At 34.4% G+C, this 120,800-nt stretch overlaps 20 protein-coding genes across 26 annotated transcripts; 11 read left to right on the forward strand and 9 right to left on the reverse strand.

Annotated features, from left to right (window-relative positions):
• The first annotated feature begins 257 nt into the window (after positions 1-257).
• LOC108850111 (mediator of RNA polymerase II transcription subunit 25) lies at positions 258-5,205 on the forward strand. The gene is made up of 15 exons (XM_018623694.2): positions 258-550; positions 869-899; positions 1,148-1,202; positions 1,305-1,435; positions 1,582-1,779; positions 1,871-1,936; positions 2,074-2,293; positions 2,413-2,480; positions 2,631-3,407; positions 3,482-3,535; positions 3,663-3,691; positions 3,838-3,906; positions 3,982-4,066; positions 4,363-4,449; positions 4,587-5,205. The coding sequence occupies exons 1-15, from the start codon at positions 447-449 to the stop codon at positions 4,962-4,964; spliced, it is 2,352 nt and encodes a 783-aa protein (XP_018479196.2). The 5' UTR covers positions 258-446; the 3' UTR covers positions 4,965-5,205.
• A 2,979-nt stretch (positions 5,206-8,184) lies between these two features.
• LOC108850119 (lysine histidine transporter-like 6) lies at positions 8,185-12,608 on the forward strand. The gene is made up of 7 exons (XM_018623701.2): positions 8,185-8,322; positions 8,388-8,533; positions 10,192-10,575; positions 11,187-11,686; positions 11,810-11,901; positions 12,071-12,139; positions 12,347-12,608. Exons 1-7 carry the CDS (start codon positions 8,290-8,292, stop codon positions 12,443-12,445), a joined length of 1,323 nt encoding a protein of 440 aa, XP_018479203.1. The 5' UTR covers positions 8,185-8,289; the 3' UTR covers positions 12,446-12,608.
• A 1,775-nt stretch (positions 12,609-14,383) lies between these two features.
• LOC108850129 (AP-4 complex subunit epsilon) lies at positions 14,384-20,398 on the forward strand. Of its 2 annotated transcripts, XM_018623708.2 has the most exons (11): positions 14,385-15,272; positions 15,702-16,581; positions 16,994-17,209; positions 17,284-17,394; positions 17,491-17,688; positions 17,771-17,902; positions 18,124-18,180; positions 18,260-18,376; positions 18,693-18,770; positions 18,853-18,996; positions 19,069-20,398. In XM_018623708.2, exons 1-11 carry the CDS (start codon positions 15,220-15,222, stop codon positions 20,041-20,043), a joined length of 2,961 nt encoding a protein of 986 aa, XP_018479210.1. In that variant the 5' UTR covers positions 14,385-15,219; the 3' UTR covers positions 20,044-20,398. The 2 variants fall into 2 exon arrangements, with proteins under 2 accessions (XP_056866836.1, XP_018479210.1); XM_057010856.1 differs by having other exon boundaries at positions 14,384-15,272; positions 17,284-17,688.
• Positions 20,399-20,512: 114 nt separating this feature from the next.
• Positions 20,513-22,587, reverse strand: LOC108850179 (GDT1-like protein 4). The gene is made up of 12 exons (XM_018623761.2): positions 22,453-22,587; positions 22,305-22,373; positions 22,033-22,092; positions 21,886-21,933; positions 21,711-21,802; positions 21,587-21,623; positions 21,455-21,505; positions 21,309-21,377; positions 21,171-21,215; positions 21,015-21,076; positions 20,830-20,902; positions 20,513-20,754 (listed from the first exon to the last, which is right to left on the reverse strand). Exons 1-12 carry the CDS (start codon positions 22,468-22,470, stop codon positions 20,686-20,688), a joined length of 693 nt encoding a protein of 230 aa, XP_018479263.2. The 5' UTR covers positions 22,471-22,587; the 3' UTR covers positions 20,513-20,685.
• A 402-nt stretch (positions 22,588-22,989) lies between these two features.
• LOC108850159 (serine/threonine-protein phosphatase 2A 65 kDa regulatory subunit A alpha isoform) lies at positions 22,990-26,385 on the reverse strand. Its single transcript, XM_018623741.2, has 13 exons — positions 26,270-26,385; positions 25,595-26,030; positions 25,277-25,523; positions 24,996-25,108; positions 24,822-24,901; positions 24,570-24,711; positions 24,395-24,475; positions 24,199-24,303; positions 23,944-24,126; positions 23,762-23,854; positions 23,526-23,665; positions 23,379-23,445; positions 22,990-23,269 (listed from the first exon to the last, which is right to left on the reverse strand). The coding sequence occupies exons 2-13, from the start codon at positions 25,991-25,993 to the stop codon at positions 23,144-23,146; spliced, it is 1,776 nt and encodes a 591-aa protein (XP_018479243.2). The 5' UTR covers positions 25,994-26,030; positions 26,270-26,385; the 3' UTR covers positions 22,990-23,143.
• A 3,489-nt stretch (positions 26,386-29,874) lies between these two features.
• Positions 29,875-33,002, reverse strand: LOC108850199 (aluminum-activated malate transporter 4). Its single transcript, XM_018623770.2, has 6 exons — positions 32,451-33,002; positions 32,042-32,179; positions 31,682-31,951; positions 31,476-31,612; positions 31,217-31,363; positions 29,875-30,750 (listed from the first exon to the last, which is right to left on the reverse strand). The coding sequence occupies exons 1-6, from the start codon at positions 32,821-32,823 to the stop codon at positions 30,073-30,075; spliced, it is 1,743 nt and encodes a 580-aa protein (XP_018479272.1). The 5' UTR covers positions 32,824-33,002; the 3' UTR covers positions 29,875-30,072.
• Positions 33,003-33,406: 404 nt separating this feature from the next.
• On the reverse strand, positions 33,407-36,429 carry LOC130496929 (uncharacterized). Its single transcript, XM_056989645.1, has 3 exons — positions 36,420-36,429; positions 36,205-36,366; positions 33,407-34,475 (listed from the first exon to the last, which is right to left on the reverse strand). The coding sequence occupies exons 1-3, from the start codon at positions 36,427-36,429 to the stop codon at positions 33,556-33,558; spliced, it is 1,092 nt and encodes a 363-aa protein (XP_056845625.1). The 3' UTR covers positions 33,407-33,555.
• LOC108850215 (ethylene-responsive transcription factor ERF116) lies at positions 35,757-37,450 on the forward strand. 2 transcript variants are annotated; one of them, XM_018623786.2, is made up of 3 exons: positions 35,757-35,893; positions 36,102-36,318; positions 36,397-37,450. In XM_018623786.2, exon 3 carries the CDS (start codon positions 36,506-36,508, stop codon positions 37,256-37,258), a length of 753 nt encoding a protein of 250 aa, XP_018479288.1. In that variant the 5' UTR covers positions 35,757-35,893; positions 36,102-36,318; positions 36,397-36,505; the 3' UTR covers positions 37,259-37,450. The 2 variants fall into 2 exon arrangements, with proteins under 2 accessions (XP_018479288.1, XP_018479293.1); XM_018623791.2 differs by having other exon boundaries at positions 35,764-35,893; positions 36,097-36,318.
• Positions 37,451-37,841: 391 nt separating this feature from the next.
• Positions 37,842-39,412, reverse strand: LOC108850207 (tetraketide alpha-pyrone reductase 2). The gene is made up of 5 exons (XM_018623777.2): positions 39,161-39,412; positions 38,927-39,096; positions 38,624-38,815; positions 38,178-38,530; positions 37,842-38,091 (listed from the first exon to the last, which is right to left on the reverse strand). Exons 1-5 carry the CDS (start codon positions 39,267-39,269, stop codon positions 37,950-37,952), a joined length of 966 nt encoding a protein of 321 aa, XP_018479279.1. The 5' UTR covers positions 39,270-39,412; the 3' UTR covers positions 37,842-37,949.
• Positions 39,413-41,136: 1,724 nt separating this feature from the next.
• On the reverse strand, positions 41,137-43,289 carry LOC108845211 (tetraketide alpha-pyrone reductase 2). The gene is made up of 6 exons (XM_056988789.1): positions 43,178-43,289; positions 42,963-43,112; positions 42,691-42,882; positions 42,440-42,602; positions 41,598-42,357; positions 41,137-41,495 (listed from the first exon to the last, which is right to left on the reverse strand). Exons 2-5 carry the CDS (start codon positions 43,014-43,016, stop codon positions 42,137-42,139), a joined length of 630 nt encoding a protein of 209 aa, XP_056844769.1. The 5' UTR covers positions 43,017-43,112; positions 43,178-43,289; the 3' UTR covers positions 41,137-41,495; positions 41,598-42,136.
• A 4,600-nt stretch (positions 43,290-47,889) lies between these two features.
• Positions 47,890-50,308, forward strand: LOC108857446 (3-ketoacyl-CoA synthase 5). Its single transcript, XM_018631467.2, has 2 exons — positions 47,890-48,981; positions 49,608-50,308. Exons 1-2 carry the CDS (start codon positions 47,937-47,939, stop codon positions 50,054-50,056), a joined length of 1,494 nt encoding a protein of 497 aa, XP_018486969.1. The 5' UTR covers positions 47,890-47,936; the 3' UTR covers positions 50,057-50,308.
• An 8,078-nt stretch (positions 50,309-58,386) lies between these two features.
• LOC108838324 (zinc finger protein CONSTANS-LIKE 16) lies at positions 58,387-60,292 on the forward strand. Its single transcript, XM_018611277.2, has 2 exons — positions 58,387-59,558; positions 59,814-60,292. The coding sequence occupies exons 1-2, from the start codon at positions 58,572-58,574 to the stop codon at positions 60,069-60,071; spliced, it is 1,245 nt and encodes a 414-aa protein (XP_018466779.2). The 5' UTR covers positions 58,387-58,571; the 3' UTR covers positions 60,072-60,292.
• Positions 60,293-68,822: 8,530 nt separating this feature from the next.
• Positions 68,823-69,547, reverse strand: LOC130511469 (CLAVATA3/ESR (CLE)-related protein 43). The gene has a single exon (XM_057008488.1). The coding sequence runs from the start codon at positions 69,450-69,452 to the stop codon at positions 68,949-68,951; it is 504 nt and encodes a 167-aa protein (XP_056864468.1). The 5' UTR covers positions 69,453-69,547; the 3' UTR covers positions 68,823-68,948.
• Positions 69,548-76,814: 7,267 nt separating this feature from the next.
• Positions 76,815-77,555, reverse strand: LOC108851083 (uncharacterized). Its single transcript, XM_018624512.2, has one exon. The coding sequence runs from the start codon at positions 77,315-77,317 to the stop codon at positions 77,012-77,014; it is 306 nt and encodes a 101-aa protein (XP_018480014.1). The 5' UTR covers positions 77,318-77,555; the 3' UTR covers positions 76,815-77,011.
• Positions 77,556-83,438: 5,883 nt separating this feature from the next.
• On the forward strand, positions 83,439-85,870 carry LOC108842200 (LEAF RUST 10 DISEASE-RESISTANCE LOCUS RECEPTOR-LIKE PROTEIN KINASE-like 1.1). Of its 2 annotated transcripts, XM_057010887.1 has the most exons (4): positions 83,439-84,207; positions 84,274-84,315; positions 84,409-84,881; positions 84,993-85,870. In XM_057010887.1, exons 1-4 carry the CDS (start codon positions 83,559-83,561, stop codon positions 85,239-85,241), a joined length of 1,413 nt encoding a protein of 470 aa, XP_056866867.1. In that variant the 5' UTR covers positions 83,439-83,558; the 3' UTR covers positions 85,242-85,870. The 2 variants fall into 2 exon arrangements, with proteins under 2 accessions (XP_056866867.1, XP_018470544.2); XM_018615042.2 differs by having other exon boundaries at positions 83,444-84,207; positions 84,409-85,868.
• Positions 85,871-94,846: 8,976 nt separating this feature from the next.
• On the reverse strand, positions 94,847-100,686 carry LOC108808068 (nicotinamide adenine dinucleotide transporter 2, mitochondrial). Of its 4 annotated transcripts, none has more exons than XM_057010896.1 (11): positions 100,252-100,686; positions 100,082-100,177; positions 99,543-99,652; positions 99,370-99,418; positions 99,158-99,261; positions 98,985-99,079; positions 98,802-98,890; positions 98,628-98,722; positions 98,082-98,535; positions 97,798-97,951; positions 94,847-94,984 (listed from the first exon to the last, which is right to left on the reverse strand). In XM_057010896.1, exons 1-9 carry the CDS (start codon positions 100,331-100,333, stop codon positions 98,158-98,160), a joined length of 1,098 nt encoding a protein of 365 aa, XP_056866876.1. In that variant the 5' UTR covers positions 100,334-100,686; the 3' UTR covers positions 94,847-94,984; positions 97,798-97,951; positions 98,082-98,157. The 4 variants fall into 4 exon arrangements, with proteins under 4 accessions (XP_056866876.1, XP_056866871.1, XP_018435780.2 ...); XM_057010891.1 differs by lacking the exon at positions 94,847-94,984 and adding an exon at positions 97,176-97,315; XM_018580278.2 differs by lacking the exon at positions 94,847-94,984 and adding an exon at positions 97,176-97,315 and having other exon boundaries at positions 99,543-99,649; positions 100,252-100,680.
• Positions 94,886-97,580, forward strand: LOC108808061 (LEAF RUST 10 DISEASE-RESISTANCE LOCUS RECEPTOR-LIKE PROTEIN KINASE-like 1.1). The gene is made up of 5 exons (XM_018580262.2): positions 94,886-95,026; positions 95,094-95,814; positions 95,894-95,935; positions 96,029-96,271; positions 96,352-97,580. Exons 2-5 carry the CDS (start codon positions 95,136-95,138, stop codon positions 97,320-97,322), a joined length of 1,935 nt encoding a protein of 644 aa, XP_018435764.2. The 5' UTR covers positions 94,886-95,026; positions 95,094-95,135; the 3' UTR covers positions 97,323-97,580.
• Positions 100,687-101,593: 907 nt separating the features above from the next.
• LOC108814428 (uncharacterized) lies at positions 101,594-104,652 on the forward strand. Its single transcript, XM_018587032.2, has 12 exons — positions 101,594-102,060; positions 102,191-102,338; positions 102,454-102,599; positions 102,668-102,850; positions 102,998-103,073; positions 103,194-103,265; positions 103,355-103,440; positions 103,546-103,619; positions 103,703-103,748; positions 103,861-103,970; positions 104,080-104,254; positions 104,344-104,652. Exons 1-12 carry the CDS (start codon positions 101,800-101,802, stop codon positions 104,548-104,550), a joined length of 1,584 nt encoding a protein of 527 aa, XP_018442534.2. The 5' UTR covers positions 101,594-101,799; the 3' UTR covers positions 104,551-104,652.
• A 1,130-nt stretch (positions 104,653-105,782) lies between these two features.
• LOC108861879 (uncharacterized) lies at positions 105,783-107,154 on the forward strand. Its single transcript, XM_018635890.2, has 3 exons — positions 105,783-106,693; positions 106,797-106,862; positions 106,949-107,154. The coding sequence occupies exons 1-3, from the start codon at positions 105,932-105,934 to the stop codon at positions 106,952-106,954; spliced, it is 834 nt and encodes a 277-aa protein (XP_018491392.1). The 5' UTR covers positions 105,783-105,931; the 3' UTR covers positions 106,955-107,154.
• Positions 107,155-113,060: 5,906 nt separating this feature from the next.
• Positions 113,061-118,240, forward strand: LOC108812062 (glutamine--tRNA ligase, cytoplasmic). Its single transcript, XM_018584212.2, has 22 exons — positions 113,061-113,310; positions 113,524-113,574; positions 113,667-113,738; positions 113,852-113,951; positions 114,098-114,193; positions 114,312-114,373; positions 114,447-114,557; positions 114,631-114,723; positions 115,110-115,262; positions 115,359-115,414; positions 115,512-115,602; positions 115,689-115,775; positions 115,916-116,113; positions 116,200-116,298; positions 116,438-116,569; positions 116,668-116,804; positions 116,887-117,082; positions 117,175-117,275; positions 117,371-117,476; positions 117,557-117,646; positions 117,726-117,858; positions 117,960-118,240. The coding sequence occupies exons 1-22, from the start codon at positions 113,188-113,190 to the stop codon at positions 118,052-118,054; spliced, it is 2,382 nt and encodes a 793-aa protein (XP_018439714.1). The 5' UTR covers positions 113,061-113,187; the 3' UTR covers positions 118,055-118,240.
• Positions 118,241-120,800: the final 2,560 nt, after the last annotated feature.

Raw genomic sequence — 120,800 nt, forward strand, 5'->3', positions numbered from 1 at the left:
TTATTCAAAGTAAAAATTAATTGTAATTTTGGCTTGATTCAAAAGTTTGTATATGAAAACAATGCAGGAGTCAGGTTGTTTGCATGAAACCGTCCTGGTAGTTATTTTTTTTTTTTTTTTGCACAAGCGTCCTGGTAGCTAGAAAACACAATAAATCAAATGCTTCAAGAAAAAAAATAATATATAATTACCAAAAGTGATATAAACTTAATAAAGAAGGTGAACCAAAAAAATCTAGTCATCATAATCATATATATATATATATATATTTCCTCCTTAGGCGGAGAGGAAAGAAAGTTTCAAAGGAGGAGGAGCAAAAGATCACAGATCAAACTCTCCCAGAGATATTTCCGTCGGGCGAAAATCGTGAATGCATCAAGACACAGACTGAGTCTCTCGATTCACCACCTCACTGAGTCACAGCTCTCGAAGGGGATTTGCCGATTATGTCGTCGGAGTTGAAACAGCTGATCGTCGTTGCTGAAGGCACCGCTGCCTTGGGTCCCTATTGGCAAACCATCGTCTCCGATTATCTCATCAAAATCATCAGGTTTCCTTCTTTCTCCTCCTCCTCGATTTTTTATATTTTAGGGTTCGAATTAGGGGGCCTTGGCAAATCTTCAATTGGTAGATCGAGTCATTTCAAATGCTTTGGATGATTACTGTGTCACCACCATATGTTGATCTTGATTCTGTCTGTGCGAGTAAAAATATATTGATTTTTGATATATGTATGGATTGGATCATTCTTCTGGGTGGATATGGAGAGGATTGGTTACATATTATAAGTCACTTTGTTATTAGATATTTGAGTATGTTGAATTGTATGTTTTTACATCTGTTAATGCTATGTGTGTGTGTTGTCCAGGTCTTTCTGTGGCACTGAGTTAAACGGAGAGGTACTTTATCTGATTCTGACCCTTCTCGTTCTTTGATTATACTCAAGTTTTCATAATTCTGTGTGATTCACTGTACTGTTTATACATTACTAAATACTTCTTCTTTCTATATGTCTATTGGTAAACAACCCCCACCCTGTATTTGTCTAATCATTGCCGTAACAAAATGTTAAGAAAGCAAGTAGACAGTTAGTTTTGTCGGATTCGATGGTTGATGAGTCTTTTTTTATATTCACCAAAACTTGCAGAGTAACAATGTTGAGCTATCACTTGTCATCTTCAACTCTCATGGCTCATATTGTGGTATGTATTTGCGCACTATTACTGTGATATCCAAATACACAACATTATATCGTGCTTTTTTTTTCCACGGCCTTGTTTTTCTGATCGTTTCGTTCTTCTTAGCTTGCTTGGTACAAAGGAGTGGCTGGACAAAAGATGTTGATGTTTTCTTGCATTGGCTTTCGTCCATACAATTTGCCGGTGGTGGTTTCAATGAGGCTGCCACAGCCGAAGGGCTTGCCGAAGCATTGATGGTGGGAAACTTGATCTTTAGTCATCTATGCAGCTACTTGGAATACATATGTTTGGGCCACTGATTTTCAAACGATTGTTTACTAGTTTAGTTACTCTATGAACTATTTCTTAAACCTCATGATTTCCTCTGTTATTCTTGACGCAGATATTTTCTCCTCCTTCAGTCCAAGCACAACCAAGTAATGATCTGAAAAGGCACTGTATCCTAATCACCGCCAGCAACCCTTACTCGTTGCCAACGCCTGTATATCGTCCAAAATTGCAAAATCCGAATGAAAATGGCCATGCGCACTCTGAAAGTCGTTTATCAGATGCCGCGACAGTCGCTTCATATTTTTCTAGGGTATTTTTTTATGAATTCCCCTTGTAATACGACTTGCTACAGTTGTTTAAAAAAAAGTTGGGAATCACTAACCTACCATATTGGTGTGCAGTGCTCTGTTTCTTTGTCTGTTGTGTGTCCAAAGCAGCTTCCAAGGATAAGAGCTCTGTATAATGCGGTGAGACTGCATGCCTATCTACAATTCACTAGATCTTTAGCTAGCATAAAATGTTTTTTTGTCAGCCAGCTCTCTGTGCTACAAACTGAAGTAAGTAGTTTTATGAAAAAATGGAGATTTTTTTCTTTTAAATGCAGGGAAAGCTCAATCCACAAAGTGCGGACTTGTCAATTGACACGGTTAAGAACGCATTCTATCTTGTCCTGATCTCAGAGAACTTTTTGGAGGCACGTGCTGCCTTAAGTCATGCTGCTACAAATTTGCCACAGACCACCCAGAGCCCTGTGAAAGTGGACAGGGCCACTGTTGCTCCATCTCTTCAAGTCACTGGCCAACCTCCAGCTCCTGTGCCATCAGGTTTTTCTTCTGGCCAGGACCTTCTTTCAGTTGAACTATCTTGCGTTATTTTTTGATGCGTCTTTCATAGTTTGTCTTGCTTCTTTCTATGTAAAGATCACTTTTTTTTGTTTGTTCAGCCAATGGACCTATGATGAATCGGCAACCAGTCTCTGTCGGACCAGTTCCTACTGCTACTGTGAAAGTTGTAAGTCTGTTTTGATCTATTTGTTAAGTTATGAATACTGTTTTAAATTCAGTTAAATTGATCCAATGTAAAGTTATTTTGAATATCCCATTTAAATATCTGATATATTTAAAGCGTGTTAATTGGACTATTTTGGGGATTAAAATTCAGGAGCCTAGCACTGTGTGTTCTATGGCAACAGTTCCAACTTTTCCTCATATCCCGTCCGTAGCTCGGCCTGCTACACAAGCAATGCCGTCAGTTCAAACATCGTCGGTATCACCAATCTCTCAGGAAATGGTCACCAAAGCGGAGAATGCACCTGATATTAAGCCTGTAGTTGGTGGAATGACGCCACAATTGCGTACTGGCCCTCCTGGGGGAGCTAATGTAAATCTGCTGAATAATCTTTCTCAAGTTCGACAAGTCATGAGCTCTGCAGCTCTGGCGGGTGCATCCTCGTCTGGCCAAAGTGCGGTTGCAATGCATATGTCAAATATGATATCAACAGGAATGGCTACATCTCTGCCTCCATCACAAACTCCATTTTCATCTGGGCAGCAGGGAATTACTTCAATGGCTGGTTCGGGTACATTACAGGGAACTGCACAAGCAGGACAAGGCCCGGGTCCTAATAATGCCTTCAGTCCTCAAACAACGTCAAATGTCGCGTCAAACCTTGGCGTCTCTCAACCAATGCAAGGGATAAACCAAGGAAGTCAGTCTGGAGCACAGATGATGCAAAGTGGAATTTCCATGAACCAGAACATGACGAGTGTCTCCTCTGGAACAGGTGGAATGATGCCTACTCCAGGAGTTGGCCAACAAGCGCAGTCAGGAATACAACAACTTGGTGGTAGTAACAGTTCAGCTCCTAATATGCAGTTGTCACAGCCATCGTCAGGGGCTATGCAGCCTTCTCAATCCAAATATATTAAAGTCTGGGAGGTACTGTCAGTTTTCCTTGTCTGAAATAGCGGTGGTCTTATGCTGGATTAACTTACATTATCAAATTCATATAGGGAAATTTATCAGGGCAGAGACAAGGGCAGCCTGTTCTTATCACCAGACTTGAGGTATTTGTTTAGGGCACTACTGTCATCTCAATTAGCTCTCCACCCCCTTATATATATTCCGGGATCACATCCTTGCTTAGTGCTTTAACCATTGAGTTGTGGTAACACCTTTGTTTATGTTTGACAGGGTTACCGAAGTGCGTCTGCCGCTGATTCGTAAGTTAACTAATTTAGATAAGGAAATTGTTTTACTTGTTAACGCTTTTCAAGCGAAGAACAGGTTTCCATTGCAGTCTACTTCTTAAAGTATGACGGTAGCTATTAAAACAACCTCTGCTTTCTCTTTCTGTGCGCGTCCCCAGGTTGGCAGCCAATTGGCCACCTACTATGCAGATCGTTCGGCTCATATCCCAGGATCATATGAATAACAAGTAATACTTACTTACTATGGCATTGGTGGATGTTATTTTCGTGTCACTAATTCTTTTTATCTGCCTTTGTATCAGGCAATATGTCGGCAAAGCTGACTTCCTCGTGTTTCGGGCTATGAGTCAACATGGGTTTCTAGGACAACTTCAGGAGAAGAAACTTGTGAGTTTTGTTGATATTTTACGCTACTTGTCTCTTACTTATTCACTCGTTTAATAACAAAATGATTTAATAGATATGAGGTTAAAAATGACATCCTTGCAAAAAAACATATGGACTTGCACTGCGAACCTGTTCTCCATGAATCGATTAATCTCTTGCTATGCTCTTTTTACTCATTTACGACCTACACTTGTAGCCTTGTTTTGTTAGTCTAACCGTGTGTCATACTTTTAACATCTTCACGCTTAGTTCTTGTGGAGTTGTATAAGATAACTGTGTCTGCCTCTGAAATGCAGTGTGCAGTCATCCAGCTGCCATCACAGACTCTGCTTCTCTCCGTCTCTGACAAGGCTTGCCGCTTAATTGGAATGCTTTTTCCAGGGGTAAGTAAGCACTAATTAAGGTGTCTACAGATGATTTCACCTGACATATATCCAAATAATCCATCTTGCACCGGTGGTCTCTACATATCGGTTTTGATTTAAGTTACAGAACCGTTTGTTTTTCTGTGATGGTTCAGGATATGGTTGTGTTTAAGCCACAAATTCCAAATCAGCAACAGCAGCAACTCCAACAACAACAGATCCAGCAGCAACAACATCAACAGCAGCAGCAGCAACAGATCCAGCAGCAGCAACACCACCAACAGCAACAGCAACAGCTGCCACAACTCCAGCAGCAGCATCAAATGTCACAGCTCCAACATCATCAGCAGCAACAACACCAGTTGTCACAGCTTCAACATCATCACCAGCAGCAGCAGCAGCAGCAGCCTCAACAGATGGTTGGGTCAGGAGTAATGGGTGGTCAAGGGTTTGCGCAAGCTCCTGGAAGATCACAACAAGGTGGTGGTGGCGGAGGGCAGCCTAACATGCCAGGAGCCGGCTTCATGGGTTAAAACTTGGTGGCGGAGGGCAGCCTACTAAGCCATTTTTACTTTCTGCTAATTAGTTTCATCATATAAACATAAAACTATTTCTGTCTTCTCTTGGTCAACTCGATGAACACCATTGTTTAGTTCGTGTCATTTGCCTCCTGCCTCAAAAATGGCATCCTCATGTGGGTCTGATCATTAACTAAGCCACCAAATGACACTGTTTTATTCTCTAGAGAAACATATTAATGTGGTTTGTCTTTCACCTTCTTCCTAGTTCAGTCCTCAAGCTCTCGTTTTTATCAGATTGACAAGTAGTAAATTAAGGATATCAATCGTGATTGGATTTTTTGTTCGTTTGCATATATATGAAGGATACATTTATTCTCTCTGCTTCAGTATAAAAAGGTTTCACTATTGTCTAACTAGGATTTAAGAATCTGACTACATCTTTTAAACCATCTTCATTTCAATCTGCTTTAGCTTCTAGAGAGTTGTAGATCCTATTCCAAATAGCAATGGTAATTGCTCATAAATCACAATTTGGTTAATTCCATCTGAAGTAACAAGACCAAAATGCTTCCTATATTTTAGCCTTATAGTCATTTTCTATTCTTCTCATCTTTTAATTAACTTCACGCATAAAATTGGCGAAGATAGAATTGAAACCAACAAAATGACCACATAAATGAGTTTCAGAAATGGTGAAGTTCGTTTAAGCTTTTCACAATCTCATACATTCCTTGCACGACATACAATGGATGCCCGATAAAATAACAAAGAGTACAAAAGCTCAAGAATCATATGTAGCTCACATTGATTCGGAGTTTCCAGTTTAGACCTGGATTCTAGATTTGAAGTTCAATACTGTTGTAAACAAAAATTAACTGAATGAACTAAAACCGATATAGTTGCAACTTATTAGCATTTGTTACAAGTTTGATGGAAAGCAAAGTTTAATAATTCATCTAGAAAATTAAACAAAGCGAATTTTGTTAACTGTTGTCCACTCCTGAATTTTCAGGTCGGTTTGTGTAACTTTCGACCTCTGATTGTATTTGAATTTGTGGCTCACATTATTTTTATATCGTCAGGTCTCGTTCTGCTTTGGTCCGTTAAACTCATCATTATGAATTTGGAACTTGTACTATTTTAAAACCAAGTAGCGACTAGCGAGACCAGCATTAGTGATACGTTGTCGTCTAGAAATAAAAGAAAAAAAACTCAATGATTGATATTTGATACGACATAGCAACTATGACGCGCACTAAAACGAAATCGACTGCCTTTTTGAATCGAGGACGACAAACATGACTTCTCTTGTCCACTCTTAAGCTCACTCCTGTCCAAAAATGTCTACTTGAGGTAGTGGGTCTTATTCACGTGGCACATACAAATGATAAAATATGGTTAATACACTATAACTTTATACCAAATTTTTCAAGCCATGATACGATTCGCCGCACCCATTAGATTTTCTCTCAATCGAATCATGGGAACATAACCAAAGGCCCTTTTGTTGAAAAGCTGGTCTAGTGAAAGAAAATTCCAGCACTGAACTTTTTTCGGTGTATTTTTTAATCCTCACAAGCTTGGACTTGAAGAGTAATGGTGGCACCATTAAGTGGGATACGGAAAAGCAAAGATGCAAGTTGAGAAAATATAAAACCTAATATATATATAGCTAATCGTACTCGAAATATAGACGCTTTAACTCTCTAGCATGGGTGTAGTTGGTTGGCTGCATTATTCTTTAGTTTTCTTTAAGGTTTTATTCTCATAATCAAATCATCTAATTCGAAATGACAAGATCGTGTAAACAGACTTTTCTCTCTCTAGAACCTCCGCCTTCTCTCTAGTTTTTTTTCAATCATCATCTCCGATCACCGGCTCCGGCTGCTCTCATAGAGCCGGGGTCGGGTTTCGTTCTTTTTCTTGTTTTCTCGGTGCATGCATCATCTAATCAGCCTCGTTTATACTGGTTTTAGTTCAGATCCACTTTTGTTCGAACCTATTATCTTCTTGATGGCTTTGCATGTTGACTATGTTCTCTTTCACTTCTCTGGCCTCGATCTTCTTCCTTCTCGGTTCTTCGAGTGAGGTTGAAACCAGAGTTAATTTGTACGCTCCCTGTCTTCAACCCAACAGATCTGATCGAGATCTAATTCCTTCTCGTGCTTCAATCTGGTGTTTCCGTTGGTCCTTCTTCAACGACGCCATCCAGTTCAAGACTTATGTCCAGTGATCTGTCTTGCTGGTCTTCAAAGCATGTGTTCTTATACTCTTCTGTGCTATTCACTATGGGAGGTATCGCAAGTCGTTGGTTTGGTTATGATGGCCTCTTCGATTTGTTTTTTATCTAAGGAGTTCATTGAAGTCTACATGCAAATTGTTCTTTAATTTCTAGGTTCTTTGATCTGTTTTTAGGCTGTATTAGTTTGATCTGCCCTGTTTAATCTTAATTCCCACTTGTGGGCATAGGACTCCAGGGACTAATGGTGTTGTCCGCTGGCTTTATTTGTCGGGATTCATGGGAATTGCCGATCTCTGTAACAAACTCTGTTTCAAATGAATTATTATCTTCAGTGTAAAAAAAAAAAACGTTGAGGATAAAAAAAAATTTCGAAATGACAAGACATATTTCAACATAGAAAATATTCCAAATTATTTGGGAGTGTGTGTCACAGATTGAATAAAATTAAACGTACATGACATACCAAAAACGTAAATTAAAAGTGCATCGTCGTAGCATTACATTACATTTCGTTTATGATGTATCTGCATGTTCTGTATATAAAGCGTAGCTATTCCAAATATGAGTTATGACGACTGATTGGATGAGAAACACAATAATGTCAAATATGAAGATGATATTACTGAAAAAGATGATGTTATTGACTTATTGGTAACATGTTGTTGTTTACTGTGATAACATTTTAATGATCTTTTGATTTCTTACGCATTTCTGGGATTTGATAATGTTACACGTTTCGAAATTCAATCAACTTCACAACTTTAAATGATCACAGTGCCGAAAAAAACAAAGTTCCTTTACCTGAGTATCCCCGATATAAAATAAGCCAGGGAAAAAAAAGAACAGAAAAGCTCCACAGGTTCATTTAATTTAGGTAAGATCTTAAGAAAATTACGTAAACCTTATTTATTCTTTGGTTCTGTTTATATTATTTACAAAAACAAACTTTATTTGGACAAAATGAAAACTCAAAACACTACTTATAAAGCTCATAGTTCTCCATTTACAAAAAAAAAAGAAGCTCATAGTTCTCCATGTTTTAAGGGAATTGAGTCCTATCTTCACTATACTGCAAAAGACACACACACACACAAAATGGTCTCTACTTCTCCCATTTCTCCTTCTAAGGTATTCCTTCACCTTCTCATTTCTTCTTTTACTTTTCTTACTTGCTAATTAGTTTGTGTTCAAAGGAATCTGTTGGGAAGTCCGGCGAAAAATGGACGGCGGGAGATCCATCACGGCCAGCCAAGTGGTGGTACTCCACCTTCCACACCGTCACCGCCATGATCGGCGCCGGAGTTCTGAGCCTCCCTTATGCCATGGCTTACCTTGGCTGGTACGTACTCTTACTATTTCTTTACAAACTTTTCTCCCCTAAATTATGTTTTCTCTAAGTAAACAATAAGGAGTTTAATTTTTGCGACATCGACCAGAGCCGGTTAATTTTTATTTCCTCGTCTCCGGTGCTAAATTTTGTTCTTGTGTGTGTATTTCAAGCGGTCTTAGTAAAAATAAATAAAAGGATTGCTTTTGTTTACCACTTAATTGTTTAAATTAAAACATAGAAATAATGGAAATTCATGTCAAAATTGTAAATTGTTCATTACTCTAAACTAATGATTTTGAAACCGTTGCAATTTAATTAATATATAAGAAGATTCGTAAAACATGTTATAAACAATTTACACTTTAAGCTGATGATTTTGAAACTAGGTGTAATAATACTCACATATAAGAACTAAGAAGATTTATCTTACCAAAAAAAAAAGAACTAAGAAGATTCATAGAACATGCATAAAAGAAAAATTGCACTTAAGATGATGATTTAGAACTAGTTGCAACTAATATATATATAAGAAGATTCCATGTATAGAACATGCACGAGCCAAAAAACGAAAGAAGAAGCAAACTGCACTTTAAGATGATGATTTGAACTAGTTGCAAGAAAATTCAGATATAATAATAAGATTAATAAAACATGTTTAGCAAAAAAAAAAAACATGTTTTTTTTTAGAACATGTTTAAAAGAAAGAATAAAATCAAAAGACAGTTGAATTGTATTTCTTTTTGGTTGTTTGTACAATATAAAGATGAGTTTTTCTTAGATTCAACTCATAGGAGGTGAACATATAGGTTCATCAATTAGTAGTATTCAGTTATTTTTATATTTGATATTTTTCGAGAAAAGAAACAAAATAACAAGGATTATCCAATTATATTATGTTATCCCCAACTCTAAAGTTAATATTAGGTAAACCCTAAACTATTAGGTAAATCTTAAATCTTTGAGTAAATCATAAATCGTAAATCATATACATTAAACATTAAGTCTTAAAAAACTAGATCTTAAACTATTGGATAAATCCTATACTCTGAAGTTTAAGATTTACCCAATGGTGTAGAGTCCAAAAATTTAGAGTTTAGTATTCATGATTTAAAATTTAGGATTTAATATTTTGCTGACAACATGAACAATATTAAATTTTCTTTTCTGCAACTATTACTTTTTATTTATTTTATTTTTTTTATTTTTAAAATATAATATAAATTGGTAAACTTTTATTAGTATTTTTTTTAAAAGATATTAAATATGAAATAATTTAATATTATTGATTGGTGAACTTTTTAATAAGATAAAGATACCTGATGTAATCCACACGGATGCATAGTCGAGTGATACATTAGGATTGAAAAGACATTAAGCGTCCTAGATTATAAACGTAGCACTCAGATAAGTTGCACATGTGTGAAAAGTGAAAACATGAGATATTTTACATAGTTTTTTCTTTTTTGCCAGAAATGTAAATATCATTAACTAGTTAATGAATGTCTGATTACAAAATGTTAATTTGCAATCTCATCTGCTCTAAAACTAATCAGAGCTAGTCTCATAATTTTACATAGTTTGTCTTCTGGCTTCCAAGACTAATCATATTTTTGGATCTATACAATTCGGGTTACCAAACAAACAAAACTGATGCGTGGTGAAAATAGGGGACCAGGGACATTAATGTTGGCACTGACATGGGGACTGACCCTAAACACGATGTGGCAGATGGTACAGCTTCACGAGAGCGTACCTGGACACCGGTTCGACCGGTATATTGATCTAGGTCGGTACGCTTTCGGCCCAAAACTCGGCCCATGGATCGTCCTCCCCCAACAGCTAATCGTCCAAGTCGGGTGCTGCATAGTTTACATGGTCACTGGTGGCAAGTGCGTAAAGAATTTTGTGGATATCACGTGTTCCTCCTGCAGCCCCGTGCGACAAACATACTGGATCCTCGCCTTTGGTTTGGTCCATTTCCTCCTCTCCCAGCTCCCTAATTTCAACTCCGTCGCCGGTGTCTCCTTGGCTGCCGCCGTCATGTCCCTCAGGTCACACTCACTCACACTTTGTACCATCACGTTATCCTTACCATTCTGATGCAATACCGTATATATAACAATGTCAGTAGATTATATATAACGTGTGCAAAACTGTTAGAAACTTAGAACTATACCGTTTATACAGGCATTGGACTATAATTTTTTTTGATTAACCTTGGACTATAATTGTTTAATCTTATATTATATTGCCAACAACTTGATTACTTACACCAATAATTAGAATTAGTGTGGTCATTGCGTGATTAGCAATATTGATTACTTAGTTTGTTTAATACGAACTAACTTCCATGTAAACATTGATTTGCATGTAAATTACTTCATGTTTAAACAAACTATATAAAAAAGTTCATACTGCGAAGTTAGACGTAAAAGTTTGGAAGCTTTTGTTTTTAATTGGATTTTGTCATTTTCAACATGCATACATTGAAAAGAAATGAAAGACGTTGTACAACTCGAGTACTATAATCTAGACCAATTTATACAGCCAAAATGACTGACCTAGAACGAATGGTTAGGTCCACATTACACTCTAGATATGGATCGTTACAAACTATATATATCAAGTCTGATCAAACTTTGTAATATATTATGTACTGCAGCTACTCAACGATAGCGTGGGCAGGAAGTATCTCACATGGAAGATTGCCTGACGTGAGCTACGGTTACAAGGCGACGAATCCAAGTGATCTCACATTCCGAATCTTCAACGCCTTAGGTCAGATCTCATTTGCTTTTGCGGGTCATGCCGTGGCTCTAGAGATCCAAGCCACAATGCCTTCGACTCCCGAGAAGCCATCGAAGGTGCCCATGTGGCAAGGAGTGATGGGAGCTTACTTTGTCAATGCCATTTGCTACTTCCCGGTGGCTCTAATCTGCTATTGGGCCTTTGGACAAGACGTAGACGACAATGTTCTGATAAATCTACAGAGACCACCTTGGCTTATTGCTTCTGCTAATCTCATGGTTGTTGTTCACGTCATTGGCAGCTACCAAGTGTTTGCTATGCCTGTCTTTGATCTTTTGGAGAGGATGATGGTTACCAAATTCGGTTTTAAGCATGGAGCTGTTCTGAGGTTTTTCACTCGAACTACTTTTGTCGGTACGTAAGAATTTTCTTATGTTCTAATTAACATATATATAAACATTTTCAGTTTTTATCAATAAAATATTTTCAGTTTAATAATCTAATTTATAAATGGAATATTTGTGGTTGGAATTGCAGCATTTACGTTGTTTACTGGAGTGACTTTCCCCTTCTTTGGAGACCTTCTAGGGTTCTTTGGGGGTTTCGGATTTGCACCCACTTCCTTCTTTGTAAGCTTCTTCGACATTTTCGACATGTCAACTATTGTATTACTAAAATAAATACATCTAAAATTAAGATGTATTTATTTTCTACTCTCATGTATATACGTTCATTGTTTTTTTTTTTCTTAAGACAAGTCACTAACAATCTTTGCATGGATATATAATAATGCCGTAGCTCCCAAGTATCATGTGGCTTATCATCAAGAAACCAAAGAGATTCAGCATCACGTGGTTGGTCAATTGGGTAAATAGCTGTATTATCATCCTCTTTTTTCTTCTTCTTTTCACTTTTTTTTTGCTAAGAATGTAAATGCCATTGCAATGAATGAAGGTTTGGTTACAACTGTGAACCAGAATCTGCTTGTAAAGCCATTTTTCTTCTTCTTTTCATTTTTATATATAATCTTTTGAAGATGAACAATTAATGTATATTTTTGGTTGTATTGAGCAGACAACCATTATGGTGGGAGTGTGCATAATGATGGCGTCAACAATAGGAGGATTGAGGAACATCATCGCGGATTCTTCTACTTATAGTTTCTACGATTAATTATACTGAATAGAGATCGGAGAGATAAACCTCAACTATATGATCATCTAATTATATATGTGTGTAGGAATAAACCTATATTAATGGTCGTGCATGCGTATCGAGTTAGAAAGAGTGTAATCATATACATAATCTGCTACTTAAATTCAATAAGACATATATTGTTAATTAGCTCTACATTGATCTTCAATTACGGCTACCGTTCATTCATCCACACCTGTCATGATTTTAAATGGTAGATCTTTTTTTTTGAAACTAAAAAGATTAAACCCGGGTAATTATTGGAACCAGACCTAACTCCCGGGGGAGTCGCAAGGCCGCGGATAGACTCCTTCTCCTGGGCATTCAAATGGATCCTAAAGCATGGACCCATATCCGCGTTAAGTGAACAAAAACAATGTGACTTAGTTTCACATAGCAGGAGGATCGAACCTGAAACGTGTTAGCGTTCCAGGCCCGTCCACTGTCACTTGACCAGAATGCCCGTTCAGATCTTTCAAAATAATAATATCAACAAAAGCAATTTTTGTATTTTCTTTATAACAAAGTGGTTCTTGCACTTTTTTGGTACGCACTGGGTTGTTTGTTTCTATATAATGTACCACGTAGAATCAATTCTGGAACACTGTTACTTGTATCATATTTGTAATTCTCTTCATATGCATTCACTTACCACTTCAAATTAATAGAGTAAGTGAGAGCTAAACCTGACTCTTGTCACCAAACATGATACTAATTTAAGAAAGGTCTAATTGATCGGCGCCAGAGTTCTGAGCCTCTCCCTTATGGCATCGCTTTACCTTGGCTGGTAGCCTGGTACTCTTACTATTTCTACAAACTTTATGCCCCTAAATTATTTTTATTAATTAAATAGTTACCAAGCCGATGATTTTGCAACTGTTGCAATTTATTCAGTAGGACTGTACACAAATACTCGTTACTTACTTAAAACTCATTACTTGACTCGTATTTGCTTTAATTTTTTCAAGTATTAGTCGTTGTCAAGGTAAGTATCAAGTCATTAAGTTTTGCTATATGCAGATACAAAACAAGTAACAAGTATAAAAAAAATATTAACGACTCGTCTTGATATTACTCGCTATTTGTTTTAAGACTAAAAAATGATAATTAAGCCATAAAAACCAAAGCATTAAACATATATTTCTTTTTTATAAGAAGTAAACAATACTTTCATATCAAAATATATGTATTTTGCTTGTTCTTGTTTTTATATTAAGTGTAAATATTTTATTTAAAGTAACTCTCGTGTTTTTACCAAGTCGAGTAAACAAAACAAACTTTCATAACCTTTTCTTATAGAAAATTATCTACTAAGCAATCCTTAGAAACTTGGAAATATATCCAAATAATTCATAAGTGCTTATAAGTAGCAAATATTCGAATAATACAAGTAACATGTTTCTTGATAAGTACTCGTGATAACAAATATTCGTTTTTAACAAATCAAGTACAAGCATAAAAATTCATTACTCGTTCAAGATAAACCAAAGATCAAGTATACCTAAAAAACAAGTAATTGTTTTGCGCCCATATTCAGATGTGAGAAGATTAAGAAAACATGTAAAAAACAATTACACTTTAAGCTAATGCCTGATGATGATTATGAAACTAGTAATTAAAGTCAGATATATGAGAACTAAAAAAGATTTCACAGAACATGCATAAAAGAAATTGCACTTTAGCTTGTCCAAAAAAGAAATTGCACTTTAAGTAGATGATTTAGAACTAGTTGCAACTAAAACTTATAAGAAGATTCCATTATGTAGAACGTGAAAAAAACGCACTGTAAGATGATGATTGTGAACTAGTTGCAACTAAATTCAGATATAAGAAGATTAATACAACATGTAATAGAGAAAGGTAAAAAAAAATAAAAGGATTAATGAGAAATTCAAAAACTAAGAATAAGAAGAACCTTTTCTCTTCTCTCTTAAAAAAAAATTCCCTCTAGCAAAACCCTAATTTTCTTCTGGTTTGGGTGGCCGGCGGCGGTTTCGTCCGCTCTTCCTCGCGCCGGTCGCCCCCATCCTTCTAGTTTCTGATTCCTCTTCGCTTCTCCTCTCCCTCTTCCCCCTCGTTTTCCTTTCTCGGAGTTCTAAGGCTCTGCGCCACCCGCGGGTCAGATCTGACGTTTTTGGCTTCGGATCTCCGGAGAATCGAGGCGGCGGAGTGGATGTTTGGCTCTCTTTGGCAAATCGTGGTGGTGGTGGTCTAGATCTGGGTCAGATCTGGATTCGGAGGCGGGTTTCTCTCTCTTCCTCTACCTCCTCTGTTTGTCTTCTCGGCGCGGGTGAGTCGACTGCTAGGCTGAAGGCGGTGCTGCGTTCCCGGAGTGGTAGAGTTGCGGTGTTTCTTCTGCTCCTTCGGTGTTCGTTGGTGGTGTTCTTGTTAAGCCAGCCAGTCCTTCTCTCAGGGGCTCGTCGGAGTAACTATTCGTTCCAAGCCAGATTGGTCCGTTACAGGTTCTCCGTAGTGGTGGCGCATGCGAGGAGGTCAGTCGTTGGACTTGTCAACCACGGTTGTTCTTCTCGGTGGCGACGCGTGCGGAGTCTGCAAGTCTCAGGGGATAGATCCTGGGCTTCCCTCTGACCGCTTTGGCTTAAGGCGGTGCTTGTTTGTTCTGTCATTTTGGTGCAGGTACGGTGGTGTGTGGCGACTTTGGTGACTCCTTCTCTAAATAAAGCTCGTCTTTGTCTGAGTGGGTGTTTTGGTCTCGATGTGATAGCTTCGATCTGTGAAGGCTGTAAGTCAAGATGCCTTCGCAAGCTGTTCTTGAAGAACTCAATCTTAAAGAACTGATCATCGGGTACGCCAAATTCTACCGGGTTCAGTTCTAGTCCTCGGTTTCACTGCGGGTTCCATTTTGCGGCAAGCGATTGTTCAAATTGTCTAGTATTCTTTGCTCTTAGAGGTTTAGCTTAGAGTTATCAGTCCCTTCTTAACTAGAACTGAGTTTGTGTTTAGATTTGTTTTTATATTCTCTAGCTTCTTGTTATCTCAGTAACTTCTGTAAAAAATTTGAAAACTTGGTAATGAATCTTAACATTTTTACCAAAAAATAAAATAAAAATAAAAATAAAAAAATAAAAGACGAATCAATTGTATTTTTTTTGGTTGGTTTGTAAAACAAAAATCAAATTCTGGTTAAAGAGAGTATTGGTTACCCACCGCAAGACCACCTGGTTTACTAATAATAATAAAAAAATATTGTTTCACTTCTCTTTCCACCTTTCAGATCTGAGCTGAGCTCACCGAACGCTCACGGGGGCAACGTCGCATGGTCTCTGATCAGAAGAAGAAAGCCTAACAACAATCCAAATCGAAAAATGGAGCAGCTGAAGACAATCGGGAGAGAGCTAGCGATGGGGTCACAAGGAGGGTTCGGGCAGTCGAAAGAGTTTCTCGATCTGGTCAAATCAATCGGCGAGTCCCGATCCAAAGCCGAGGAAGACCGAATCGTCCTCACCGAGATCGACACACTCAAACGCAAGCTCCTGGAGCCAGACATCCCCAAGCGAAAACTCAAAGAGCACATCATCCGCCTCGTCTACATCGAGATGCTCGGCCACGACGCCTCCTTCGGCTACATCCACGCCGTCAAGATGACTCACGACGACTCCCTCCTCCTCAAGCGCACCGGATACCTGGCCGTCACGCTCTTCCTCGACGAGGACCACGACCTCATCATCCTCATCGTCAACACCATCCAGAAAGACCTCAGATCCGATAACTACCTCGTCGTCTGCGCCGCGCTCAACGCCGTATGCAGGCTGATCAACGAGGAGACGATCCCGGCGGTTTTGCCTCAGGTGGTGGATCTGCTTAGCCACGGGAAGGAGGCTGTGAGGAAGAAGGCGATCATGGCTCTGCATAGGTTTCACCGGAAGTCTCCGTCTTCGGTTTCTCATTTGGTTTCTAATTTCAGGAGGAAGCTGTGTGATAATGATCCGGGGGTGATGGGCGCTACGCTCTGTCCTCTCTTTGATCTTATTAGTGAAGATGTTAATTCGTATAAGGATTTGGTTAGTAGCTTCGTCAGTATTCTCAAACAGGTCACTGAGAGAAGGTTGCCTAAGAGTTACGACTACCATCAAATGCCTGCACCTTTCATCCAGGTTTTGGCTTCGTATATCAACTGATAGAGTAACGGATAGGTGTAGTTTGGTCTAAGAATGCCTAAGAGATAAGAGAGCCTACGAACTTAAATGCGTTGAGATCACCGAAAACAAGAGTTTAAAGCAAAGCTTCTTTTATAAAAATCAATCAATAATAATGTGACTCTTACAAAATCCAAGAGCTCACTATATATAATACTTAGAATAGTCCCAAGTCTTAAAAGGATTCGAATCTAATCTCATATCCTAAAGTCTTAATGCACATTCTTATAGTATTAAGAAAACTATAGTTTATATAAAACAAGAATTAAATAGAAAAGGGAAATAAAACCAAAACATAATAGAAGTAGAATCCATGCTGCATCAATGTGTCTTGTCGCGCAGTTGCTGACGTCGAGTTCATGTCTTTTAGATCAAGTTGCTGAAGATAATGGCGCTGCTGAGTAGTGGTGATAAGAGTGCGAGTGAAATGATGTATATGGTGCTTGGAGATTTGTTCAGAAAGTGTGATTCCTCTACCAATATAGGAAATGCCATCCTTTATGAGTGTATTCGCTGTATCTCTTGTATAGTTCCAAGTCCCCAGCTGTTAGAATCTGCTGCTGATGCTATCTCCAAGTTTTTAAAGGTTTGTGTTTCTCTGACGTGTATGTGTATGTCTTATGATGATTGTATCTAAATCCTGTGGTAACTATTTTGTAGAGTGATAGTCACAATCTGAAATACATGGGGATTGATGGTCTTGGTCGATTGATTAAAATAAGCTCTGACATTGCTGAGCAGCACCAACTTGCCGTGATTGATTGTCTGGAGGTGAGCAGCTATAAAGGAAACTTCTTTGAAGTTGTTTGTTTTCATGTCAGCACATTGTTTTTTTTTCCGGGCCTGATGTTTCTTACTTTCCAACAGGATCCAGATGATACACTAAAGAGGAAAACTTTTGAATTGTTGTACAAAATGACCAAGTCCTCTAATGTAGAAGTGATAGTAGACCGGATGATTGATTACATGATTAGTATCAATGACAATCATTACAAAACTGAGATAGCATCTCGTTGTGTTGAGTTGGCTGAACAATTCGCTCCAAGCAATCAATGGTTTATCCAGGTACAAGCCGACCTCCCTTGGACACTACCTACTTGTATAAATTTTTTTTGGTTGACAAAAATTTAAATTGCCCATACTGCAGATTATGAACAAAGTCTTCGAGCATGCAGGAGATCTGGTAAATATTAAGGTGGCGCATAATCTGATGCGTTTGATTGCTGAAGGATTTGGAGAAGACGATGACGATGCAGACAACAAGCTTAGATTATCAGCTGTATGTTGTTCATTCCATTTGTGTTCGTTCTGCTTTTAAAGAGATTGATGTTCTAGTTTTGGTGATATATGGACTCTTAGACATAAATGAGTTGGTATCTCACATGGTAATCTTAAAGTTAGGAGTAACTCTGATCATCTGTCTTACTTCTAGGTTATATTTCGTTGGTTTACATACTCTGTTTTTGTATTGTGCTAATGAGTGTGCTTTTCTTGATGCAGGTAGAATCGTACTTGCAGATTATCAGCGAGCCAAAGCTTCCATCACTGTTTCTTCAGGTTGATTTTGTTTTCTGACCTCTCCACTTACCTTTTTGCACATCAAATCTATGCTTCTTAATTTTGGTTTAATATCCAGGTCATTTCTTGGGTGTTGGGAGAATATGGCACAGCTGATGGGAAGTATTCCGCCTCCTATATAAGTGGAAAGCTGTGCGATGTGGCTGATGCATACTCAAGTGACGAAACTGTTAAGGTAGCTCCGCTGCATTCAAATATGATGCACCTAGAAACCTTTACCTGCTTAGTTTTTTTTCTTGTAGCTTCTTGTGAAATTCGAGTTCTCTTTGAGATCTCCGTTAATATTAGCTTCATAGGGAAAACATAGTGAATACTGAATGTAATGCAAATGTGAACAATCAAATGCATGCTAACTCGTCAGTGTAATAAATCTGCAACTTTCTTATTTATAGATGTCTGATCAAGGGTTCTTTACTAGTACATGTACATACGAGTTATGCTTCCATTATTTCTGATTGAAAGATGGTAATTGTTTTCTGTTCTCTTTGAAGGGATATGCTGTTTCTGCACTGATGAAGATTTATGCATTTGAAATTGCATCTGGGAGAAAGGTGGATGTTTTGCCAGAGGTCTGTATCTTTAGACGTTTGTGGAATTGAGAATACGATCTATAGCCTGCTTTGTCATGTACTGATTAGTTTGTTATTGCAGTGCCAAACTTTGATCGAGGAGCTACTTGCGTCACATTCAACAGATCTGCAGCAACGGGCATATGAACTTCAGGCTCTTCTTGCACTAGATGCCCGTGCTGTGGAGAGTATACTACCTTTAGATGCTAGTTGCGAAGATATCGAGGTAACCTTTTCTCTTCATGCATCCCTTGTAACGTGGATTTCTTGAATCTTATAGTCCATTTTCTGAATTTAGGTTGATAAGGATCTTTCATTTCTCAACGGCTACATCCAACAAGCTATTGAGAGTGGAGCGCAACCATATATATCTGAGAGAGAGCGGTCAGGAATGTTTGAAACAACCGATTACCATTCTCAAGATCACCATGAAGTTACATCTCATGCTCTCAGATTCGAAGCCTATGAACTTCCAAAGCCATCAGTACCATCACAAGCCTCGACCACCGCGCTTGTTCCAGTACCTGAGCCTTCTTATTACAGCGAGCCACACCAGCCAATTTCAACTTCTTCTTCCGTGTCTGAACGAGAGTCATCAGAAATCAAGCTGAGACTCGATGGAGTTAAACAAAAATGGGGTAGACCCAGCTATCAGTCGTCCACATCCGCTTCTTCTTCTACTCCTCCGCAAGCAGCAAATGGTACCAGTACTCACTCGGATGGTGGAGTTGCCTCCTCATCTAGCTCAAGACCTCGAAGCAGTTATGAACCAAAGAAACCCGAAATCAATCCTGAGAAACAGAGACTCGCTGCATCCTTGTTTGGTGGATCATCAACGTCAAGATCTGATAGAAAGTCATCTTCTGGTGGTCACAAACCGGCAAAAGGAACAGCTAACAGAGCTGCAACCGTCCCCAAGGAAAATCCAACCCCTGTACCAGACTTGCTCGACTTTGACGAGCCAACTGCCACTAGTGGTGTTGCAGCGACGGATCCTTTTAAAGAGTTGGAAGGGCTTATGGAGTCTTCGAGCCAAGATGGTGGTGGTTCAACCGATGTGATGGGACTTTACGGTGCACCTGTGAAGACAACCACAAGTGTTGACTCTCTCTTATCAGAGCTGTCTGATAGCTCCAGAGGCACATATCATCAATCTCAAACCACAAAAGGACCAAACTCAAAGGAAGCTCTGGAGAAAGATGCTCTTGTTAGACAGATGGGTGTGAACCCAACAAGTCAGAACCCTACACTGTTCAAAGATCTCCTCGGCTAGCAGAACCATTCTCCCAACCAGACCAAACCAAAACATCCATCGACTCACATAATTATCATCATCATCATCAACTTCGCCAGACGTTCCCATATTTGGTAATGCGTTTGTGGAGTTTGTTGGTAATGCTTCTGATTTCACATTCTCAAGTCTCAACCTCGCCACATTCACGTATAGTTCTGATGCGTTGAGGATAAGTAATGTTTCTGGTTCAAGAACAGCTTTTTGTTGTACCTATGTTCCTTGGAGATTTTTTGTTTTCAAAGGTTTCTCTTTTTTTTTTCATATCAGTGAATGGTTGCTGTGTTGGATTTTGGAGCTTCTCTTGTTTGTATCTATAGAAACATTGGTACTATTATAGGCTTGATGGATAGATACAAAGTTATTACAGGCTAAACTTTGGTAAAAATGCTATTCGTATGCATTCACATACCAACTTCAAAACCACATAAATTAGTTGAAAAACAACAAAGAAGGGAATTCCAACTTTATTGAAGTAAATATGGCTGTTTGAATGTATTTTGTTTTACTGTAGATGAGATTTGTTTTTCTAAATCACTTGTGTAAAACATCTAATATCAAGTATTAAATCATCTAAGAAACTATCGGTAGTGACGCTCCTTTATCGTCATCATCTGCACTACTTCACTCAACAGAAGTGAGAAACGATTGGATGCCAAAAATAATGAAAAGCATTCCACCAGAAAGAGCAACCTGCAACAACAACAAGAACATTAGACCCGAGTTTAGTTTATGCTGTCTCAGAGTGTGTAAAGGAGGTTCTCTTACTATTCGTTCGGATATTTGGGAAGCTAAGCTCTTTCCTCCAATCACAGCAGCAGTTGTGCACAATAGCTGTGCGCTGTGTGTAGGCACAAGATTTAGTCAGCAACATTGCTTTCAAATCAAACATAAAGTTTTGGTGATGCAGACACAAAAAAAACAAATGTAGCGGTTTTACATTGAAAACTTACACAATTCCGCCAAGGACCACCCCAAACGGATTTTCATCGGCGGCTAAACCAATAGTAGCAAGCTATTGAAAAAAGGAAGAAGATATGGTGTGACTGGTGAGTGAGCATGTGAAGTATGTAAAGATTGAATCAACCGAGTAAGATGAGGAGCTAAACCTGACTCTTGTCACCAAATTCACCAAAGAAATTAATCGAAAATGCCTGCAAGAAGAGAAGGAGAAACAAACACATGAAACCTAATTTCAGAAAAGTTCACTGCTTTTCCCCGAGAGAAGATTCTGAAGTTTTTTTTACCTTGAGAAAGATTGGAGAGAAGAATTGTGTGAGGAACGGCCTTTTCTCCTTTTTGTTTTCATCTTCAATCTACAATGACAAGAGAGATTGTTTTGTGAAACTACATAGCACATACAATCAGTCTATGTGTTTTTAGTTCACCATACCTTACTGTTGTTATCTTTAGTAGCTTTACCATTAGCCTTCAAATCAGAATCCTGTGATAATAAGAGAGTCAAAACGAGAAAAGCATTTATCTAAAATGAGAGAAGGAACGTAAAGAAAGACGAAAGAGAGACCAGTTCTGCTTCGACTTCAGCCAGTTCTTCTGATTCCCTGCCAAGTAAAGAAATAAATATATAATCTTGGATGTCAAATATTTGATCACTCATGACATAAAAATGTGAAGAAGAAAATAATAACCCTCCATCTCCTTTGAAACCGTCGAACAAAGACCAAAGACCGAAACCAAAGAACAACAAGGTCGTTATGTGATGAGTCCACTTGCGAGAGATCTGCAAAAGAGAGAGAGAGAGAGAGGGTTGGAATTTCCTATAGGTGGTAGAATCTGAGTTCAAGACAAAACAAGAAAACAAACGAGATTAGGAGCAGCCCATCCAACAGTAGCAGAGAGGATAGTCATGACCTAATAAATAGCAAAAAAAACAATCATGAGCCTTCCAACAATCTCACTGAAAAAACAATTAGCCAAAAATGAGTGAGTGGTGAAGAAAAAGCTTCTTACAATAAGAGCAGAGACACAACCAGCCAACACAAGTCTCCTTGGATAACGCATCGCCAATATCTGATTTAAAGTAGAGAACAAAAAGAGATGGAGTAGTAAGGTCGCAAATCAGGATAACTACACTTGAAGCTCCTCTAACGAATCATCACGCAAAAGATAATGAAAAACAGAAAATTGACAAACTAACTAGGAAGAGGCATATCATTGATCAGAAAAGAAGGGATTGAGTTTTAAAACTAGAGAAAGCGCAAAAAAGATGAAGAAACACTTACAGCTGCGGCGAAAAATGTCTTGTCGCCAATCTCCGAGACAAAAGTCATGGCCAGCGACTTCGTAAAACCCTACAGAAAAAAAAAGAAACCCGTCAATCTTAAACCCATACACAGAGAACAAAAATCGACAGATAGCCCTTTACAGTACCTGCAAAACCGAGCTCATAGCTTCCGAGTTATATAAGGGAGGGAGTGATCGACTGCCGGAAGAAGCAAAGAGTAGAGAGAGACGAGAGTTTGTTCAAGTGCGCAGCGAATGATTTTTATTCTTCTTTTCTTTTTTTTTTTTAGGGGATGAATTTGATTCGGATTCTTTTCTAGCCTTTGAGATCTTGCAACGTGGAAAGATAGGATCCACACGATTTATGTTGTGTGGGACCCGGGACACCTCAACGATGCCTAAATTTTGGTTGGTCCTTGGGTTTCGTCACCGTGCCCGTCCGTGCAACGAATGATAATGACTTTAACTTGGCGAGCTCTCATGTATTTTGTCGCATTCAACAAATAAAGATTGTGCCACTGGAGAATGATCAACTTATACTCCTCCTCGTGAGCTAGATTGCGGACAGTTACTACTAGTACATGGCAAATCGCATGTTCCTTTTTTTTCGTCAAAGCAACGGATAGATAGATATTGAATTTGATTATGTTGAATGAAAGGATATCTATTAGCCAAACTCGGCGGTTACGAAGAAAATCCAACTAACATAGCCATCAATCGAAAATGGCGTTTTACACAAACAAACCAAGGTTAATATCAAAGAAGACAATTAATAGAAATATGATGAAACAAATATCCAGGATTATATATCAGACTAAGACAATTTGAAAAGAACAATTCAGGATTGTGCAACTGCGGCAGCTTCGTCAATGGAACGAAGTGCTTGGTTTGCAAAATAACGAACATCAACATCAGGGTCCTCGCTCAGCTCCACCAAGCACTGCCGTATTGTTTTCTCCACCACCTACCACACAAAAATTCGATACAACCAACAAAACATTAAACTTCAACAACCCACATTATATTTTCGATGCAAGTAAGTGTGTTATATGTTTAATCTCTCTCAATCTTACTGATTGGTCGACTATGGGGATGAGGGATTGGAGAAGTTTTGCAACATTGAACTTCACGTTTGCCACCCTGCAGAGCACAACAACACGTTAAAACTTAGCTGCGTTCTTGAACAAGTTTTTGCCAAAGTCATTTCTATCGAACTTTACCTGTCTTTTGATGCCTCAACCACCACAGGAAGAAACTTAGAGCATGTAATTTCCGGTCCCATTACAGGAGCCATGAGAGATATTGCTCGTAGAACCATCATCCTATGTAGGTAGTGCGGATCGGTCACCATCTCCAATACCTGTTTTTACATTGAAACAACCAAAAAGAAAGAGTCAAAATATGAAAACTCTACATATGCAGCTCAAGCAAAATACCGATGATAATAAGAACAAACCTGTGGAACTAAGTGTTGCATTGCCCATTCAGGACCGAACTCCTCTGCAAGGCGCTTTAGGTTGTTTGCTGCAGCTTCACGGATAGAGTGGACCTGAACAGAGGACAACGTCAATATCCAGAATTACAAGTGGAGAGATGAGTAGTAATTAATCCCCCAACATCAAAAGATTCAAGGTGAACCTTGTCTTGCAGCCATTGCATGCAAAGGGCTCCGAGCTTGTCGTCGAAGAACCCTATACCTAACTGGCTAGCCAACAGAGGAACGTACTCAATTATAGCAAGCCGAACTCTCCAGTGCCGATCCTCAGCAAGCTCTACAATCGCCGGCAACAAGGATTGTGATAGCAGATCGATCCCAATAACCTAGCAGGTAAAAGATCTTCAGTTACAAGTTGAAAAAACAAAGAAGCAATCTAAGAGGGATATGCAGCAGACCTGGTTGACTTGGTCTAGCTTGCTTATGATGTTGAGCCGTACATCAGGAAATTCATCTTTCAAAAGTGAAAGAAAAATTGGTAGCAGATGCTCAATGGTTGAATCCTGCATTGAAGGTTTTAGTATGTTAACATAATAACTACTGATATAAGGTAAACATGGTGTGGGAAAATGTTAGCTATCTTCATTCTCATACCTTGCCAAGGATAGGAGCCATCCCCATTATTACAGAGGCAAGAGCAGAGCGGACATGTTGAGACGAATCGGATGATAATTCCTGCCAGACACAAGTTGGAATCAAAATATTACGACGAGATATAGGCCATCAATCATCATACAACATGCTTTGAAGAGATGTCATCGGCTGATACCTTCACACAAGGAAGGATGTGGTGAATCACAAGCTCTGGATTCAAAAGCTGGCAGAACTTGGTCACTTTTCCTGCTGCTGCTATTCTCACTTCAGCCTCGTTGTCCCGTAGCAGCCCCACATATGCTGGTACCAAATCCGTCCTAAAGATAATTACAACATAAAAAATTTGTGTCAACAATACTAATATATGTCCAAAACGTAAAAGCTTAGCGAATAAAATAAAGAAAACTTTCAGTAACGCTAAACATACTTTGTGGAATCAGGACCCACTGCCTCACAAAGTTCATATAGCTGATTAGCAACCATGTACCGCACCCTCCAAGATTTATCCTGTTTCTCAGAAAACAAACCATTGCAAACTTACACCCGATGAAAACTACCAACGCAGATAAATTAATGAAAAAAAGAAAACCTCAATATTAACCTGAGAGAAATTAACAATAACAGGTATAATGCGTGCAACACACTCCTGCGGTTCCAACAACTTTCCAAGAGCTGCGCAGCCTTCCACAGCCAACAGTCTTACAGAATCTTGCTCTGAAAATAAGATTAAAATTAAAACAATTTTAACATGCATAAGAAACCAACATTTCTAGAGAGGCAAGTGTTGGCTATCAAATGTTTATTCATCAACCATTGCTACGCAGTTTTCAACTAAGAGATGAGCACATATAGTAATAAGAGAGAGCATATATAAGCACCTACCATCTTTAGTAAGATGATCGAACATAGCCATGATCTCAGCAATCAAATAGCTGGACTCCACAGTAGTAGCAAACTTCCCCAAGTTAGAAGCAGCAGCTCTTCGCACCATAGGCATATCATCTTGGCACAACTGGCTATAACTAGACCGTAACTCCGTCTTCAGCACATCAGTACAGCCTCGGTACGCAACATGAAACAAACCACACGCTGAAACTCTGGCTGCAAACCATTCACCAGCTGCAAGTCTCTACAAAGAACACAACAAACTCATAAGCGTGCAAAACTTAAACGCTGACATTAATATTATCTTCCCTTTACCTTCACAAGAGGGACGAAGGAGTCCACAAGATCACTTCCTCTCATCTGACAACCAATCTTACAAAGCGAGTCCACGGCTTTCTCTCTCACGGATGTCTCTTCGACAGTGCAGAGAGACTCAAGAGGAGGGAGAAGCACATGCGCATGCTCAACACCTCCAACGCAGGGGATCATCAACACTCCTAGCTCCTCGGCCATCGCGAGGAGCACCTCGTCGTCGTCATCGTCACTGTTCTCACTCAGGAAGGGGATTAACTCTTTCCTCGTGCGCTCCTCTCCAAGGGCGCGGGATATTGTGGAGAGGCGACGGATGGAGTTCAAGCGAAGCTGTGTGTCATCGTTCTTGAGCTCGTCGATGAGCAGAGCGATGGGATACAAGGGTTCATCCACCATGGCCATCCTCTAATCTCCCACCTTTGTTATCACAGTCAAGTCACTGCAAATGAAGAAGGTAAAGTAAGGTAACGGGTTTATAAAAGAGAGAGACTTTGGATCTCGAAGCAACGAGTTTAATTTGAATCCGATAAGCATCACAGGTTCCGAGATGAATCGGGGGAAATGAGAAACTCGAGAGGCTGACACAGATTCAGTTGTTCGAAGTGGATTAAAAGGGAATGTTAAAGATGAGATCTTTATGATGGATGCATTGAGAAGAAAGTGAATATATCATCTTACCGATCCAGGCGTCTCTTAACGAGAGAAGTGCCTCAGATTCTGAGAAGCTAGCGAGCGACAAGGAGAGAAGGATTTTTTTAGAGTGGAGGAAGGAATAACAGAAGAAATAAAAGGACAAAAGAAAATGGGAAATTAATAATTAAATAAAAACACTAAGGTCCTGTTGGGACGTTAATGTAGCTTATTGGGCTTTGGTCAAAACTAAGTGAAGGTCATTTTTAATGAATTCTTTTGGACAAAAGAAACCACAATAATTAAATGTATAACTAGATTTTTAATCAGCGCCTTTTATTTTTATTGTTTTACTTACGAATGGATCAATACGTCTTTTGTTTTGACTATATAAAATATCACATGATTAAGTTTCAATTATGCGGATCTATTATTTATTACTTAATTATATAAAAAGTGAGAACATATGAATTGTTGATTATTTTACAATGTCTCTTACAATCGTTTTTCGTTTCTAAATAAGTTAAACAATAGTTGTACCTGAATCTTTTATTTGAGAAAGATTTTATACTTAATAATTATATTTTCCATAAAATATTTCAAAACATATAAAGTGGCCCAAATTCTTTTTTTTAGTTTTGTGATAAAATCGTAAAATAATTAGTTAGAAAATTTCAATATCTAATATTAACTTTTAAAATTATTGCATATTTTAATTTATTATTATTATCGAAAATGTTTATGGATTATGAAATGAATTATATATAAACATAACCCATTTAAATGTATTATAATCCCAAAAACCAAAAAACAATAACGCTATTAATGAAAATTTTAATTTGTTCATAAAAATTAAGGATAATTTTGGAAAATTTAAATATTTTATGAAAGGCATAAAATGAAAATGATTCATTTTAATGGTATTGATGGTTTCAGCTTGCCTCTTTAGTCTTTGATCTACATGTGAATCTGTGATAAAAGTTTTTTTTTTCCATCATAAGTTCCATTAAATATGAAAAAGGTTCCATCATACAAAAGATTGCTCACAAAGAAACGAGCACTAAGAGGCACGACCAACAGGAAACAACAAGATCAACACATAACTACAGCTTTAAGGACAAACCAAAAAAACCATAGCAAAAGGGAAGACACTTCAAAGGGAGTAACTTTCACTGCGGAATAACTCATCAAGCCATGCAGGATGTCCAGTGGCGACATACGACTGCACCAGCCCCAAACGGTGAACACTATCCGCGATGAAAGATGCTCCTCTATTCGCCTCCCTACCAATAACCAAAACCTTCCACTCCACCAAGCCTTCTAAGCTTCTCAAGATTTCCTCTCTTTGTGATAAAAAGGCTGGCCAATCCATTGGCTTAAGTATGGCTCCAAATATCTCGCGAAAGTTTCTCGCCAGAACTAACCTGTTTAGTTTAAGGCTGGTTAAGCTCTCCACCGCCCATAAAATAGCCTACACTTTTGCCTCTTCCAAAGATCTGATTTCTGAAAAAGCTCTTCTACTGTGATACACAACAGCCCCAGCATGATCTCTAACCACCCAAGCAGCACCTAGTGATCGATCCCTTTTCCTCCAATCAAAACCAATGTTACACATCAACCAATCTTGTGGAGGTGGGCGCCATTTGACCTTACCACAAGTGGGCAAAACTTCCTGTTGAAGCTCCATTTCTTTTTCCACCCGTTGAGCTAAGAACCATTCCTCCGAGTCCGCTTTTGCCTTGGCCACTATAAAAGTTATAGTGATAAAAGTTATGTTTGGGTTTTAAATTGGAAAACAATTTTCCAATTGTCAACTACACGTTATCACATGACATCACTACCTACATATATTAATTCTATCTGTTTTAAAAAGATATGTATTTTACATTTTCCGTACATTAAGAAAATACGTTAAAACTTGATTGTAATTTTGTTAATAAAAATTCAATAAACACTATTAACTTTTTGAAGTTTACAACTTTTATTAGTTAATAAATTGAAAAAGTAAAAGATATTTTTCTAAAACATTTTCTTTTCTAAAATATGGATCTTTTCTAAACGGAAAGAATTTAGAAAAAAAGTATGATTATTGTAATTATATCAACTAACATGTGTTATGTAATTGATACCGTAGACCATATGTTAAAAATACCAATCCTCTATTGAGTCTAAATTAAATCAAATTGATTCCTTTTTTGTTTGGAGCATAACAGTTTTTTAATAGTGAGTTGTCATTCTGATATGCAATCCACTATCCCAACTATTAAAATTATGGCTTTGACTGTATTGTGTTTTCAGAGTAAATGTTTACTCCAAATTTTTGTACTCCAGATTCAGCCAAAATCATGCCAATCAGGTGAACAATCATTTTTACCTATTTACTCTATTTACTGTAGAAAATGAGAAAAACACACTCTAAAAGTTACTCTAGTATTTGAAAGAGAAAATATGACTTACTCTCGATTTCTCTCTCTCAAGTCTTGTCACCTATTTTTTCTTTCCTCTTAGTTTCACCTATTTATTTGCTCTAATTTCCTTTGATGTTTGCCGGTCACAACCTATAACTATAGTTTTAACTATATAGCATATTTGATACATATCGCCGTATATAATATGATTTATCTAGTTAAAATATATACACTATTATCTGAAAAATGAATCTGTTTATATGTCATTTTCTCCATAATTTTAATGAATTTGATTACTTTTTATTTTCTCTATAATTTAAAATAAATCATTAGTCAATTTAATATTAGTTTTTAAAATATATTTTATATATAATTATTATAATATTTAGAACATTTAATTAATAAATAGATATTAACAATTGTAACTAACAATATCTGCCAATAGTATCACAATTATGTTTATCTTATATTCAGTTTTTGATTTTAACGAATAATATTATAACAATTTTCTCTGATTCTTATTAGAAATATTGATCTAAATACAAATGTAATTATATATATAAGTATACAAATATAATTTAACTAATCGGTTTCTTTGATTTATTTGGTTGGATCGGTTAATATAATAAACTATATCCATATACTGCATTTTTAAATAACATTTATCGGTGTATTTTGTACTATCAAATTCAAACTATTTCTCTATTTTGATTTGTTCGGTTTTATCAGACTGAACACTCCTAGGCTATTGTTATTTTGTTGATGTTTTATGAGTTATAATTGTTTATAATCTTTTTAGAACCACTTAATTTCTTTTCAGTCCAAATACAATAAGTGTTTAATTTCAAATCCAAATTTTCTAATATGATTATTACTATATAATAAATTTTGATCTAAAATCTACATCCTATAAATAAAATTATGAAATAAAAGAACGTAATTTAATGCATTCATTATTAATATGAAGTTTTGTAATTTATTATATTAATTTAATCTTTTTATCTAATTTAATAATTTTTAATAAAATTAAAATTAAGAATTGTTAGATATATATAAACTAGTATATTAGTATTATGTAAATATGAGATCATATGATAGCTTATTTAGCTGATCATCATTTGTTAGTTTTTAATATATGAAGAAAACGAATCCATCTTTTAAGAATATGTTTGACTTTCTAATCGATTAATTTGGTAAGGTTTCATATCAAATCAGTTGGTCAGGATTGAACATGGCAACACTAAATGATCCAATTAATAAAGAAAATTGTATTTCAACAAACAAAATTCAAGACAACAAGACTTCAAACTGAGCTGTAATAACTTATCACTTTCCCAAAACAATGAATTAGGAACTTATTTCAGGATGAAAGGAAAAATAAAAATACATTATGTATACAAATCAACTATTCACCACCCATAATTAGAACTGCAAGTGCTTCTGCTAAGCCCTGGAGCTGAAGCAACTGCAAAGTCTTGTCCAAAACCCATCTTTCTCTATCTTCTTCTTATGTGTCTCAGTAACTGGCTCTTTGAAACCGGCTTTGGTGCTAAGCTCCTCAAATGCGTTAACAACATTCTGGAGCCTAGCAACAAACTCGATCAGAAGAGACGCAAATGTGGCCAGCGACAAAGAACTCGCGCTCTCATAAACTTTGGATTCTATCTCATTGATCATATTACCGCCTATGAAGGAGACGCTTGGCCACTGTTCTCGGTTCCTAAGCAAATTACTCTCTGTTGACATCCACAGATGAGAATCATTATTACCATTGTGTGGATTCTGGTGATGGTTGTTGGTGTTGTGGTCCCATATCTGGCTGAGGGTTTGGAACACTTTGGTCTCGTCGTCTTTGGATTCGTGGTAGCTTTCTTGTGCTTCTTCTGCATCTGCTTTCTCTTTCATAGCAGCCCAGCTCTCTGAGTTGACAAGAAGGAAAGAGTTCTTGTCTATTTTCATCTGCAGCTCCTCTGCTGCCCGTTGGACATCCTTGAGAATGTTTCCTAGGCTTAGTTTCTCCATTTTCTCCACTTTTTCTGCGAATAATCTCAACACTTTGGCTCCTTCGTTTCCAACTCTCTGAAGTTCGTGTCGGAAAGCCTGCCTTTTCTCTGGAGCTGCCTGAAATCACACACACCCATCAATGTCAACTGTCGAGGGTTCATAGTTATATCAAATGCAAGTCACTCTTAGTCTTAGTCATAGTCATAGCCAAGAAGTCAACACAGAGTCTACCACAAGCGTTATCTAGTAACAGCAGATTCTAAATTAGTAAATCCAGTCTTCTAAAAACATGTCTAAGCAGTGTCTAGGTGGTAAATCGGACCTAAATGAAATGGTTTTTCTAGAACGAATTTCTTTTAAGGCTTTAAGCGTTCAAAATTGGTCTAAATGCCCGCCTAATCAGTAATTTCTTGGCTAATTACCGCCTAGCCATTTTTTGAACATTAACTAGATCATAGTCAGTAGCCAAACAGTAACAAACTCTAGTTGATCAGAAAGAGAAACCTAGTAACATTTGAAGAAGGTGGGCATAATATCTAATGTCATGACGTATATAAAGTTGAATAAATGGAAGTAAAGTTACCTGAATTTCGGAAAGAATGCAGCCATGCATAGCCATGACCATGAAAGCGCAATGCCTAACGGCACCACTAAGTTTGACATAGTTAGCCCAAGGATGATGGAAAGTCCTGTAAGGTCCATGTGGAGGCTCCCATACTGCAAAATCATGCTGCATAAAAAGAAAAGAAAAAAAAGGAGGAACTTTTCTTTTTTATCATCTATGTTATTTTCAAGCTATCTAGTAGCTGCTCAACAAAATTGACTTCTACTGAAACACACACCAGAGAATCTTCTTGGCTCGTAGATTGAACTACGGACCTGTATCCACTGTATAACGGGTCATCAGAAGCTTGATAGGTGAGAATCTTCGAAGGAATCCTCTCGTATTCAACGCATTGCAAGTACCCATTAACACATCCTGAAAGTACCAAAGAAAAGAATGAATCCAAGAAACCGAAACAAAACAAGAGAGACGCATGCCATTTACCTTCGAGAGAATTGGCGACACTCTTGAAATTCTTAACCACTAGTTTATGGAGGTCTTCTCCAGACCAAATCGGAAGTATAAATATGTTCACACCCAAACAGATACACGCACCAACACAAATCAGCAGAAACCTGTAGTACGCAGTGCTGAAAAAGTCTCTGGAGTTGTTCCCCGACACAAGAACAATGCAGAATGTCAGCAAAAACACCCTGAATGCATACTCATACGACTTCATCGCCGGGTAGAGTTTCAGATAACTTGCACAGAGACCTTGATACAACAAACCAAACGGATCGGATCAAACAGAGTTAACTCATAATAATAACTTAATAAATGGATTGAGAGAAATTGGAGCAAAACCTGCAAGGAAGATACTGACGATAATGATCTCTTCCTCGAAACGTCCAGCCAAGACAGAGAGTCTAGCTATGCCAAGAGCAAGCCCACCAGCAGAGAGTGTGCCTATTGCTCTATTGAATCCTTTCACCAACGTTGCTCCTACATAATACACATATAGTAATATAAAAACCCAAATTAACAAAATCAGATCAGAGATCTCCGAGAGAGAACTGTAATAATTCGAAACACCATTATTTAGGACAGAACATATGAGATTTGAATTGCTTCAGACAATAATCTCAGGTGCTGATTTATCGAGAAAGGAACAAACTTTCAGATTCAATCGAGCAACAACAACAAACCCAGAACCTAATCTAATCGATTCGATTCGAATCTAAAAGATTCTCCACTAGTCATCAGTCCAAGTTACCTATGCTATACTCAAAGACGACGACGACAGTGAGAATCGCCCACACGGCGTACTTGCTAGAGTCACGGAGCGGCTCCTTGAGATAGATGACGAAAGAGCAGAGGGCGAGAGCCACTCCCATCTTGACGGCGAAGTAAACTTTCCGGCGATCGGAACGGCCCATCTCGTACAAACTGGCCGCCACGTCGTAGATAGCTTTCCAGGAAGCGACGATCCCGTCGGAGAAGAACCGGAAACACCGGAATTTAGAACGGCGGTCGTCGGAGATGATGCCGGAGTCATTGAAGCCGAAGTCTGAGCAGCCGCCTTTGCGAGGGAGAAGACTTTCTCTGGTGGTTTGTTGGTCTCCGAACATGTCTGGTTTTGCAGCCATTGTTTTTCTTTGATTTTCTCTTATTACAAGAGAACACAACACAGATTCATATAAACTGAGGGAGTGATAATTGTCCTTACAAAAAATAATTTAAAAGTTTGTTTTTTTTAATATAAGGAAAAATCAAATAATAATAATTGAATCGTCCCGTTGATTTTGATCTGATACCACCTTCCCATTAAAGATATATGAATGTGACTTGTGAAGTATCATGGCTCCTGCCTGCGATTGCAGGCTTAGTTTTTTTAGTTTAAAAAATATATTAAACAACTAAACGGATCTGTAGTTTTCAATTTTAAATTGCATTTGCATGCATCATGTTTTTCATCATCCAATCATGTAGAAACACAGTTGTTTTTTTTGTCTTATGAAGTTTGTAACATGACTCATATTTTAATTCCACCTTAGTAAAATAAATAAACGACAAATGAGAAAATTTTGTTTTACAAACTTATTCGTTTTTATCACCACTTTTGGAGTTCTTGTTATATATGCCTCTCATCAGTGTCATTGGAGAAAATAATTACAAACTTATTGATGTCATACTTCTTTTTTTTTATTGATGTCATACTTGTTTTTTTTTTTTTGCTAAACTGTAAATATCATATATGATGAGAAGAGATTACAAAGGTAGACTCTTAGGTCCGAACCAACTTGGCAAAAAGAAAGAAAAAACAAGCAGGTTCATCACATAATACAAGAGACAATGGACAAGAGACTAGAAACTAGATACTAGCGCAGCCACTTAGCCATAAGAGTAGCAAAGCTTTTCTTCTCCCTCCTGGAAAAGATAATGTTTCTCAACTCTCTGTCCACAAGAATAAAAACAGCAGCAGCCGAGACAGAAATATGATTGTGGATCAAATTGTTCCGCTGTTTCCAGAGTTGAAAAACCATCGTTTGTGTAACAAGCTTCCTTAACAGAGAAAGACTTTTGGAACGAGGCTGTCGTATCCAGGAGAGCAGCTCCGCCCAACTAGTGAATGGCGAGGTGGGAGGGTTGCATCTAGCGAAGACCTGACTCCAAACGTCAAGGCTGTAGGCGCATGACAGGAACAGGTGATCCCGGGTTTCCATTGGGTTTGAGCAGAAGGCACAAAGGGGCGAGATTTGCATACCCCAGCCCGCAAGTCTTGCCCTCGTTGGCAGCTTATCATAGTTCGCCGTCCACATGGTGAAAGCATGTTTGGGAAGCGTTCCTTTGAACCAGACCACATCATGCCAATCTTTGACTTCCATCTTCGGTCTCAAAGCTTCCCACGTACTGAAAGAGCTGAAAATAGGAACAGAGGAATCACTAGCAAGCCATTCATAACCATCATCAATATCAAGAGAAAGAGGAAGGGTGAAAGTAGTAAGATAAGTGTGCAGTTCAACTTCCTGATGAGAACGGGGATGAGGTAAAGACCAAACGGTTCCATTGATGGCGTCCGCAACGACCGCATCCTCTCTAATACGCAGGGCTCTAGGGCCTCGGGGTCCTAAGTGCTTGATAAGCTGACCTAGCGGAGTCCAAGCGTCGAACCAAAAGCTAGAAGAGAGGCCATTACCCACCACTGACTTGCAGAACTGAATAGCTAGAGGTCTTAGCTTTAAGAGTCTTTTCCAAGCCCACGAGTCAGCTTGAGCGGGTTCAAGAGCCCAAAGGACTTCTCATTAAGATGAATATCGCGGTGCCAGTCCGCCCAAAGAGAGGTGGTGCTGGTTAGGAGTATCCAGATGAACTTCATGCATAAGACTTGGTTCCAAATTGAGATGTTCCGAATTTCTAATCCACCTTCAAGCTTAGGGAGGCAAACTGTAGACCAAGCGACCTTGATGCCATACTTGCTTGTTGTAATATGCTAAAATGCTTATGAACACCAAGTTAGATGCTACGCATTGATAGAAATTGTGAGTTTAGTTGCACATTTATCAATACTTTGGTTTTATTAATTTTTTTTGGCTTTGGCTTTGTTTAAGACGTCAAGCAAAACTTTAGAAGTCGTAGAAGAAAAATCAATGTATGCATCGTTGTCATTAAGCTAACCATACAGATTTATGCAAGGGCTTATATTTTTGTATAAGTTAACCAGTGAAATTTGCGGGCCAATCCACCACAGATAACTTTTGTTTTGGGACAGGCCGGCCCAGTTTGACACAACTATTTTCCACCTGAATTCATTGGTAAACGAGGTTTAGAAGAAAGAAAATAGTATCACATTCACACGGTAGAAGTGGATAGCCTGAGACGATTAGGATTCTAGGTGGGCCATGATAGATGCATGAGATGTTAAAAGCATGGTTGGTCATGGGCCATCAATTTGCAGATCCCTTCAAATACTACTTTTAGTTTTATCAGATTTTAACTAATTCAATAGAACATACAAAATTTGTGATAATTTATGCTGTGATTGCTTCTCATTTTGTATATCTGTCTATCAAATCTCAGTATTTATTCTACTGGAGTATCAGTATCATATATTTATTTCAGTCTGAAAAACTAATTTATGTAATCAAACATATGTAGCTTACATGGATGTAATCAAACATATAAGAGAAGAATGCCAACAAATATTTTTAGGAATACAAATCCTCAAATAGAAACCCTGATCAGAAAATTTGAACAAATATAGATTTATTTGGGTCAACCTTATAAAAATAGTAGATTTTATACCATTTTTGTATAGTTAATGTATCCATATGGATGGTTTGTTTTCATTTTCAACCTCTAACTTCTAATCAATAAAAATGAATACTTATTTTGTAAAAGAAATTGATGTCCTCTTTTTAAAATAAATTGCAAAATTTGAATGAAACTAAAATAAATTATAATCTCACATAGAAGATCAGACTATATATATATTTTAGACACTGAAATTATATAGAAAGTGTATATTTACTTCCAAAATTGTTACTTTTCGTTTGAATGGGTCTAGTAATAAAAAAGGAAAGATAATTGCTCCTTTTGACCAGAAGATAAATTACATTGAGAGAAAATCGGAGAGGTGAATCAAAAATAACAGAATATAAACACAGAGGTTGAAAGCTTTATCATTCTGACAGAAACTCAGAGTACGCTCACACAAAGGTAGGTGACAAAAGCTTAATTTTTCCTTACACAACCTCTCCAGAAACTCATTAATTTAAATCATTACCTCTCTCTGTTTAAAGATCTGATTTTTTTTTCTGCAAAACAGAGTGAAAATCAAGAACCTTTTTACACTTCTTTTCTAGGGTTTTAGGGTTTATACTTTGCCACTAATCTTTCTGGGTTTTGTTGTCTGATTGAAGAACAGGAACAAGCAGTAAAGGTCGGAGATTTATGTCGGCTGTGTCTGAATCGGCTTTGATTTTGTCTCTGTTTCACGTTTCCTCTCCCACTCGATCGTCGTCTTCTACCTCGTCTGCTCTGTTCTTTGGTCTGACCACTGTTCTCAACTCTCTTCGCTTCTGCTCCAAGCAGAGGCTTGTTCTGGAGGTTCCATCCCTTTCCATGGGCGTAAGACCTAAAAGGTTTCACCTTTCTTGTCCTTTCTCCATCTTCTGTGGTTAAGAACCTAACTGGTTATGGGTTTTGTTTCATTTGCACAGGACTCACAAGAGACAAAAGTTACCCTTTTTCATAGTTCGCTGAAACAAAGCCCCCTTTGTCTGATTCAGCAAGTTTTTGGTAAGAGATTTTGAAGTGTTGAAATCAGATATGAAGAAACAAGTGAGAGGAAGGAAAGTTCGTATTGTTGTTAGTGACCCTTATGCTACTGATGAGTCCTCTAGCGACGAATGGTTCGAGTGTAAGCCTACAAAGGTGAAGCGTATCGTCCATGAGATCAACCTCCCCTTTCAAAAGCTCTCCGATGGTGTCAAAAGCTCTAGACGTAGAGCTTGTAGGCAACTTAACAAGCCTGTGGGAGTTAGGCTGAGGCAATCAGGCAAATGGGCTGCTGAGATCAGAAACCCAATCACCAAAACTAAGGTGTGGTTGGGTACTTATGCAACTCTCGAAGAAGCTGAAAAGGCTTATGCTGACAAGAAGGTTGAGTTTGATGCATCGGTTGCATCATCAGTGAACAGCCAGTGCTTGCGTTCTGCTGCTTCTAAAGAAAAGATGTCTCTGAGCGAAGATGTTGCTGCTTGTGGTGATTTGACCAAGGAAGGTTTCGACCTTTCCGGACTGGAGATCCCTGATCTGAGCTTCTTAGGAGCAGAAGAGAAGTGTAAGGTTTCTGGCGCAAGTGCTGCTGGGGAGATAGACTTTGATTACTTTTTTAAGGAGGAGGACTATGGCCATTTGTTTGATGATTTCTCTGTGCTTGATAATGTTAATAACATCGGATTAGCAAGTGAGCTGCCTGACTGTGACTTCACAGATGTGGAACTCGAGCATGGTGATTCGAAGTTTGCCTTTGCAGATCAACTGACGCCTCCTCCTCCTCTCAACATCTCTTGCCCCTGAAGGTTTTTTTCAGCTTATCTGATTCACATGTATTCCAATAATAAGTCGTTTCTAGTTAAGACAAAATGGCCAAAGCTCGGTTTCGTTTAAGGGACTTGTTTAAGTTTCATTTGCTATTTCATAAGAACATGAATAAGAATGTATGTAGATGTTGGCTTTACCTTGTTCAATCTCTATGTTTTATCTGTTTCATTATGTGTAGTGTTGTTCTTTGTTAATCTCGCCTTCTGTGTCTCTTAGGATCCTAGCTTTCTCTTAATTTTTCTGATCAGAAAATAAACCTAACCAGTAACCACTGAGATTTCAAGAGTGAAAACGACAGGACGCTAACGTTGTGTACTGTCAGGTTGTGTAGATTCTACAAACATCATTATGCTTTTGAAGGCGGCTAATGTGTGATTGTGACTCTCCAAAGTGGCATTCTCCACTAATTTTTCTGTAAATAGCACTGACACGTGCTCTTGTACCCTTCTTTCTACGGACTGACGCATGTGTCAAGCACGTCTGACGCTATCAGTAGATCTATGCTACTCTCGTCCAAAGAAAATCCGCAACACCTAGTGACGAATTTTAAACTCAAGAAGATGGGAACCACATAGTGTGGAAGGTAGATTATTGGAGTTTGAAATAAACTTAAACAAAAGATCAACATAAGGTAGATCACTTTGATTCTCTGATAACAGTGGGAGTTTCAGAGTAGACCCTTGTCTTGGAAACACTTGATGCAGTCATCGAACATCTCAGACAATGACTTGAAGGGCGCTAACCCAAGTTCACGTATCTTTGTTGTGTCCAAGCTATGAGCCATATCTTTCCCTTCTTCACTACTGCACCTGAGAGAAAAATTTTATTTGTTCAAAACATCAAAAAAAAACATGTCTTAAAAGTGTCAAATATAGAGTGGAACTGTGGTACGTACTTGGTCTCAAATGGATATTGTGGGTATTTGGATCTTAGCATCTCAATGATCTCTGACCAATGAGCCACTGAACTCGAACATATGAATCGTCCTGATGCTTTAGGCTCTTTCATTGCTAAGACTTGTGCAGCAGCTACATCCTCAACATGAACAAACCCTCCTGTGACGTTCGGGTAATCTCCACAAACACCTTTGACTATGGAGAGAAGAATTGAAGGGGTGCTTGTGGGTTTTGGACTAAGTATAGGACCGATACAATACGAAGGGATTACGACCACTAGGTCTAGATTCTTTTCCGCTGCTATACTCCAAGCTTCTTTCTCTCCCAAAGTCTTTGCATAACCATACCATATCTACTACATTCATTTACATACAGACAATTCACTAACCAAAACAATGGTAAAAAAAATTGATGCAAAAGTGAGGTGAGGGTAATGTTTCTTTACTTTGAAGCTTCTGCAGTAGTCAAGATCGCTAAAATGCGATTCGTTAAGTGGAGAGGCTTCTCTGGCGTCGTAACGGTACCGGACAGCTGTCGAAGAAGATGTGAGAACAATCCTTTTCACCGTGTTTCTTGATTTTTCACATGAGTTCATCAAGTTCCTTGTTCCATTTATGTCTCGGTCGACCAACTTTTCCTGAAGGAAATTAATAAAAAAAATTATCACCAATATTTCAACTACTCTGAGTGATATGAAAGTTAAAATTAATGAGAGCTAATTTCTAACAAAAAGTGAACAGTGTCTGACCAGATCATTGTTGTTCAGAGAAACAGTAACACGAGAGGCGATGTGGAAGACACCATCAACACCTTTGACTGCTTCGTCAAAGCTTCCATCCACCGTTAGATCGGCTTCGAAAATCTTCAGCCTTTCTTTTGCTCCTTTCAACTCCCACAAAATCCTAACCTTCTCTTCATCTTTACAAAATAGTTAATAAACAAAACTAGAGGCAGCAAACATAAATGAGAGATCTGAAAGTACCTGAGATGTCTCTAACAGTTGTTCTTACGGAATGGCCCAAGTCGAGAAGTGCTTTGACAACGTGAGAGGCTATGAAGCTTGTCCCTCCAGTTACCAAGTACTCTTCCATTTTTAGTCTTTATTCAACTCTGTTCTTTTTATTACTGGATTCACAATCAGAGCCAACTCTGTTCTTTTTATCACAGTTGTTTTTTTTGTCCAAAAAAAAATCACAATCAGAGTCTTTTGTTTTTTGTGGAACAATTCACAATCAGAGTCAAGTTCTGTTTATTGTTAACCATATTTAACTTGTGATAAGATATCTTTTCTCAGCCAACCAAATTACTTTGTTTTAGGATTAGATATCTAATAAAAACTTACAAGTTGGCCCAATTATTTCAGTGGGTTTGAATCTGTCTGTAGATTGTGGATGGGTTATATTCAAGAACTCGAGTGAATTTAAAGAGTCAATAAGCATGTAAATTGCATTGATAAGCCCATACACGCCAACATACCATAAAGAAGTTGTAGCCGGCCCATGATTTGGGTGATCACAAACTTTGCTTGCAAAAATAAATATTTTAGTGAAATGCAACAACCTAAGTTTCATGTCCTTCTTTAAGTCTTTTAACAATTTAGCATTCACATTAAATGAAATAAAAATGAGCCATTTGCTTCACAAGTTTTCTCATTTGGTTACAGTCAGATAACAGGTAGTCTAAACTCTAAACGTTTATCTATACATAGAAACAAGGCAAATAATATATACACAATATATATATGAAGAAATAGTCTCAAATAACACCAAAATAGATTTTTTTTTGTTTCAAGCCAACATATAAGGAAAAAAAATCATTCATTTAACTAAATGTTAAAATATAAATAATCAAAATCAAAAATATAAATAACTATTATATATAAAAAATTCAGATTTTTTTTTTAAAGAAAAATTATTTTTGAAAGGTAAGTTGCACATACATTTCATCAGACGTCAGCTTTCGGCATTGAAAACAAAATTAAAATTTTATGAAAGCTTCTGAAATCCCAATTCCAATATGCTTTTGAGAATACTATTTAAGAAATATGTTGAAAGCTTATGTTTCCGTTAATGAATCATATTTTAATTTTAAAATTTAGTATCATGAACAAATAAAAAATAAAAAATAAAATTTTATTTTATATAAAATTCCAAATAATAGTATCAAACAGAAATAATATTAAATATAAAAATTATTTTTGTTCATAATATTTTTGTAAAAGATTTTGAATTTAGATTCAAATATATTGTAAGAGATATTTGTGAACTATTAAAAATAATTAGTTTGATAATATTTATTGTCATTTAATATGTTAGTATCTATTATATTAAAATAGAAGTCACAACCTTGATTTATGTGTGATTTTTTTAAAAATAGACACTTAACTAAATATCATTTACCATTCATTAATTATTAAACATATGGTTCAATAATATATCATTCCTAATAAATTATTCATAAAAATCAGGATTGGTTAGCAAACACATATTTGAATACTTATGAATGCATATTCAATCTTTATATATATTTGTAAGTTAAATAAGGAAATAATGATTCAAAAATATATATTATATAGAAGAAAATAAAAATACATGCGAAAATTCGAAACAATATATTCAACAAAAAATAGAAACATAAAAATTATTATGTTTTGAAAAAATGATAGACACATCTAATATATATTATAATATATACCAAACAACTATTAAAAATAAAATGTTTATATGATTTGTGCGGGTCGTGATCTAGTTTATAATTAAATATGAAGTCAACTAAATGACAAAAATGAAGTCAACTAAATGGAATAAAATTAACAAAAGTGTATATATATTTGGAGGCTCGTTCAGAAAATTCAGCCGCAAGCTTTGACTTCTTATTTTCTTTTTTTATAAAATACTTTCTTATCAAAACGATTAAAACTTTAAACGATAAAACAAGCTTGAAACAACAAAACCCAAATTCATAATTAATACCCATTAGTAGAAACATACCCAACATCATCTATGCTACTCTGTCCAACGAGAAATTACAAGACATAGCGACCAATTCTAAACTCCAAGAAATTGGGAATGAGGGTGCGGAATCACAAGACAAGTAGATTATTGGTGTTTGAAACAGACTTCAACAAGACCAACATAAGCTGGATCACTTTGATTTTCTTGTAACAATAGCTGTTTCAGAGTAGACCCTTGTCTTGGAAACACTTGATGCAGTCATCAAACATCTCAGCTAATGGTTTGAACGACGCTAAGCCAAGTTCATGTATCTTTGTTGTGTCCAAGCTATGAGGCATATCTCTCCCTTCTCCACTACCGCACCTGAAACAGTTTTATTTGTGCAAAACATCAAAAACATGTCTGAAAGATATAGAGACAAGCAGATTAAAGAGTGGAAATAAAGCAGAGGATATAAGTACGTACTTGGTCTCAAATGGGTATAACGGGTATTTGGGTTTCAGCATCTCAATGATCTCTGTGTAAGCTCAAGAACTTGGAGCTTGAGAAGCTGTTGCAGTGGTGGAGTTTTGGTTCGTGTACTTGTGTTACATACATAGGATGGTGTGTGACACCCGCTTCGAAAAATAAAAAGGAAATATCAAGATGTGATGATATAAAATATTTCTATATACTTGGTTGACGAAATATGCATTAAAGGAGCGTGATTAGATCACAAATTTGAAGATTTGGTGATGCTAAAATATAGGAAATATTATATTAGATAATAGGAAAATATTATTTAATATATATTATGGCTTTTTTCTAGAATTAGGGTTAGAGCTTTTGACGTTATAATTCTCACGGAAACCTAGCAGCAGCTTTGGGGTTTCAGACAATGAGTGATTTGTAGAGGTGATTAACAGGAGTTGGTTCCTCATAAGGGTAGATTAAGAATTGATCCGTGTCAAGCCGTGTGTGGCGTTGAGTAATTCGGATTTGACAAGTCTTTGTAAAAGATTGTTTCAGTGATTCTTAATAAAGAGATAATTGTTCTTGGAATTATTTTGTGCCGTCTGTTCTCGCTGTATCTCGAACTTACACTCTGACCAGTGAGCCACTGAACTCGAAGAACATATGATTCTTCCCGATGCTTTACGTTCTTCCATTGCTAAGATTTCTGCAGCAGCTACATCGTCTATGTGCACAAACCCTCCTCTGAAATTAGGGTACTCTCCACGAACACCTAGTCAAACAAAAAACTGAAGTTGGGGTCCATTTCTGAAACTGAAACGTAAATCCTCAAAGTGAAAAAGATTCTCTCAAACCTTTGATTATGGATAAAAGAATTGAAGGGGTGCTTGTGGGTTTTGGACTAAGAATTGGACCGATACAAAATGTAGGGATTACGACAACTAGGTTCAGATTCTTCTCGGCTGCGATCAACCAAGCTTCTTTCTCCCCTAACGTCTTTGCATAGCCAAACCAAATCTACATACATTTTCGAACAATCTCATTAATCAAAACAATGAATAAGGTTGACATAAATTATGTCAACAGGTGATGTTATGTTACTCACTTTGAAGCTTCTGCAGTAGTCAAGATCGCTCCAATGTGATTCGTTAAGTGGAGAGGCTTTGGTGGCATCATAACAGTACCGGACCGAGGTCGACGAAGATGTGAGTACAATCCTTTTCACGGTGTTTCTTGATTTTTCACAAGAGTTCATCAAATTCCTTGTTCCATATACATCGCGACCGTCCAACTTTTCCTGAGGAAAATATCATCAGTGATTTCATGTTGGATATAACTTAGGGAGGGACCAAATTGATGTAAAAGTAAATATGAGACTTTGTGGAACACGAGAGGCGACGTGGAAGACACCATCAACACCTTTGACTGCATCGTCAAAGCTTCCCTCCACCGTTAGATCGGCTTCGAAGATCTTTAATCTTTCTTTTGCTCCTTTCAACTCCCACAAAAACCTAACCTTCTCTTCATCTTTACAAAATAGTTAAGAAACAAAACTAGTGGCAGCAAATATAGATGAGGAATGTATAAAGTACCTGAGGAGTCTCTAACAGTTGTTCTTACGAAATGACCCAAGTCGAGAAGTGCCTTTACAACGTGAGAGCCTATAAAGCTTGTCCCTCCGGTTACCAAGTATTCTGCCATTTTAATCTTTTTGTTTTCTTCTGATTTTTGGTGTAACGAGAACATTACCTCAATATGTCTTTACCACTCTTAAAAAATTCTCCTTTTTTCTCTTTATTAAAATATTATTTATTATTTGATTATTTTTAAATAGAAAACATAGGTAAAGACTTCGGATAGTGGAACATGCCTTTGGTGTCCGCTAAAGAACAAACTAAAGTTCCTAGTATCTCAATGTTTTCTTTAATCCCCATGAAAATAGCTTCACCATGCGAGAAATCACTGATTCTCCTACACTTGCAGATTCGAGGATCAGCTGGAGGAAAAAAAAAACAGAAAAGAATCCAAAGTTCAGTTTTTCAATTTTGGTTATTTCAGCATATCTTCATTGAGAAAAAGATCCACGGCGAGCGAAAGGAACTACAGTTACAGTTGAAAAAGTAGCTAGCTAGTTTACCTTTAATCATCAAGGCCTTTTTGAAAGTGTTCAGCATGTGTGCCGCAATAGAATCTTGAATCAAGGTCACCTGGAAAAAAATCCAAAAGGAAATGTGGAAAGTTAATAATGTCTTCGTAAAATGAACAACATATATAAAAATTTAGATTGTTTCATTTTGGTTGTTATATTGAGTTATACATATTTTTCACATTGGTGCAAAATTACTTTTCTTGTTAAACTAAATTTGATTAGTTTTATTATTGCATTTGTTCAGTTCTTTATCTTAAATATGTATATAGACTTTCATAAAATATTTGATATTTGTGGCTTTGTAAAAATAGTAAAAAAAACTGAAATGATGACAATTAGGAACTTTTATAAACGAACATCACCAATATTTTAAAACTCATAAACGAATAACAATATTTACAAAATATTATTGTGTGTAAATTCTATGTAAGTTTATTCTTTAGATGTATAAAATATAAACTAAAATTATTACACATTATCTTAACCATAAAATTTTATATTAATTTATATATTTAAATAATAGCTATATGTTGTATAAATATATAAATTTTAAAAATAAAAATATTAATCCTTAAAGCATTTTAGTAGTATATTAGGTTTGATTAAAGTTTGTAGAAAATGTAGATGAAAATTAAAAATTTAACAAAAAAAAATTATGCGAAAGTGGTATTTTAATATCTCAGTAGTAGTAATTATAATATATCTAAAGTTCATCAATGATATTTTAGTACATGTCATTTAAATTAATTTTATAAATAATCTGAGAAAATAGACTGACATAAACAAAATATTATATAGATATATTATGTTGTTTAATATTATTTTTAAAGAGATGATTAGTCTTTTAACATCAAAATTGTTTTTTTCTGAATTTTAGTTTTTTATGAAATCGCATTATATATAAAATATGTTTTCTTTCCTTTTTGTAAATATAATTTTCGTGTTTATTATATGAATATTTCTTTTATTACATATGTTATTTTAAAAATATATAAAATAAAACTAAAACTAAAAATTTAATTGGTATAAACTATTAAATAAATTTTAATAATATCAATTATATATAATATTTTAATTCATTAAAGATGACTTTGTAATTAATCATCGTAAAAATGTGAGCGTGATACATAAAAAAAAACTAATTTCTCAAATAATATTGTAGAGATACAATTAGACAATCACCATAGCCCTACATAATAATCCTGCAACAATGTTCAAAGTTCTGAACATGTTTTAACCTTTTAAATGATTATTGTAAAGAAATTATTTGTAGAGACTAGAGATAAAATGAACATAATAGAGGCACTGCTTTAATTTGAAAATATGTTAAAAAGAAATACTGCAATAAATACTAAACAGCCATATAGTTGAGAGTTGCAACTAATTCTTTTATAAATCCCAAAGTCGATATAGACTTCTTCTTTTTCTTAAAAAAATAAGTGTAGTCTGTAATGTGATGTGTGTACTAATTTATTTATTGTTAAAGGAAAATTATGGTTAGCCGCTGGTTGGTTCGACACCCATATATTTAATAATGTATTATTGAATTCTTTATCCGTATGTCGACAAAAAAAAAAAGAATTCTTTATCCGTATAAAGAAGGACTATTGTTTTATTTGATTATACTTTACACATGTATGAATACACATGGACACGAATCATATATTCGTTTTTTTTGAAGGTAATCGTGACTCAATACGTTTTATTCGAATAATCAATTAGGACACAAATCAGATATTCGGTTTTTAAAGGTATTCGTGATTTAATACATTTTATTTGAATAATCAGTTATTTGATCTATAGTCACCGGGATATTTAATATCTCGAATGTCCAAAATTTTTAAATTTTTGACCGGGTAAAAATAAATAAAAATTTTAAAAATAAAAAAGTTCCCAAAATAATATAAAACATTATTATTTTATTACAAAAATAAAAAAAAATATTTACTTTTTAAAATTCTAATAAATAATTTAATAAATTTAGTAAATAAAAATATTATAACACTTATGTAAAATATAATATTTTTATAACATATATATGATTCCTTAAATATATGCATATAGCAGATCAGAGCGAATATCAGTTTTTAAAAATATTAGTTTTATGATTTTTTCGTTTATTACGGATAATGCATATTAGTATTTAATTTGCTTTGTAAAATTACATATATTCAGAATTTTTAATTCGAATCTATACGGATAAACGAAACTAATCAAAATTTATATTTTGTCTAGTCCAACTGGTAATGTACGTATGTAGTCACTCCACACCAACTATGTAATGGATAGTCTTCTCTCTTATTATGTTGGAGTTTAAGTACTCTAGATTACTAGACTATGATATTTCTATTACTTCGACGTAAACACCAAGTTGATCCTTAAAACACAAAACGTAACGCCGAACTCATTGTTGTATCCCACTTGCGATTTTCCAGCAATGATATGGGGCGGTTTTGGAGATATCGCCATCGGATGCAATAAATTAATTTCGTAAAAACAATCAAAACATTCATTCACTCCTCACAAAAAACGATACGTAGTTCCATTTCTACTACAAAACTTAAATAAACATAAAATGGGGATCTATCGAGTAGACATTAATGACTGCCTTGCAAATCTAAATTAGCCATGTGACCGAACACATCTGAACAAATGCTTATGTGACAAGTTTTTTTGGTCTAAACTATGTCACAATTTTTTTTTCCAGTATGGTTGGTGACTTTTATCGTAAACATCATCGCGAATACTAATTTAAGCATTTCTTGATAATTAAGTGATAGGTTGTTTGTAGCACTTGAACAAAAACAAAACCATCTTCTTCAACGTTTTTCCCCATTTCCTAGACGTAAATTTTTATTGCAAAGCTCAAAATCAAACTTACGTTCTGGTTTCTCAGTGATGATCGCTTATACAGTGTTTCCACTCCGCACGCACCAAATTTAGGGGTGTCAAAATGAGTTATAGTTCATGAGCTACCTCAGTTTAATTCAATTTTATGAGTATAATTTTTATTTTTAGGTTCATTTAATAAATGAGTTTAATGATCTGAGATTAAGTTAGATCACAAGTTATATCAACGATTTTTAATGAATATGAGTTAACTCATGAGCTTGATAGTTATATATATATGGATAACTTCTATTTTTATGCAAAGTTTGAAGATAACTTTGCACATAAAAATATTTTTAAGTAGATGAAAAGTTTGAAGATGAATCGTCGCAAAATTTTTTTGTAGAATATATTTTTTGATCACTGATTTAACTTTGATTTAATATATTATTAGGTCTTGGTTTTATTCAGTATTTAATATTAATGTTTTGGATTTTTAAATTTTAAATTATATTATAAAAAAATATTCTAATTTTTTTTTTGTTTGATTGCGAGTTAACTTATTTAACTTATGATCTAGATGATCTGAGTTAGAGTTTGCATACTGAAGCTTACTTAAAAAAATATTTGACTTGATAGGGTTACATAACCAGTTAATTTTACATTATCCAAAAAAATGGAGAATTACAGAGAAAATGATTTTTGTTTTTATTTATTAAAGTTCTTAATGGTTGAGAACTTGATGAGGTTGACCCAAAAGTTGAACAAAATATGATTTTTTCTGGCAAAGATAACAAAAAAAAAAAGAAACAAGAAATGGCTTTGCGGGTTCGATCTAACTGATTACTGAGAACTAGATTGGGTTTCTGGTACTTTTGCTTGTTGGATGTGTTATGCTAGTAATTATTAAAGTTTAAGAGTTATTTGAGTAATATTAGATATAGTTAGAGTCATTATAAGTAATTTCTCTAAAATTTATTGCCATCCATCAAAAGGAACACAACTGACACATGCATATTCTTTTCTTCTTCATTTTTTAAAGAAGATTCTAAAAACTGATGAGCTGACGCAGGGTAAAAACTAAAAAAGTATTAACTCCTTAATCATTAGCTCCCATAAATAACGTTTCTCTGGCTACAACTGGAAATCAAGAAGAAAAACGAAATATATTTGGTAAATGAGTGAAAGAAACAAATAAAAATAAACAAATAGAAATGAGCAGCCAGAGAGAAAAGGAGTAGAGGGCGTTGAGTGATGTGAACCTTGAGTCTATTGCATTAACTCCTCTCAACGCTCCGTTTCTCCTTTATATCCCAAACCTTTCCTTCTTTCCCTTTGTCACCTCCAAATCTCATAGGCAAAAACCCTTAATCATGCCGCCTCCCAAAATGCCTGATCTCTCAAGCTCCATGAAGCACAAATACGTTAAACTCGGTTACCAATACCTAGTCAACAACTTCCCCACCCTTCTTCTGATCCCAATCCTCGCATACACCGCCCTTGAGCTTTTCAGAATGGGTCCTGAAGAGATCCTCAATCACTTGAACTCACTCAACTTCAGTCTCCTTCATATCCTTGGTTCCTCTTTCGTCATCATGTTCTTTTTAACCGTTTACTTCATGTCCAAGCCACGCACCATCTACCTTGTTGACTACTCTTGCTTCAAACCTCCCGTCACTTGCCGTGTCCCGTTCGCTACTTTCATGGAACACTCTCGTCTCAACCTCATAGACACTCCAAAGAGCGTTGAGTTCCAAATGAGAATCCTCGAACGATCTGGCCTCGGAGAAGAAACTTGTCTCCCTCCAGCCATTCACTACATCCCTCCAACTCCAACGATGGATGCAGCTAGAAGTGAAGCAGAGTTGGTTATCTTCACTGCCATGGACGATCTCTTCAAGAAAACGGGTCTTAAACCTAAAGACATCGACATACTCATCGTTAACTGCTCTCTTTTCTCACCAACGCCTTCTCTCTCGGCCATGATAATCAACAAGTACAAGCTCAGGAGTAACATCAAGAGCCTTAACCTCTCCGGGATGGGATGCAGCGCCAGTCTTATCTCTGTAGATGTAGCACGTGACTTGTTACAAGTTCATCCTAACTCCAACGCGGTGATAGTTAGCACTGAGATCATCACTCCTAATTACTACCAGGGTAAAGAGAGGGCTATGTTGCTCCCAAACTGCCTCTTCCGCATGGGAGCAGCGGCTATTCTCCTCTCTAACCGCAGATCAGACAGGTGGAGAGCTAAGTATAAGCTTTGCCACCTTGTCAGGACTCACAAGGGTGCGGAAGATAAGTCGTACTATTGCGTTTACCAGCAGGAAGACGATGAAAGTCACGTCGGAATAAACTTGAATAAAGATCTCATGGCCATTGCTGGAGAAGCCTTGAAGTCTAACATCACCACCATAGGTAACTATCAATCATAATTACAACATGCTCTGGGTACACGATTTTGTTTTTATACCTAAGTACCTAACTATATATACTCTCCCTATGTTTGGCAATATGTGATAGTTAGAAGAATTTTGAAAATTTAAATATTAAATATTTTTAGCATTTGTAATTTTATTTTTACTGAAAACTGTTTAATTTTATAATTGCTTTTAAAACTGATTGAGTAATATAAAAATTTTAAAAGGTTAATTACGTTATTTGGAATACAATCTTTTTAGTTTCACAATTTAACCAATTATATTTTATAATTGTTTTTAAAACTGGACTAGGCCAACACGTACTGCCTCGAATTTATATTGTTAAAAGTTAACTTTTTCTGTTTTCAAGACAATTTTTTTTTGTTGTGTAAAACTCAAAAAATGGAATAAATTTTGCTTCAGAATGTTTTATGAGTGCGTATGAAATAAATATACACCTGTCGAACCCTGACACAACCACAGTGGTCACTAATCAGGACCAAAATACAGTTGCAGCTTAATTAATTCGTACTTGTAAACTGTTGTACTTTACTTTTCTAAGAGTATATCTCTATAACCATTATTTTTTTCTTCTTGAATTAACACAAGTATTGGATTGAATAGGTCCTTTGGTCCTACCGGCATCAGAACAGCTGCTCTTCCTCTCATCTCTTATCGGGCGTAAAATATTCAATGCAAAGTGGAAACCGTACATACCGGACTTCAAGATGGCCTTCGAACATTTCTGCATCCACGCTGGAGGACGAGCGGTGATCGACGAGCTGCAGAAGAGTCTACAGCTATCGGCAGAACACGTGGAAGCTTCGAGAATGACGTTGCATAGGTTTGGTAACACGTCTTCGTCTTCATTATGGTATGAGCTTAGCTACATAGAGGCTAAAGGGAAGATGAAAAGAGGCGACCGGGTTTGGCAGATTGCGTTTGGGAGTGGATTCAAGTGTAACTCTGCCGTGTGGAAATCTAACCGTACGATCAAAACACCAACGGAGGGACCATGGTCGGATTGTATCGACCGGTACCCTGTCTTTATCCCTGAGGTTGTCAAACTATGAGCATGCCTCTCTCTCTTTTCGGTGATACCTTTCAATAAGATTGGAATATGATAGAGAAAAGTGAAAAAGACGACACAAATACCATAAAAATGTTCATATATCTGCGTATACTTTTACATCTCTATTTTTTTATTGAAGTATTTATTTTTCTTATTTCCTTTTAGATTCTCGTGATGTATTATTTGTGATGTATCAAATGCTACTTCTCTCTTCATTTTTAGAAATTCGAAATAATACTTCTCTTTCTCTTAACATTGCCTTGAATGTGCTTAGTGGGTCAGGCCATGTGGTTGTACAGTTGATAGACCTGACAGCCTTCTAAAATCCAATTTAACTTTGTGCACGGCAATTCCAGTGAGAACCTTAAAGTGGTGAATCGTTTTTTTTTAGTTTTAATTTCGGTTTGGTTTCTAGATCCCTTTTGATCGTACAAATATTCAAATACGTAACTGGTTACACGAATGGCACGGGTTAAACAAGTTTACTAAAAATAACCAGCACATTCATATTTAACATCTTAAAGTATAAACACTGAAGCAAACAGGTCTCCAGACCCATCTTCATTTTCATGTATGACTAGGAAAATCCGGACCGTTTTTTTGTTCACCAAGTCTTCATTACTAACTTTAAACAATTTTTAAACGATGGCATAACTAGTATCTACATCATACAAAACATGATTGCGAGCCAAAAGGCTAAATCCAAAACATAACATTTGGGGGAATACAAAGATATAAACACAAGCTTAAGCAAGTTTGATAAGGCGTTATGCAAGATATTGTTGCCACTTGTGATCTAATCTACCAGAGATTCAATCCGCATTTCAAACTCTTCAAGTATAAACGATTAGTCATATTAACTTGTGACGTCGTAGTACTATCCAAAACCTCGATTGTCATCCATATGAGGACAGTTGCTTTTACCGGTCTTAGATAGACTTTCACAAAAATAATAGATGATTTGGAAGTTAGTACTTTTTCTTGGTTTTAAATACCAGGAGAGCGTCACCTCTTACAAAAGGGGATGATTGTGATATGATTCTCTTCTTTGAGAAGGATGATGTAGAGAAAGATCTCTCTCGACCTTTGGCGAAAAGTTTGTATAAACTTTTCCATGATGGTTAAGTTTAACAGGCTGGTTAAGACATGCTTTTACCAAAATATGAAAAATAGGATGCTTAAGCTTGTGGTTGTAATAGCACTCCGTGGTTGATTGAGCATTTTAAACACTAGCATTATTAAGAATTTAAATGTCTATGGACCGTTTATTATGCATTTGCTCTAGGCTAAACCAGTATTATTAAAAATTGAAACGTCTATGTACTAACCTGAAAAGTTTTACAATCACAAAAATAGGATGAGTAAGAATTAAGATTTCAAAAACCGAAGTCTTGTAACAAAAGATCTACAAGATTAAGTCAATATTCTATGAAAGATATTGTTTAAACCATAAATTAGTTCGACTATTCGCATTTATTTCATGAGAGGGTTATAGAGTTTCTCAACAGATGTGTGTGTGTGTTTTTGAATTACGGTCACTTCAAGTCTTCAATGTGTATTTGGCGGACCAATCAGTTACGATGCACACATATTTTAGTGCATTCCGGAGCAGACCTAACATGCATTGTCATCCCTAGAAATAAATGAATGAGACGTGAAAGTGGTAAGAGAAATGCGTTGTCAGTCTCGCCATAATTGGATTGGGAAAGATAACTGCAATATAACACTAGCGGTTCTTTTATTTTGGTAATAACTGAATGCAACAATATGTTGGTTATACGTGAAACTGTAGTCTATTCATGTGGTTAGTTGTTGCCTCTTTGCTCTCTCCCAATGCTATATTTTACCTACACCTTTTGATTTTAGAGTATCTTCAAAAAGATATGGTCCAAAAAAAAAGAGTATCTACAATTCCACTCCAATTCTTACTCCAAAAAATGAAGTTTAGAGTCAAATTTACTCAATTCATATATTCATTTTCTATGTTGTAATAGAATAAAAATAATTTTACTCTATAATAGAATAATAAATTTTTGCTTGTTTATTTCTCTATTTTTTTACTATAAAATATAATTGAATTGGAATAAAATTCAATTCTATTATAGAGTTACGATATTTTAAAATGAGAAATGAAATTTATATTGGATATGTTTTTAGAATCATTAGTTTCTTTGATATTTTACTCACATCTCGCCATCCTTACACATCCCAATTATAGAGTTACTATATTTTAAAAAGAGAAGTGAAATTTACATTTGACATTCTCTTATTATCACTAGTTTCTTTAATATTTTCCTCACATCAGTCCATCCGTATACATTCCATTTTTTATCCTCGATAAAACCTGATGAGTATATATTATCAAAGGTTAATATGGAAGGAATAGTTTTCAAAATTGTTAAATTTGGTTTTACGCCTTAAGACCAAAATTCATCATGTTAAATTTGGATTTGTCATGAACTTCCAACTTAAAACAAATTGATTATAAATAGATTAGTCTTACCTTTTATATATTATGCTCTCTTAATTTTTTGATGTGAGATATTTTATTCATAATATCCCTCTTCAAAATGATGATTTTATTGGCTAAAAACCTCAAAATTTAAGACATTTGTATATGGTCGAGAGAGTTTAGTATAATGATTATATCCGGTCAAAGAGTTATATCAATGAGGAGTTTAGGTTATTTAGGATCTGAGCTCTAATTAAATTTGATTTTATCATTAATTTCTAGTTTAAAATAAGTGAATTATACCATAATCTTTTATATATTAGTTAAGATTTGCTTAATTCTTGTTGTAGAATAATTTAATTCTTAATCTCTCTTTTTCGAGATTATGATTTGTATAGACTAAAAATCTCAAAATTATAAATACATTATCTTACACAAAAAGTATAAGAAAACTTTATATAAAGGGCTAAAGAAGGACAATCCATTATCGACCTAAAATAAATTGATTATAACTTATAAGTGGATTGACCATAAATTTTTATTAATTAATTAAGATATTTTACATTTCTGATAAAGGATATTCTATTTCTAACAAATATAAAAGTTAAATAAAAATCAATATACCACTCGAAAATGCGTAAAGAATGAATTATATCTTTTTACATATTCATTCATTAGGGTTAACCATCTTTCAGTTAGCTAAGACTCCACCTAAACATGCATTTCTCAGATCTCACTATGATGGATTTAACAAACATGAACAGTAATCCACACCATGTCTCTCACCGATGAGTGGTACATGAACAGTCTTAGTTACTACAAATGGCTAGTATAGGTTCAGTTCATCCTAGATTTGTGGAGAGAAACATACAGAAACCGCAAGCAGAGTCTCCTACCATTGAAAATTGGATGACTAATAAGTAATAGTCATTTTCCTGTGACAAAATTAACAATCAACCCAAAAGCGAAGCCTTCAATTTCTGCAAGGAATACGTGTTTCTTGGGCTGAAAGTAAGACCTTCAGTTAGAATTTATAATTGCAGTTTGTTTAGAGAACTCCTTTAACAGTATCAGCCCACATATCTTTGGGTTAGATACCAAACCCATTTGTTGACAAAAAAAAAATTTAAACCTGTCATATTCATCACATTAAGGCCACAAATGGTTTGTGGTCATTGGTAAATATGTAGAATGATTGGACAATGGATACTCGTCGCTATTTTGTGGTCTATCGAATGCCATTTTAGCTTCTGAAGGTCTTTAATTGCTATTTATATTGATTTGAGGATTTTAGAGCAAGCAATTATACTTTTTTACAAAAGATCCACATCGGATGATTTTACATACACAAGTGAACTCTTTAATAAAAATTCGTATAAAACTTTTGTATGAATTACGCCAATTTTTCTAATATTATTTTCATTAGTTATAGACCACATGGATGGATTTTATTGTATAGAAACATTTTTCTTAATCCAATCGGTGGAGAAAGACCAGAGAGAATTAGATTTTATTGTATTGAAACACTTTTTTAATCCAATCGGTGCACAAAGACCAAAGAGAATTATGCAAACCAAACAGAGGGTATATAGACTCGCCAAGATTTTCTCATCTATTTTGAAAGGAATTATTTTCCTTGGCTATATAGTGACAGGATACTTGGTCACAAAATTCGTGGCCATGATTATAGTTAAAATAAAGAAAAGGTAAATAAATAAGATAGCAGTTTTTTACTGAGAAAAACGTCATTTAAATCATGAATTTTCGTTTGACCCAAAAAAATAACGAATTTTCAAATTTGGTTGAAATTGAGAAAAATATCATTTAAATCATGAATTTTCGTTTGACCCAAAAAAATAATGAATTTTCGAATTTGGTTGAAATAAAACACCAATTTTTCAGTAAAGTCAAAATACTGAATTTTTGTTGACAAATCATTTTAATTATAAAATTTTATTGATCGTATCATTTTAATCCCAACGTTAGTTAAAAGTTATAGTTGACAAACATTAGGCTAAAATAACTTTAAAATTGATATTCTTGACACCAATATAAATCAATTTTTTTAAAAAAATAATTGGATGTTAACTTTAAAATGATTTGTCAACATGATAATAAACGGATCTATTTATGAAACGGGCCTAAACGGAATTATCCGTATAGATCCATTTATTTTTACATGATAATAAAAGTACAACTAATCAAAACTTGTATCAGTTTATTGGAATGTAAATTTTTTCCAAGTTTTACCAAATTTACACAAAGATTAAAACAAAGTAATAACAAGTTTTACAAAGTTTGACAAACATAAATATGAAAGTTCGACAAACTTTACCAAGTCAACAAAAACACAAAAATAAATTAATCTCAAGATCTACAAAGTGACAAACAAAATGGAAAATGTTTGCTAAATTTTACCTAGATACACAAACATAAAGAACAAAAGTTTTAACGAGTTACCAACTTACAAAAATTTGTATTGGTTGACAATGATTGATTTTTTTGCCTTTTGTATTGGTTGACAATGTTTGATGTTTTCTTCATTGCTTCTTTCTCGTTTTGCTCATCCCAACATATTTTTTTCATTATCACCTGTACCGTTTTTTTCTCTTACACCCTTATCAACACTCTTTTTCTTTCATCTCTTCATTATATAAAACATCGTCCTTCTCACTTTTTTCATGTCTCAACCACCAGAGATCGCATAGTTTCATTTTCGTTCTTTGAAAGCAGCATTTCATAGAAAAACGTGACTATCAAATTAAGCCATCATCATAAAAATTCACAAAATATTACTAAGTTATACTATTCTCGGTTAGTTTTTTCTTCTTTTTTGACAGATAATTCGTGATTTGTTATTTCGTAATTTTTTGGAGAAAAATTTGACACGTATGTTATTTAAAGATTATCCTTTCTCCGGTGATGAAAGGATGAAAGAAAATAAGACTGATTATTTCAATGAAGAAATAGAAAGAATGAGCAAAACTTAAAAAATACTTATTTGATGTTTAACTTTTTAGGACACAATCTATGTTTAACGTAGAGATGGAAGTTCGGATACCCGTTTGGGTTCGGGTCAGGTATTTCATATTTTTAGATATTTCGGTATGAGGATATAGAATTTGTTCGGGTATTTATGTACATCATGTCGGGTTTGAGTATTTTAGTTCGGTTCAGTTATTTCGGTTCGGGTTCGAATATTTAATTTTGAAAGTTTTTTTTTTTTAATTTTCTTGTATTTATAAATTTAGTTTTCGCTTAACTGATTTTTTTTGTTTATAATAGATTGAATGATTAATATATTTGAAGGAAACACTTCTAAAATAAATAGACATTAATTTGGCTATTGTTTTTAAAATTTGGATGTAACTTTTGTTAATAAATGAAACAAAAAGCTTGACATGCATTTTAAGTGAATATCAAACCATTTTCTCAGTAATTATATGTATATTATATGATCTTAAAGTATGTGTAACATCAATATAAATATTTTAAATAAAATGAGTAAACTAGAAATATAAGGATATGTATATGTTTGGTTATCTTTGATATCTATTTGAGTTCGGATATTACTCGTTTGGGTTCAGATATCTAATCTCTCCTAAATCAATACCCATTCGGATATTTTACTATTTCGGTTTGGATTTTGGCCGGATTTTTTTAGGTTGAGTGCAGATATGGGTTTAGGTATCGTGTTAAATGTCCACCCCTAGTTTAACGGATGGGCATGATTTGGGTTTGGACACTCCGACTGTTAAATTTTTAAATAAGTAGGTTTTGTTTGGTTTGTTGGTCTTTTAATAACTTTTGTGATTTAAATAATCTCTTATATATTAAAAGAGAAACATTTAAAATGTTATAACCTATAGTTTGTACTAATTAAAAAGAGTATTGTTGAGTTGTCGTATAATTAAAATGTTAATTTTGCTTATGTGGCGGCTTGAGAATCACTTAAGAATTTTGTTAGTCCAAAACTAAATTGGTAGGAAACGTTATATTATATAGTATATTCATTATAGGCCATTCATTTATCAAATTGAAATATATTATCTATTTTTCATTAAATAAAACCTACAGAATTACCTATGTGATTAATATATAAGGTAAATAATTATTTTAAACAATAAAGATTTACTAACAATCTGTATAATTTCTATATTTTTGTTTAATTCTTTACTACTAAAACAAATTACACAATTAAATTAATCATATAATAAAAATTTAGATTTTTTTTGTATATGTTGTATTTTGAATTTTTCAAAATGAGTATAAATTATTAAAACTGTTAAAAGTCTCACATAAACTTTGTGATCAAGTTTTAATTTTTTTATGTAATAAGATACAATAAGTATAAAACCATATGAATAAATAATTTTATTTTAATAGATGTTTATGTTAATATATATATATATCATATATATCGTTTAAACTAAGCTATACATCATATGAAAATACATACTTATATTTTGTTATTTTCATTGAACAGAAATTTTATTTAATAAATATCCATATTAAAAATATACTATATTAATATTATTTAAATTTAATTATATATCATATACATAGATAAATAGATTGTTTTGATACATTTATCCTTAAATGATTGAGAACAAAAAAGAGTGATCGTTTAATTTATATGCGCACACCAATTAATTACATAATATTAACTGATTTCTTATTTATTTAATATATAATTAATATTTTATTATTTTATAATATGTAGAAAAACATAAAATAAATAATAAATATAAAATATTTATTGTGCACCAGACGACATATATTTACCTAAATATGTATCTTTTTAATAATTTATAACGAGTAATAATCAAAACGAAAAAACGACATAAAAAAGAGAAAAATATTAAAGATAGATATAATTAGCACGTGAACGTAAACTTCTTATAACCATAATTAACTTTTAGATGGTTAAATCTTGATATAAAACCGAGCTGACATAGTTTCATTGTAACCAAATAGTAGACCTGATATCTTTCAACCTAAATGTTAGGTTCTTATACGATAAGTAATTTTTTACCTGAAATATTTTTAAAAATGAGATCAGTTCACCATTAAAAAATTATGTAATTAACAAAAAAGTTTAAAAATTGTTTAATGACTAAAATATTAATTCGATCAAGAATATAAATTTTCTTTTTCATATAATATTTTTTAAAATATTTTTCATACAAATTTACCATGCGTAAGGCGCAAGTCTTATCTTAATTGTTAAACATAAAAGGAAATGGGAGAAGAATATTTGAGAAACCTATTTTTATAGTTAAGAGCATTGGAGGATTTGATTCATGTAAATGTTCTTATAATCACACTCGTTCAAAAATATCACACATTTCAAAGGTACGTGTATGGTTTTCTAGTGCTCAAAGCTAGGGACTTATTTTGAATTTGGTATCTTTAATTTGTTGGGATATTTTTGGTATTTGCTAATTCTTTATTTTTGGGTAGCAAAGGTTTCAGTTTTTCTTCTACTTTTGCAAGTGTTCCGAAGAAATGTCTATTTTGTATATTAATAATTTATATCTCGTGAAAGGTAATTTTTCATTCGTTTTTTTTTAAATTAAGAATATAAACAATGCCGAAATCTTTGCTACCAGAAATAATGAAATAACAAAAACCAGAAAAAGTCTTCAATAAACAAAAGTGAACAAGAGGAAGAAAAAACTGAGGAAGGAAGGGTACAACAAGAGGGACCACACCAGAAATCCACTGGATAAAGAAGCTGACCAATGAAAACACTGTTATAAGGATCATCTTCAGAACTCAACCAATTAAAATCCAGATAAGGCCTTCGGGTGGGTCCCAATAGAAGAAGACATAAACACCCAAAAAGTGCATTAAAATACTTCAAAATCCACTGACAAATGAGAATGCACTACATGCGGGGCATGTCATCTCAGTCTCAAACACTCATTGCCCAATACTACTATACCCCTAGGAGCACACCATATCTTACTTTTTGCAGAGAGCAATAATTTGAAGAAAATATTCAATTATTGAAGTTGAACAAGACCCCCGTGCTCTCTCGTTTCTCGAGCTTGTGAAAAAGATGAAAAGTGTGGCGAATGCTGTTGGAGCTAAGACGGCGAGGGCCTGCGACAGCTGCGTGAAGAAGCGGGCACGGTGGTACTGCGCAGCCGACGATGCTTTTCTATGCCAATCTTGCGACACTTTGGTCCACTCAGCGAACCCTCTCGCTCGCCGGCACGAGAGGGTTCGTTTGAAGTCGGCCAGCCCGGCGGTCTCGAAGTATACCAACCACAACCACTCACCTTCTTCTCATCCCCACGAGGCTGCCACGTGGCATCAAGGTTTCACTCGTAAACCTCGGACTCCACGTGGGTCTGGTAAGAAAAACAATTTGTCGATATTTCATGATTTAGTGCCGGAGATTAGTGCAGAGGATCAGACCGACAGCTATGAGATTGAAGAGCAGCTGATCTGTCAAGTGCCGGTTCTTGATCCAATGGTGGCTGAGCAGTTCTTAAACGATGTCGTTGAGCCAAAGATCGAGTTTCCTTTGATGAGAATAGATGACCAGGAGGACGAAGACAACGCTGAAAGTTGTCTGAATGGTTTTTTTCCGACCGACATGGAGCTTGAGGAGTTTGCTGCTGACGTGGAGACTCTACTCGGCCACGGATTAGACGTCACAGAGTCTTATGCGATGGAGGGGCTAGGGTTGTCTAATACAGAGATGTTCAAAATCGAAAAAGACGAGATAGAAGAAGATGAAGGAGAAGAAACAAAAGCCATGAACATTGGAACATGCTGCGGTGAGGATCGGGACGATGGGGATGGAACTTTGGCGTTAGAGCTGAGGTTTGATCACGAGTCACACAACACGTATGAAGAAGAGGCAGTAAAGAATGTTGAATGCATTAAGGTGAAGGAGGAAGAGCAAAAGAATGTCCTAATGCTGAGTTTAAACTACGACTCGGTGATATCCACTTGGGGAGGCCAAGGTCCACCGTGGACATCGGGAGAGCCACCAGAACGAGACATAGACATCAGTGACAAGCCAGTTGTTTCCATGGTATGTTATAGAAACTCATTCTTTATAAATCAAAGTGAGTTTTCCTTGTAAGTCAAATGAAAATATTAGTCCATGTTGCTTATATATTACTTTAATTAGGTCCAAGTTAGATGTGGCAACCTCGAAACATGGCCTTGAGATTTTGAAGGATTTAAAAAATTTAGTAAATTCTAAAAATATTTAGGGGTTTATGTTCATATATTAATTATTAACTCAAAAAATATTTGGAAACTCAAGTGTAATGTTTTATCCCAGGAAATAAATGGAGGAGAAAGTCATCATAAGCATTACGTTGGTGGATGTTTACCATCAACTGGGTTTGGGGATGGAGGAAGAGAGGCTAGGGTTTCCAGGTACAGAGAGAAGAGGAGGACGAGATTGTTCTCGAAGAAGATAAGGTACGAGGTACGTAAACTGAATGCAGAGAAACGACCTCGAATGAAAGGGAGATTCGTTAAGAGAGCTTCACTTGCTCTATCTGCTGCAAATTCACCATTAGGTGTGAATTACTGAATATCCTAGCTATCTGCCGGCTATATCTCACTTTACCTTTTAAATTGAACGTTTTTGTTGAACTTTTTTCTTCTGAACGCCAGGAGTTTTTTTTTTGCACTTAATTGTGCTTTGTGGGCTTGGTATGTGCATAGAAAGCCAATAATGTGACTTGTATGGATTAAGCTGATGTATATATTATCTGGTAATAAGAATGTGACAAGGCACTTTGATTGTTAAAAGTACTATAGTTTAAACATGTTCATCTCTCAAATCCTGAACTAAACGAACAAATTTTCTTCAACTCATATAACTGAACCGATTTTCTTAAAACATGTAACTCACCACCACCTTTACACTTGTATGTAGCAAAGGGAATGAGTTGCCTGACCAACTACATTAAGCACAATGAACCAAGACATACGTAGTCCCTACCAACATATATATGTAACATTTTTCTGTAGCGTCGAGTTACATTTTAATTTTCTAGTTAAGATTAAATTGGTAACTAACTGTTGAAGCTCAACCTTCAGTGATCTAAGTTCAGAGATACTTTGGTTTGAAGCTGATTTGCTGTAGTTTGAATTGAAAAGCTGGTTAAATACGGTTTGTTGAAGCGGTTTACTTAAACCGCAGAGACTAAACTGGTACTTGGTGAAAAAGGAAAAATGATGAAAGTGAACCCTCTGGTCGCGACATAATCTTTCCTTTGCGTAGAGTTACTATAAACTCTACTTTCTTGTTTTCTTCATGGTGTGTGAGAGAATAAACATTTGAGAGTTTGAGAAAGTTGTTGCTCAGTGTTCTTGAGCTTTTAGAAACATCTCTGATCAATATATTGATTGGATTGGTCCGGCTCCAGATATAAACGTCATTACACCGATGCATTGAATTGGTTTAACAAACTGTGCATGTCTCTGTTTAATCTTATTTTTTTGCTTGAACACAAACACACGAGTGAGAAAGATTGAGAGAGACAAAACGAAATCTTTCTCTTTTGGTTTTATAACACTAACTACCATACAAGCGTGTGTTGCAGCGAACGACCTACCTATCAGCGCCTATACAAAATATCCTCATATATCACTATCGAGGATCAATTATTGATTAAAATCTGTGGTACATAAGAAATGTTACTTTTGGTGGTGCTTGACATTTTGGTAAGATGGGTATCTTCAAAGAAGTTTTGTTTGGAAGTGCTAACATATGATTATCTAAAGCTACTAAGTAGTAAAGTTTAAGAAAGTATGGGTTATATTATGCATCGAAGAAACTTTCAAAGATAAGAGAAATCTTTTCGTTTTTGTTTCTGTTTTTATAAAATAATGAAAAAGTTCATTTTATAAAAAGACAGGACACAACTAGAAGATGTAGAAGTCACATCATCGGATATTGTTCTGTAGCTAAGAGTTGGGTCCGCATGAAGTAGCCTAGAGAGGCATTGGCTTTGTAGCTTATATCATATTCAACCTTCGATTTGCCGCTTTTCTTGTTACAGTTACTGGATAGTAGATAAAATGTGAATGTACTTATGGCAAAATTTCTTTTTTTACAAAAAAACTTTTTCACAACATCATACTTGAGGTGTTAATTGTGAGCTCTTTAATAAAGGTTAATTCTGTTCGGTATAAGAAACTTATTCTAGGTCAAAATAAGATTTTTTTTTCTTGAACGTTATAAATATGAAGCTAAAGGCTTGTAAATTATTTTACTATCATTAGTAAAAACCTCTAATATGGGTTTGCTTCTGTCGAATGTCTTTATTGTTTTCTTGCTTTTTTTGGAGTACTAATTTTCGGTTATCCTCGACAAAAGGCTTCTTAGTTGATTTTTTTTTGAGAAAGAAATGGCTTCTTACATTAAGAAGTGTCTTCCTAAAAATGTTTAAATGAAGTATAGTAACAATCATATGCTGTAACAAGAAATCAGCAAAATAAGATAATTTGTAAGGAAGATATAAAATTTGTTAAAGCTATGATCAAAAGTCATGAATCAATTATATCTCCAAAAATGTACCCACTCTCACACAGAAACAAGAAATTAATCAAAGATCGAAGTATACCAACGAATCGCAATGTGGACCATCTTAAACAAAACCACCAAAACTTGCAAGTTGAACAAATGTATCGAATACAAACACAAGAAATAATCATATTACTGGATCTTGATCCGTGCGACCGCACGGGTATTAATTTGCTGTTTTAATTTTTATTTATTTATATTAAATGATGTATTTGTAATATTTGATCGTTTTACATTGACTACACTAGGGATGTGTATTTGGATACCCACTGATTCAGTTAAAATCTATTTGGGTTTGAGATTCTCGAGTTTAAAGATTTCAGCAACATTCAAATATTTATAAATTTTGGTTTCAGTTTGATTCAGATATTTGCGGGTTCGGTTCGGATACGGATAACCCGTTTGAATTATTTTAAAATTTTCAAAATTTATATATACTTTAAATTACTCAAAACATATAAATTTAAGTAATATAAGCCAAAATACCTAAACTAAAAATTAAAAAACAGGTTGAACTTCAATATTTGGATGGAGAATAAATATATATTTTAAATATTTTTGGTGTTTAATTATTGTTTATCTACTTTATATGTTTACTTTTGACTATTTTATATTTTCAAATAGTTTAGACAACTTTAAGTTGACAAAAAATACAACTTTAAAATATTATTAATTGTTGAAAAATAAAAAACGAAATACATTAATCTAACTAAAAAGACAAACATTAAATTAAGAAAGAAAAAAACACATTAATCTAACTGAAAAAGACAAGTATTAAAATAGGAAAGAAAAAGAAACACATTAATATAACTGAAAAAAGATAAACATTAAAATAGGAAATTCAATTTAATTCTCAATGACATGCAATTATAAATAACACTAAAAATTAAGGGTATTCTATACGTGTACTTCTGTTTTAATAAGATACAGTTGTTCGCACTTGATGAACCAATAGACTATACTACAAACAATAAGGAAGATAAACAAATATATATATGTCTTTAATATATTTACTTTTTAAGTCTTTAATATATGTACGCTGTCTAATCGTAACGTTTGGTGGTCTGATGGTGTCTTAAGCGTATAAGACTTAAATGTTCAAATATTATTATAATTTTTTTTTTAAAAAAATGTTCAAATATTATTAAAGGACTAAGATTTTGAAATAGTTTTTGGCCAAAATAGAGAATTTTGTTTTCGACAAACAAACAAGCTGTGAACACCCGTCTTTTTTGGACCAAATCAATTGAGAGATTTACAAGATTGAAAGGGCAATTGGACCCACCAATTAAATTGAAGTTTTGGAATTTTGTAATAATTTGCTTCATATTAATACAAGGATGTCTCGTGGCTGGCTGTGTGGGGTGGAAACTGAAGTGACATGTTTGTGGTCCTCTCGTCTTTTAAAAAGTCTTTTCAAAATTTACAATACATCTTTAAACAAAATGAGTAAATTCCAAAACGAGAGGGACCGTCATTTTGATAAAATCCCGTTTGGCATCTCCCGTTTTATCCTAGAAACATTTACACCACGGGGCAGTTTCATGTTTTTAATTACAAAATAAAACACTTACCACTACTAAGGTAGTTTTTTATAACAACTTCCCACTTGTTCTAACTAGCTAGTTACTACATATCCCGAGGCGCTAACACCTTGACTAACTAAATTTTTTGTTTTAGCGAGAACTTTTCTCAACCCTTCATCTCTATTTTATTTTGGACGGTGGAGATTCCTTTGATTTTTTTGACAAGACTTATATCTACCTAATCTAAACCACCCGATTACATCAGCCATCTAACCTCTGGCGGTCCAGATTTTCTGGGTTTTAACATCTCACAGTTTTTTTTTCAACTTTGCTTTCTCCTTCATTTGAACAAAAAAAGAAAAAATCAAAACTTCAGAAATACTGCATATTCCTCAGACGGTTTGCGTCCAGAAATTAGTATGTTCTACTTATTATTTCTGTCATCTTCTCAAATCCCCTTTAATCTCATTTTTACAAACTAGGACAGTTACTTCACCCCCCCCCCATCCAACAACCACAAAGAGTTCAATTCACATACACTTCTATACATGTGTACAAAACAGGATATGTCCATGTGGACGTTAATGTTCATGCAACACAAACAGGTATCAACATAGTGTACATGTGTACAACAATGTTTTGCTTTCCAATTTACACTTTTGTCCACGCGCCTAGAATATGGCATCCATAGTTAACTACTGATAGTGCGCACGTGGACAACATCAGTGTACTCATGGACACCATCAATGTACACAAGGACACTATACATGGACAACATCAGTGTATATTGAACCTTGCTTATGGCAACCATGCATATAGTTAACTGGTGGTGTCCATGTGTAAACTAAACTTTAGATGTCCATCAGTTAACTATATGCATGCCTGCTATATGCATAGTTAATTGATGGCACATATGGATATCTTAGGTTCAGTGTACACTTTTGGTGTCTATGTGTACATTGATTGTGTCCATATATACATTAATGGTATCCATGTATACACTGCTTGTGTTCTTGTGTATATTTTTGGTTTTCCAAATGTCCCATCAATTCTCTAAGTGTACACCGCTGATGTCCATGTGTACACTTTTGGTGTCTATATGTACCATCAATTCTCTATGCATATGGCAGTCATGCATATAGTTAACTAATGTTATCCATGTATACACTGAACTTTAGATGTCCATTAGTTAAATACATGCATGGCTGCTATATGCATAGTTAATTGATGGTACATATGGACATCTTAAGTTCAGTGTACACTGATGGTGTCCATCAGTGTACTCATGGACACCTTCAATGTACACATGTACACCAAAAGTATACACTAAGCTTAAGATGTTCATACGTACTAGACATTAACTAATGGTATCCATGGATACACTGAAATTTAGCTGTCCATTAGTTAAATACCATGTTCGAAAACTCGCTAGGCGCAACGCGTGCGGCTGATCTGGGCCTAGCAATTTAATAGAAAATCGGGAAAAACTCGGGGAGTACTCGGAAATTTTATTTTAGGACTATTCTCAAGTTTAGGGTTAGATATGTTAATATCTGTGTAATATCAAGATGTTTCTCTTAGTCCAGCGGTTAGACAAGCTTTAAATGTCCCTCTTCTCTTGGGTTCGAAGCCCAAAACATCCTTTTTCTGTATTTTTTTCACTTTTTTAATCAGGGATAAAATGGTCATTTGCTTTTCATCTTCCTCTGCTTCTCTCCAGCCCTAATTTACAGCCGTCCTTCATTTTTGTTAACGTAAAGCATCAATATTTTTGATGATTCACTATGTTTTAACTATATTTCTTTGTTATTAGTTACGAAACATGATAAATCTATGATGTAACTGTCGATTTTGAACATGGAAATGCCAAATTCTTTTGTTCCCGAGTTTTTGAACGCATAGGGTGTATTCGCGGCGGAGCTTCACCGTCGAGCGTTTAACCGCCGCGGAATCGGCCAACTCGGGCGCGTTTTTGAACATGGGTTAAATATATGCATAGCTGCTATATGCATATGTGATTGATGGTACATATGGACATCTTAAGTTTAGTGTACACGTGTGACATGTGTACATTAATGGTGTCCATGAGCACATCGCTGGTGTGCTGGTGTCCATGTGTACACTGCTTGTGTCCATGAGTCTACTTTTGGTTCTCTTATATCGACACCGGAATCCGCCGCATCTACGACAGATATAAATCCTAAATTAGTCTAAACCAATGCGAAACCGGGAAAAAAAATCCTAGACCGGAGAACTAACATTCTTCTCTTTCCTTGCCGCGACTGCCACGAGTCCTCGCCATCGTTAGATCTCTTCTCCCGCTGCCGTCGGTTTATATCACCGGAAATCACCACCAAATGGCACAACCTAAAATCGTTCCTCAAGTTTTCCTCTAAAAGCTTTGGGTCTCGTAAACACAGAGAGTAATGGAGGAACGATAAAAAAGAAATGGAAAGTTGAAGAGACACAAATTGATTAAATCAGGTTTATTGAAAACTCGGGCCCACCAACAATTCAAATTTTAAAAACCACTGAACCAATTACCAAACCTAACTAAAGAAAATAAGGAAGTTGCGTTAATTAGGATTTAGTCAGGGGCATTTTAAGTCTTTTCATCGAGAAACTACCTCACCCGCATTAAGTGTCCCATCTTGTAATAAAAAGTCATAAACTGTCTTGGGATGAAAATAACTCTTTATCCTATGATGTTTTCATAAGGACCCGTCCATAATATATTTACTTCTCTTAATCATTAATTCATTACTATACTATTAGACATTGTTAAGCTACTAGTGATGCTCTTATAAGCGAACTAAACTTTACACATGCAAAATGAGATTATATTGAAGCGATACACTCCCTGTTTTACAAAAAGTTATCATTTTGAAATTATTTAAATATGATTTTACACACGCAATCTCTTTTGATCCTTTGTAATATCTTTTTAATCCTTTTATATAGCCAATAACTTTTATTTTTTTTAATTAATTATAAATTAAATAAAGTTATTAATATATTTTGTAATTTTAATGCATGTAAATATGTCAAAATGACATTCTTTGAAAAATGAAAGAAGTATAAGAATTCACGCAGATGCAACATAACTCAATTTCATGCCAAAAAGTGATACAAATACTCTAACGTCTCCACGGTTAATGGCTTTTAACGCTCATTTATTCGATCCGTAGACTCCACTCTATGCGGCCAGTACTTTACTTTTTGGAAGTTCTACCGTATAATTATCACATGATCTTCCTCATAAATCACATTATTCCATTACTCCACATCAAACAAGTTTAATCATTAAATTTTTGTAAACAAATGACTGAAAACATAAATGTTTTTATTTATTTTGATGTAGGTAAACAAATTAGATAGACAAATTAATTCTTTTAAATATTCCTACATACGCATAAATTACAAATATATAAACCATAGTTGGATTATGCAACTTCTTCCACTAAGCCCGCGGCAACTTGCACCTGCCCGAAGTCCATAATAGTTTCCTACGTACGTGGGCTTAGCAAAAGATTATTAACACAAACTTCATGGACCAGTGAGTAATGAATGGTTCGAAAATGAGTGATTGGACGTAAATTAGCTTTTGAGTCATTTTGTTCAAAAAAAAGAAGCTTTTGAGCCATAAATAAATCAAAGCCCAATTATCAAGGGACGTCGACTCTCTACGTCTTGTGTGATCAGGTCGATCATAGCCATTTTTTTTTTCGATCATAGCCATTTTACTTATTTTCTTTTGCTAAAAATTATAACCAGTCACTAAGGGATTTATTTCACTATGAATTGCTAGTTTTGTTTTCCTTCCTGACAGGTGGATACCATGCTTTTTAGATTAATCATCTAAAAATTATATAGTTTAGTCAAATACGAAAATACGAAACCATAAAAAGAGTAGATTCTGGAGTTAGTCATCAGAGGACCGCATGAACTTGAGCTGGCGCTGGCTGTAGGAGCCAATTTCACGGCAGAAAATATCAGGGTTAATTCTCAGAAAAAAATTATATTAGGGTTAGTTCTTGTCTATGTAGCATGTGGCCTTAACTATTTAACAATTATTTGTACGGTTAATTTGACACTTGGCACATCGCTAAAGTCCAGCTAACACATTGATCCACCTAGAACATCCCCATTTCATACCCAAATCTCTCACAAATTCCAAAAAAATATTATAATATTCATGGACCCCATCTAATTTATGAATCCGTAGCTTGCGAATGCTTCTGTTTTAACCCATCTCTGTTTGTGGATCCCACTGACACATGGAATCTACGATTGTTTTTTTTTAAATGTTACAGAAAAAAAATATTTTTAAAAAAACCTACAATAGGAATTCGAACCCCCAGATTTACTAATGGGAGTGCTTTTAGCAGAGTAACTATCCTGTCCACACGCCTCGACCTAAAATATTGCCACAAGTATCACAGGTACATGGCTCTTTTTCTGGTCGACCTGATATTTTGGGGACTGTAACCGAATAAAGAGAAAATTCAATAATTTAGAAGTCTAATTTAAAAATAAATAAATTTAGGGGTTTATATCCATATTATTTAAAACAAAAAAAAAGTTATGGATTTGAGGCAAATGTTACATTAGGTTTGGTCCATGACCGATAACATGGTTATATGCTTTTTTTTTTTTTCTTTTTTTGTCAACTTTGGTCACTTTGAACCTTTAATCCTCAAACTGAGGTAAGGAGGGGTCGAACCCCTCACGCCAGGGCCCGAAGGCAGAGCTCAGTAACCACTTGGCTACGAACGACCCGGCACATGGTTATATGCTTATCATGTCCTATTTATGCCCTTTTCACTACTAGTGTAACCGAAGCAGTGTTTTACTATTTTGATAACATAGCTGATACGATGTTCAACACTGGTTGACCTTTCTTCGTTGCTGTCTCATCGAAGACTTTCTTTTCCCTTTATCATAGCTAATTTCTTAACATTCGGAGACAACTTTTACGTAAGTTTAAGTGTCCTATGTGAAGAAGAAAAAACGTAGGGTGTGTCCTTCGTCATGACAACCCATACTATTATTAGCTGCACCGCCTTATTTCTTCAAATAAATTATAAATGCTTCTTTTTGACTAGCTTTCTTTTTTTCTGTAGAGGTTTTGCCATTTTCTTCATTCAATTATTTAATATCGTACTCTCTCTTTTGAAGTTTTAGTGATTTATTGCTTAAGCAAGCCTTCAAAATATCTTTCTAGTGATAAACAGAAAGTGCTCTCATTTAAGAAATGCATACAAAGAAAGTGAGGTGAATATAAGGATTGTTTTGGACAATATAAGAGTTGAAAAGAAAATAAAAGAACAGAAGAAGCTAAAGTAACTAACTAGTTGTGGAGACGATCGGGGGAACTAGGGATCTTTCTATCGGAATCTTCAAAGTGAGTGTTGCTGTTGTTGGTTAGACCTAAAGATGATCCCTTGAAATACCTTTGGAAGAGCCGTTGAACATCGTCGTCGTCCTTCTTGTTCTTAGAGACCAGGGTATTTCTTTCTCTTCCGAGTTGGTTGTCTTCTGAGAGTTCCCGGAATTGTCTTTCCCGGAAAAGCCAGATATGGAACAGAGAGGTGAGCAAGAGAGCGACAGAGAAAGTCAACAGAACATCTCGACAACCCATAAAGAAAAAGAAGACGAATAAGAAAAAGAAAAAGAATGTTTCGATGAGGAAAAAAGAATGTGATAGAGTTGTTTGTGGTATAACAAGAAGGTCAGAGTGTGTTATATTCAGAAAACTCCATCTCTCCTCTTTTAGTATGTGTATAATGAGGTGGAGAGTTGGAGCAGAGGGAGGGAAGATGAAGATGACAGGCGTGCTGTGTCGTTGGCTCATTTGTAATAAGAGTGAGTCTCATCTCTGTCGTTGTCTATGTCACTGTTTTGTTCTTATATATTAAAATGAAATAGTTGTTTTGTATAACTATTGTTCCAAACGAAATACCTATATACGGTTCTGTAGTTACAAAACGGAAAGTTTATATAAATAACCAACCTGTTTTAGGTAGGCAGTACGTATACATATAAGATTTTTCTTATGTTTTAGATCTACTAATTTGGCCATTTGGGTATATTGTCACATGCATGTCAATTTGATACATCCTCTGTTTATTCCTCGGTTAGTTAAGAGTATGATCCAAATGTTAATGTATTATTTTGGTTATATAATAATAGAGTGGTCCAGTGACAAATGTATGCGTTGAAAAGATCATACTCATGAGTTGCATTCCCAAGATGGGTGCAAACTTTGTAGCGTTGGGAATTTAATCGATGAAATATTAGGCAGAAAAATGGATATTTCTAGCTACCCGACAGAGACGTAAAGAGGAAAATGTACCACAATAGAGGAACAGAGAAAACGAAATGAAGAAGTTAAAAAAAACTACGTTTCAGTGTGTCGGTGTGGTCTTAACTAAAGACGAGAACGGTGTAGGCGTAGGAGCAATGTTGATTATAATCACGCGAAACATATTTTTACTATGTAAGTTAAAAAAAAACATTTTTTTTACTATGTAAGTTACTTATTTACGTCGACAAAAAAAAAGTTACTTATTTACAAAGTGTAAACGAAAGCTGTTTTATCTATATGATCGTGTTAACGAAGAGGTTGAAATATATATAAAATTATTATTTCTTCTAAATTTTTTTAAGATGATGTTTAGGATATGATAATAAACTTCCTTAAATCGCAGTCAAACATATGTTATTATATTTCTTACAAACAGGTATATCTGCTCAAGGAGTCAAATGGTCACATGGGTATGTCTGATAAAAAATATTAACAAAATAAACAAGAAACGTAAAATGTAAAAAAAAAAAAAACGTACGTAAAATGTATGATCAAATTCAGTGTCCATATGATCATAACTTTTGGGCTATTAGTAATAATAATATTTACTAATCATTTGTTCTTGCTGAGCTCCCACAGGCCACAACTAACGTTTTTCACTGTAATGGGTGGCAGTCTTCTTGAACACCATTTTTAGGAATATTTGAATCCAACTAATAACAATTTGGGGGGTTGGATGCCCTATAATGTTATACTAGATTAGGACCCGCCCTAAAGGGCGGAAATTGATTTGTCAAATTTCAATTAATAATATATGGTATATATAATATGTGTATATAATATTATATATATTTTGTGTAATATTTATATATATACATATTAGACATATATATAATATTTTATTAAATATATATAGAATTCAAAAGTATATAATAAATTTTGAAATTTTAAAAACATTTTAAATGGGTTATCTGAACCCTCAACCGAACCCGTAAAGATCTGAACCAAACCCGAACCAAAATTTAAAAATATCCGAATGGGGCTGAAATCTTTGACCCCGAAAACCCGAAACCCGAATGGACTGAACCGAAACCCGAATGGGTACCCGAACGCCCAGTCCTAGATCTAATTATATTAAGAAATTAACCAAAAATATTATAAAAGTGTTATTGGTTAGGTTTAACTAATCTATGTTGGTTAAGATTTGGTTTAATTTAAGTTGGTAGGTTGCATTGTATAGGAGTCATCATATATTCTAGCAACAATTATGAAAGAGTCCAAAATTTAAATGAGAACTTCAAATAGTAGATAATCCCTAAATTAATAGATTAGATATAATTCAGATGCCTTTTCTTAACAAATCAAACGGAAGCTGATTTCTTAAGCAGAATCAAACATTATTCCTTTGGACGCTGAGGAACAATTAATGTGTCCTAACAACATCATCATTACTCCTTCTGCGATTTGGTAACTGATTTACAGAGAAGTAAGGAACACAATCATGGCTAGGAGAAAGAAGAAGCAATTCAACTCTCTCCTTGCTAGTTGGATAATCTGAACCTTGGGGTTTCTTAACCGATTTTGCTCTATTTTGTTTTTACTTTGTTCTTTGCTTTGGTAGAGTAACTTTAGATTTAACTTCCGTAAAATCTGAACATCATTAATATGATATTAGCATTCTCAGAGAAGAATTCAAACATGGTCTTGCTGCAAGACTCTTGAATATAAAAATTCGGACAACAAGGGCTTATCGTTTAATGGTTAAAATATACAGCTCATAATTGATTTTATTGTAGGTTCAAGGTCTACTAAGAGCATTTTCAGTGGCACACTATTTTTTCCTTTATAATTTACACAAAAGTAGAATTACTCTATAATATAGATGCTCTATTTTTTTTGTAAATTATAGAAGAAAAAATAGTGTGTCATTGAAAATGCTCTAAAGCTATCAACCGTACTCCTAATTACTTGTTATTCTATTTGGAAGAAGAAAATGGCCAATGAATTTGGTATTAAACATCCTTCACTTGACTCCTAAAATGAATGGCTTGAGAATAAACCTAACTTCCTTGGGAACAAAGAATATGATTTAAAAATGGTCCCTGATGTATAGATTCTCGCAAGTCAGAGACATAAAATAGCAAAATGTATAATTATGATAGAACCAAATTTTGGTTACACTAATATCTTCAAAAGATACTCTATAACTTCAAATATAAAGTTTTTTGCTCTCTAAAAAGGAACTTCAAATTTAATGTTTTGAGTAGTTAAAATTTCAAATATAGAGTGCCACAACTCAAAACTTCAAATTTGAAGTTTCATATTTTTCATTACATTTTGGTCTTTAAATTTACATGTCATATTTATGATTCTTAAATATTTGTCATTTAATCTTTTTCATCCTTCAAAATTTTATAACTCATAGATATTTTAAATTTTATTTTTATAATTTTAATTTTACAAATATTTAAAATAAAAATTTTAAAAAAAAATTAAAATAAGTTCTTTCAAAAGTAGATTTAGATAACAACAAATTAGAAAAACTTAATAAATGCACTAATTGATCATATATGGAAGTATTATGAAAATAGTTTTATAAAATAATGTAGTATTTTACTTGTAATTTAATATTTAATGGCATATTTATATGTAAAATTATATATTTTACTGTATCATTTTGTTAATTAATATTTCTATAATATATTTATATATGTGCTATTTATTTATAAAATTTTATGAATTTAAATTAAGTATCATAAATATAAAGACCATAATGTAAAATACAAATAGTTTTGACATTTTACTTTTTGGAGAAGCCTGGATTGAACCTTCATATATAGAGTTTGAGAAACTTCAAATAAATAATGCTTTTGGAAATGCTCTAAGTGAGATATGTTACATGGCTAGTGTTAATCTCTCTTGGGACACTTGAAGAGAGTTTCTGCTGGTTAATCTCAGTCCGGATATAGAGTTAACTACTGAAAGTAACGAGAGAGCTAGGTTTGTAGAACAAATACTAAAAGGTGTGAAAGATGGAAATTTATGCATCTTGAGAAAAGCTCGACCAGCTGAAATAAATAATATTACAAAACATATTAAAGAGATTCTTGATTGATTTAAACGTGGTGAATACGACGGCTGTGGTTGTTAGAATGTGTGGAAGCAAGGTTCTTTTAGCAATGGAAGTAATAAAGCGGGATAGTATTATAGACAAATCTTGGTTAATTGGTAGCCGGTGCAACGAGGATGATTGGTTGATAAACTATAAATTCTTTTTGTAATTTATTATGTAATATTTTTTCTGCAATATTACCTTTTATATATTAGTTGAGAAATACTTTAATTATGTTGATAAGTCATCACTAGGATCATTTTTAGAGTCTTTAAAAAAAAATAAAGTTAAATTATTAGAATAATTACAATACATGTTATTTATTATTTGGTCATCTAAATACATAATAAATTTCACATCAAATTAACCATAAAATTAATTAGTAATGTACAAAAATATTTCATCATTTTTTAAATAAAATATATAAAATTATATTTTTTCTGAGTTGAGCTTATTTCGATTTTTCATGAGCATGGTTTTTTTTAAAACTCATTTAATATATGAATTTAATGATCGAATTGAAATTAAATCACGAATTATATGAATAATTTATAATAACTAATTCATGAGTTTGATCGTTTTATCTTCATATCATATATCTTTAGAACTAAAATGTCACACAACGTATTCCTAAAACTCCCATACGAAATATATATTTTATGATTTAAATAGACGAAAACTTTAAAGATAAATCATTTCAAGAATTTTACGTGGAATAGATGAAGATATTAGATCACATTTTAGCTTTGATTTAATTTATTATTAGGTGTTGGATTTATTTAGTATATAATATTAATATTATAATTTTTAATATTTAAAATTTAAAATGCATTTAACAGTTGAGTGACCCAAATGCTTTATATTACTAAGGGCCTGACTGGTGTAACCGCAGCGGTTGCGGTTGGGTTGCGGGAGTTTGCGGGTGCGGATGGTTGCGGTTTTAAGCGTTTTTTAGAGATTTGTACGACTGGTATAGCTGTTAGAAATTGTTGCGTTTGCGGGACTCTTATGACTGGTAAACTACAAAACGCAACATCTGTTAAATAATAATTTAACAATATTTACATTTTATGTAATTATAAAAATATTAAAAATCATAATAATATGATAAATATAAAATTTATATTTATAAAATCATATTATTCAATTTTAAAAATTTATAGAAAATATTTTAGTTTTGAATTTTATAATATAAATTGAAATATAATATGAATACATTTTACAATTTCTATTATTTCAATTTAAAATTTTTATTGGATATTTTTAGTATTATTTTTATTTATTCTGTTTTTAAAGAAAAAAAGTTTATCCTCCCGCAACCGCCCGCAACCGCAAACGCTAGCTGGAACCAGCTTTTGATTTTAAGAGGTTCGGAGCGGTTTGAAGCGATTTGTAGCGTTTTCTGTGATTGTTTCGAAACGCCAACAACCGCTACAAACCGCAAAAGCTGCGTTTGCGGGTGGTAGCGGGAAAACCAGTCGGCACCTAAGTCTACTACGTATTTCTTCTCTCTAACATGGTCTAATATTTTGAGGGATCCTATATAAGACTGTTTACAATGGACTTGTTGAATAGATGTTTCAACTGTTGAATGCATTTTAATGAGAGTGTTGAAAAATTAAAAATAAGTACGTGGATTGTTAGATGTTGAAAGTTAAATAATGGGACACGTAGAAGTGATTTGTTACTTGATTATTAGTGTTTCAAAAATTGCTGAGATTTTTTTACCCCTTAGTTATTTCCAGTGCCTAACCTTTTATATTGCCCCAATCCAAATATAAAATTATGTCCTTGTGCATAATTTTTTTGTCAACACTTTACTGCATAATTTTTTTGTCAATACTTTATACATAATTTATCAAGATCACAAAACAGTATAAAAACAATTTAAATTTTTATTTAGAAAAATCAAATTCCATAGTCTACTAAAAATATTGATATTAAGAACACTTAATGTTGAAATACAGATCTTCTTGCATTTTTTTCCTACAAAATCATCCATTAGACTTCTATAGTCAAGTCTTTCAACCGTAGTTGTCTCAATTGATAACATAGCCAATCCATTTAACCTTTTTTGTGACATGGTAGACCGCAAATAATTCTTTATCAGTTTCAACTTCGAAAAACTTCTTTCAGCTGTGGCGATCGACATCGGAATGGTTAACAATATGCGATAAGCAATTTCTGTGTTTTGATAACAATCCTCTATTCTTTTTAAAAAGTCAAGCACTTCAATAGGCTTTCGAACTATTTCGGGTATTGATTCTCGAACTAATTTAAAAACGACAGAACTAAGAAACGTACCTTCTCACTACGTAAAGGATGAATTGAAATAACTGAAGCAATAACTAGATTATGTAATCAAGAGCAAGAGGACAAAAGAAAAATATGGGTAGAATAAAAGTGCTGCAAGCTTCGAAGACGACGCAAAGGAAAAAATTGGAACAAAAGGAAAAACTGTTTTATTTCTGACTTTTAATTAGGGTTTTAACTATAGTATAAAATAGAAATTTACTTATATATTTAATTTTTAACAAGTTCATAAATATCGTTGAAAAGTCTAACAAATCTTATTCTAACTAAAAATGTCTAATAAATAATATTTTAACAAAAAAGAACTCATAAAATTTATTTATTTATCAATACTAATAATTTTTTTTGAAAAATTTGCCTCATTAATTTGGATATAAAGTCTAACAAATCTTATTCTAAATAAAAATGCTTAATAAGTAATATTTTAACAAAAGAACCCACAAAATTTATTTATTTATCAATATACTAATAATTTTTTTTAAAAAAAATATGCCCCATTAATTTGGATGCCCCAATCTTTGGTTTGAGTGGTTTCTCCTCTAGGCTAACTCAGGCCGTACACACGTGTATACATTAGTGGCCATGTCACAGCGTCCACAATGAACATTCATGCATGTGCATGTTTTAGAAAACTACGACTGCTACGAGTTTTCGCCATCGTGAAAAGCACTAAACACTAATCCTTGCCGCGCTTGTTATGAGACTTTGCCGCGCCGCCGTCTGTATTTGTGATGACGTTCTTGCCATGACTGCTACGAGTTCTCGCCATGGTGAAAAACACTAAACACTAATCCTTGCCTCGTCTGTTACGAGACCTTGCCGTGCTGTTGGCTGTATTTCTCACCGGAAGAAAAACACAAATCCGCTCCGCCTTAATCTTTCTGGAAGTTTCCCTCTAAAATCTTTGGTTTTCGCAAACTGGAAAATAAATGGTGGAATTGAAAAATAAAAGGTCACAGATTGTCTCCCAAAATTGAATCGAGTTAATTAAAGCATCGGATCCACAAACTTTTCAAATTTTAAAAACAAAAAAAAAACAGTTAAAAAACAAACGAGAAGAAAAAAAGAAACTGCGCCAGTTAGAAAATAGTCAGAAACAAATTAAGTCATTTCACACAGAAACTACCATACCTACTTAAACTATTTTTCCATGTAATAAAAAGACAGAAACTGTTTTAGGGTGAAACTGACTCAAAATCTAAACGATGTTTTTCCATATAATAAAAAGACAGAAACTGTCTTAGGGTGAAACTAACTCAAAATCTAAACCGAACAAAGATGAAGTCATAGAACGGTTTGACTCGCTTTTTAAGAACCAATCCAGGATTAGTCCCGGGCATAATTTTCTTATCTTTTTGGTTCACCCGGATTCGGGAAAGATATGTAAAATTTTAAGTTTGCAACCGATTCAATAGTGTACATAATGTATTATTCTTTTTTTAATCGATCAAAGCCCACAAAAAAACTTATACTAAACCAAGAAAAAGCCAAACCCAAAACCAACTTGGTTTTTCATTATAAAAAATCCTCGAATTAAGGATAACATGATCAAAAACTGAAAAAACCATACCAAAACAAGTACAATATATGGTTCATACTAAAACCGAACAACCGAATCGATTGAAAAACCTTGAATCTCCCGAGTTCAATATTGTCTTATGTTATCTAAAGGAGGAGGGAGCTAAGTGGAAGTGCTCAGATTCCAAAGATCATCCTCCCAGACAACATCTTCGAACAACACTCCATAGTTTTTCTCAACAAACTCCACGTCCCAACATGAAGGCAACACAGTGCTCCATGTCATCATCTCGTCGACGACAACGTCTCCGTCCTTCAGCCTCATGCCCCACAATTCCTCCTCCTCCACCGCCGCAGCCGCAGCTACGCTCGCTGCTGCAGCCAACGCATCAACTTGCTCCACAACCACCACCTCCATTTTCCTCTCCTCCTTGACCTCCAGTTTCTGTTTCTTTCTCTCCCTCTTCATGTAAATTATCAATGCATGTACGAATTAAGTCAGAGAGAGAGGACATATATAAAGGATGGCTTAGAACTTAGAAGAGGAAAATGAGTATTGAAGAGAATGTGTATTGAGACATGGAGTTAGGACATGGAGGAGAGAGAAAGACTACAGTTTCTTAACCACACACCATCTGTCTGTTCCTTAGGCCCTACGTGTCCTCCATTACTTTTTGCTACAAATATCTTTGATAGTGGTTCACCAGAATAAACAAGGAATTTTTTCATTAACTTTATTTTAATGTGTTTAAAAATCAAAATGCCGCCTAGAGGAAACTGAAATCCCCGCACGTACCAATTCTTCTATTTTATAAAATTATTATGCTGCTCGTAATGATAAGTGAAAGAAAAAGAATAGTACTTTTTTGGTTCGACTTATACTTCGAAAAATAGTGGAAATCCCACCTTCACCAGAAATAGACCAAAACGTTAATGAGAGGGAGACAAAATTGTAGTTTGGAGTAGGAAGAGATGAGATTGTGCGTATACGAAGGGGCAAGTCATTAGTGGACCTTCTCTTCTCTCTAACGCACACGGCACACGGCACGCGACCATGATGATGTGAATACATAAATGTTTCCAGATTAAGCGCATTTATCCTAATGGCCGGTGGAGAAATAACGGTGCTTTTCACGATAACATAGTGCAAAATCTTATGAATAAAGTAAAACTATATATAACTTTTTTAATCTACATATAAAATTGATTAGTACTTCTTGTTGTTGTCACCCATAATTGACTGATGCAATAGTTTATTGTGGAAAGGGAAAGACCATTCAAACCTACCAAAAATTATTGGGCCAGGTTTAGATATTCATGGTTAGATAAAACGGTTTGGATCTTTTAAACAGAAACGTCCGATATTGAGTTTCAACAGCAGGTGTAGTTTACCAACTATTTAGACCATGGGATCTTCCATGTATTTTTCTATTTTTATTTCTAAAATATACGAACTCTATAATAGAAATAAATTTTATTTTAATATATTTCTTTAAAACAGAAATTTTCAAATATAAAGTAAAATAAAGAAATGCTATTTCTTCTATAAATCAAGGTGGACTCGATTTTTTGGATATATACGATTTTAATATTACTTTATCAGCAAAACATTTTTGGAGATTTACCAAATTTTTTTCTTGCTCGAGTTTTGAGAGGACGTTACTATAATCCATCAAGCCCTTTGAAAGATCGTAAGGTATACTCACCCTCTTATGGCTGGCATAGTATTATAGCAGTATATCCTTTCTTAAAATCGGGTCTACGAAAGACTACTAGAACATGCAAAAATACATGTGTTTGGGCGGAGCCTTGGATCCCAAATATAGAGGCCCGTCTTCCGAGAGCGTCTGATCGAGTTATTTATAGACACCAAAAACTCCTTGTTCATTCATTTATTAGGCGTGATCCAAGGGATTAGGATACTAACTTTTTACTAGATTACTTTCATCCTGAAGACATTCCGCTAATCCTCAACTACGACTAAGTAATGCAAGGTCTATGGATGGGTATGCATGGAACTATACAAAGTCAGGAGTTTATTCGGTAAAATCAGAATACAACCGATTACAGGAAATTAAAGTGTGTGATGCTGAAATCCAGATTGTACAACCAAGTATTACTGGTTTACATAGCTATGTATGGAATATCCCTGCTCCAGGTAAGATGAGACACTTTATGTGGCAAGCTTTGACAGGATGTATTGCGACGACCGAGAGACTTGTTATAGAACCAATAGAAGCTGTCCTAGATGCGGTGACTCTAAAGAAACCATTAACCATCTTCTTTTTGAATGCCCTCCCTTTCGAGTGTGGATTTTATGGACTATACATTCCTTCAGGGTTACTTCCTGAGTAGCATAGTCATTAAATATAGATTGGTTGGAGATGCTCTTATAAAAAATAGCATAGTCATTAAAAATTCTTCAAAACATCATCTAAATATATTATATATTTTATAAAGTTAATCAATATATTAATTTATTATTCAATACTATTTTAACTAGAATAAAAACTAAAATTTATAGATTGAAATATATATAAATAATAATAAATACAATATAAAATAAATAAAATTTTATACTTATACTTTTAGATTCAATGAAATCTAAAAATAAAAATAAAAATTAATAAGACAATATAAATTATGAAAAATTATTTATATATACTGGAAAAAAAATAATTAAAAAAGATTAAAAGTGAAAATGAAATCTTTTACTTTTAAAAATAATTTATTAAAAATAATAATTATCAATGCGCATGATGTTAGAAAGATTTTAGTTTGTTTTTGTGTTTTTAGTTTACTAAAGAAAACAGTTTGAACAAAAAAAAAAGTTTACTAAAGAAAACTGAGAAAATGCCTCGTCTAAAAGTTTTTTTTTGGTTATTTTTAATAATGTGTTTCCAATTAAAAAATAGTCTAAATCCACCCTGTCTATACTTTCTAGTGCAATAGGTTTAACCAATCGTCGCGTAAATGTTCATTAATAGTTCTATACTATGAGATCTGAAGTTCAAATTTCAGAAAACTCAGATTATGCAGATTATGGAGAAAAAAATTACAAGAGATCTTCAGCATAGTGTATGACGTATCATCGAACATGAATCTTATATGGCAGTTCTAAATGACACAGTCAAACGTGTATTCTCATATGATAGTATAATTATCGACGATAAAATCTTGTATACGATATTTTTAGTATTATAATAGCATAATTAATTAGATTTTAAAAAAAAAACTTAAGTATTAACCACAGTTCTATCAGAGTTCTTGGGATTGTGCCCCAAAACCAGGTCTTGCTTATCATTTGCGCATACAAACTAACTTTGCATAAAAAAATCTATTAGATCCGACCACTATTTTGACACATGATTTTTACATTCAATATTATTTATTCCTGGATCTCAGATTCACACTTGAAATTTATTTTTCATTTAATAAATATATTCAAATAAAACTGCTGAATTTTTTATGTTAAGATCATAAAATTATAAGTTTACAAATGTTTACAACTAAGTGAAACTCACATAAGTATCTATAAACTCTTTTCAGACCATAGTTGGCAAAATTCTCTCTCCGAAAAAAATAAAATATGAAAAATAAACCAAAAAACCATCTTTTCAATTTTGTTTTCTCAATTTTATTTAAAAGGTAAGTGTTCGAAAATAACCATCTCGTTATTCGTTCATATGAATACAAAGTTGTTTAAGTGGTTCAAAAAATCTTAATTTTTTTTACTGCAAACACCATGTTTTATTAAAGAGGTTCAAGAGGGCTAAGCTGAAAATTCAATAGCTTTCGCTCGAGCTCCTTTTTGGCAAGAAGGTCGGCTATAACATTAAACTCACGAGAAATAAAAGATAGACAAAATAGAGTAAATAAAGAATGGATATGAAAAAATTCTTCCCATTCTGAAGCCTTAGATGGCAAAAAAATCTTGAAAATAGATGAAACTAACAAAAGTTGACCGATGGTGATATTACAACACCGGAGCCAACGTTGACCGAAAGTTGAAAAGTCAGATGATTGTGCCAAATTGCCCAGCGCTAGGCATTTAAAGCATTTATTCGTTAAATGTTAAATGTGATTCGATTCGTTATTCGTTTTGATTCGATCTAAAAATTTTGGATATCCGTAAATTTTCGCAGCAAAGTAAATACTAAAAATTAATATCCGCTAAAAATGAAGCAAATCACAAATATTAAAATTTTTAAAAAGGATATCCGATCCGACAATATATAATATATATATATATATATATCTTGATTATATTTACAGTTTTAAATGTATAAAATTATATAGTTATTATTCTAACATATAATTTGATAAATTGTATTCACATTATTACTTATATAAAAGTATTACATGAAAGAAAAAGAAGAAAATTATGATAATTATAATTTTTTTAAGTTTTGTGTTAATTATAATTGTTAATTAAGTTTAAAATTTTACAAAATATGTAGATTCACTATTTTTTTAATTTGTATCATGCAAAAAATATTTTACGAAAACATTTTGTATCAAATTTTTAAAATTATTTTTATTAATCAAAACATATGAGATATTCGTAAATATGAGCAAATATCTATTTAATTTCCAAATATCTGTATTTTTTTGAAGTAAAGTAAATTAAAAAAAATTAGATATGTGTAACATACGAAGCAAATCAAAAATACTTTCAAAACCAGAATTTCAAATCTGTAATCAAACCTAAAATTACCAATCGCATTAAGAGGCGTCACTAGCATACAAAAAATTACATTTTTATTAATAATTTGTTTTTGGCAACAGACGGCTATTAATAAAAGTTTAAGAGCATCCAAATTGAAGGTTCAGATGGAGGTATCACACAAATCCCAAAAAAAATATTATATATTTTTGAAAAGAAAACCAAACAGAAAAAAATATAAAAAATATATTTTTGAACCCCCCATGCAAGTTCACTAATGGGACCGTATATTTTTGAGACCGTATTTTCACACACGAAATTGTTATGTAAATAGAAGACTACACCGCATATTTTTTTTTCTCTTCTCGTGTTTTCAAGTTTTGTGATTTTCTTTTTATCAAAATTGAAATTATTTTCATCTTCTTTGGTAAAACAACTCGAACTTTTTTTCTTTATTGAGTTAAACATATCATAATTTTATCAAAACAATAAGCTACCGTTTTCCCTCATAGACTATCTCTAATGATTTATTCTATTTTTTCTTCAAAATAGAATAAATCTATAATATAATTGAATTCCACTCTAAAGTAGTATTTTTATTTTTTACTCTGTTATGGAAAATATTGTATTACTAAATTTTTTAACTCTAAACTATATTTTAAATAAAAATAGACTGAAGTTAAAAATACTTTAACTATATATCTATTCTCCCATTGCCATTTGCATATGATTTTTTCTCTAATGGTTCAATCAATACCCACTTTTTCCACAACAATTAATTTCATATTTTTCTGATGCATATAGATATTTGGAAATATTTGTAAATATCTTATCGTTTGTTAATTTCATTAAGTAGATAATTTCTATTTATTATTTGGTGGCTTGAGTTTTTAGATTTATTATAATAAGTTTTATATTAATGTTATATTATATTTATGATTTGATTAATAAAAGTTAAGAATTTTCTTTTGTTCTTTATTAATTTCAATATCATAGATATATAAATATTTCAATGAAGTAAAAATAATTAATTTCTCAGGTACTTCAAGATTTAACGAGATTTTGCATTTGCATCTTCAGCTACATCATTTTCAAAATTAGGATTACGCCATATATAGGATTTTTTTAGCTTTTTGAACAAAAAAAAGAAGGATTTTTTAGCTTTCTTTTTTTTGTAAAAAAAAAGAAGGATTTTTTAGCTTTCTTGCTGTATATAAACCGATAAAAATATTAATATGGTAGGCGTTTAGCTTTCTTGTTGTGTATAAACCGATAAAATATGGAAACTATGTAAAACTGGAATTTGTGATTTGCTACTATACATTTGACAGTTTGTAATTGTATATTTGTATTGCTTTCAATCATTCGCAATGTCCGAATTATTATCATCAAGCTAAAACTAAACAGTAAACAGAATCAGCTCTAAAGTATTGAATACTTCCACTGGACATATACCGAGAGTAAAGGAAAACATGGTAGGAAATAGTTGGCCAACTTGAGTATTTTTCTTCTCTTTTTTTTTTTTCTTTTGAAAAGACCCTCTCTCCACATTTAGTATCACAAATTGACTTCCGATCAATCATAACCGAGTAGTGGGTGCGTCAAAATCACATACTATTGCATTTACAATTTCTTCTATTTATCACTCCTTTTATTCCAATGGTATGCAAGTCAGTATATAGATTAGTCTCTGAATTTAAAATATTTGCACATATTATGGAATCTACGTTCATTTGAACTACCTAGATTCATAGTCAGTGAATTTGAAAATTTATCATCTATAATTAACTTTTTTTTTGTCACATCATCTATAATTAACTTAAAGTCTTAAAAATCATCTATAATAAAAAAGGATCAACTTTGGTTCCAGTCTTTACACGTACAAGTGTGATTCTAGCTAACATAAGCTTTACTATACCCCAAGTATATATGCCTTGATGACGTAAGCCATAGTTCCATAAGAATGTCTTCCACATAATAAAAAGTCTTGATATTTTTGTAGATCTAGATTATCAAGAATCACAAGTCTGTAATCACACCATCAATGAAGACTATCTCCGTGTTGGTCTTCTTCTTCCTAATCTTTCTCATGGCAGAAGCCCAGAGCAAGAACCGGACAGGCTGTGCTGAAACATTCTCATGTGGAAGCCTCGACTTCAGCTTCCCTTTCTACAACACATCCATGCCGTCTCGATGCGGTCTGTTCAAGCTGCAGTGCACTGATTACCAGATCACAGAGATACAGCTTGAGGAAAAAGGGGAATGGTACAAAGTGACAAGCGTCTCCCAAGCCAACACCATAACCGTCACCGACCCAAGGCTTAACAGAAGCTTGGAAACAGGATCCTGCAGTGACGTGTCAAACTTCTCTCTTCCAGATTCTCCATGGATCAACATGACCACTTTGTACAAATGTAACAACAGTAGGGAGAATGGTTTCACTTTTGCGAATTGCAAAGGAGGAGGAAGCAGCTTGTATTACTCCGAGTTGCAAGATAATTCAGGGTGTTCAGCCATCAAGACACCAGAGAGCTGGGTGAATCCAAGTCACATGAACCAGTCTATTCTTAATGCTACTTTCTCTCTTCATATAGACCTGCCTGAAGGCTGCTATCGCTGCCATAGACAAGGAGGGGAATGTACGATGGTCAAAGAAGAGTTTCGCTGTCTCGGGCGAAGGGGAGGACGCAAAGGTATGGCCACAATGAACCATAAATGATGATCAAAGAAGAGTTTCAATTTCCTTTTCTTTGTTGCAGGACCAAACTACTACCAAGATGAGAAGTTAAAGATAGGATTAGGTAAGAGAGAGATATTCTGTTTAGCCCACTTAATTTCTTTATCTTTCTCCACATAGTATCCAGTTTGAATAAGTTTTCTCCCTAATTGTCCAGGAATAGGAGGATCTCTCATCTTGATAATTGTGATGATGATTATCGTGGCCCTTATAGTAAGAGTAAGAGTAAGAAAAACAAGAAAGAGTGATTGGAATGCCGAGAGCGTTGAAGCAGTTGTAATGTTGAAACGCTATAGTTACGCAAAAGTGAAGAAGATGACAAACTCATTTGCACAAGTTCTCGGGAAAGGAGGATTTGGAACTGTCTACAAAGGAAAGTTACCTGATGGAGGCGTGGATGTCGCAGTGAAGATCTTGAAGGAAGGAAAAGGAACTGGAGAGGAGTTCATCAACGAAGTAGCCAGCATGAGTAGAACATCTCACGTAAATATTGTCTCTCTCCTTGGATTCTGTTATGAAGGGAACAAGAGAGCTATAGTATACGAGTTCATGCCGAATGGATCCCTCGACAAGTTCATCTCCGAGAATATGTCAACCAAGATAGAATGGGAGAGGTTATATGACATTATGGTAGGTGTCTCTCGCGGCCTAGAGTATTTACACAACCGTTGTGTATCCAGGATTGTGCATTTCGATATAAAGCCGCAAAACATACTCATGGATAAAGATCTTTGTCCCAAGATTGCAGATTTTGGTCATGCTAAGCTTTGCAAAAACAAAGAGAGCGCTATGTCAATGCTAGACGCTAGAGGGACGGTAGGATACATTGCCCCTGAAGTGTTTAACAATAATTTTGGAGGAGTTTCGCATAAGTCAGATGTGTATAGTTATGGGATGGTGATTCTTGAGATGATTGGAGCAAAGAATATAGAAAATTGCGAAGAAATTGGTATTGGTTGGTCTATGGTGTATTCAGACCAATCCTTCTGACCGTCCACCGATGATCAAAGTCATTGAGATGTTAGAGGAGAATCTAGAGGATCTCCAGGTTCCACCTAAACCTCTCTTTTGTTTACCCACGGCAACGGTTCCAGAAACTGTAGACGAAACTCTAGAAGACAGTCATGAGATTTCAAGCTTCTCTAGACCAAGTAACTGAAGATGTATATGCTGGGTTAGTTCGTGAAGTACTACAGGAGGTAGTACATGTGTGTGTCATGAAGATGGGCTAAGTTGGAGTTCGTGTTTTGTGATGTCGGTTGGCTTGTTAAGCTTGGAGAAGAAGTAATATATTTATCAGAAAGTTTACATTAAAGATAAATGATATTACTTGGAGAGGAAAAGGCAAGAGAGTTATTTCCTAAGAGAAAAAGGAAAGTTACTTAAGTTGCTTTTGGAAGAACTTGTGGGGCAAGTTCTGGTTATCTATACAAGGAGGACGTGCCTCCATGGAGAAAGGTGTCTCTGCTAAAAAGAAAGAAGAGTTGAGAGATCGTTTGGTGTGTGCTTGTGTGATCAAGCCTTTGGTGTCACTGCTGTGCGTTAGTTGCTGACGTAGTTGGTGAAGTACTTCCGTGAAGTGGAAGATTGAAGCCTAGACTCAGGGGGAGTTTAGCTCGGGGTTTGGAGGATCCTGATAAACAGAAGTCTAGACTCTAGGGTGAGTTTTAGCTTAGGATTGAGGCTAATCCTAAAGGATTCTTGTAATAGAAAAGATTGGTGTAAGACTCTCTTGTTCTAGTGAATTCGAAAAGATAAACTTGTGTGTTTTACTTTCTGCTATTATTTCTCTGCCCTCACTACATTAACAAGTGGTATCAGAGCGGGGCTCGATAGAGTTAACGACTTAGTTTCGAGTAGATCAAGGTGAGTGACAGAGACTGCGTCAGGAAGAAGAACAGAGTTTGTGATGGCGGCATATCAAGAGGGAACGTCTATGACAAAACCCCCACGTCTTGATTCATCCAATTATGGGTATTGGAAGGTTCGTATGCAAGCTTTTATCAGTGGGCTTGATGAGGATTGTTGGAGTTCTATTGAAGCTGGTTGGAGTCCTCCGGTGATGCTTAATGATGAGAAAGTTGAAGTTCTTAAGCCAAGAGATATGTGGACTGCTGCAGAGAAGAAGGCTTCAAGTTGCAACTCTAAGGCGAAGACTGCAATTTACAATGCTATTGATGCGAGCTACTTCAAGTTGATTTCTCAATGTGCTTCAGCTCAGAAGGCATGGAAGACTTTGGAGAATATGTTTGAAGGTACTACAAGTGTGAAGCGTACCAAGCTGGATATGTTAGCATCAAGTTTTGAGAATCTGAGGATGGATGAAGAGGAAACCGTGGCTCAGTTTAGTGCTAAGTTGTGTGATATTTCCAATGAATGTTTTGCACTTGGAAAGCAGTACAAGGACAAGAAGCTGGTGAAGAAGCTGAAGAGATCGTTGCCATCCAAGTTTGAGTCAAAGATCTCTGCTGTAGAAGAAGCTCACAATCTGGATGAGATGCCTTTTGATGAGTTTGTTGGGATTCTTCAAGCTTTTGAGCTGAGTAGATTACATGGTGGAAAGGTGAAAAGCAAAGAAGATCCACATGGAATTGCTTTGAAGAGTTCATCTTCTGAAGATCCTATGGTGTTGCTGTCAAGAAACTTTGCTGGCTATCTGAAGCAAAGAGAAGAGAGGATAAGGAATGCAAGAAGAAGTGATTCAGGCAGATCATCATCAAAGGTACAATGCTATGAGTGTAATGGATTTGGCCATGTTCGCAAGGATTGTGGAAATTTACTGAAGCTAAAGAAGAAGGATGACGTCAATTATGAATCTGGTACTGATTCAGATGATGGTGAGAAGTTGAAGAACATGGTGGCGTTCACAACTTTGGATTCTAGGTCTGAGACAAAATCTGCGACGGGATCTGTTACGGGATCTGCAACAGCGTCTGTGTCAGGAGGTTCATGTAGAAGTGATGATGATACTGTATGTGATGACGATGATGGAGACTTTGATCTTGGTAGGAATTATGAGATGCTGTATGAGAATTGGCTCAAGCAAGTTGAGGCGAATTCAGAGTTTGCTAAGGAGAAGGTCAAGCTAGAAGCTCAAGTTGCTGAAGCACTTAAGTATGCCTCAGAGAAAGAAGAAGAAGCACGACTGGCTGGTGCTCAACTTGCAGAAACTCAGAAGGGTTTGAAGATGTTGAATAGTGGGACGAAGCAGCTAGATCATCTGCTCAGTATTGGAAAGAATGATCGATGTGGCCTTGGATATCAAGGAGAATGTTCTAAAGCTGAATGTGTTTTTGTATCAGTAGGGAAAACTGGGGATTTAGCTACGTCTGCTCCAAAAGAGGTTAAGGTGTCTGCAGAGAAGGCATCTAATGGAAAGACTGCAGAGAAGACTGCAACTGATGTGAAGAACGCGTACTGCTACGGCAACTGCTACGGCGACTGCTCCACAGAGAGTTTCTGGATTGAAGAGTACATCTCAACGAAAGTGGCGGCCTGTTTGTCATCACTGTGGTGTTATTGGGCACATTAGGCCAAGGTGTTTTAAGTTGCTGAGGGAGAAGAATCAGATGGTACAAGCGTATGGTGCTTATGGTATGAGGAGTCATGGTCCTATATGTTATTCTTGTGGAGTTCAAGGGCATATTCGACGTGAGTGTTTCAAGCCAGTTCAAGGAGCTAATCATGGAGGATTTGGGCTCAGGAATACATGGTCTAGGAGATATGATCAGTATGGAGATGGTGGAATGGGATTTCCTCCTTACTTTGGAGGCTATAGATCTTCATATTAGTTTTTGACCATGATGTGACTCATAGGGGGAGATTGAAGACGTGGTTGTCTGTCTTGAGGTAATGAGTTCACATGCATAGTCAAAAAGGGGGAGATTGAAGATGTATATGCTGGGTTAGTTCGTGAAGTACTACAGGAGGTAGTACATGTGTGTGTCATGAAGATGGGCTAAGTTGGAGTTCGTGTTTTGTGATTTCGGTTGGCTTGTTAAGCTTGGAGAAGAAGTAATATATTTATCAGAAAGTTTACATTAAAGATAAATGATATTACTTGGAGAGGAAAAGGCAAGAGAGTTATTTCCTAAAAGAAAAAGGAAAGTTACTTAAGTTGCTTTTGGAAGAACTTGTGGGGCAAGTTCTGGTTATCTATACAAGGAGGACGTGCCTCCATGGAGAAAGGTGTCTCTGCTAAAAAGAAAGAAGAGTTGAGAGATCGTTTGGTGTGTGCTTGTGTGATCAAGCCTTTGGTGTCACTGCTGTGCGTTAGTTGCTGACGTAGTTGGTGAAGTACTTCCGTGAAGTGGAAGATTGAAGCCTAGACTCAGGGGGAGTTTAGCTCGGGGTTTGGAGGATCCTGATAAACAGAAGTCTAGACTCTAGGGTGAGTTTTAGCTTAGGATTGAGGCTAATCCTAAAGGATTCTTGTAATAGAAAAGATTGGTGTAAGACTCTCTTGTTCTAGTGAATTCGAAAAGATAAACTTGTGTGTTTTACTTTCTGCTATTATTTCTCTGCCCTCACTATATTAACAGTAACTTTCGAAGACATGCGTACTCTCTCAGCTTGTGAAGAGACTTTACTATTTTCCAACGAAGTGGTTCAGTTACATGTTCAATAGGATCAACATAACTCGAAATCTTGAGGTATTCTGTTTTTGAGATGCTAGATGCAGACAAAGTCTAGGTGTTTTCCTTGAAAGTGGTACAAGAAACTTTGGAATATATAAATATGAAGTATAAGCTCCTCCAAACTATGTTTGCTTGAGGTGGTTTTGTTTATGAGTATAGCTAAGATCTCAAGAAACTTATGCTATGTGTCTTGATAAACTAAGCTTGCATGAGGTGGGTTTTGCATCAAGTATATTATTTTTCATATTTTGTGCCAAACAGATTCTTATGTTTAACAGTCTTCTTCTGCATAAGTTTTGAGCTAGAATCTGCTGGAGTCTCTGTGTGGCTTCCGAATGAAGAATCTCAGATTTTTTTAGAAATCAAAGACTAAGGTAGCCTTGTTGGGAGAGTCGAGATCCAGATCACATACCATTTTAAATATGTATTTGCTTAGCGCCACGCCTCCACCCTTCAAATTAATCTTGAACCAAACTATAAATTTTATCAAGGGACTTCATTTGATTTATTTATATTTTCCAAAACATTTGCAAGATCATTGAGAAGTTAAAATCATGAAGAGAAAAGTTTTACTCCATTTGAACCAGAAGTGACTTCCACGGTAACAAATAGACATGGAAAGATTATCATAAAGAAATCATAATGGCTATACAACGAAAATAAATTTTTAAAAAATAAAGAAATCATAATAATTGTTAGATATTCCTTTCTGTTGTTTATAAATTATAAGTAATTTTATAATTTATATTTATGATAAAAATAATAAAATAAAGTATCATTATATTTCATGCATAGAAAAAAATATTTACATAATGGTTTATACGTTTTAAGTCATTTTAATTTATATTATAAAATAATATTTTATTAAGTATTATTATGCGCTCATCTTAATTATATATGTAAGTTCATGTATAATAATTCAGATTTGTTTAACGGTTTGTTGATTTCCATATTTTTTTCAAATCAAACAACATTTTTGAATTAAGTTAAAATGAATCTTTTCTTAAGTTCATTTACTTCGGTTCATACTTTTTCAGGTTGAATATATTTTATCAATCTAATCTAATCAAATCTGATATATGTTATTTGAACTTTTAGAAAACTCAATATAATATTTGATTTGCATTATTAAACATAATCTATAATATTTTAAAATTCATGTACATATATGAATACTTGTAAAATAAATAAATCTGATTAAATAGTCAATCACTTGTTTAGAATTGTGAATAAACTTTATAATTTATATCTATGAAAATTAAGTAAAATATTATTTAATAATTCTTTTCTTTCTTAATTTGGCATGTATTTGAGAAATATGATATTGGATAATCAGTTATGTTATTTAATTTTTTTTTCTTCTTTTCAATAATTTGATAAAATATTAATCATAATAAGATATTATTAGAAAGCAAGTACTTAAATTATTTTATTTTTACAGATTCTTTGAAAATTATGTTTTATATATAGAAACTTATTTATTATAAAAATTCATATATATATCGTTTTTATTATGTTGTTTAGGAAAATATAAAGTAAAAATAAATTAAATTAAATTAAATTATTTTATATGTACAAATTCATTATTTTTAAAATTACCTCATTTTATAATTTATATGGTTTTTTAAAGGTAAATTTAAATTAAAAAAGATAACTAATTTTTTATTAATAAAAAGAAATATTTTTTAGTAATGGTGACTAGAGATAATTTTTAATCTACTAAAGACATTTGTGTTATTGAATTTTGTGAGAATTAACGTGAGTGTGACACTTATGAAATAATTTCTCAAATTTATATCTATAAGAATTAAGTAAATACTATTTAATTATTTTGTAATTTTTTTATTTTGGCTTGTCATTTGAAAAATATGACATTAGATGGGGAGAATTTCAATCTTTACACAGATGTTATACCACTTTTAAAATTTATCCTTAAATTTTTTTTTTGGTAAAAACTTCAAGTTTGTGATATAAAGATCAAATTAACCATGATAAATCATTTATAAAAGTTGAAGAATAATTTATAAAATATTTATAAAAGTTTATAAATGCAAGTCCAACAATAAACCTTAAACCCAAGTGTTATGGTATTGATTAAGTGTAATTTTTAAAGTGATAGCCAACTTATGGTATTTCAATCAATTTCTCTGTTAGGGGCTAAATTTATGTTGTTTAAAAGAGTTTTTTTTCATCATTCGATCAAAAATTTAATCATACTAAATGATTCTTTTTAATAAATAGCAAAATTATTTTATTTATTCAAATGTTTTGAAAATTAATATATGTATATATAATATATATATATTAAAATACGATTAAATTTTTGTATATATACATAAAACATAGGAACTCTTTGATTTTTTCAGCTGTTGATATTTTTTTATCTTGTGAATAAAAAATTTATGATCAATAAATTTAACATTTCATCAGAAAAAGAGAGAGAGAGATGAATATGGGGGAAGCCGGCTGAAGATTTTGAGAAGCATGAAAAAGAAAGAAAAAAGATTAAGCAAAGTTTCAGAAAAACAACAAAGAAAATAAAAAAAAAAATCAAAGAAGGAAGGTAACACTTCTTTTCAATAATATGTTATAATAAGCTATTCTCTCTTTTCATGCACTCAAATAAATATTTAAAAAATAATTAAATTATAATAATTGTTAAATATTTACTCCCGTTGTTTATAAATTTTAAGTAATTCTATAATTTTAAGTAATTCTATAATTAAAAAAATTAATTCTATAATTTAGATTTATAGTGAACAATAACACTATATTAAATATTATTATATGCCATGCATTCATTGATATAAATATTTAATATTTGTTTATACGTTTTAATTTATTTTAATTGACCAAAAATTATTTTAATTTATATTATACAAACTAATAATTATGTTCTTTTCTATTATATATGTGAGTTTATTTATAATAATAGATTGGCTCATGTATGTTTTGTTGATTTCCGTGTAGTTCGGTTAATCTTTTTGGAGTTGCAGTGATAAACACAATTTATAATTTTTTGAAATACATGAATATTTATAAAATAACTAAACCCTATTAACTAGTAAATCACTTTTTTTAGAATTGTGAAAATATTTTATAATTTATATCTATGAAAATTAAATAAAATATTATTTAAAATTTTGTATTTTTTTTCTTAATTGGCATGTGATATGAGAAATATGATATTAGATAATCAATTATCTTTTTTTAAAATTATCTTCTTTTTAATAATTTGATCAAAAATATAATCATAGTAGAATATTATTAAAACATATATCTAAATTATTCTATTTCATCAGATTCATTGAAAATTACGTTTTATACATAGAGACCAATATATTTTAAAAAGTTAGATATATTTCATTTTTATTTATGTTGTTTTCTAAAATATAAGTAAAATTAAATAAAATTTAAATTCCTTTTATGTAAAGAAAACTATTTTTTTTTCTTAATAACCCCTTTTATTATTTATATGGTTTTATAAAAAGGATATTTAAATTAAAAAAGAATTAAAAATTATTAATAAAAAGAAATAAAACAATATTTAGTAATGGTAATTGGATATAGTTTTTAATTCATTAAATGTATCAGTGTAATTTACTTTTTGAGAATTAACTTGAGTGTGAACATATGAAACTGATTTCTCAAATTTATATCTATATTTTATTTTGTCATCCAAATTTATATCTGTAATATTAAGTAAAATATTATATTTTTTTTTTCTTAATTTGGATTGTCATTCGAGAATTATGATATTAAGCGGTTAATTTATATTGTTTTGTTTTTAATTATTTTATCAAAAATATAATCATAATAAAATTTTATTTTGAAAAAATAGCTAATTGTTTTTTTCAAATGTATTGCAAATTATGTTATATATATATATATATATATTAACTTGTATACTCTGAAAATATAAAATATCATTTAAAATAATAAATATCTAAATTACTTATTTTTAAACTTCCTTTTGCAATTTAGCTATGTATAAACATGTATTTTTAAAATTACAGATATTTTCTTTCTTATGTTGTTTAAGGAAAATATAAAATAAGAAATCATTTTATATATATATATATATATGTATGTATATATACATAGTCTTTCGTTTTTACTAGTTATATCATTTTCTAAAAAATAAATTTAAATTAAAAAGGTAACTAAAATTTTATTAGTAAAAAGGAAACAAAACAATTTTCAATAAAGGAAATGAAGTATAATTTTAATTTATTAAAAGGTATTTGTGTAATTTACTTTGGTAAGAATTAAGTGAGTGCGACGTAAAAAAAACTTACTTTTCAAATAAAATTATAGAGTTTCTAACATATATTTATCGTTCCTTTTCCCTATTGAAATCTAGAATTTACAAGACAAAGCAATGATAATTGGATGTGTAACATCAGTAATCGTTGATAGAAAAATTAGCAGCTGCATATCCCGCATCTAAACATTGATAATGTATCCCTAATATATAATTAACATAACATACATCAAGTAATCTTTCTTATATAATTTTCTATCTTGGGTTTTGTAAGATATATTAAGAACCTTTGCAATGAAAGTGCCATAATGCTCGCTCTAAGTTTTTGTCTTTAGTTTACATATACTTTCTGCAGGTCCAGTCTGAAATATTTATGGGCTGGAAGTAAAAAAAATGGACTTGTTTCTTGATGAAAAAATATTGGCAGCCGGCTGTACTCAAACTGGTAACTTCATACTAACAAATTGTAGCCGTTAACCAACTACTGTAATGAAAAATTCAGTAAATTGAAGGCCGAAATGTTATTGATTCAAAATAGGGCCGGAAGCACGAGCTCATGCCGCTTGTACCCAGGGCCGCTATTGCTTTCTGACACTTATATGATTTAATTTGACTAATGACTTGGTTTCATTTATATATATATATGTAACAGTTTGAATAACTTAACAAATAAGATCATTTGATATTTGGATCCTTATATCAGATTAGAGCAGTCACAGTATTGAAGACTTCCATTAGATCAGTACTTAACCGAGAGAGTAACAAAAGGGCTGAAAGAGAGTTGGCCCAACTTGAGTTTTTGAAAGGAGCCTCTAGATTCAACATCCCAAAATTGACTTCCGACCAATAATAAAATCGACATGTGGGTGCTGTCATGATCACATTCCATTACATTAGAACCCTCTCTTTTCCCTCTATCACTTATTTTTTTTTTCTGTCAATGCTATGCAAATTTTTTTTTGTTCGAAGATTAGTCGTCGAACTCTATATCTTTGCACTTATTATGTAATTTATGATCCTTTACATCAATGATTTAACGTATAACCGACTAAATAATCGCCAGTAATTTTTAAAAGACTTTAAACTAAAAGATTCGGAAATGTTAATTTTGTATTTTATAACTCGATACAATCAAATTAGTCCAAACATGAATATGCAGTAGCCCTCGTGTCGTCTTTATTCTACACAGAACGTGTTTCATCAACTTCAAATCCTTTTAAAATAAGATATTCTCTTTTTCTGCAAGTTGCTAGCCATCTCTATCTTAATAATATCATGATCAACTCTTTTCTCTTTTGGTGTCTATAACAAGACATTATTATCAAGTCTTTTCTATATAAAATTAATTAATCTTATCACTTAACATGGTTTTTAATGCATTATGATATTGCTAAAACAAGATTATGAGTATTAAATGAAAGTAGAATCAGAAGACCTCTAAAGAACAATGGTCTCACTTTCAGTGCTTCTAACGCTTTAATAATGGAAGACTTTTTTTTTAATAATGGAAGACTTAAGAGGAGGATGACAAGACACGAAGATAAGTGGCGTGTGGTCAAAAATCTTATACATGCAACTTCGACCAAAGGTAAGCACAAAATTTCTATTGAATTCAAAGTTTCCCATTCCGCCAGAGTCTCCGGTCAAAACCAATCTCATACGTTCTTTTTTGTCCAATATAACAGCAAGCTTCAACGACTATTGCACAGTTTTTTCAAAGCTGCCCCCACATATCTTCATCTTCTTCTTCCCTTGCAACGAAACCTAAACCTCATAATCCATGCTCTTCTTCCTCTACAGTTCTGTCTGAATTTCCACACAAGTCAACGCTCCTGTCGTAATACCATTCAAAGAAAGGACCATTCAACAAAAGGGTAGGAGGAGAATTATATAATTTAGTTTCTTAAAAAAAAATGGAACTAAAGTCTTGATATTTTGTAGATCTAGATTATCAAGAATCACAAGTCTGTAATCACATCATCAATGAAGACTATCTCCGTGTTGGTCTTCTTCTTCCTAATCTTTCTCATGGCAGAAGCCCAGAGCAAGAACCGGACAGGTTGTGCTGAAACATTCTCATGTGGAAGCCTCGACTTCAACTTCCCTTTCTACAACACATCCATGCCGTCTCGATGCGGTCTGTTCAAGCTGAAGTGCACTAATCACCAGATTTCAAAGATACAGCTTGAGGAAAATGGGGAATGGTACAACGTGACAAGCGTCTCTCAAGCCAACACCATAACCATCACTGACCCAAAGCTTAACCAAAGTTTGGAATCAGGAACCTGCAGTGACTTGTCAAGATTCTCTCTTCCAGATTCTCCATGGCTCAACATGACCACTTTGTACAAATGTAACAACAGTAGGGAGAATGGTTTCACTTTTTCGAATTGCAAAGGAGGAGGAAGCAGCTTGTATTACTCCGATTTTCAAGATAATTCAGGGTGTTCAGCCATCAAGACACCAGAGAGCTGGGTGAATCCAAGTCACATGAACCAGTCTATTCTTAATGCTACTTTCTCTCTTCATATAGACCTGCCTCCAGGCTGCTATGGCTGCCATAGACGAGGAGGAGAATGTACGATGGTCAAAGGAGAGTTTAGATGCCACGGGATAGAGGAAGAGAGAGGGGGAGAGCGAGGGGGAGGGGGAAGACCCAAAGGTATGGCCACAATGAACATGAATGATGAATGAAACATTTGGAGATGACACTAATTCAATTTTCATCTTCCTTGTTGTAGAACGAAAGGACTACCAAGATGAGAAGTTAAAGCTAGGATTAGGTAAAAGAGAGATATTCTGTTTAGCCCACTTAATTTCTTTATCTTTCTCCACATAGTATCCAATTAGAATCAGTTTCCTCCCTAATTGTCCAGGAATCGGAGGATCTCTCATATTGTTAATCAGCTTGGTGGCACTCTTTATCATCATCAAAAGGATTTACAAAAGGAGAACCAGTTCAGACCTCATCTCAAGATATAACTCGAGCTCTGACGTTGAGTTTAGCCATGTCTTCTTTAAGATACCAATCTTCTCCTATAAAGAACTTCAAGAAGCAACAGACAACTTCAGTAAAGACAGGTTACTAGGAGATGGAGGCTTTGGCACTGTCTACTATGGTAAGATGATCAAAGCACTAACATTTATAGAAAATGAGATCTCTCTGTTAAGCAATGTTTTCTTGCTTCTCTAATCTCAGGAAAAGTGCGTGATGGACGAGAAGTCGCAGTGAAGCGTCTCTATGAGCACAACTACAGAAGACTCGAGCAGTTCATGAACGAGATAGAAATCCTCACACGTCTCCATCACAAGAATCTAGTCTCTCTCTACGGATGCACTTCACGCCGCAGCAGAGAACTTCTCCTTGTCTATGAGTTTGTTCCAAACGGCACAGTTGCAGATCATCTCTTCGGTGAAACTGAAAACCCAACACACCAAGGCTTTCTAACATGGCCAATGCGCCTGAGCATCGCCATAGAAACAGCGAGTGCTTTGGCTTACCTTCACGCTTCTGATATCATTCACCGCGATGTCAAGACTACAAACATTCTGCTCGACCGAAACTACCTCGTCAAAGTTGCGGATTTCGGACTGTCCAGGTTGTTCCCAACTGATGCAACTCATGTTTCAACTGCTCCTCAGGGCACTGCGGGATACGTGGATCCTGAGTATCATCACTGTTATCATCTAACCGACAAGAGCGATGTCTACAGCTTCGGAGTGGTTCTAGTCGAGCTGATATCGTCGAAGCCTGCTGTTGATATAAACAGGTCCAAGAGTGAGATCAACCTATCAAGCTTAGCTATAAACAAGATACAGAACAACGCGACCCACGAGCTGATTGATCAGAGTCTTGGATACGGAACCAATGAAGGAGTTAGGAAAATGACTACAATGGTGGCAGGTTTGGCTTTTCAGTGCTTGCAGCAAGATGGTACAATGAGACCAACAATGGAAGAGGTTGTGAAAGAGCTAAAGGAAATCCAGAACCAGGAACAAAAATGTCCGTACTACAACTACAGAGAAGAGACAACAACTCCGCATCCTTCGCCACCGGATTGGGGAGAGGCTTCACTCATACATAAAAAATTCCCACGGTCACCGATCTCTGTGACTGAACAGTGGACCAGTAAATCAACCACACCGAACACCAGTGCCTACAGCTGCTAAGGTACAATCAGGTTTTGGTTTCGTCTCATTTGTGTCAGTGGAAAGGTATAAGATGAAACAAAGACTTGTGAAGTTACAGGTATTGAGAAAATATACATAGTGACATGACTTGAACTACTAATCACCAATTTTCTATGTCTAATTTTGTTTATCATACTAAACAACATATGTAACTGTATCAGTATGTAATATCGATATAAATCTCTAAAAAAAAGAACAAAAAAATTGACTGAAAAAGGGTTTGCTTGACAATGATTACTCACACCTCTCAGCTCCACTATGATGCCAATAGCATCTAATGAGTTTAACGCCTATCTATATAGTTAGCCATAAAATAATTTGCATGCATCATTGGTATAAAGGATAAGATTTCAAAGGCAGCCAAGAAAAGTCTCTCTAACCAGAAACAGATGGCTTCCATTAGTTCCTTCAACAAGTGCTAAAAGCTTATAGCCCGAGAAGAATATTCTGTTACCTCGTGGTAGGTGAAGCGCCCCCAATACTGAGAAAGAACAAGGAAACAAATCCTCTTCCTTTTCTTGCACCCTCTATCACTAATGTCCACAAAATTCCATCCAAAACAGCTACATTTGAAATACTCAAATCGCTTTTCCTATACATCTCACAACCTGCAATTTGCACATATAGAGTGTGATCTTCAAATATTCACTTATCATCAAAACTCAAAAAAGGCCAAAAGTATGTATTGGTAGGTTATATATTTGTTAGAACGACGAGAAAAGGTTACAACATGATCACCTCAAGGGAAAGAAAAAGAAACATGGCTTTAGGAAAAAGAAAACTCAGAAGCATGCCCCCAGTCAGAAAACAAGCCTTATTTGCTTCCAAGAGGGATAGGGGAAGTGTTGATTTTATTAGATTGAGTTTGTGCTTCTCTCAAGCCTGAATCTCTCTCTTCTTCTTCTGGTCCCTGTCGACTAACTAAACTCTTTGTTTCTTCTTCTCTATTGTGACTGTCCGACTTGTTAGTCTCTGGTGGCACAACTTGTCGGAAAAATCTAAGCATCATCTCATAGGTTGTAAATGTAATAACTGCTGATGGAGTTGTCCTTAGGAGATTAGTGGCACATCCACGGTACATTCCAGGAATCCCTTCGCTTCTAAACACCTTCTTGACACAATCAACAACTCCGGTATACTTGGTCTCAGCGTTTCTCATTTGTCCTTGCTCTTGAAGTTTGGCTCTAATAACCTGTCGATGTAACATAAACCTATTTTAGTTCCGGGTCAGTTAGTTATGAGCCTAAGAGTGAGGTTGATAGACGAACAGGAGGAGAGAAAGACCTCGTGTGGGTAAGTCAAAACAGAGGCGAGTACTTTCGCAATCGAAGAGGCAATAGCAACATTCCCAGGACTCAGATTATCGACTGATGTATTATCTAAGAGCTTTAACTAGATCTGATCAGAAACTAGTTGGGATTTGGGATTATGTAATTTAGTGGATGAATCATGTTTTACCTATGTTTGCCATGTATTGCTTGATCTTTTCATATGCTGGAAACTGGATTGCAACATGGCTTATCCCTGCCAAAGAGGGTAAAATGCCACTGTTCCAAAAAAGGAAAAATATAACTGATATAAGCACGACATGTCATAGGAATAAGGTTTTCAATATGCCTGAGTCTCATTGCAAATACTGACCTGTAAAGCCCTCGCAATCCTTCTTCGTGACAAATCCTACTAAAAGCAGACATAATGCTTTTGTAAGGTACCACATCCGTCCTAATTCCTTGTGTCTGAACAAAAGTGTGAGGATAAAACACAATAAGAAGGAAACAATCTAGAATGTAAAGAAATAAGTACAAAAGCTCTACCATTAGTCTTGTCTTGACAACCCAAAGTGGATTAGTTGTAATAGAAGTGGCAGCTCCGGCACCAGCAGCCGCTACCATGTTTGCCCCAACACTAAGCGTGCCATCTATCATGAAAGACCGAAGGATCATGAAAACTTTGGTAAAAAGAAAACCGAGTCACGCAATCACTGGACTACAGTACGATTTGTAGTTTGTAAATTATGAAAACCAACCACTTGACTGAAGAACATCCTTTAGCTTCCCATAAACTGAGAAGTAAACCTGCGCATAGTACCAGAATATCGATCACAAGGAGAGACATAACAGAAAGACAATAGCAGATCCATATGAGACTGTTCATCAAGAATTAAACAAATAAAGGTCGGCAGAGAAAAGTGGCGCTTACAGCCCAATTGGGAAGGAGAGCTATGATGGTTGGTGAAAGCCCTCGATACATTCCCCTGACACCTTCCTTCTTTACTATATTCTGTAGACTTGTAATGATCACACTACCTGCTATTTCAACAGATGCAGCTTGTTAGCCCCTATAAGCATAGCTCTAGAGACAGTCTTGATCAACATGCAACAAACTTCAACCAAAAAAAAATTTGCATACACATATCATTCTTAAGCAAACTAAGCTTCATATTTTTAGCAATATATAAGCATAGGCTCCAGAGAGTGTCTTGATCAAACATGCAAAACTTCAACAAAAAAAACAAAAAAAAATCATATCATCACACCATGACATAAGATGAGACTACATCTACTTCTAAACATTCTGAAGCAAACTAGGCTTTCATATTGTTAGCAAACTATAAGCATAGGCTCCAGAGGGAGTCTTGATCAAACATGCATGCACAAATCACATATCATCATCATCATTCACCACATAAGATGTACAGTTACATCAACTTGTCAACATTCTGAAGCAAACAAAGTTACCTCTCTTCCCCGAGGCTGGAGCTTCCGGTAGACCAACAACCTGTAACCTCGTTTTGATCACATCCAATGGACAAACGAATGTCGCCGCAATCGCCCCTGAAAAAAAAAGTTCCACCAACGAGACTCAATCAGGAGAAAGAAACAGAAGAAAAAGATCATCAAAACTGAACCTGCGGTGGCTCCGGCACCGGCGTTGCAGGCGGCTTCTCTAATGCTCCGGTAATCAAAGGACGAGCTCTCATTCTCAGTCATCTCTCTCTCTCTCTCCACGGGATTTCGATTAAAAACCCTAAAAATCTATCTCAAAGAGTTTGAAAACGAGAGATCTCAAGTAGTTGTTGATGATGAACAAGTCGGATGATGATTATAAACAGTTCCCCTCGTTATTGACATTTGACCCGACCCGGTGATAAGTTGAAAGCGTCGGGGCGGAACGTGTGGGAAGGTAAACGATGAGACTTTGTGCCTCAGGGTCGCGTATGGTTTAGGCTTTTAAGGTTAAACACAGAAGAAAAGGTCGATTTTATATTATAACGTTTGGAAAACAAATCTGGTATAGATTTGATTCCGCAGTTTGTTACTTTGGCATCAACACACAATTCAAGAAGAAAGTTGAACACTTTCGGCTCTGCTATTCTCTTTCCTTGTTTTTACAGTAAACAACAAAAAAAAGAGTGGATTAGTACTTAATACACAAAATTAGAATGTCAATCTCACTTTATAAAATTAGAACCAGTGATGGGAAATAAGGAAATATAAGATAAGACATAAAAATTCACTTTTGCATGAAGAATGTGAAACTTTGATACATTGCTACCGTGTGTGAAGATCCTTCAACATTTAGATTAGTTTGAAATTGGTAAACATGATGTCTTTTTTATTAGACATCATAAAAATGATGTCTAAATTAACAGAATAATAAGTTTGCTCGTCTTATCTAGAATAATTTCGTTAATATAAGGATTTGTTCTCTAGTTTAAATTCTACAAACAATGAACAAAATCCACAGAAAACAAAACTAACACGTTGTAGTTCTTACAATGATTTATGTTGACTCAGTACATCGGTTTAGCTTTTAAGTGTCTTAAACAGAGTATATATTGTTGAAGAAAATAACATAATTGATGTCCAAATTTGATCTTTGATTGATTTTCGTCTTAGTAACATGTCGTAACCACGTCGGTGTGATCGGGGAGCGAAGGCGGCTCAGAAAATTTTTAAATTTCGCTCTTGATTAACGAGATAATCTCTTACTCAGATTATCCATCTGTGGAACCATGCAACAGAATTATCTAACTGCTTTTGCGAGCAATCGAATCCGTCTGGTTTTGGTGGACAAGTCTATAGTGATTAGGACTCTGGTCAACAAAAAAACATTGTATGTAATTTGAGCGAGTTTGTTGTTTGTTTGATTCACCCTTCGCATTAAAAATCTTGATCACTCGACTTATGTTTGAAATGACAACTAGGAATGTACAACAAAAGCAAACACAAAAAGGAGAATTCATCTCATAACCTCTAGTTGATGTTGTTTTTGGATTACCATCTTTCTTAGCCAAAACACATTAAGATAAAAAAAAAAGCTAAAATGCATCGTCAGGCTTCAAACTGAAAGAGAAACATTAAAAGTAACCAAAATTGAAAGAGTGGGGATATAAAAAGGTCGATCATTTATACATCAAGAGTGAAATTTAAAGCTTCACACATCCGGATTCAGGATGGGCAATCTCAATCTCGCGGTGATCATCAAGAACCCTGGAGACCACGCCCAATTCCTCCTCGAGAAGCAAAAACAGCCGGCGAAATTCGGGGACGAAGCTTACGACTCCTTCGTCGATTCCCATCTATGGGACCTCCCATCAACAGATCTACCGACTCTAGAAGACGGAATCATTTCCAGCTCTGCTCTCTCTATAGCTGAATCATGCTCTGAAGAGATAGATTTGAAGAAATTCGACTTGGACTCTACCCTGATTCGAGTAAGTGTTGTAACTGTACACTACTCTCTCTCTCTCTCTCTCTCTCTCTCTCTCTCTCTCTCTCTCTCTCTCTCTCTCTCTCTCTCTCTCTCTTTCTATCGTTTTCTCATTGTTCCCTGAGTAAGTGCAGCTGTTGGCGAACTTAGGGATTGAGTTTAGCGATGTGGGAGAGTGGAGTTTCGTCAGGTATGTACTGGAGCCTGAGTTTGGACCTGACTCCTCCGTCCGTACTTGTTTTCTCTCCGGGAAGCTCTTGGATACAGACAAAACTTTACAAGGTTTTGTCCTTTTTATCCGACAATGTTTTTGTTTCTTTCGTGAGGTTGTGGAATTTGAGAACCGGAATCTGGATAAGTAAACTTACTCGGTTTATTTTATTGTATTGTCGTGCAGACAACTGTAAGTGGATGTCTATGGAAGCATGCTTTGACTGTCTTGTTGATGCAAAACCGGGTAGTGATCGTGTTGGACCATTAGTACTACTTGGACTTGGGGATGGTTATATGAAACAGAAGTTATCACCTTCTCTGCCTGTCCAGGTCTGTTTTGTTACCAGACTATCTTATGAATAATATCTAATTTTGATGTTTTTGTTTTTGTATGTCAGGAATATCCACCTGGTGTTATGGTTGTTCCAATGCGTAGCAGGACACTGAAACCTTTCACGACAACTAATCTGGTTGTGTTTGCTCCAGAAAATGTTCCAGTGGACGATCAAGAGAGAGATTTTGTAATTCATGGGGATGCGTTGATTGTGGATCCTGGTTGCCACTACAAACTCCACACTGAGGTTTGTCTCTAGCCATGTGTATATATCTTTCTTTCTTTCTCTAGGAATGGATACAAAAAACTCTTCTCACCATCTTTAAAGATTTGGTCTGCACGTTTTTTTCATTACAAACTATCCATAACTGCATTGCTTTGTCTTGAACCACAGCTCAAGAAAGTTGTTGATGCTTTGCCTAGAAAGCTAATTGTATTTGTTACACATCACCATCGTGATCACATTGGTGGTATGGAATCTCTTGTTTTCTCTCCTAGTTTGGTAGATTCTTTTTTTTTCCCTTCCTACTCTCTCTCTCCCTCTCTTTTTGTGAAGACTATTACGATCTACCTCTTCAACCATGTTTCAGGTCTTTCTGCTATACAGGAAAGCAATCCTGATGCTGTTCTAGTGGCACATGTCAAAACTAGGAACCGCATTGGTATCATTCTTCTGTATAGTGTATTATTAGTGTGTTCCAATTCTTGTAAATTTAACTTCGTCTTATGTTCGAATACTTTGTGAGTTCAGATGGTTGGTCTGGTAACTATACCCAAGTTTCTGGAGGAGAAAACATCTGTGTCAATGGTCAGAGTTTGACTGTCATTTTTGCTCCGGTACCTATCCAGTCCAGCTACCTTAAAATCTTGCGTAGCCCTTAGATTTGCTGCTCTGTTACTGTTTAGTAAACTATTAACCAAGAAAACAACAAACTCTCTCAGGGACACACAGATGGCCATATGGCACTGCTTCATAACTCCACTCGCTCTCTGATTGTTGGTGATCATTGCGTTGGGTAAGACGAGGCAACTTCACTAAAATCTCTGTTGCTATAGCGAACATAGAGTGTGACTCAACACCAATTTGCGTTGTTTACAGTAAAGGAAGTGCTTTCTTGGACATTAGGTCAGGTGGGAACATGACGGTAAGTGCTAAGTAGCCTTTGGAAGCTTGGTAGTGTATATGCTCACCCTGTTTTCTATTTCGATGTTAAGTAGCACAACAACTTCCTCAGTTTCCATTTATTCATTTGGCAGGAATACTTTCAAACGACGTATAATTTGCTGGAGCTTTCTCCACATGTAGTGATTCCCATGCATGGAAGGGTCAACTTGTGGCCAAAACACATGCTTTGCGGATATCTCAAGTATGAATCTGCTCTTGTAGATAGAATCTTACTTTCTGAAAACCTGCGGATAATAATTGAGGAAACTTGATAAGGAATTTTTGATGGGGGGAGTAATCTTGTTTTACAGAAACCGGAGGAGCAGAGAAGACTCTATACTAAAGGCCACCGAGGATGGAGCTCAGACTTTGTTTGACATAGTTTCCAATGTGTACTCAAAAGTGGATCGCAGTTTCTGGTTGGCTGCAGCGTCAAACGTGAGGCTGCATATCGACAATCTGGCTGTAGAAAACAAATTACCAGAGGTAATAATACTTTCTTTTAATCCAAATGTGCATCCTTAACCTTGTAGATAGAATCTACACTGCTTTCTTATGTTTGATTTTTGATTCAGGGATTCTCAATCCAGAAGTTCAAAGCAAGTTGTGGATTTAGTTTTAAGGTACGGTGGGCAGCGGGTTATATCGGTAGCAGGATTCCATTCAAAATCAATAAGCCAGGTTTGATCATGTCAGTGATAGTTGCAGGAGCTGGTTATTTTCTTCTCTACGCTTTCAAAAGGAAGAACCATATTGAATCTTCATTAGTGAATGGCCTGTGATTACAGCTTAATTATTCATGTGTGCTCCCTTTGGCAGAATGATATACCAAATGAGATGTCCAATACTTTATATTAATATAAAGACACATATTTAGATTCACATTTCCATTACTGTGAGTAGTTTTGGTAATATCCCATGAGCCTGGACTTTATCATTAGAGTAATAATACAAACACCAAACAAAAAAATGGAAAGTTGACTTTAAACATTCTCTAATTGCTAAGTTGTTGGAATTCTTAACTGACCGTTTGGATGGATACATATGAAAACTTTCAATTTCCTTTTATCGGAATAATATATTTTAAGTACACGTCTATGAGTTCAAATATTAGATTCAAAGATTTTTTGAAATTTGTTTCTCGAGCAGGACATGTCCCAGCTTAGTAATCCTGATGATACATTAAATTAAAAGAAGCACTTGTCCAATACATACCGACCATCTGAGATAAAAGCAACATTATCTCATCGACGCGTCATATAAGGATAGAGGTAAAAGAAATGGTTTGAAGTCACGTTAAATTTGGAATTCTTAAAAAGAAATTGGCATTCTTTTTTTAAAAATGTATTTATAATATTTTCTCTAATGGAGGTTAGTTACTTTTATTTTCAAGCTAAGCTAATGCATATGTTTATTTATTGAAAACTGTATTTAATTTAAAATTAAAATATTTCCGTACAATAAATAAGCATCGTGGAATAAATTAATTCAACAAAAAAGAAAGTAAAATTAATGTTGATTAAAAAGACCTTAGTGTAGCCAAATTATAGAATCCTAGAAGCCAAGCCATTAAACTTTCTTAGCAAATTTTAATAAAATAAAAATTGGTGATACATATTGAATTTTAAGGTAGCCAAATTATAGAATCCTAGAAACCATTAACTGAAAAAATTGACCAATTAAAATTGAACTACCCACCCGATTATACGATTCTGGAAACGGAGGCGATGAAAATAAACAGAAGAAGATTCCGACTGATATTAACGGTCACGATGAAAGACCAAATAAATCCAACGGCTAAATAAGCCATCACTCACTTAAAAAAAAATGGAAATGTTCCGAACCCGGGAAAATGTAAACCTCGAGAGCACACGCGCATCTTAGCGAATTTATTATTACATTTCCGAAAATACCCTCCTATCCACCACTAATTTACCAAAAATAATAAAAAAAACTCTCTGAATTCTTGGCGTCCTTCTTCTTCTTCACCCATATATATAAACAAAGCTTTGGTCTCTCATAACAAAAACCAATTCCATTAAAAAAAAAAAAAACAGCACAGCCGGCGAAAAAATTTCCCGGCGATCTCCGAAAGAGTTAGAGCAAATCTTGGCGGGAAAAGAGATCGGTTTTGACTTCTGAGTGCAACCCACCCACCGATCAATGGTATTTCGCGGCGAGATGACGACGACGGCGAGGAGGACGACGGCGAGACCGGAGCGGCCCAAGACTCTCCACAACTTCACGCTCCCGAGCAGCTTGAAGTGGGGGAGCCAGCGGCATCTCACGTGCACGAAGATCGAGTCCACGAGTTCCACCGGCGATCACCGACTCCGACGCCGATCTCCGCCTACGAAAGTCGCCTCCTCCTCCTCTCCGTTTCGATTCGGCGAGTCTGATCATCGCAACGACGTGAACCAGCATCGCCGGTCGAGGAACGCTGCGTCGTTCAGATCGGTGGATGACGGCGGCGGCGAGGAGGGTGAAGGGATCGAGGAGTTCAGGGTGAAGATCATGTCGGATCTGAAGACGGTTAGGGATAAGATCACGCGATCGATGTACGCTCTCGGCGGGGAGGAGAAAGACGACGACGAAGAAGAAGAACGGAGAACCGATGGCGGCTCCGGTCACGAGGAGAAAGAGGTTTCTCCGGTGAAGCCGTGGAATCTGAGGAAACGAAGAGCGGCGGCGTGCAAGGAAGCAACCGAGGAGGAGAGGGTAGGGAATCCGTCGCCTCCGCCGCCGCCGTCGAGAAACGATCCGACGAGGGTGGTGAAGGAAAGAGCGAAGGAGGTGGTGGTACGGCCCAAGTTCTCCGTGAAGCTATCGAAGAAGGAAATCGAGGAGGATTTCATGGCGTTTGTGGGCCGCCGACCACCGCGTCGGCCCAAGAAGCGGCCCAGAACCGTTCAGAAGATACTCGATGTAAAGTCGCAGTTTTTTTTTTGATGAAAGCTTTTGATTCAGTTTCTTGATTGATCTGATCTGATTTAAATTTGGTTTCTTTGTTTTTTTCTGGTGGCTACAGAGCTTGCATCCTGCGTTTTATCTGACTGAAGTGACGCTTGATGATTACAAGGTGGAAGAAACCAAGGTATCATAATCATCATCATCATCATCATGGTTTCGTTGTTATGTTTCGATTATAGTTCTAAATATCTTTGCTTTTTTTATATGTAGAGATGATTGTGTGACTCAGTTGCCGTTGACGTCTCAAAGAGTTGTCAAATATTTGAAATTGGGTCAAGTCTGGAAGCTGCTTTTCGTTTTCTCTCAGTGATTCTTCGTTCTTCTCGAGTTTTTTCTGGGAATAAACTGTACAAAAAGCTATGGAGAACGTGTAGGTTCCTGTTGATTAAATACATAATAAAGTTTCATTTCATATATGTTTTCAATGTTCTTAATTACTTGTATTTTGAGCGGTCTCTCTAGATCTCAGATTTATCACATGCTTCATCAATCACTTAGCATCTTCAATTATGCTCTCCTTGATGCACCGACAGAGGAAACAAAAATGTTTTGTGAGATGTCAATCCTACTAATGCCAACTGCAGTTACAGTTCTAGGAACAGCTTAATGTGTGATGGAAGAATAGAGTTTTCTTTGAGTCTGTCGCAAGGAGTTTCATTGGGCTTCTATGCTTGGATGAAACGCAGATCGATAAAACTTGAAAAGGCTGCAAAGTGTCTTTTGATTCCTAGGACAAGTTGAGATTACCAATTGGTTTAGTGTGGGGCTTAACTTTTTTTCCCGCGTCGGCTTCGTTTCCGCATTCCGGAGTTTTTTTAGTGCTTTGACTCGTTCTTGCTGGTTAACATCTTCCTGGTTTGGTTTAACCAGACAAAGTCTGGTTAAGCAACCGCCGTGCTTGATCTGACTCTTACAAGGTGGGCTTTGTCTGGCCCCTCTATCACTTTGATGAAACTTATGGCCGAACTTTTTAGTAATCTGAAGCTACGAACGAAGAAAATATATAACGTAAATATCGATCTGTTAAGAGTTGTGGGCTTTTGAGAGAAACTACCATGATCCACTTCAACTTAAATGTACTAGTGATGAATTGTTATTACTTATCTACCGCTACTTTTTACTGTAACACATAATTTGCAAAAGGAAAATGTTATTCCATTTTTTTGCCTATACATATTTGTATTAAAATGTTTCAGTATTTTGTATTTTAAATCAAATAAAAGTGGGACTTGGAAAGAGAGAAATACTTTGAATTCTCTTTTGCCTCTTGTTCAGGTAACACAAACTACAAATTGATCCATTGCATAGTAGCAATTGAAGCATAACTAACCTAAATTCGTAGGCTTCAACCGGTTTTCAATTTTAGTAAAAAAAATTAAGATGAATTAGACCAAATCAAATCAAAGTATATATTTTTATTATTAAAAGGAAAGCAATTTAAAAAAATAACCTTTAAATTGTAATATATTTATAATTATGTCATTTTGGTGAGGTGTCAATTCCACAATGATTTTTAACCTACCTAATAAATTGTATTTCTTTTACTAATATAATTACACAAATTACCATTACTATGTAATCCATCTTTAATATTCCTACTAGATTTTGATATGCGCTTGAAAAGCGTAGATTGTTTTCAAAATCAAATAAATTCTTTTGAAACCATATATAGGTTTGAGCACATTTATCCGGAACTACTAATAAAACCATACAAAACTAAAAAATGAAACCAAAATTTAATGGAATCTTATAAATAACCCATAAATCATATATTTCGAGAACCAAAAAATAAACCGAAAACTAAATGGTACCTAAATTTAAAAATACAAATAATATAATTAAAAATATAAATTTAATTTAATTTCTAAAAACTAAACATCCTAAAAATATTATCTATAAATCAAATTACCCAAATATTTTTTATCCAACATATCAAAAAATTAAAAATAAAAATAAAACAAAAAACATATCAAAAATTTATCTGAATTATTCGATATCTTTATCTAAACAACCCGAAATACCCTTAAATTCAAACTCCAAATTGTTCTATAGTTTTATCTATAAATCCGTAATTAACCAAAAACCAGAATCAAACTGTAACTGAATTGGACCTCAATTTTTTGCATATTAGCCGGTTTCCAACTTTGTTAATGAACCGAACCAAAAACACAAATAACTCAACCGAAACCAAACCAAAATTTGTAAATACATGAACAATTTCTAGAACCAAACACCAAAAACCAAAATATCTGAACCGAGACTTATAATGCATCTACATTTAAATGACGCGAATAAAGCATACTATTTTTACAAATTACTTAACTCTTTTATTGGGGTATGTATATATGTAATTTATAGACGAATTCAGATATAAACCAAAAATTTTATATCCGATTCGGACCTGCGGTAGAATCAATAAACCCGGTGTCCATACATAGTCAGGACTGAGTTATTTTCTTCTTGTAGAATTTTATTATAACTTCTACATGTTAATATATTTTCACAAAATTTAGATTTAACGAAAACATATATATATATATATATATATACATATACATATATATATATACATATATAGGTATAATTGAATTTTATTAATAGGTATGCACTATGTATATATATATATTAAAATTCTATAAAATCCAAAAAGTCATCATTAACTCGTGAGCCGACAATGGTTGATTTGGAAAAGACCCAAAAAAAACTATAATATTTTTTCATATAAATTTAAAGCATTGTATTTATGTTATGTATTTTAATTTATAAGTTTTGTAATGATCAGTGCTACTGTAATTTTAATGCAGATTTTTTTAAGTAGCATACAAAGTGCATACCTATTAATAAAATTCAATTTTTAATCATTGGAATGTGTTTTCTTAATGAATCATAGATGCAATGAATTAAATTAATAGGTATGTATCGTTTTAATTTTTAAGCTCAAAAATCAAAGATAGAATTGCCATTAATGAGAATTAGATTTTATTTGTAAACTTTTTTGGAAATTTGACATTTTTATTAAAGAAGAAAAAGTAATATTTATCTTTTAATAGTATAGATGAGATTAACTTGTTCTTTCCCTGCAACTAAATTAACACATAAAAGAATGAAAACAACTCACCTATCGTGTTCACACAAAAAGTCACCTATCAAAATACATAAGCACATTAACCCAATTCTTTTGACGTTCTACAAAGTATTTTAATTCTACTTACAACAGTTTGATCAAAATAAGTGATAAAAGCTACAGTAACGAAAAATACAGCTTAACTAAAATGATTCACCAAGCGACTTATGATCAAAAAGCATATATGCATGATCAATTAAATTTCATCTCTCTGTTTAGTCGTTATTGTTAGTGGTAGCATAGACATGAAACACTAACAACTGTTTGAGTCAAATAGAAACTTCGTAAAGCATTTATAAAATTTCGTATAAAATATATGTAGAATTATAAGATCTCAAAACACATGCATATCAACCATGACAAAACTCTAACTCTACTGGAGATAAGATCTTAATCGGTTGTTTCACCTAATAGTATTGGACTTTATGTAATATCTTGGTAGATGGGTGTTGCAATTCCCATATACAACTATCATCAATGGTTTCTGTGCAACAAAACATGAGTCACTCACGGTTTGCTGTGGTATAAAATTACACTAACGATCGCATGAATTTTTTTTGTAACTTTCACCAACTAACCTGATCAAAATAGTTGTAAAGCCTGTGATCATTGAGTTTATACACATGATCAAATATGTTGTGTAGTTATACATTTCAGGAAGTAAACCATGATTCTCATCTCAACCATCATATTCACTTTCTGTTTTCTATTTCGATTGTAAAGTGTAAACACTAAAACTATTTCTTATTTTATTTTATAGTTTTATAATATGTAAATGGATCGATGTGAATAACTAATATTACATAAAATAATTCATATAGATCACGTTTATCATGCGCAAAGCGCATGTCTTGACCTAGTGTTCTAATTATTTGGTGAAAAGTTTTATCAATCCAAATGATTTGGTTTGAATTGATTTACACTAAACCAAACTGGAAAAAAAAAGAAACTAAACCAAACTGAAAATGTGAAGTATTTATTTGATTAAATTAATTAAACATACTAATAATATTAAAATTTATATAAGAATTTATCAATTTAATTTATATAACTAGATATAATTTTATAAATTTCATTTATAAATTAAAATAAGAAACACAACTAAAAAATAATATGAATTTTATACATTATCATCAATATCAAAAAATTACCTATAATATTTATACTAGGTTTGAAGATAATAATATAAAGTTATATATTATATCTTCATTTTTGTAATTTTGGTTTTACGTTTAGATATGAAAATTATAAATCTAGTGTCAAATAATGATTTATTTACTCATTATCAAATTGTGATTTGCTTTATGTTTTATTCATTATATTTTCATAACTAAAATATAACAAAATAAAACCAACTAGATTGCACTCAACAATCAAAAACAAAACTAAATAGAACCGAACATAAATTAAATTCTAACCAAACCAAACAAGATCAAACTAGATCGAACACACACCAAACCAAATTAATTTTGATTGATTTTAGTTAAAATTTTGTTAGATCCAAATAAAACAAATCGATATATCCACTGCTATAACAAACTTGTGATTCTGAACCATTTATGAAGACTAACCGCTAAGTAGGAACCTCGAAAAATGAGAAACTTTCAAGCATCAATTTATAAACCAGAACAGGACAACAAGAGAACCATGATCAATAACTCCAATCACATCAAAAACCATTCCTTTTCATCTTTAAAATGAATATTGTAGCCTTACAATCCTGTCTATCAAAGTGGGTATGAAGATTTACCCGAATATAAACAGGGACATTTGTGTTAAGAAAAAGAAAAGAAAAAACAGGGACATTATATGCCAATAACATTAGCAACAATTTTTTTATTTAGTAATATATATTACACCTTATTATGCCAAAACATCAGCAACAATTTCTTTAAAATTTTTTTTTTCTTTTACAAAGGTAATATTATAATATTATTATAAATCTGTTACAAAAGAAATATTATTATAAATATTATTTGAGTGTCAATATAAATAAAAAATTAGCGAGGACATTGATAATGACATGTGCATATAATTTTTCCTTTGTGGTTGTCTTCGCCTTTTGAGCAAAAACCTGCCGCTGTTTTATACTTTTTGACACATTCGGCTGTACATTTTTTGACATCACATGTTCCACTTTGGTTTTGTAATGTTTCAGTACATTTGTTAACACCTTTTCCTTTCTGAGCAATTATCATCTCTCCTGTATTATAATAGACATAAGTCTTTAAATTTAAAACTAAAAAATCGTTTTTTGTAAAATAAATGCTTAGAGAGTTTTCTGCATATCTAAATAAAAATGAAATTTTAAATATTTTATAATCATAAATTATTCTTGGAAAACCATTAAACTTAATATTATAGAATTGAACATATAATCTATGTAGGTATATAAAATAAACAACATCAAATAATTTTAGAATGATTATATGATATACTAATAAAGTTATGAATGTAAACACAAACCCATCAAGAGAATTGTGAGGATAACGAAACCAATAAACCAAGGTTTGAAAGCAACTTTCATCTTCGAAAATAAAATAATTTTGTTTTAAAAATTGAAAAGACATGGAAGTACATTTATAGATGAATTACAAATCAAAACACGTCTAACTTAAGCTATGTATTTTTCAAATTGCGATATAAAAGGATCTATTTTGACCAAAAATCACAACCACTAGTTTTTTATTTATTTAATGAATTTTAACTCATTTATATTTAAATTTATTTAACATATTTTTAATTTACATAAGCAATCAAATTATATTAATCACATATTCAAAATTTATATAATATATATTTTGAAAAGAAACATAAATATAAACGACAATTCGATCCAATAGTGTTCCAGAAAAATACACAATTTCATCTAATAAAGTAGAAATATAATTTTATCAAAAAAATATAAATATAATTTTTAAAAGATATATAAAAGAGTTAGCTATCTCTATATGAGTAACCTATAGAATAAATTCTCAACAAATTTAATAGATACTAGATTTTGACATGCGTTTTGAAAGCACAGACATTTTCTATTGATCATTTAGATAAAATATACATAAATTTATAATTTTTATTAGAAAAAATATTTTTGACCTTTTTTTTCTTTTGGCCATTCTTGTCATGTTCAGTGTTTTTTTTTGCCGAATTCCCTTTTTTTTATATATGGACGGTAAGTCATCTTCGGCTAAAAGCAAACCAAAGAGTCAATAACTTCGGTTTAGAGATTTGATAAAACCGAAGAAGAAGAAAGCAACGCCTCCTCGTCCACTCCATTAAACCCTAGAGCTCAAGTCGTCGTCCCCTTTCAGTAAGTTTCGGCGCCATGGCTCCCAAAGACGAGAACTCTGTGAAGCTCTTCCTCAGCATCGGCCTGGACGAGAAAACAGCCACCACTACCATCAACAACCCCAAGGTCACCGCTAATCTCACCGCCGTTATTCACGAGGTATCGTTCCTAGTCTCCTCCGCCTCCTCTTTTCTCTCTCCTCGCTATCGTTGTATTCGCCATCGTATTGTATTCTGATGGAATTGGATTGAGTATCGTTTTACCTTTCTCCTCTGTTGACCTAATCCAATTTTTATGAAACTCAAATTCGAAATTCTTAGTTTGATTGATGATTTGTATCTGATGTAATTTGATCACATGGCTTGTGTACAGGCTGGTGTAACTGATGGATGCGATCGAACTACTGGGAATCTATTGTACACGGTGAGATTTTGTATTCTGATTTAACCGTTTTGAAATTTGTTGTCAAATCCTGGAAAGAAAGCTCATCGGAGGGTTTATATATGTGAAATCAGGTCGCTACTAAGCACCATTCAAATCTTCGTCTGCACCGTCCTACATTGTTCGACTACATTGTTTCCTCCAAGGTTAGCATGTCACTGTCACACACCTTTTATTGATTGTCTCTGCAGCTGTGGAGTGTTAACTTTCCCTTTTGACTCTCTCTCTCTCTCTCTGTGTGTGTGATGAATATCTGCAGATTAAAACTCCAGCGCAATTGGATGCTGCAGTTTCGTTTTTTGACAAGAACTCTCCAGAGGACTTCAAGCTAAATGAGTTTGAGGAGGCGTGTGGTGTTGGTAAGAGCGTTTGTGTTTTATTAGCCGGGATTATATTTATTTCTTAATGCTAGCAGCATGTATAGGGTTTCTGTTTTCTTTGTTGTAAGAGGTTATATATTGTCGTGCTTATTTGGAGAGAGATCTTCATTATCTTTTTGGAACAGGGGTTGAAGTTTCTGCAGAAGATATCGAGAAAGCAGCTGAAGAAGTTTTTGAAGAGCATAAGAGTGCAATATTGGAGCAGCGCTACCGAACTAATGGTTAGTCTGTGTGCTTTACCTGTTAGGCATATCCTTCTGTACATTTCTCTATTTTTTTTTTTAACGTAACCAACTTATTGTGTTTCTTGGTTGAACGTGATGTATTTTTGTTGTGTAGTGGGTCAGTTGCTTGGACATGTCCGGAAAAGTTTGCCATGGGCAGATCCTAAGATTGTCAAGGTGAGTTAACCATAGCACTCTGCCTTCTTTGCTAGCCACAAACGAAATCTTAGTTTTCTTATTTCTGTAATAGGACGTCATAGACAGAAAAATGTATGAACTGCTTGGTGAGAAAACTGCTGCGGATAATGAAAAACCTACAAAAAAGAAGGAAAAGAAAGAGAAACCTGCTGCCAAAGCTGAGGTAATATGATTTTTTTTTATAATTTGTTTTCTTTTGTGCTCATTAATTCTTCATGTCTGTGGCATATCTGTAGGAAAAGAAAGCTGCCGTGGAAGCCACCCCAGAGCCATCAGAAGAGGAGCTTAATCCATATTCCATATTCCCTCAGCCAGAGCAAAATTTGATGGTACCACGCTGCTTTTTTAACGACAATTTTGTTATATTAGATTTTAAACTCTACGATCTACAGTTTTGAATCCTTTCCCACTCTATTATATACTTCTAGGTGCAGATTTGTTGATAACAAGAGTAGAATAGATTTTACCTGTATTGTTTGCGCGTGTTTATTGTGGTGTTCTGGGAAAACAACTTAGACGATGTTGAAAACCACATCATAGCTTTTGTTAAACTGGAAAAGTGGAAAAATTTGAAGCAAATGGATGATGCCAATATGTTTGATGTGATATTTTCGTTTCTTCTTGGGTGAATTCATGGCAATGCCATGAAACATATGCTCATAGGGATTCGGTGGTCAGCAGTGTTGATATACCATTAATTAATATATATTCTCAGGTTCACACAGAAGTCTTTTATAGCGACGGCTCTGTGCTCAAATGTAACAATAAGAAGGAAGTGCTTGATAAACATCTCAAGGTGACTGGAGGGAAGGTCTATACCCGGTTCCCACCTGAACCAAATGGTTATCTACATATTGGACATGCAAAGGTAAGTGTTTAAAAAAAAAAGACATGCAAAGGTTAGATTTACAGAAAATGTGGTTGTAACCTACCTTTTTGTCATTTTAATGTTTGGTTCTTTCAGGCTATGTTTGTCGATTTTGGTCTTGCAAAGGAGCGAGGGGGCTGCTGTTATCTAAGGTAAGAATACTTATTTGCTTTTACGTCTATATAGCAATCATTGTTTCTCGTACAACGACATAGTTTAGGATTCTTTTAAACATCTGATATTTTCCAGATATGATGACACTAATCCCGAAGCAGAAAAGAAAGAGTACATTAATCACATTGAAGAAATTGTTAGCTGGATGGGTTGGGAACCCTTCAAGGTATTCTTACTCTTAAGTACCAATAGCCTTTATTATAATTTATGTGTTCTTATATCTATCTAATACTTTCCATCGTTTTCTTCTAGATTACGTACACCAGTGATTATTTCCAAGAATTGTATGATTTGGCAGTCGAATTGATTCGGAGAGGTCATGCTTATGTTGATCATCAGGTTGAATCAATCGTTGCCTTCAAATTTATGGATTCCTGTTACCTTTTTGAGTCAACTTTAATGTGTTAGTTTTAAGCTGCACATCAACTTACTGCTCACAGAACTCATTCTCTGTACATTATTTATTTTTTAACTTTCAGAATGCTGACGAGATAAAAGAGTACAGAGAGAAGAAAATGAATAGCCCCTGGAGAGACAGGCCTATTGAAGAATCTCTTAGACTTTTTGACGATATGAGGCGAGGAAAGATTGAGGAAGGGAAAGCAACTCTGCGAATGAAGCAGGATATGCAGAATGATAATTGCAATATGTATGACCTTATTGCCTATCGTATTAAGGCAAGTGAAACAAACATTATCTCTGTCTGCAGCAGAATGTGTTCTCCCCATTCTTTGGATATCTTATTTGTTTGTATGCTTTGCAGTTCACACCTCATCCTCATGCTGGTGACAAATGGTGCATCTACCCGAGCTACGATTTTGCGCACTGCACTGTTGACTCTCTCGAGAATATAACACATTCGGTTTGTCCCTTTCTATGTCTTTTGGCTTTTTGCAGCAATAAATGCAAAATTTGTGACCCGTTATTTGCATCCAATACTATAGAATCCTTTTCTGTATCTTTGTTGTTCTAATTTTTTTCTTAATCTCCATAAAATGTAGCTCTGTACTCTTGAATTCGAGACTCGACGGGCTTCATATTACTGGTTATTACATTCCCTGGATCTCTACATGCCGTATGTGTGGGAATATTCACGGTTGAATATCACAAATACTGTAATGTCCAAGCGTAAGGTTGGTAAAATACTCAACTTGGTAGTGAACAACTTTTAACAATTTATCCGGAGAATCACACACTGGTTGTATCTTTTTTTCTTCTTCTTTTATTGCAGTTGAACTACATTGTGACAAACAATCATGTTGATGGGTGGGATGATCCACGTCTTTTGACACTTGCTGGTCTGAGACGAAGGGGTGTAACTCCTACTGCGATCAATGCTTTTGTACGAGGAATGGGAATTACCAGAAGGTTTGCTATTTATCTATATCACAAGATTCGGCCTATCTTAATCTTATTTATTGAATCTACTGCCTGTTGTTTTGTATCGAAGTGATGGTAGCATGATACATGTGAGTCGTCTTGAGCATCATATCAGAGAAGAGTTGAATAAAACGGCTCCCCGCACTATGGTGGTGCTTAATCCCCTTAAAGTGGTCATCACTAATTTGGAATCAGACAAGGTTATTGAGCTTGACGCCAAAAGGTGGCCTGATGCTCAGAACGATGACCCCTCTGCATTCTACAAGGTGAACTGTGTTTCACATATAATAGAGTAATCTTCACGTAGTGGAACATTTTTCTGTTTTCCTGATCTTTCTTTTGTTGTTTGTTGATCTAGGTTCCCTTCTCTAGAGTTGTATACATTGATCAATCTGACTTCCGTATGAAGGATTCAAAAGATTACTATGGGCTCGCCCCTGGTAAATCAGTCTTGCTAAGGTATATAGAAAGAGACACTTGCGTATTCATCATTACTACTTTGGCGATGAATCAAAATTCATCTGTGACTATATGTGCTTCATTCCGTTTTGCAGATATGGTTTCCCAATCAAGTGCACCAACGTTGTCTTTGCTGATGACAATGAAACCATTCGTGAGATTCATGCAGAGTATGACCCTGAGAAAAAGACAAAGCCAAAGGTTCGTTTCCTTAACCATCATTATAATTCCGCAATTCCAGCCGTCTCTTATTTATTAATCAGACCTTTTTCTTTCTGCAGGGTGTTCTACACTGGGTTGCAGAATCTTCCCCAGGAAAGGAACCCATAAAGGTTGAAGTCCGGTTATTTGAGAAACTCTTCAACTCCGAGGTATGTATCATTCTCTAGCATTTTTTCGGTAGTAACAAAAACTTTTTCTCTGAACTTAAATGTTATTTAATCATAACAGAACCCGGCTGAACTCAATGATGATTGGCTTACTGACATTAACCCAAACTCCAAAGTGGTGGTTTCTGATGCCTATGCTGTATCAATCCTTAAAGATGCTGCGGTCGGGGACAGATTCCAGTTCGAGAGGCTAGGTACTTCTTCTGTTTCAAGATCGTAAAAATGCTTGCATTTATTTTTCTGTCTAAAACCAACACTGATGCAAGTTTCAACCATTACTTGTATGACACTTTAGGTTATTTTGCGGTGGACAAAGACTCAGAGCCAGGGAAGCTTGTGTTTAACAGGACTGTCACACTCAGAGACAGCTATGGGAAAGGTGGGAAGTAAAAAGATGACACTTATTACCCATTTTGTTGGTCAAAACTTTAGTTAAACGGTAGATGAAAAACTTTGTTTGATACGCACGTTGTGCAGCAGTTTTATTTCGTTTCTTGAGTTTGTTTCCAAGTGAATTGGTGAAAACTGTTATGTTTTAGTTCTCATCTTTTGGAAGAAAAAGAACTTTTAAAAATCTTCAGAAAATGATGTCGACATTAGTGGCGCAAAAGAGACAGTTCAGTGTCTTTACGCATGTGAACTCTGATCACGGAAAGTCGAGAATGAACACATTGATGGGATTGCGTCTTGTTTCTTTCAACGTGTGCTGCTTCTACTACACGGGATTGCTCATCATTCAGTTTTGTTATCCTCTAAACCACCACACTAAAAGCTTTAAAATTGGTTCTGAATTCCCTTTACCTGCATGTGAATATTAAGTACGAGGATCGAATATTAAGGAAAAGGAACAAGATGCTTTTATGATAAGGACAACTTTAGGATAAGGATTCATAAAGTTTAATTAGAAGAATGAACCCTCATTCTTTCTTTTTGTACATCACAAATCTATAAAACAACTCTTGTGGAAAAAGGTTTATTACACAATGTTCCGGATAATTGCAATTTTTTATACAATAAAGTAGTCCAACCTTTACATAAACTATCTAAAAACGCATAAACAATACGATTGTTTACTTAAGTAAAACTAATTTTGTGGGTTAAATATTTTCTTTGAATATATCTGATTACAGTAACGCTTTTCAGTTAACCTTTTTCCTTAAAACAATCATGTGTTCGTCCGATTAATTCAAAAGTATAGCTAAATGATAGACAGTCCAAGGTTCCGTGATTATTGGTTTTTACTCGAGGTGGTGTCTTTGAGTGATCTGATCCCCAAAAAACACTGTTTCATGAAACTATTAGGTGTACTTATATATGTTGATAATTACAAGTTACAACAGAGTTAGTTGGTCAATAAGTTTGACCGATTACACTATTCCAATAAAATCAGCTTCGAACAATTTTGACCATCTAACAGTTTATAGACAATGTTTCTCCAATCTCAATTTTCGTTTTGATTACCCGGAACTGACGCTCATGATGTTGTTGTTGTAGACTAAAATAGGACTTGATAAAAGATCTGAACCCAAGAATGAAACCGAATTCGGTCTGAAAAAATAATACCGTATTTGAACTGAAACTGGTTAAATATCCGAATATCCAAACGGTTTTAAAATTTTATTATCGAAAGAATCTATGTCTGAACATATCTGATTAGATTATATATTTAAATATATTTATTATTATCAGATTTAATATCCAAAATATATAAGATATTCTGAATTTGTCCAAAATACTCTAAAATATATAAAACTTATTCAGAAATAAATATCTAAATAACTAAATAATATTCAAAAACACTAAAAGTACTTGAAATGTTTATTGATTCTTCATCCAAATATTGAAAAGCTAAACTAGTTTTTATAATGAATAGAGATTTTGATATTATTATTCAAATTTATATGTTAATATTATTTTTGTTTTTAGATTTTGAAAATTTTAAATTTTTAAAAATTATTTAAACGGATTATTTGAATTCAAATTCGAACCGAAAATTTTAAATATCCGAATGAAACTGAAATCTTTATTTAAAATTCCAAAAATCCGAACCGAATGATTATTTGAACTCCGATCTCTGTGCTAAAATATCGAAGATGCATAGTGAAGATGCATGTAAAGTAAACGACGACTAAAGTATCTATAATTCTACGTAGGGCTGGGCATAAAACCCGTAACCCGAAATCCGAACCGAACCCGAACCGAAAAACCCGATCCGAACCGAATCCGAATTCTAAAAAATATCCGAATGGATCTTGTAGGGTGTTACAAAACATATCCGAACCCGAAGTGTTATTAACCGAACCCGAATGGATAATCCGAAAAACCCGAAAACCCGAAAAACCCGAAAAATATCCGAACAAACCGATTCGAATGTCCGAATTAATATATAATATAAATATTTAAAACATAAATATGTACTTCAAATATTCAATTTCATGTTTATTTCAACATGATATCTAACAATAAGTATCTAATTTTTTTAAAAAATATCTTAAATACTCCATTATATATAAATAAGTATATATTTTTATGTTTTTCTATTGAATTTTAGATTTTACTTAGGGTATATCCGAACCGATCTGATATAACCCGAATCCGAATGATATATGGTTACTTCGGGTATTAACCGAACCGAACCGAAACCGATGTGTTATATCCGAACCCGAACCGAACTTGTAGATTTACTAGAATGGGACCTAGAAGGTGTTACAAAATAGAACCGAAATCCGAAAAACCCGAACCGAACCCGAATGGGTACCCGAACGCCCAGGCCTAATTCTACGTACATGTTTCTAACACGTTTTTCTTCTTCTTATTCCTACTAGATGTATATAAGATTAAGATAAATCGTTAAAAATATATATAAATATATTTACTTATGTATCTGATATACAAATCTGATACATAGAAAATTTGAATTATTGGAGACGAGAAGGAGACAACGCATGCAAAGACTTTTATTTCTGTCGAAAGTAATGAAATAAATTATTTAACATTCTACCCAAAAAAAGTAATGAAATATTATATATATTCTATTAAATTACGAATATAATCTTTTGATATAGATTTATTCCAATTATTATTTTTTTATTTTAAAATAAAAAATGTATATATTACTTTTACGTAACACAAATAT

Source organism: Raphanus sativus, chromosome 1 (genome assembly GCF_000801105.2).
Source record: "Raphanus sativus cultivar WK10039 chromosome 1, ASM80110v3, whole genome shotgun sequence".
Classification (NCBI taxonomy): domain Eukaryota; kingdom Viridiplantae; phylum Streptophyta; class Magnoliopsida; order Brassicales; family Brassicaceae; genus Raphanus; species Raphanus sativus.

Excerpts from the sequence above, each read along its gene's own strand:
- LOC108850111 (XM_018623694.2), top strand. The coding sequence starts at position 447 with ATGTCGTCGGAGTTGAAACAGCTGATCGTCGTTGCTGAAGGCACCGCT. Across the intron at positions 2,294-2,412 it reads TCCAGCTCCTGTGCCATCAG|CCAATGGACCTATGATGAAT; the intron begins GTTTTTCTTCTG and ends TTGTTTGTTCAG. Across the intron at positions 3,692-3,837 it reads AGTGCGTCTGCCGCTGATTC|GTTGGCAGCCAATTGGCCAC; the intron begins GTAAGTTAACTA and ends GCGCGTCCCCAG.
- LOC108850119 (XM_018623701.2), top strand. The coding sequence starts at position 8,290 with ATGGTCTCTACTTCTCCCATTTCTCCTTCTAAG. Across the intron at positions 8,534-10,191 it reads GCCATGGCTTACCTTGGCTG|GGGACCAGGGACATTAATGT; the intron begins GTACGTACTCTT and ends TGGTGAAAATAG. Across the intron at positions 12,140-12,346 it reads TCACGTGGTTGGTCAATTGG|ACAACCATTATGGTGGGAGT; the intron begins GTAAATAGCTGT and ends TGTATTGAGCAG.
- LOC108850129 (XM_057010856.1), top strand. The coding sequence starts at position 15,220 with ATGCCTTCGCAAGCTGTTCTTGAAGAACTCAATCTTAAAGAACTGATC. Across the intron at positions 17,689-17,770 it reads GCAATCAATGGTTTATCCAG|ATTATGAACAAAGTCTTCGA; the intron begins GTACAAGCCGAC and ends CCCATACTGCAG. Across the intron at positions 18,181-18,259 it reads TTCCATCACTGTTTCTTCAG|GTCATTTCTTGGGTGTTGGG; the intron begins GTTGATTTTGTT and ends TTTAATATCCAG.
- LOC108850179 (XM_018623761.2), bottom strand. Across the intron at positions 22,093-22,304 it reads AGACATTTTTCGCCGCAGCT|ATATTGGCGATGCGTTATCC; the intron begins GTAAGTGTTTCT and ends ACTTTAAATCAG. Across the intron at positions 21,506-21,586 it reads CTGAAGTCGAAGCAGAACTG|GATTCTGATTTGAAGGCTAA; the intron begins GTCTCTCTTTCG and ends TTATTATCACAG.
- LOC108850159 (XM_018623741.2), bottom strand. The coding sequence starts at position 25,993 with ATGGCCATGGTGGATGAACCCTTGTATCCCATCGCTCTGCTCATCGAC. Across the intron at positions 24,476-24,569 it reads ACATCCTTCCTTGTGTGAAG|GAATTATCATCCGATTCGTC; the intron begins GTATCAGCCGAT and ends TGTGTCTGGCAG. Across the intron at positions 23,855-23,943 it reads TGCAATGGCTGCAAGACAAG|GTCCACTCTATCCGTGAAGC; the intron begins GTTCACCTTGAA and ends TCCTCTGTTCAG.
- LOC108850199 (XM_018623770.2), bottom strand. The coding sequence starts at position 32,823 with ATGGCTGCAAAACCAGACATGTTCGGAGACCAACAAACCACCAGAGAA. Across the intron at positions 31,613-31,681 it reads TGTCGCCAATTCTCTCGAAG|GATGTGTTAATGGGTACTTG; the intron begins GTAAATGGCATG and ends TGGTACTTTCAG. Across the intron at positions 30,751-31,216 it reads GCATTCTTTCCGAAATTCAG|GCAGCTCCAGAGAAAAGGCA; the intron begins GTAACTTTACTT and ends GTGTGATTTCAG.
- LOC130496929 (XM_056989645.1), bottom strand. Across the intron at positions 34,476-36,204 it reads CAAAGAACAGAGCAGACGAG|AAGTCCTTTGGGCTCTTGAA; the intron begins GTAGAAGACGAC and ends CATCTTAATGAG.
- LOC108850215 (XM_018623786.2), top strand. The coding sequence starts at position 36,506 with ATGAAGAAACAAGTGAGAGGAAGGAAAGTTCGTATTGTTGTTAGTGAC.
- LOC108850207 (XM_018623777.2), bottom strand. The coding sequence starts at position 39,269 with ATGGAAGAGTACTTGGTAACTGGAGGGACAAGCTTCATAGCCTCTCAC. Across the intron at positions 38,816-38,926 it reads CTCTGAACAACAATGATCTG|GAAAAGTTGGTCGACCGAGA; the intron begins GTCAGACACTGT and ends AATTTCCTTCAG. Across the intron at positions 38,531-38,623 it reads ACTACTGCAGAAGCTTCAAA|ATATGGTATGGTTATGCAAA; the intron begins GTAAAGAAACAT and ends TGAATGTAGTAG.
- LOC108845211 (XM_056988789.1), bottom strand. The coding sequence starts at position 43,016 with ATGCAGTCAAAGGTGTTGATGGTGTCTTCCACGTCGCCTCTCGTGTTC. Across the intron at positions 42,883-42,962 it reads CGCCTCTCGTGTTCCACAAA|GAAAAGTTGGACGGTCGCGA; the intron begins GTCTCATATTTA and ends TATTTTCCTCAG. Across the intron at positions 42,358-42,439 it reads TCTTTTATCCATAATCAAAG|GTGTTCGTGGAGAGTACCCT; the intron begins GTTTGAGAGAAT and ends TTGTTTGACTAG.
- LOC108857446 (XM_018631467.2), top strand. The coding sequence starts at position 47,937 with ATGCCGCCTCCCAAAATGCCTGATCTCTCAAGCTCCATGAAGCACAAA. Across the intron at positions 48,982-49,607 it reads GTCTAACATCACCACCATAG|GTCCTTTGGTCCTACCGGCA; the intron begins GTAACTATCAAT and ends TGGATTGAATAG.
- LOC108838324 (XM_018611277.2), top strand. The coding sequence starts at position 58,572 with ATGAAAAGTGTGGCGAATGCTGTTGGAGCTAAGACGGCGAGGGCCTGC. Across the intron at positions 59,559-59,813 it reads ACAAGCCAGTTGTTTCCATG|GAAATAAATGGAGGAGAAAG; the intron begins GTATGTTATAGA and ends GTTTTATCCCAG.
- LOC130511469 (XM_057008488.1), bottom strand. The coding sequence starts at position 69,452 with ATGAGCCAACGACACAGCACGCCTGTCATCTTCATCTTCCCTCCCTCT.
- LOC108851083 (XM_018624512.2), bottom strand. The coding sequence starts at position 77,317 with ATGAAGAGGGAGAGAAAGAAACAGAAACTGGAGGTCAAGGAGGAGAGG.
- LOC108842200 (XM_018615042.2), top strand. The coding sequence starts at position 83,559 with ATGAAGACTATCTCCGTGTTGGTCTTCTTCTTCCTAATCTTTCTCATG. Across the intron at positions 84,208-84,273 it reads GCGAAGGGGAGGACGCAAAG|GACCAAACTACTACCAAGAT; the intron begins GTATGGCCACAA and ends TCTTTGTTGCAG. Across the intron at positions 84,316-84,408 it reads GAAGTTAAAGATAGGATTAG|GAATAGGAGGATCTCTCATC; the intron begins GTAAGAGAGAGA and ends CTAATTGTCCAG.
- LOC108808061 (XM_018580262.2), top strand. The coding sequence starts at position 95,136 with ATGAAGACTATCTCCGTGTTGGTCTTCTTCTTCCTAATCTTTCTCATG. Across the intron at positions 95,936-96,028 it reads GAAGTTAAAGCTAGGATTAG|GAATCGGAGGATCTCTCATA; the intron begins GTAAAAGAGAGA and ends CTAATTGTCCAG. Across the intron at positions 96,272-96,351 it reads CTTTGGCACTGTCTACTATG|GAAAAGTGCGTGATGGACGA; the intron begins GTAAGATGATCA and ends CTCTAATCTCAG.
- LOC108808068 (XM_057010896.1), bottom strand. The coding sequence starts at position 100,333 with ATGACTGAGAATGAGAGCTCGTCCTTTGATTACCGGAGCATTAGAGAA. Across the intron at positions 98,891-98,984 it reads GGATTGCGAGGGCTTTACAG|TGGCATTTTACCCTCTTTGG; the intron begins GTCAGTATTTGC and ends TTTTTGGAACAG. Across the intron at positions 98,536-98,627 it reads TTTTGACTTACCCACACGAG|GTTATTAGAGCCAAACTTCA; the intron begins GTCTTTCTCTCC and ends TTACATCGACAG.
- LOC108814428 (XM_018587032.2), top strand. The coding sequence starts at position 101,800 with ATGGGCAATCTCAATCTCGCGGTGATCATCAAGAACCCTGGAGACCAC. Across the intron at positions 103,749-103,860 it reads GGTCAGGTGGGAACATGACG|GAATACTTTCAAACGACGTA; the intron begins GTAAGTGCTAAG and ends TTCATTTGGCAG. Across the intron at positions 103,971-104,079 it reads ATGCTTTGCGGATATCTCAA|AAACCGGAGGAGCAGAGAAG; the intron begins GTATGAATCTGC and ends CTTGTTTTACAG.
- LOC108861879 (XM_018635890.2), top strand. The coding sequence starts at position 105,932 with ATGGTATTTCGCGGCGAGATGACGACGACGGCGAGGAGGACGACGGCG. Across the intron at positions 106,694-106,796 it reads CCGTTCAGAAGATACTCGAT|AGCTTGCATCCTGCGTTTTA; the intron begins GTAAAGTCGCAG and ends TGGTGGCTACAG.
- LOC108812062 (XM_018584212.2), top strand. The coding sequence starts at position 113,188 with ATGGCTCCCAAAGACGAGAACTCTGTGAAGCTCTTCCTCAGCATCGGC. Across the intron at positions 114,374-114,446 it reads CAGATCCTAAGATTGTCAAG|GACGTCATAGACAGAAAAAT; the intron begins GTGAGTTAACCA and ends TTTCTGTAATAG. Across the intron at positions 116,114-116,199 it reads TTATTGCCTATCGTATTAAG|TTCACACCTCATCCTCATGC; the intron begins GCAAGTGAAACA and ends TATGCTTTGCAG.